This window comes from Ptiloglossa arizonensis, chromosome 7, assembly GCF_051014685.1.
Source record: "Ptiloglossa arizonensis isolate GNS036 chromosome 7, iyPtiAriz1_principal, whole genome shotgun sequence".
NCBI classification, from domain to species: domain Eukaryota; kingdom Metazoa; phylum Arthropoda; class Insecta; order Hymenoptera; family Colletidae; genus Ptiloglossa; species Ptiloglossa arizonensis.
In genome coordinates this window covers 456,741-600,919 of record NC_135054.1, presented here as the reverse complement: position 1 = coordinate 600,919, position 144,179 = coordinate 456,741, and positions in this window count along the sequence as shown.

Below are 144,179 nucleotides of genomic sequence, written 5' to 3'. Positions count from 1 at the left end.
ATCTGAAAGTAGAAACTAGCCCCATTACAACGGTATGAGTAGTTTTCCCCTAGACCGTTCTAGTTATTCGTTTCGAGCATCAGAACTGCGAAAATTTTGAGTTTCTCAAGCGTTTCTTACATCAAAACTGCCATATCTCGCGAACGGATTGACCAATCCCCAAAGTTTCTGTTGCATCTGAAAGTAGAAACTAGCCCCATTACAACGGTATGAGTAGTTTTCCCCTAGACCGTTCTAGTTATTCGTTTCGAGCATCAGAACTGCGAAAATTTGGAGTTTCTCAAGCGTTTCTTACCTCAAAACTGCCGTATCTCGCGAACGGATTGACCAATCCGCAAAGTTTCTGTTGCATCTGAAAGTAGAAACTCGCCCCATTACAACGGTATGAGTAGTTTTCCCCTAGGCCGTTCTAGTTATTCTTTTCGAGCATCAGAACTGCGAAAATTTTGAGTTTCTCAAGCGTTTCTTACCCCAAAACTGCTATATCTCGCGAACGGATTGACCAATCCGCAAAGTTTCTGTTGCATCTGAAAGTAGAAACTCGCCCCATTACAACGGTATGAGTAGTTTTCTCCTAGGCCGTTCTAGTTATTCGTTTCGAGCATCAGAACTGCGAAAATTTTGAGTTTCTCAAGCGTTTCTTACCCCAAAACTGCCATATCTCGCGAACGGATTGACCAATCCGAAAAGTTTCTGTTGCATCTGAAAGTAGAAACTAGCCCCATTACAACGGTATGAGTAGTTTTCCCCTAGACCGTTCTAGTTATTCGTTTCGAGCATCAGAACTGCGAAAATTTGGAGTTTCTCAAGCGTTTCTTACCTCAAAACTGCCATATCTCGCGAACGGATTGACCAATCCGAAAAGTTTCTGTTGCGTCTGAAAGTAGAAACTCGCCCCATTACAACGGTATGAGTAGTTTTCCCCTAGGCCGTTCTAGTTATTCGTTTCGAGCATCAGAACTGCGAAAATTTGGAGTTTCTCAAGCGTTTCTTACCTCAAAACTGCCATATCTCGCGAACGGATTGACCAATCCGCAAAGTTTCTGTTGCATCTGAAAGTATTATAGAAACTCGCCCCATTACAACGGTATGAGTAGTTTTCCCCTAGGCCGTTCTAGTTATTCGTTTCGAGCATCAGAACTGCGAAAATTTGGAGTTCCTCAAGCGTTTCTTACCTCAAAACTGCCATATCTCGCGAACGGATTGACCAATCCGCAAAGTTTCTGTTGCATCTGAAAGTAGAAACTCGCCCCATTACAACGGTATGAGTAGTTTTCCCCTAGGCCGTTCTAGTTATTCGTTTCGAGCATCAGAACTGCAAAAATTTTGAGTTTCTCAAGCGTTTCTTACACCAAAACTGCCATATCTCGCGAACGTATTGACCAATCCGAAAAGTTTCTGTTGCATCTGAAAGTAGAAACTAGCCCCATTACAACGGTATGAGTAGTTTTCCCCTAGGCCGTTCTAGTTATTCGTTTCGAGCATCAGAACTGCGAAAATTTGGAGTTTCTCAAGCCTTTCTTACCTCAAAACTGCCATATCTCGCGAACGGATTGACCAATCCGCAAAGTTTCTGTTGCATCTGAAAGTAGATACCCGCCCCATTACAACGGTATGAGTAGTTATCCCCTAGGCCGTTCCAGTTATTCGTTTCGAGCCTCAGAACTGCGAAAATTTGGAGTTTCTCAAGCGTTTCTTACCTCAAAACTGCCATATCTCGCGAACGGATTGACCCATCCGCAAAATTTCTGTTGCATCTGAAAGTAGAAACTAGCCCCATTACAACGGTATGAGTAGTTTTCCCCTAGGCAGTTCTAGTTATTCGTTTCGAGCATCAGAACTGCGAACATTTGGAGTTTCTCAAGCGTTTCTTACCTCAAAACTGCCATATCTCGCGAACGGATTGACCAATCCGCAAAGTTTCTGTCGCATCTGAAAGTAGAAACTCGCCCGATTACAACGGTATGAGTAGTTTTCCCCTAGACCGTTCTAGTTATTCGTTTCGAGCATCAGAACTGCGAAAATTTTGAGTTTCTCAAGCGTTTCTTACATCAAAACTGCCATATCTCGCGAACGGATTGACCAATCCGCAAAGTTTCTGTTGGATCTGAAAGTAGAAACTAGCCCCATTACAACGGTATGAGTAGTTTTCCCCTAGACCGTTCTAGTTATTCGTTTCGAGCATCAGAACTGCGAAAATTTGGAGTTTCTCAAGCGTTTCTTACCTCAAAACTGCCATATCTCGCGAACGGATTGACCAATCCGCAAAGTTTCTGTTGCATCTGAAAGTAGAAACTCGCCCTATTACAACAGTATGAGTAGTTTTCCCCTAGGCCGTTCTAGTTATTCGTTTCGAGCATCAGAACTGCGAAAATTTTGAGTTTCTCAAGCGTTTCTTACCCCAAAACTGCCATATCTCGCGAACAGATTGACCAATCCGAAAAGTTTCTGTTGCATCTGAAAGTAGAAACTAGCCCCATTACAACGGTATGAGTAGTTTTCCGCTAGACCGTTCTAGTTATTCGTTTCGAGCATCAGAACTGCGAAAATTTGGAGTTTCTCAAGCGTTTCTTACCTCAGAACTGCCATATCTCGCGAACGGATTGACCAATCCGCAAAGTTTCTGTTGCATCTGAAAGTAGAAACTCGCCCTATTACAACGGTATGAGTAGTTTTCCCCTAGGCCGTTCTAGTTATTCGTTTCGAGCATCAGAACTGCGAAAATTTTGAGTTTCTCAAGCGTTTCTTACCCCAAAACTGCCATATCTCGCGAACGGATTGACCAATCCGAAAAGTTTCTGTTGCATCTGAAAGTAGGAACTAGCCCCATTACAACGGTATGAGTAGTTTTCCCCTAGACCGTTCTAGTTATTCGTTTCGAGCATCAGAACTGCGAAAATTTTGAGTTTCTCAAGCGTTTCTTACATCAAAACTGCCATATCTCGCGAACGGATTGACCAATCCCCAAAGTTTCTGTTGCATCTGAAAGTAGAAACTAGCCCCATTACAACGGTATGAGTAGTTTTCCCCTAGACCGTTCTAGTTATTCGTTTCGAGCATCAGAACTGCGAAAATTTTGAGTTTCTCAAGCGTTTCTTACCCCAAAACTGCCATATCTCGCGAACGGATTGACCAATCCGAAAAGTTTCTGTTGCATCTGAAAGTAGAAACTAGCCCCATTACAACGGTATGAGTAGTTTTCTCCTAGGCCGTTCTAGTTATTCGTTTCGAGCATCAGAACTGCGAAAATTTGGAGTTTCTCAAGCGTTTCTTACCCCAAAACTGCCATATCTCGCGAACGGATTGACCAATCCGAAAAGTTTCTGTTGCATCTGAAAGTAGAAACTAGCCCCATTACAACGGTATGAGTAGTTTTCCCCTAGACCGTTCTAGTTATTCGTTTCGAGCATCAGAACTGCGAAAATTTGGAGTTTCTCAAGCGTTTCTTACCTCAAAACTGCCGTATCTCGCGAACGGATTGACCAATCCGCAAAGTTTCTGTTGCATCTGAAAGTAGAAACTCGCCCCATTACAACGGTATGAGTAGTTTTCCCCTAGGCCGTTCTAGTTATTCTTTTCGAGCATCAGAACTGCGAAAATTTTGAGTTTCTCAAGCGTTTCTTACCCCAAAACTGCTATATCTCGCGAACGGATTGACCAATCCGCAAAGTTTCTGTTGCATCTGAAAGTAGAAACTCGCCCCATTACAACGGTATGAGTAGTTTTCTCCTAGGCCGTTCTAGTTATTCGTTTCGAGCATCAGAACTGCGAAAATTTTGAGTTTCTCAAGCGTTTCTTACCCCAAAACTGCCATATCTCGCGAACGGATTGACCAATCCGAAAAGTTTCTGTTGCATCTGAAAGTAGAAACTAGCCCCATTACAACGGTATGAGTAGTTTTCCCCTAGACCGTTCTAGTTATTCGTTTCGAGCATCAGAACTGCGAAAATTTGGAGTTTCTCAAGCGTTTCTTACCTCAAAACTGCCATATCTCGCGAACGGATTGACCAATCCGAAAAGTTTCTGTTGCGTCTGAAAGTAGAAACTCGCCCCATTACAACGGTATGAGTAGTTTTCCCCTAGGCCGTTCTAGTTATTCGTTTCGAGCATCAGAACTGCGAAAATTTGGAGTTTCTCAAGCGTTTCTTACCTCAAAACTGCCATATCTCGCGAACGGATTGACCAATCCGCAAAGTTTCTGTTGCATCTGAAAGTATTATAGAAACTCGCCCCATTACAACGGTATGAGTAGTTTTCCCCTAGGCCGTTCTAGTTATTCGTTTCGAGCATCAGAACTGCGAAAATTTGGAGTTCCTCAAGCGTTTCTTACCTCAAAACTGCCATATCTCGCGAACGGATTGACCAATCCGCAAAGTTTCTGTTGCATCTGAAAGTAGAAACTCGCCCCATTACAACGGTATGAGTAGTTTTCCCCTAGGCCGTTCTAGTTATTCGTTTCGAGCATCAGAACTGCAAAAATTTTGAGTTTCTCAAGCGTTTCTTACACCAAAACTGCCATATCTCGCGAACGTATTGACCAATCCGAAAAGTTTCTGTTGCATCTGAAAGTAGAAACTAGCCCCATTACAACGGTATGAGTAGTTTTCCCCTAGGCCGTTCTAGTTATTCGTTTCGAGCATCAGAACTGCGAAAATTTGGAGTTTCTCAAGCCTTTCTTACCTCAAAACTGCCATATCTCGCGAACGGATTGACCAATCCGCAAAGTTTCTGTTGCATCTGAAAGTAGATACCCGCCCCATTACAACGGTATGAGTAGTTATCCCCTAGGCCGTTCCAGTTATTCGTTTCGAGCCTCAGAACTGCGAAAATTTGGAGTTTCTCAAGCGTTTCTTACCTCAAAACTGCCATATCTCGCGAACGGATTGACCCATCCGCAAAATTTCTGTTGCATCTGAAAGTAGAAACTCGCCAGATTACACCGGTATGAGTAGTTTTCCCCTAGGCAGTTCTAGTTATTCGTTTCGAGCATCAGAACTGCGAACATTTGGAGTTTCTCAAGCGTTTCTTACCTCAAAACTGCCATATCTCGCGAACGGATTGACCAATCCGCAAAGTTTCTGTCGCATCTGAAAGTAGAAACTCGCCCGATTACAACGGTATGAGTAGTTTTCCCCTAGGCCGTTCTAGTTATTCGTTTCGAGCCTCAGAACTGCGAAAATTTGGAGTTTCTCAAGCGTTTCTTACCTCAAAACAGCCGTATCTCGCGAACGGATTGACCAATCCGCAAAATTTCTCTTGCATCTGAAAGTAGAAACTCGCCCCATTACAACGGTATGAGTAGTTTTCCCCTAGGCCGTTCTAGTTATTCGTATCGAGCCTCAGAACTGCGAAAATTTGGAGTTTCTCAAGCGTTTCTTACCTCGAAACTGCCATATCTCGCGAACGGATTGACCAATCCCCAAAATTTCTGTTGCATCTGAAAGTAGAAGCTCGCCCGATTACAATGGTATGAGTAGTTTTCCCCTAGACCGTTCTAGTTAATCGTTTCGAGCATCAGAACTGCGAAAATTTGGAGTTTCTCAAGCGTTTCTTACCTCAAAACTGCCATATCTCGCGAACGGATTGACCAATCCGCAAAGTTTCTGTTGCATCTGAAAGTAGAAACTCGCCCTATTACAACAGTATGAGTAGTTTTCCCCTAGGCCGTTCTAGTTATTCGTTTCGAGCATCAGAACTGCGAAAATTTTGAGTTTCTCAAGCGTTTCTTACCCCAAAACTGCCATATCTCGCGAACAGATTGACCAATCCGAAAAGTTTCTGTTGCATCTGAAAGTAGAAACTAGCCCCATTACAACGGTATGAGTAGTTTTCCGCTAGACCGTTCTAGTTATTCGTTTCGAGCATCAGAACTGCGAAAATTTGGAGTTTCTCAAGCGTTTCTTACCTCAAAACTGCCATATCTCGCGAACGGATTGACCAATCCGCAAAGTTTCTGTTGCATCTGAAAGTAGAAACTCGCCCTATTACAACGGTATGAGTAGTTTTCCCCTAGGCCGTTCTAGTTATTCGTTTCGAGCATCAGAACTGCGAAAATTTTGAGTTTCTCAAGCGTTTCTTACCCCAAAACTGCCATATCTCGCGAACGGATTGACCAATCCGAAAAGTTTCTGTTGCATCTGAAAGTAGAAACTAGCCCCATTACAACGGTATGAGTAGTTTTCCCCTAGACCGTTCTAGTTATTCGTTTCGAGCATCAGAACTGCGAAAATTTTGAGTTTCTCAAGCGTTTCTTACATCAAAACTGCCATATCTCGCGAACGGATTGACCAATCCCCAAAGTTTCTGTTGCATCTGAAAGTAGAAACTAGCCCCATTACAACGGTATGAGTAGTTTTCCCCTAGACCGTTCTAGTTATTCGTTTCGAGCATCAGAACTGCGAAAATTTTGAGTTTCTCAAGCGTTTCTTACCCCAAAACTGCCATATCTCGCGAACGGATTGACCAATCCGAAAAGTTTCTGTTGCATCTGAAAGTATTATAGAAACTCGCCCCATTACAACGGTATGAGTAGTTTTCCCCTAGGCCGTTCTAGTTATTCGTTTCGAGCATCAGAACTGCGAAAATTTGGAGTTTCTCAAGCGTTTCTTACTTCAAAACTGCCATATCTCGCGAACGGATTGACCAATCCGCAAAATTTCTCTTGCATCTGAAAGTAGAAACTCGCCCCATTACAACGGTATGAGTATTTTTCCCCTAGGCCGTTCTAGTTATTCGTTTCGAGCATCAGAACTGCGAAAATTTTGAGTTTCTCAAGCGTTTCTTACACCAAAACTGCCATATCTCGCGAACGTATTGACCAATCCGAAAAGTTTCTGTTGCATCTGAAAGTAGAAACTAGCCCCATTACAACGGTATGAGTAGTTTTCCCCTAGACCGTTCTAGTTATTCGTTTCGAGCATCAGAACTGCGAAAATTTGGAGTTTCTCAAGCGTTTCTTACCTCAAAACTGCCGTATCTCGCGAACGGATTGACCAATCCGCAAAGTTTCTGTTGCATCTGAAAGTAGAAACTCGCCCCATTACAACGGTATGAGTAGTTTTCCCCTAGGCCGTTCTAGTTATTCGTTTCGAGCATCAGAACTGCGAAAATTTTGAGTTTCTCAAGCGTTTCTTACCCCAAAACTGCTATATCTCGCGAACGGATTGACCAATCCGCAAAGTTTCTGTTGCATCTGAAAGTAGAAACTCGCCCCATTACAACGGTATGAGTAGTTTTCTCCTAGGCCGTTCTAGTTATTCGTTTCGAGCATCAGAACTGCGAAAATTTTGAGTTTCTCAAGCGTTTCTTACCCCAAAACTGCCATATCTCGCGAACGGATTGACCAATCCGAAAAGTTTCTGTTGCATCTGAAAGTAGAAACTAGCCCCATTACAACGGTATGAGTAGTTTTCCCCTAGACCGTTCTAGTTATTCGTATCGAGCATCAGAACTGCGAAAATTTGGAGTTTCTCAAGCGTTTCTTACCTCAAAACTGCCATATCTCGCGAACGGATTGACCAATCCGAAAAGTTTCTGTTGCGTCTGAAAGTAGAAACTCGCCCCATTACAACGGTATGAGTAGTTTTCCCCTAGGCCGTTCTAGTTATTCGTTTCGAGCATCAGAACTGCGAAAATTTGGAGTTTCTCAAGCGTTTCTTACCTCAAAACTGCCATATCTCGCGAACGGATTGACCAATCCGCAAAGTTTCTGTTGCATCTGAAAGTATTATAGAAACTCGCCCCATTACAACGGTATGAGTAGTTTTCCCCTAGGCCGTTCTAGTTATTCGTTTCGAGCATCAGAACTGCGAAAATTTGGAGTTCCTCAAGCGTTTCTTACCTCAAAACTGCCATATCTCGCGAACGGATTGACCAATCCGCAAAGTTTCTGTTGCATCTGAAAGTAGAAACTCGCCCCATTACAACGGTATGAGTAGTTTTCCCCTAGGCCGTTCTAGTTATTCGTTTCGAGCATCAGAACTGCGAAAATTTGGAGTTTCTCAAGCGTTTCTTACTTCAAAACTGCCATATCTCGCGAACGGATTGACCAATCCGCAAAATTTCTCTTGCATCTGAAAGTAGAAACTCGCCCCATTACAACGGTATGAGTATTTTTCCCCTAGGCCGTTCTAGTTATTCGTTTCGAGCATCAGAACTGCGAAAATTTTGAGTTTCTCAAGCGTTTCTTACACCAAAACTGCCATATCTCGCGAACGTATTGACCAATCCGAAAAGTTTCTGTTGCATCTGAAAGTAGAAACTAGCCCCATTACAACGGTATGAGTAGTTTTCCCCTAGACCGTTCTAGTTATTCGTTTCGAGCATCAGAACTGCGAAAATTTGGAGTTTCTCAAGCGTTTCTTACCTCAAAACTGCCGTATCTCGCGAACGGATTGACCAATCCGCAAAGTTTCTGTTGCATCTGAAAGTAGAAACTCGCCCCATTACAACGGTATGAGTAGTTTTCCCCTAGGCCGTTCTAGTTATTCGTTTCGAGCATCAGAACTGCGAAAATTTTGAGTTTCTCAAGCGTTTCTTACCCCAAAACTGCTATATCTCGCGAACGGATTGACCAATCCGCAAAGTTTCTGTTGCATCTGAAAGTAGAAACTCGCCCCATTACAACGGTATGAGTAGTTTTCTCCTAGGCCGTTCTAGTTATTCGTTTCGAGCATCAGAACTGCGAAAATTTTGAGTTTCTCAAGCGTTTCTTACCCCAAAACTGCCATATCTCGCGAACGGATTGACCAATCCGAAAAGTTTCTGTTGCATCTGAAAGTAGAAACTAGCCCCATTACAACGGTATGAGTAGTTTTCCCCTAGACCGTTCTAGTTATTCGTATCGAGCATCAGAACTGCGAAAATTTGGAGTTTCTCAAGCGTTTCTTACCTCAAAACTGCCATATCTCGCGAACGGATTGACCAATCCGAAAAGTTTCTGTTGCGTCTGAAAGTAGAAACTCGCCCCATTACAACGGTATGAGTAGTTTTCCCCTAGGCCGTTCTAGTTATTCGTTTCGAGCATCAGAACTGCGAAAATTTGGAGTTTCTCAAGCGTTTCTTACCTCAAAACTGCCATATCTCGCGAACGGATTGACCAATCCGCAAAGTTTCTGTTGCATCTGAAAGTATTATAGAAACTCGCCCCATTACAACGGTATGAGTAGTTTTCCCCTAGGCCGTTCTAGTTATTCGTTTCGAGCATCAGAACTGCGAAAATTTGGAGTTCCTCAAGCGTTTCTTACCTCAAAACTGCCATATCTCGCGAACGGATTGACCAATCCGCAAAGTTTCTGTTGCATCTGAAAGTAGAAACTCGCCCCATTACAACGGTATGAGTAGTTTTCCCCTAGGCCGTTCTAGTTATTCGTTTCGAGCATCAGAACTGCAAAAATTTTGAGTTTCTCAAGCGTTCCTTACACCAAAACTGCCATATCTCGCGAACGTATTGACCAATCCGAAAAGTTTCTGTTGCATCTGAAAGTAGAAACTAGCCCCATTACAACGGTATGAGTAGTTTTCCCCTAGGCCGTTCTAGTTATTCGTTTCGAGCATCAGAACTGCGAAAATTTGGAGTTTCTCAAGCCTTTCTTACCTCAAAACTGCCATATCTCGCGAACGGATTGACCAATCCGCAAAGTTTCTGTTGCATCTGAAAGTAGAAACTCGCCCCATTACAACGGTATGAGTAGTTTTCCCCTAGGCCGTTCTAGTTATTCGTTTCGAGCATCAGAACTGCGAAAATTTGGAGTTTCTCAAGCGTTTCTTACCTCAAAACTGCTATATCTCGCGAACGGATTGACCAATCCGAAAAGTTTCTGTTGCATCTGAAAGTACAAACTAGCCCCATTACAACGGTATGAGTAGTTTTCCCCTAGACCGTTCTAGTTATTCGTTTCGAGCATCAGAACTGCGAAAATTTGGAGTTTCTCAAGCGTTTCTTACCTCAAAACTGCTATATCTCGCGAACGGATTGACCAATCCGCAAAGTTTCTGTTGCATCTGAAAGTAGAAACTAGCCCCATTACAACGGTATGAGTAGTTTTCCTCTAGACCGTTCTAGTTATTCGTTTCGAGCATCAGAACTGCGAAAATTTGGAGTTTCTCAAGCGTTTCTTACCTCAAAACTGCCATATCTCGCGAACGGATTGACCAATCCGCAAAATTTCTGTTGCATCTGAAAGTAGAAACTCGCCCCATTACAACGGTATGAGTAGTTTTCCCCTAGGCCGTTCTAGTTATTCGTTTCGAGCATCAGAACTGCGAAAATTTTGAGTTTCTCAAGCGTTTCTTGCCTCAAAACTGCCATATCTCGCGAACGGATTGACCAATCCGAAAAGTTTCTGTTGCATCTGAAAGTAGAAACTAGCCCCATTACAACGGTATGAGTAGTTTTCCCCTAGACCGTTCTAGTTATTCGTTTCGAGCATCAGAACTGCGAAAATTTGGAGTTTTTCAAGCGTTTCTTACCTCAAAACTGCCATATCTCGCGAACGGATTGACCTATCCGCAAAGTTTCTGTTGCATCTGAAAGTATTATAGAAACTCGCCCCATTACAACGGTATGAGTAGTTTTCCCCTAGGCCGTTCTAGTTATTCGTTTCGAGCATCAGAACTGCGAAAATTTGGAGTTCCTCAAGCGTTTCTTACCTCAAAACTGCCATATCTCGCGAACGGATTGACCAATCCGCAAAGTTTCTGTTGCATCTGAAAGTAGAAACTCGCCCCATTACAACGGTATGAGTAGTTTTCCCCTAGGCCGTTCTAGTTATTCGTTTCGAGCATCAGAACTGCAAAAATTTTGAGTTTCTCAAGCGTTTCTTACACCAAAACTGCCATATCTCGCGAACGTATTGACCAATCCGAAAAGTTTCTGTTGCATCTGAAAGTAGAAACTAGCCCCATTACAACGGTATGAGTAGTTTTCCCCTAGGCCGTTCTAGTTATTCGTTTCGAGCATCAGAACTGCGAAAATTTGGAGTTTCTCAAGCCTTTCTTACCTCAAAACTGCCATATCTCGCGAACGGATTGACCAATCCGCAAAGTTTCTGTTGCATCTGAAAGTAGAAACTCGCCCCATTACAACGGTATGAGTAGTTTTCCCCTAGGCCGTTCTAGTTATTCGTTTCGAGCATCAGAACTGCGAAAATTTGGAGTTTCTCAAGCGTTTCTTACCTCAAAACTGCTATATCTCGCGAACGGATTGACCAATCCGAAAAGTTTCTGTTGCATCTGAAAGTACAAACTAGCCCCATTACAACGGTATGAGTTGTTTTCCCCTAGACCGTTCTAGTTATTCGTTTCGAGCACCAGAACTGCGAAAATTTGGAGTTTCTCAAGCGTTTCTTACCTCAAAACTGCTATATCTCGCGAACGGATTGACCAATCCGAAAAGTTTCTGTTGCATCTGAAAGTACAAACTAGCCCCATTACAACGGTATGAGTAGTTTTCCCCTAGACCGTTCTAGTTATTCGTATCGAGCATCAGAACTGCGAAAATTTGGAGTTTCTCAAGCGTTTCTTACCTCAAAACTGCCATATCTCGCGAACGGATTGACCAATCCGAAAAGTTTCTGTTGCGCCTGAAAGTAGAAACTCGCCCCATTACAACGGTATGAGTAGTTTTCCCCTAGGCCGTTCTAGTTATTCGTTTCGAGCATCAGAACTGCGAAAATTTGGAGTTTCTCAAGCGTTTCTTACCTCAAAACTGCCATATCTCGCGAACGGATTGACCAATCCGCAAAGTTTCTGTTGCATCTGAAAGTATTATAGAAACTCGCCCCATTACAACGGTATGAGTAGTTTTCCCCTAGGCCGTTCTAGTTATTCGTTTCGAGCATCAGAACTGCGAAAATTTGGAGTTCCTCAAGCGTTTCTTACCTCAAAACTGCCATATCTCGCGAACGGATTGACCAATCCGCAAAGTTTCTGTTGCATCTGAAAGTAGAAACTCGCCCCATTACAACGGTATGAGTAGTTTTCCCCTAGGCCGTTCTAGTTATTCGTTTCGAGCATCAGAACTGCAAAAATTTTGAGTTTCTCAAGCGTTCCTTACACCAAAACTGCCATATCTCGCGAACGTATTGACCAATCCGAAAAGTTTCTGTTGCATCTGAAAGTAGAAACTAGCCCCATTACAACGGTATGAGTAGTTTTCCCCTAGGCCGTTCTAGTTATTCGTTTCGAGCATCAGAACTGCGAAAATTTGGAGTTTCTCAAGCCTTTCTTACCTCAAAACTGCCATATCTCGCGAACGGATTGACCAATCCGCAAAGTTTCTGTTGCATCTGAAAGTAGAAACTCGCCCCATTACAACGGTATGAGTAGTTTTTCCCCTAGGCCGTTCTAGTTATTCGTTTCGAGCATCAGAACTGCGAAAATTTGGAGTTTCTCAAGCGTTTCTTACCTCAAAACTGCTATATCTCGCGAACGGATTGACCAATCCGAAAAGTTTCTGTTGCATCTGAAAGTACAAACTAGCCCCATTACAACGGTATGAGTAGTTTTCCCCTAGACCGTTCTAGTTATTCGTTTCGAGCATCAGAACTGCGAAAATTTGGAGTTTCTCAAGCGTTTCTTACCTCAAAACTGCTATATCTCGCGAACGGATTGACCAATCCGCAAAGTTTCTGTTGCATCTGAAAGTAGAAACTAGCCCCATTACAACGGTATGAGTAGTTTTCCTCTAGACCGTTCTAGTTATTCGTTTCGAGCATCAGAACTGCGAAAATTTGGAGTTTCTCAAGCGTTTCTTACCTCAAAACTGCCATATCTCGCGAACGGATTGACCAATCCGCAAAATTTCTGTTGCATCTGAAAGTAGAAACTCGCCCCATTACAACGGTATGAGTAGTTTTCCCCTAGGCCGTTCTAGTTATTCGTTTCGAGCATCAGAACTGCGAAAATTTTGAGTTTCTCAAGCGTTTCTTGCCTCAAAACTGCCATATCTCGCGAACGGATTGACCAATCCGAAAAGTTTCTGTTGCATCTGAAAGTAGAAACTAGCCCCATTACAACGGTATGAGTAGTTTTCCCCTAGACCGTTCTAGTTATTCGTTTCGAGCATCAGAACTGCGAAAATTTGGAGTTTTTCAAGCGTTTCTTACCTCAAAACTGCCATATCTCGCGAACGGATTGACCTATCCGCAAAGTTTCTGTTGCATCTGAAAGTATTATAGAAACTCGCCCCATTACAACGGTATGAGTAGTTTTCCCCTAGGCCGTTCTAGTTATTCGTTTCGAGCATCAGAACTGCGAAAATTTGGAGTTCCTCAAGCGTTTCTTACCTCAAAACTGCCATATCTCGCGAACGGATTGACCAATCCGCAAAGTTTCTGTTGCATCTGAAAGTAGAAACTCGCCCCATTACAACGGTATGAGTAGTTTTCCCCTAGGCCGTTCTAGTTATTCGTTTCGAGCATCAGAACTGCAAAAATTTTGAGTTTCTCAAGCGTTTCTTACACCAAAACTGCCATATCTCGCGAACGTATTGACCAATCCGAAAAGTTTCTGTTGCATCTGAAAGTAGAAACTAGCCCCATTACAACGGTATGAGTAGTTTTCCCCTAGGCCGTTCTAGTTATTCGTTTCGAGCATCAGAACTGCGAAAATTTGGAGTTTCTCAAGCCTTTCTTACCTCAAAACTGCCATATCTCGCGAACGGATTGACCAATCCGCAAAGTTTCTGTTGCATCTGAAAGTAGAAACTCGCCCCATTACAACGGTATGAGTAGTTTTCCCCTAGGCCGTTCTAGTTATTCGTTTCGAGCATCAGAACTGCGAAAATTTGGAGTTTCTCAAGCGTTTCTTACCTCAAAACTGCTATATCTCGCGAACGGATTGACCAATCCGAAAAGTTTCTGTTGCATCTGAAAGTACAAACTAGCCCCATTACAACGGTATGAGTAGTTTTCCCCTAGACCGTTCTAGTTATTCGTTTCGAGCACCAGAACTGCGAAAATTTGGAGTTTCTCAAGCGTTTCTTACCTCAAAACTGCTATATCTCGCGAACGGATTGACCAATCCGAAAAGTTTCTGTTGCATCTGAAAGTACAAACTAGCCCCATTACAACGGTATGAGTAGTTTTCCCTTAGACCGTTCTAGTTATTCGTTTCGAGCATCAGAACTGCGAAAATTTGGAGTTTCTCAAGCGTTTCTTACCTCAAAACTGCTATATCTCGCGAACGGATTGACCAATCCGAAAAGTTTCTGTTGCATCTGAAAGTACAAACTAGCCCCATTACAACGGTATGAGTAGTTTTCCCCTAGACCGTTCTAGTTATTCGTTTCGAGCATCAGAACTGCGAAAATTTTGAGTTTCTCAAGCGTTTCTTACATCAAAACTGCCATATCTCGCGAACGGATTGACCAATCCCCAAAGTTTCTGTTGCATCTGAAAGTAGAAACTAGCCCCATTACAACGGTATGAGTAGTTTTCCCCTAGACCGTTCTAGTTATTCGTTTCGAGCATCAGAACTGCGAAAATTTGGAGTTTCTCAAGCGTTTCTTACCTCAAAACTGCCATATCTCGCGAACGGATTGACCAATCCGCAAAGTTTCTGTTGCATCTGAAAGTAGAAACTCGCCCCATTACAACGGTATGAGTAGTTTTCCCCTAGGCCGTTCTAGTTATTCGTTTCGAGCATCAGAACTGCGAAAATTTTGAGTTTCTCAAGCGTTTCTTACCCCAAAACTGCCATATCTCGCGAACGGATTGACCAATCCGAAAAGTTTCTGTTGCATCTGAAAGTAGAAACTAGCCCCATTACAACGGTATGAGTAGTTTTCCACTAGACCGTTCTAGTTATTCGTTTCGAGCATCAGAACTGCGAAAATTTGGAGTTTCTCAAGCGTTTCTTACCTCAAAACTGCCATATCTCGCGAACGGATTGACCAATCCGCAAAGTTTCTGTTGCATCTGAAAGTAGAAACTCGCCCCATTACAACGGTGTGAGTAGTTTTCCCCTTGGCCGTTCTAGTTATTCGTTTCGAGCATCAGAACTGCGACAATTTTGAGTTTCTCAAGCGTTTCTTACCCCAAAACTGCCATATCTCGCGAACGGATTGACCAATCCGAAATGTTTCTGTTGCATCTGAAAGTAGAAACTAGCCCCATTACAACGGTATGAGTAGTTTTCCCCTAGACCGTTCTAGTTATTCGTTTCGAGCATCAGAACTGCGAAAATTTTGAGTTTCTCAAGCGTTTCTTACATCAAAACTGCCATATCTCGCGAACGGATTGACCAATCCCCAAAGTTTCTGTTGCATCTGAAAGTAGAAACTAGCCCCATTACAACGGTATGAGTAGTTTTCCCCTAGACCGTTCTAGTTATTCGTTTCGAGCATCAGAACTGCGAAAATTTGGAGTTTCTCAAGCGTTTCTTACCTCAAAACTGCCATATCTCGCGAACGGATTGACCAATCCGCAAAGTTTCTGTTGCATCTGAAAGTAGAAACTCGCCCCATTACAACGGTATGAGTAGTTTTCCCCTAGGCCGTTCTAGTTATTCGTTTCGAGCATCAGAACTGCGAAAATTTTGAGTTTCTCAAGCGTTTCTTACCCCAAAACTGCCATATCTCGCGAACGGATTGACCAATCCGAAAAGTTTCTGTTGCATCTGAAAGTAGAAACTAGCCCCATTACAACGGTATGAGTAGTTTTCCCCTAGACCGTTCTAGTTATTCGTTTCGAGCATCAGAACTGCGAAAATAGGGAGTTTCTCAAGCGTTTCTTACCTCAAAACTGCCATATCTCGCGAACGGATTGACCAATCCGCAAAGTTTCTGTTGCATCTGAAAGTAGAAACTCGCCCCATTACAACGGTATGAGTAGTTTTCCCCTAGGCCGTTCTAGTTATTCGTTTCGAGCATCAGAACTGCGAAAATTTTGAGTTTCTCAAGCGTTTCTTACCCCAAAACTGCCATATCTCGCGAACGGATTGACCAATCCGAAAAGTTTCTGTTGCATCTGAAAGTAGAAACTAGCCCCATTACAACGGTATGAGTAGTTTTCCCCTAGACCGTTCTAGTTATTCGTTTCGAGCATCAGAACTGCGAAAATTTGGAGTTTCTCAAGCGTTTCTTACCTCAAAACTGCCATATCTCGCGAACGGATTGACCAATCCGCAAAGTTTCTGTTGCATCTGAAAGTAGAAACTCGCCCCATTACAACGGTATGAGTAGTTTTCCCCTAGGCCGTTCTAGTTATTCGTTTCGAGCATCAGAACTGCGACAATTTTGAGTTTCTCAAGCGTTTCTTACCCCAAAACTGCCATATCTCGCGAACGGATTGACCAATCCGAAATGTTTCTGTTGCATCTGAAAGTAGAAACTAGCCCCATTACAACGGTATGAGTAGTTTTCCCCTAGACCGTTCTAGTTATTCGTTTCGAGCATCAGAACTGCGAAAATTTTGAGTTTCTCAAGCGTTTCTTACATCAAAACTGCCATATCTCGCGAACGGATTGACCAATCCCCAAAGTTTCTGTTGCATCTGAAAGTAGAAACTAGCCCCATTACAACGGTATGAGTAGTTTTCCCCTAGACCGTTCTAGTTATTCGTTTCGAGCATCAGAACTGCGAAAATTTGGAGTTTCTCAAGCGTTTCATACCTCAAAACTGCCATATCTCGCGAACGGATTGACCAATCCGCAAAGTTTCTGTTGCATCTGAAAGTAGAAACTCGCCCCATTACAACGGTATGAGTAGTTTTCCCCTAGGCCGTTCTAGTTATTCGTTTCGAGCATCAGAACTGCGAAAATTTTGAGTTTCTCAAGCGTTTCTTACCCCAAAACTGCCATATCTCGCGAACGGATTGACCAATCCGAAAAGTTTCTGTTGCATCTGAAAGTAGAAACTAGCCCCATTACAACGGTATGAGTAGTTTTCCCCTAGACCGTTCTAGTTATTCGTTTCGAGCATCAGAACTGCGAAAATTTGGAGTTTCTCAAGCGTTTCTTACCTCAAAACTGCCATATCTCGCGAACGGATTGACCAATCCGCAAAGTTTCTGTTGCATCTGAAAGTAGAAACTCGCCCCATTACAACGGTATGAGTAGTTTTCCCCTAGGCCGTTCTAGTTATTCGTTTCGAGCATCAGAACTGCGAAAATTTTGAGTTTCTCAAGCGTTTCTTACCTCAAAACTGCCATATCTCGCGAACGGATTGACCAATCCGCAAAGTTTCTGTTGCATCTGAAAGTATTATAGAAACTCGCCCCATTACAACGGTATGAGTAGTTTTCCCCTAGGCCGTTCTAGTTATTCGTTTCGAGCATCAGAACTGCGAAAATTTGGAGTTTCTCAAGCGTTTCTTACCCCAAAACTGCCATATCTCGCGCACGGATTGACCAATCCGAAAAGTTTCTGTTGCATCTGAAAGTAGAAACTAGCCCCATTACAACGGTATGAGTAGTTTTCCTCTAGACCGTTCTAGTTATTCGTTTCGAGCATCAGAACTGCGAAAATTTTGAGTTTCTCAAGCGTTTCTTACCTCAAAACTGCCATATCTCGCGAACGGATTGACCAATCCGCAAAGTTTCTGTTGCATCTGAAAGTAGAAACTCGCCCCATTACAACGGTATGAGTAGTTTTCCCCTAGGCCGTTCTAGTTATTCGTTTCGAGCATCAGAACTGCGAAAATTTTGAGTTTCTCAAGCGTTTCTTACCTCAAAACTGCCATATCTCGCGAACGGATTGACCAATCCGCAAAGTTTCTGTTGCATCTGAAAGTATTATAGAAACTCGCACCATTACAACGGTATGAGTAGTTTTCCGCTAGGCCGTTCTAGTTATTCGTTTCGAGCATCAGAACTGCGAAAATTTGGAGTTTCTCAAGCGTTTCTTACCTCAAAACTGCCATATCTCGCGAACGGATTGACCAATCCGCAAAGTTTCTATTGCATCTGAAAGTAGAAACTCGCCCCATTACAACGGTATGAGTAGTTTTCCCCTAGGCCGTTTTAGTTATTCGTTTCGAGCATCAGAACTGCGAAAATTTGGAGTTTCTCAAGCGTTTCTTACCTCAAAACTGCCATATCTCGCGAACGGATTGACCAATCCGCAAAGTTTCTGTTGCATCTGAAAGTAGAAACTCGCCCCATTACAACGGTATGAGTAGTTTTCCCCTAGGCCGTTCTAGTTATTCGTTTCGAGCATCAGAACTGCGAAAATTTGGAGTTTCTCAAGCGTTTCTTACCTCAAAACTGCTATATCTCGCGAACGGATTGACCAATCCGCAAAGTTTCTGTTGCATCTGAAAGTAGAAACTCGCCCCATTACAACGGTATGAGTAGTTTTCCCCTAGGCCGTTCTAGTTATTCGTTTCGAGCATCAGAACTGCGAAAATTTGGAGTTTCTCAAGCCTTTCTTACCTCAAAACTGCCATATCTCGCGAACGGATTGACCAATCCGCAAAGTTTCTGTTGCATCTGAAAGTAGAAACTCGCCCCATTACAACGGTATGAGTAGTTTTCCCCTAGGCCGTTCTAGTTATTCGTTTCGAGCATCAGAACTGCGAAAATTTGGAGTTTCTCAAGCGTTTCTTACCTCAAAACTGCTATATCTCGCGAACGGATTGACCAATCCGAAAAGTTTCTGTTGCATCTGAAAGTACAAACTAGCCCCATTACAACGGTATGAGTAGTTTTCCCCTAGACCGTTCTAGTTATTCGTTTCGAGCATCAGAACTGCGAAAATTTGGAGTTTCTCAAGCGTTTCTTACCTCAAAACTGCTATATCTCGCGAACGGATTGACCAATCCGAAAAGTTTCTGTTGCATCTGAAAGTACAAACTAGCCCCATTACAACGGTATGAGTAGTTTTCCCCTAGACCGTTCTAGTTATTCGTTTCGAGCATCAGAACTGCGAAAATTTTGAGTTTCTCAAGCGTTTCTTACATCAAAACTGCCATATCTCGCGAACGGATTGACCAATCCCCAAAGTTTCTGTTGCATCTGAAAGTAGAAACTAGCCCCATTACAACGGTATGAGTAGTTTTCCCCTAGACCGTTCTAGTTATTCGTTTCGAGCATCAGAACTGCGAAAATTTGGAGTTTCTCAAGCGTTTCTTACCTCAAAACTGCCATATCTCGCGAACGGATTGACCAATCCGCAAAGTTTCTGTTGCATCTGAAAGTAGAAACTCGCCCCATTACAACGGTATGAGTAGTTTTCCCCTAGGCCGTTCTAGTTATTCGTTTCGAGCATCAGAACTGCGAAAATTTTGAGTTTCTCAAGCGTTTCTTACCCCAAAACTGCCATATCTCGCGAACGGATTGACCAATCCGAAAAGTTTCTGTTGCATCTGAAAGTAGAAACTAGCCCCATTACAACGGTATGAGTAGTTTTCCCCTAGACCGTTCTAGTTATTCGTTTCGAGCATCAGAACTGCGAAAATTTGGAGTTTCTCAAGCGTTTCTTACCTCAAAACTGCCATATCTCGCGAACGGATTGACCAATCCGCAAAGTTTCTGTTGCATCTGAAAGTAGAAACTCGCCCCATTACAACGGTGTGAGTAGTTTTCCCCTTGGCCGTTCTAGTTATTCGTTTCGAGCATCAGAACTGCGACAATTTTGAGTTTCTCAAGCGTTTCTTACCCCAAAACTGCCATATCTCGCGAACGGATTGACCAATCCGAAATGTTTCTGTTGCATCTGAAAGTAGAAACTAGCCCCATTACAACGGTATGAGTAGTTTTCCCCTAGACCGTTCTAGTTATTCGTTTCGAGCATCAGAACTGCGAAAATTTTGAGTTTCTCAAGCGTTTCTTACATCAAAACTGCCATATCTCGCGAACGGATTGACCAATCCCCAAAGTTTCTGTTGCATCTGAAAGTAGAAACTAGCCCCATTACAACGGTATGAGTAGTTTTCCCCTAGACCGTTCTAGTTATTCGTTTCGAGCATCAGAACTGCGAAAATTTGGAGTTTCTCAAGCGTTTCTTACCTCAAAACTGCCATATCTCGCGAACGGATTGACCAATCCGCAAAGTTTCTGTTGCATCTGAAAGTAGAAACTCGCCCCATTACAACGGTATGAGTAGTTTTCCCCTAGGCCGTTCTAGTTATTCGTTTCGAGCATCAGAACTGCGAAAATTTTGAGTTTCTCAAGCGTTTCTTACCCCAAAACTGCCATATCTCGCGAACGGATTGACCAATCCGAAAAGTTTCTGTTGCATCTGAAAGTAGAAACTAGCCCCATTACAACGGTATGAGTAGTTTTCCCCTAGACCGTTCTAGTTATTCGTTTCGAGCATCAGAACTGCGAAAATAGGGAGTTTCTCAAGCGTTTCTTACCTCAAAACTGCCATATCTCGCGAACGGATTGACCAATCCGCAAAGTTTCTGTTGCATCTGAAAGTAGAAACTCGCCCCATTACAACGGTATGAGTAGTTTTCCCCTAGGCCGTTCTAGTTATTCGTTTCGAGCATCAGAACTGCGAAAATTTTGAGTTTCTCAAGCGTTTCTTACCCCAAAACTGCCATATCTCGCGCACGGATTGACCAATCCGAAAAGTTTCTGTTGCATCTGAAAGTAGAAACTCGCCCCATTACAACGGTATGAGTAGTTTTCCCCTAGGCCGTTCTAGTTATTCGTTTCGAGCATCAGAACTGCGAAAATTTTGAGTTTCTCAAGCGTTTCTTACCCCAAAACTGCCATATCTCGCGCACGGATTGACCAATCCGAAAAGTTTCTGTTGCATCTGAAAGTAGAAACTAGCCCCATTACAACGGTATGAGTAGTTTTCCTCTAGACCGTTCTAGTTATTCGTTTCGAGCATCAGAACTGCGAAAATTTTGAGTTTCTCAAGCGTTTCTTACCTCAAAACTGCCATATCTCGCGAACGGATTGACCAATCCGCAAAGTTTCTGTTGCATCTGAAAGTAGAAACTCGCCCCATTACAACGGTATGAGTAGTTTTCCCCTAGGCCGTTCTAGTTATTCGTTTCGAGCATCAGAACTGCGAAAATTTTGAGTTTCTCAAGCGTTTCTTACCTCAAAACTGCCATATCTCGCGAACGGATTGACCAATCCGCAAAGTTTCTGTTGCATCTGAAAGTATTATAGAAACTCGCACCATTACAACGGTATGAGTAGTTTTCCGCTAGGCCGTTCTAGTTATTCGTTTCGAGCATCAGAACTGCGAAAATTTGGAGTTTCTCAAGCGTTTCTTACCTCAAAACTGCCATATCTCGCGAACGGATTGACCAATCCGCAAAGTTTCTATTGCATCTGAAAGTAGAAACTCGCCCCATTACAACGGTATGAGTAGTTTTCCCCTAGGCCGTTTTAGTTATTCGTTTCGAGCATCAGAACTGCGAAAATTTGGAGTTTCTCAAGCGTTTCTTACCTCAAAACTGCCATATCTCGCGAACGGATTGACCAATCCGCAAAGTTTCTGTTGCATCTGAAAGTAGAAACTCGCCCCATTACAACGGTATGAGTAGTTTTCCCCTAGGCCGTTCTAGTTATTCGTTTCGAGCATCAGAACTGCGAAAATTTGGAGTTTCTCAAGCGTTTCTTACCTCAAAACTGCTATATCTCGCGAACGGATTGACCAATCCGCAAAGTTTCTGTTGCATCTGAAAGTAGAAACTCGCCCCATTACAACGGTATGAGTAGTTTTCCCCTAGGCCGTTCTAGTTATTCGTTTCGAGCATCAGAACTGCGAAAATTTGGAGTTTCTCAAGCCTTTCTTACCTCAAAACTGCCATATCTCGCGAACGGATTGACCAATCCGCAAAGTTTCTGTTGCATCTGAAAGTAGAAACTCGCCCCATTACAACGGTATGAGTAGTTTTCCCCTAGGCCGTTCTAGTTATTCGTTTCGAGCATCAGAACTGCGAAAATTTGGAGTTTCTCAAGCGTTTCTTACCTCAAAACTGCTATATCTCGCGAACGGATTGACCAATCCGAAAAGTTTCTGTTGCATCTGAAAGTACAAACTAGCCCCATTACAACGGTATGAGTAGTTTTCCCCTAGACCGTTCTAGTTATTCGTTTCGAGCATCAGAACTGCGAAAATTTGGAGTTTCTCAAGCGTTTCTTACCTCAAAACTGCTATATCTCGCGAACGGATTGACCAATCCGAAAAGTTTCTGTTGCATCTGAAAGTACAAACTAGCCCCATTACAACGGTATGAGTAGTTTTCCCCTAGACCGTTCTAGTTATTCGTTTCGAGCATCAGAACTGCGAAAATTTTGAGTTTCTCAAGCGTTTCTTACATCAAAACTGCCATATCTCGCGAACGGATTGACCAATCCCCAAAGTTTCTGTTGCATCTGAAAGTAGAAACTAGCCCCATTACAACGGTATGAGTAGTTTTCCCCTAGACCGTTCTAGTTATTCGTTTCGAGCATCAGAACTGCGAAAATTTGGAGTTTCTCAAGCGTTTCTTACCTCAAAACTGCCATATCTCGCGAACGGATTGACCAATCCGCAAAGTTTCTGTTGCATCTGAAAGTAGAAACTCGCCCCATTACAACGGTATGAGTAGTTTTCCCCTAGGCCGTTCTAGTTATTCGTTTCGAGCATCAGAACTGCGAAAATTTTGAGTTTCTCAAGCGTTTCTTACCCCAAAACTGCCATATCTCGCGAACGGATTGACCAATCCGAAAAGTTTCTGTTGCATCTGAAAGTAGAAACTAGCCCCATTACAACGGTATGAGTAGTTTTCCCCTAGACCGTTCTAGTTATTCGTTTCGAGCATCAGAACTGCGAAAATTTGGAGTTTCTCAAGCGTTTCTTACCTCAAAACTGCCATATCTCGCGAACGGATTGACCAATCCGCAAAGTTTCTGTTGCATCTGAAAGTAGAAACTCGCCCCATTACAACGGTGTGAGTAGTTTTCCCCTTGGCCGTTCTAGTTATTCGTTTCGAGCATCAGAACTGCGACAATTTTGAGTTTCTCAAGCGTTTCTTACCCCAAAACTGCCATATCTCGCGAACGGATTGACCAATCCGAAATGTTTCTGTTGCATCTGAAAGTAGAAACTAGCCCCATTACAACGGTATGAGTAGTTTTCCCCTAGACCGTTCTAGTTATTCGTTTCGAGCATCAGAACTGCGAAAATTTTGAGTTTCTCAAGCGTTTCTTACATCAAAACTGCCATATCTCGCGAACGGATTGACCAATCCCCAAAGTTTCTGTTGCATCTGAAAGTAGAAACTAGCCCCATTACAACGGTATGAGTAGTTTTCCCCTAGACCGTTCTAGTTATTCGTTTCGAGCATCAGAACTGCGAAAATTTGGAGTTTCTCAAGCGTTTCTTACCTCAAAACTGCCATATCTCGCGAACGGATTGACCAATCCGCAAAGTTTCTGTTGCATCTGAAAGTAGAAACTCGCCCCATTACAACGGTATGAGTAGTTTTCCCCTAGGCCGTTCTAGTTATTCGTTTCGAGCATCAGAACTGCGAAAATTTTGAGTTTCTCAAGCGTTTCTTACCCCAAAACTGCCATATCTCGCGAACGGATTGACCAATCCGAAAAGTTTCTGTTGCATCTGAAAGTAGAAACTAGCCCCATTACAACGGTATGAGTAGTTTTCCCCTAGACCGTTCTAGTTATTCGTTTCGAGCATCAGAACTGCGAAAATAGGGAGTTTCTCAAGCGTTTCTTACCTCAAAACTGCCATATCTCGCGAACGGATTGACCAATCCGCAAAGTTTCTGTTGCATCTGAAAGTAGAAACTCGCCCCATTACAACGGTATGAGTAGTTTTCCCCTAGGCCGTTCTAGTTATTCGTTTCGAGCATCAGAACTGCGAAAATTTTGAGTTTCTCAAGCGTTTCTTACCCCAAAACTGCCATATCTCGCGAACGGATTGACCAATCCGAAAAGTTTCTGTTGCATCTGAAAGTAGAAACTAGCCCCATTACAACGGTATGAGTAGTTTTCCCCTAGACCGTTCTAGTTATTCGTTTCGAGCATCAGAACTGCGAAAATTTTGAGTTTCTCAAGCGTTTCTTACATCAAAACTGCCATATCTCGCGAACGGATTGACCAATCCCCAAAGTTTCTGTTGCATCTGAAAGTAGAAACTAGCCCCATTACAACGGTATGAGTAGTTTTCCCCTAGACCGTTCTAGTTATTCGTTTCGAGCATCAGAACTGCGAAAATTTGGAGTTTCTCAAGCGTTTCATACCTCAAAACTGCCATATCTCGCGAACGGATTGACCAATCCGCAAAGTTTCTGTTGCATCTGAAAGTAGAAACTCGCCCCATTACAACGGTATGAGTAGTTTTCCCCTAGGCCGTTCTAGTTATTCGTTTCGAGCATCAGAACTGCGAAAATTTTGAGTTTCTCAAGCGTTTCTTACCCCAAAACTGCCATATCTCGCGAACGGATTGACCAATCCGAAAAGTTTCTGTTGCATCTGAAAGTAGAAACTAGCCCCATTACAACGGTATGAGTAGTTTTCCCCTAGACCGTTCTAGTTATTCGTTTCGAGCATCAGAACTGCGAAAATTTGGAGTTTCTCAAGCGTTTCTTACCTCAAAACTGCCATATCTCGCGAACGGATTGACCAATCCGCAAAGTTTCTGTTGCATCTGAAAGTAGAAACTCGCCCCATTACAACGGTATGAGTAGTTTTCCCCTAGGCCGTTCTAGTTATTCGTTTCGAGCATCAGAACTGCGAAAATTTTGAGTTTCTCAAGCGTTTCTTACCCCAAAACTGCCATATCTCGCGCACGGATTGACCAATCCGAAAAGTTTCTGTTGCATCTGAAAGTAGAAACTAGCCCCATTACAACGGTATGAGTAGTTTTCCCCTAGACCGTTCTAGTTATTCGTTTCGAGCATCAGAACTGCGAAAATTTTGAGTTTCTCAAGCGTTTCTTACATCAAAACTGCCATATCTCGCGAACGGATTGACCAATCCCCAAAGTTTCTGTTGCATCTGAAAGTAGAAACTAGCCCCATTACAACGGTATGAGTAGTTTTCCCCTAGACCGTTCTAGTTATTCGTTTCGAGCATCAGAACTGCGAAAATTTGGAGTTTCTCAAGCGTTTCATACCTCAAAACTGCCATATCTCGCGAACGGATTGACCAATCCGCAAAGTTTCTGTTGCATCTGAAAGTAGAAACTCGCCCCATTACAACGGTATGAGTAGTTTTCCCCTAGGCCGTTCTAGTTATTCGTTTCGAGCATCAGAACTGCGAAAATTTTGAGTTTCTCAAGCGTTTCTTACCCCAAAACTGCCATATCTCGCGAACGGATTGACCAATCCGAAAAGTTTCTGTTGCATCTGAAAGTAGAAACTAGCCCCATTACAACGGTATGAGTAGTTTTCCCCTAGACCGTTCTAGTTATTCGTTTCGAGCATCAGAACTGCGAAAATTTGGAGTTTCTCAAGCGTTTCTTACCTCAAAACTGCCATATCTCGCGAACGGATTGACCAATCCGCAAAGTTTCTGTTGCATCTGAAAGTAGAAACTCGCCCCATTACAACGGTATGAGTAGTTTTCCCCTAGGCCGTTCTAGTTATTCGTTTCGAGCATCAGAACTGCGAAAATTTTGAGTTTCTCAAGCGTTTCTTACCCCAAAACTGCCATATCTCGCGCACGGATTGACCAATCCGAAAAGTTTCTGTTGCATCTGAAAGTAGAAACTAGCCCCATTACAACGGTATGAGTAGTTTTCCTCTAGACCGTTCTAGTTATTCGTTTCGAGCATCAGAACTGCGAAAATTTTGAGTTTCTCAAGCGTTTCTTACCTCAAAACTGCCATATCTCGCGAACGGATTGACCAATCCGCAAAGTTTCTGTTGCATCTGAAAGTAGAAACTCGCCCCATTACAACGGTATGAGTAGTTTTCCCCTAGGCCGTTCTAGTTATTCGTTTCGAGCATCAGAACTGCGAAAATTTTGAGTTTCTCAAGCGTTTCTTACCTCAAAACTGCCATATCTCGCGAACGGATTGACCAATCCGCAAAGTTTCTGTTGCATCTGAAAGTATTATAGAAACTCGCACCATTACAACGGTATGAGTAGTTTTCCGCTAGGCCGTTCTAGTTATTCGTTTCGAGCATCAGAACTGCGAAAATTTGGAGTTTCTCAAGCGTTTCTTACCTCAAAACTGCCATATCTCGCGAACGGATTGACCAATCCGCAAAGTTTCTATTGCATCTGAAAGTAGAAACTCGCCCCATTACAACGGTATGAGTAGTTTTCCCCTAGGCCGTTTTAGTTATTCGTTTCGAGCATCAGAACTGCGAAAATTTGGAGTTTCTCAAGCGTTTCTTACCTCAAAACTGCCATATCTCGCGAACGGATTGACCAATCCGCAAAGTTTCTGTTGCATCTGAAAGTAGAAACTCGCCCCATTACAACGGTATGAGTAGTTTTCCCCTAGGCCGTTCTAGTTATTCGTTTCGAGCATCAGAACTGCGAAAATTTGGAGTTTCTCAAGCGTTTCTTACCTCAAAACTGCTATATCTCGCGAACGGATTGACCAATCCGCAAAGTTTCTGTTGCATCTGAAAGTAGAAACTCGCCCCATTACAACGGTATGAGTAGTTTTCCCCTAGGCCGTTCTAGTTATTCGTTTCGAGCATCAGAACTGCGAAAATTTGGAGTTTCTCAAGCCTTTCTTACCTCAAAACTGCCATATCTCGCGAACGGATTGACCAATCCGCAAAGTTTCTGTTGCATCTGAAAGTAGAAACTCGCCCCATTACAACGGTATGAGTAGTTTTCCCCTAGGCCGTTCTAGTTATTCGTTTCGAGCATCAGAACTGCGAAAATTTGGAGTTTCTCAAGCGTTTCTTACCTCAAAACTGCTATATCTCGCGAACGGATTGACCAATCCGAAAAGTTTCTGTTGCATCTGAAAGTACAAACTAGCCCCATTACAACGGTATGAGTAGTTTTCCCCTAGACCGTTCTAGTTATTCGTTTCGAGCATCAGAACTGCGAAAATTTGGAGTTTCTCAAGCGTTTCTTACCTCAAAACTGCTATATCTCGCGAACGGATTGACCAATCCGAAAAGTTTCTGTTGCATCTGAAAGTACAAACTAGCCCCATTACAACGGTATGAGTAGTTTTCCCCTAGACCGTTCTAGTTATTCGTTTCGAGCATCAGAACTGCGAAAATTTGGAGTTTCTCAAGCGTTTCTTACCTCAAAACTGCCATATCTCGCGAACGGATTGACCAATCCGCAAAGTTTCTGTTGCATCTGAAAGTAGAAACTACCCCATTACAACGGTATGAGTAGTTTTCCCCTAGACCGGTCTAGTTATTCGTTTCGAGCATCAGAACTGCGAAAATTTGGAGTTTCTCAAGCGTTTCTTACCTCAAAACTGCCATATCTCGCGAACGGATTGACCAATCCGCAAAGTTTCTGTTGCATCTGAAAGTAGAAACTAGCCCCATTACAACGGTATGAGTAGTTTTCCCCTAGACCGTTCTAGTTATTCGTTTCGAGCATCAGAACTGCGAAAATTTGGAGTTTCTCAAGCGTTTCTTACCTCAAAACTGCCATATCTCGCGAACGGATTGACCAATCCGCAAAGTTACTGTTGCATCTGAAAGTAGAAACTCGCCCCATTACAACGGTATGAGTAGTTTTCCCCTAGGCCGTTCCAGTTATTCGTTTCGAGCATCAGAACTGCGAAAATTTTGAGTTTCTCAAGCGTTTCTTACACCAAAACTGCCATATCTCGCGCACGGATTGACCAATCCGAAAAGTTTCTGTTGCATCTGAAAGTAGAAACTAGCCCCATTACAACGGTATGAGTAGTTTTCCTCTAGACCGTTCTAGTTATTCGTTTCGAGCATCAGAACTGCGAAAATTTTGAGTTTCTCAAGCGTTTCTTACCTCAAAACTGCCATATCTCGCGAACGGATTGACCAATCCGCAAAGTTTCTGTTGCATCTGAAAGTAGAAACTCGCCCCATTACAACGGTATGAGTAGTTTTCCCCTAGGCCGTTCTAGTTATTCGTTTCGAGCATCAGAACTGCGAAAATTTTGAGTTTCTCAAGCGTTTCTTACCTCAAAACTGCCATATCTCGCGAACGGATTGACCAATCCGCAAAGTTTCTGTTGCATCTGAAAGTATTATAGAAACTCGCACCATTACAACGGTATGAGTAGTTTTCCGCTAGGCCGTTCTAGTTATTCGTTTCGAGCATCAGAACTGCGAAAATTTGGAGTTTCTCAAGCGTTTCTTACCTCAAAACTGCCATATCTCGCGAACGGTTTGACCAATCCGCAAAGTTTCTATTGCATCTGAAAGTAGAAACTCGCCCCATTACAACGGTATGAGTAGTTTTCCCCTAGGCCGTTTTAGTTATTCGTTTCGAGCATCAGAACTGCGAAAATTTGGAGTTTCTCAAGCGTTTCTTACCTCAAAACTGCCATATCTCGCGAACGGATTGACCAATCCGCAAAGTTTCTGTTGCATCTGAAAGTAGAAACTCGCCCCATTACAACGGTATGAGTAGTTTTCCCCTAGGCCGTTCTAGTTATTCGTTTCGAGCATCAGAACTGCGAAAATTTGGAGTTTCTCAAGCGTTTCTTACCTCAAAACTGCTATATCTCGCGAACGGATTGACCAATCCGCAAAGTTTCTGTTGCATCTGAAAGTAGAAACTCGCCCCATTACAACGGTATGAGTAGTTTTCCCCTAGGCCGTTCTAGTTATTCGTTTCGAGCATCAGAACTGCGAAAATTTGGAGTTTCTCAAGCCTTTCTTACCTCAAAACTGCCATATCTCGCGAACGGATTGACCAATCCGCAAAGTTTCTGTTGCATCTGAAAGTAGAAACTAGCCCCATTACAACGGTATGAGTAGTTTTCCCCTAGACCGGTCTAGTTATTCGTTTCGAGCATCAGAACTGCGAAAATTTGGAGTTTCTCAAGCGTTTCTTACCTCAAAACTGCCATATCTCGCGAACGGATTGACCAATCCGCAAAGTTTCTGTTGCATCTGAAAGTAGAAACTAGCCCCATTACAACGGTATGAGTAGTTTTCCCCTAGACCGTTCTAGTTATTCGTTTCGAGCATCAGAACTGCGAAAATTTGGAGTTTCTCAAGCGTTTCTTACCTCAAAACTGCCATATCTCGCGAACGGATTGACCAATCCGCAAAGTTACTGTTGCATCTGAAAGTAGAAACTCGCCCCATTACAACGGTATGAGTAGTTTTCCCCTAGGCCGTTCCAGTTATTCGTTTCGAGCATCAGAACTGCGAAAATTTTGAGTTTCTCAAGCGTTTCTTACACCAAAACTGCCATATCTCGCGAACGGATTGACCAATCCGCAAAGTTTCTGTTGCATCTGAAAGTAGAAACTCGCCCCATTACAACGGTATGAGTAGTTTTCCCCTAGACCGTTCTAGTTATTCGTTTCGAGCATCAGAACTGCGAAAATTTGGAGTTTCTCAAGCGTTTCTTACATCAAAACTGCCATATCTCGCGAACGGATTGACCAATCCCCAAAGTTTCTGTTGCATCTGAAAGTAGAAACTAGCCCCATTACAACGGTATGAGTAGTTTTCCCCTAGACCGTTCTAGTTATACGTTTCGAGCATCAGAACTGCGAAAATTGTGAGTTTCTCAAGCGTTTCTTACCTCAAAACTGCCATATCTCGCGAACGGATTGACCAATCCGCAAAGTTTCTGTTGCATCTGAAAGTAGAAACTCGCCCCATTACAACGGTATGAGTAGTTTTCCCCTAGGCCGTTCTAGTTACTCGTTTCGAGCATCAGAACTGCGAAAATTTGGAGTTTCTCAAGCGTTTCTTACCTCAAAACTGCCATATCTCGCGAACGGATTGACCAATCCGCAAAGTTTCTGTTGCATCTGAAAGTAGAAACTCGCCCCATTACAACGGTATGAGTAGTTTTCCGCTAGGCCGTTCTAGTTATTCGTTTCGAGCATCAGAACTGCGAAAATTTGGAGTTTCTCAAGCGTTTCTTACTTCAAAACTGCCATATCTCGCGAACGGATTGACCAATCCGCAAAATTTCTCTTGCATCTGAAAGTAGAAACTCGCCCCATTACAACGGTATGAGTAGTTTTCCCCTAGGCCGTTCTAGTTATTCGTTTCGAGCATCAGAACTGCGAAAATTTGGAGTTTCTCAAGCGTTTCTTACCTCAAAACTGCCATATCTCGCGAACGGATTGACCAATCCGCAAAGTTTCTGTTGCATCTGAAAGTAGAAACTCGCCCCATTACAACGGTATGAGTAGTTTTCCCCTAGGCCGTTCTTGTTATTCGTTTCGAGCATCAGAACTGCGAAAATTTTGAGTTTCTCAAGCGTTTCTTACCTCAAAACTGCCATATCTCGCGAACGGATTGACCAATCCGCAAAGTTTCTGTTGCATCTGAAAGTATTATAGAAACTCGCACCATTACAACGGTATGAGTAGTTTTCCGCTAGGCCGTTCTAGTTATTCGTTTCGAGCATCAGAACTGCGAAAATTTGGAGTTTCTCAAGCGTTTCTTACCTCAAAACTGCCATATCTCGCGAACGGATTGACCAATCCGCAAAGTTTCTGTTGCATCTGAAAGTAGAAACTCGCCCCATTACAACGGTATGAGTAGTTTTCCCCTAGGCCGTTCTAGTTATTCGTTTCGAGCATCAGAACTGCGAAAATTTGGAGTTTCTCAAGCGTTTCTTACCTCAAAACTGCCATATCTCGCGAACGGATTGACCAATCCGCAAAGTTTCTGTTGCATCTGAAAGTAGAAACTCGCCCCATTACAACGGTATGAGTAGTTTTCCCCTAGGCCGTTCTAGTTATTCGTTTCGAGCATCAGAACTGCGAAAATTTGGAGTTTCTCAAGCCTTTCTTACCTCAAAACTGCCATATCTCGCGAACGGATTTACCAATCCGCAAAGTTTCTGTTGCATCTGAAAGTAGAAACTCGCCCCATTACAACGGTATGAGTAGTTTTCCCCTAGGCCGTTCTAGTTATTCGTTTCGAGCATCAGAACTGCGAAAATTTGGAGTTTCTCGAGCGTTTCTTACCTCAAAACTGCTATATCTCGCGAACGGATTGACCAATCCGAAAAGTTTCTGTTGCATCTGAAAGTACAAACTAGCCCCATTACAACGGTATGAGTAGTTTTCCCCTAGACCGTTCTAGTTATTCGTTTCGAGCATCAGAACTGCGAAAATTTGGAGTTTCTCAAGCGTTTCTTACCTCAAAACTGCTATATCTCGCGAACGGATTGACCAATCCGAAAAGTTTCTGTTGCATCTGAAAGTACAAACTAGCCCCATTACAACGGTATGAGTAGTTTTCCCCTAGACCGTTCTAGTTATTCGTTTCGAGCATCAGAACTGCGAAAATTTGGAGTTTCTCAAGCGTTTCTTACCTCAAAACTGCCATATCTCGCGAACGGATTGACCAATCCGCAAAGTTTCTGTTGCATCTGAAAGTAGAAACTAGCCCCATTACAACGGTATGAGTAGTTTTCCCCTAGACCGGTCTAGTTATTCGTTTCGAGCATCAGAGCTGCGAAAATTTGGAGTTTCTCAAGCGTTTCTTACCTCAAAACTGCCATATCTCGCGAACGGATTGACCAATCCGCAAAGTTTCTGTTGCATCTGAAAGTAGAAACTAGCCCCATTACAACGGTATGAGTAGTTTTCCCCTAGACCGTTCTAGTTATTCGTTTCGAGCATCAGAACTGCGAAAATTTGGAGTTTCTCAAGCGTTTCTTACCTCAAAACTGCCATATCTCGCGAACGGATTGACCAATCCGCAAAGTTAACGTTGCATCTGAAAGTAGAAACTCGCCCCATTACAACGGTATGAGTAGTTTTCCCCTAGGCCGTTCCAGTTATTCGTTTCGAGCATCAGAACTGCGAAAATTTGGAGTTTCTCAAGCGTTTCTTACCCCAAAACTGCCATATCTCGCGAACGGATTGACCAATCCGCAAAGTTTCTGTTGCATCTGAAAGTAGAAACTCGCCCCATTACAACGGCATGAGTAGTTTTCCCCTGGACCGTTCTAGTTATTCGTTTCGAGCATCAGAACTGCGAAAATTTGGAGTTTCTCAAGCGTTTCTTACATCAAAACTGCCATATCTCGCGAACGGATTGACCAATCCCCAAAGTTTCTGTTGCATCTGAAAGTAGAAACTAGCCCCATTACAACGGTATGAGTAGTTTTCCCCTAGACCGTTCTAGTTATACGTTTCGAGCATCAGAACTGCGAAAATTTTGAGTTTCTCAAGCGTTTCTTACATCAAAACTGCCATATCTCGCGAACGGATTGACCAATCCCCAAAGTTTCTGTTGCATCTGAAAGTAGAAACTAGCACCATTACAACGGTATGAGTAGTTTTCCCCTAGACCGTTCTAGTTATTCGTTTCGAGCATCAGAACTGCGAAAATTTGGAGTTTCTCAAGCGTTTCTTACCTCAAAACTGCCATATCTCGCGAACGGATTGACCAATCCGCAAAGTTTCTGTTGCATCTGAAAGTAGAAACTCGCCCCATTACAACGGTATGAGTAGTTTTCCCCTAGACCGTTCTAGTTATTCGTTTCGAGCATCAGAACTGCGAAAATTTGGAGTTTCTCAAGCGTGTCTTACCTCAAAACTGCCATATCTCGCGAACGGATTGACCAATCCGCAAAGTTTCTGTTGCATCTGAAAGTAGAAACTAGCCCCATTACAACGGTATGAGTAGTTTTCCCCTAGACCGGTCTAGTTATTCGTTTCGAGCATCAGAACTGCGAAAATTTGGAGTTTCTCAAGCGTTTCTTACCTCAAAACTGCCATATCTCGCGAACGGATTGACCAATCCGCAAAGTTTCTGTTGTATCTGAAAGTAGAAACTAGCCCCATTACAACGGTATGAGTAGTTTTCCCCTAGACCGTTCTAGTTATACGTTTCGAGCATCAGAACTGCGAAAATTTTGAGTTTCTCAAGCGTTTCTTACATCAAAACTGCCATATCTCGCGAACGGATTGACCAATCCCCAAAGTTTCTGTTGCATCTGAAAGTAGAAACTAGCACCATTACAACGGTATGAGTAGTTTTCCCCTAGACCGTTCTAGTTATTCGTTTCGAGCATCAGAACTGCGAAAATTTGGAGTTTCTCAAGCGTTTCTTACCTCAAAACTGCCATATCTCGCGAACGGATTGACCAATCCGCAAAGTTTCTGTTGCATCTGAAAGTAGAAACTCGCCCCATTACAACGGTATGAGTAGTTTTCCCCTAGACCGTTCTAGTTATTCGTTTCGAGCATCAGAACTGCGAAAATTTGGAGTTTCTCAAGCGTGTCTTACCTCAAAACTGCCATATCTCGCGAACGGATTGACCAATCCGCAAAGTTTCTGTTGCATCTGAAAGTAGAAACTAGCCCCATTACAACGGTATGAGTAGTTTTCCCCTAGACCGGTCTAGTTATTCGTTTCGAGCATCAGAACTGCGAAAATTTGGAGTTTCTCAAGCGTTTCTTACCTCAAAACTGCCATATCTCGCGAACGGATTGACCAATCCGCAAAGTTTCTGTTGTATCTGAAAGTAGAAACTAGCCCCATTACAACGGTATGAGTAGTTTTCCCCTAGACCGTTCTAGTTATTCGTTTCGAGCATCAGAACTGCGAAAATTTGGAGTTTCTCAAGCGTTTTTTTACCTCAAAACTGCCAAATCTCGCGAACGGATTGACCAATCCGCAAAGTTTCTGTTGCATCTGAAAGTAGAAACTCGCCCCATTACAACGGTATGAGTAGTTTTCCGCTAGGCCGTTCTAGTTATTCGTTTCGAGCATCAGAACTGCGAAAATTTGGAGTTTCTCAAGCGTTTCTTACCTCAAAACTGCCATATCTCGCGAACGGATTGACCAATCCGCAAAGTTTCTGTTGCATCTGAAAGTAGAAACTCGCCCCATTACAACGGCATGAGTAGTTTTCCCCTAGACCGTTCTAGTTATTCGTTTCGAGCATCAGAACTGCGAAAATTTGGAGTTTCTCAAGCGTTTCTTAAATCAAAACTGCCATATCTCGCGAACGGATTGACCAATCCCCAAAGTTTCTGTTGCATCTGAAAGTAGAAACTAGCCCCATTACAACGGTATGAGTAGTTTTCCCCTAGACCGTTCTAGTTATACGTTTCGAGCATCAGAACTGCGAAAATTTTGAGTTTCTCAAGCGTTTCTTACATCAAAACTGCCATATCTCGCGAACGGATTGACCAATCCCCAAAGTTTCTGTTGCATCTGAAAGTAGAAACTAGCCCCATTACAACGGTATGAGTAGTTTTCCCCTAGACCGTTCTAGTTATTCGTTTCGAGCATCAGAACTGCGAAAATTTGGAGTTTCTCAAGCGTTTCTTACCTCAAAACTGCCATATCTCGCGAACGGATTGACCAATCCGCAAAGTTTCTGTTGCATCTGAAAGTAGAAACTCGCCCCATTACAACGGTATGAGTAGTTTTCCCCTAGGCCGTTCTAGTTATTCGTTTCGAGCATCAGAACTGCGAAAATTTGGAGTTTCTCAATCGTTTCTTACCTCAAAACTGCCATATCTCGCGAACGGATTGACCAATCCGCAAAGTTTCTGTTGCATCTGAAAGTAGAAACTCGCCCCATTACAACGGTATGAGTAGTTTTCCGCTAGGCCGTTCTAGTTATTCGTTTCGAGCATCAGAACTGCGAAAATTTGGAGTTTCTCAAGCGTTTCTTACCTCAAAACTGCCATATCTCGCGAACGGATTGACCAATCCGCAAAGTTTCTGTTGCATCTGAAAGTAGAAACTCGCCCCATTACAACGGTATGAGTAGTTTTTCCCTAGGCCGTTCTAGTTATTCGTTTCGAGCATAAGAACTGCGAAAATTTGGAGGTTCTCAAGCGTTTCTTTCCTCAAAACTGCCATATCTCGCGAACGGATTGACCAATCCGCAAAGTTTCTCTTGCATCTGAAAGTAGAAACTCGCCCCATTACAACGGTGTGAGTAGTTTTCCCCTAGGCCGTTCTAGTTATTCGTTTCGAGCATCAGAACTGCGAAAATTTGGAGTTTCTCAAGCGTTTCTTACCTCAAAACTGCTATATCTCGCGAACGGATTGACCAATCCGAAAAGTTTCTGTTGCATCTGAAAGTACAAACTAGCCCCATTACAACGGTATGAGTAGTTTTCCCCTAGACCGTTCTAGTTATTCGTTTCGAGCATCAGAACTGCGAAAATTTGGAGTTTCTCAAGCGTTTCTTCCTTCAAAACTGCCATATCTCGCGAACGAATTGACCAATCCGCAAAGTTTCTGTTGCATCTGAAAGTAGAAACTAGCCCCATTACAACGGTATGAGTAGTTTTCCCCTAGACCGGTCTAGTTATTCGTTTCGAGCATCAGAACTGCGAAAATTTGGAGTTTCTCAAGCGTTTCTTACCTCAAAACTGCCATATCTCGCGAACGGATTGACCAATCCGCAAAGTTTCTGTTGCATCTGAAAGTAGAAACTAGCCCCATTACAACGGTATGAGTAGTTTTCCCCTAGACCGTTCTAGTTATTCGTTTCGAGCATCAGAACTGCGAAAATTTGGAGTTTCTCAAGCGTTTTTTTACCTCAAAACTGCCATATCTCGCGAACGGATTGACCAATCCGCAAAGTTACTGTTGCATCTGAAAGTAGAAACTCGCCCCATTACAACGGTATGAGTAGTTTTCCCCTAGGCCGTTCCAGTTATTCGTTTCGAGCATCAGAACTGCGAAAATTTGGAGTTTCTCAAGCGTTTCTTACCTCAAAACTGCCATATCTCGCGAACGGATTGACCAATCCGCAAAGTTTCTGTTGCATCTGAAAGTAGAAACTCGCCCCATTACAACGGTATGAGTAGTTTTCCCCTAGGCCGTTCCAGTTATTCGTTTCGAGCATCAGAACTGCGAAAATTTGGAGTTTCTCAAGCGTTTCTTACCTCAAAACTGCCATATCTCGCGAACGGATTGACCAATCCGCAAAGTTTCTGTTGCATCTGAAAGTAGAAACTCGCCCCATTACAACGGTATGAGTAGTTTTCCCCTAGGCCGTTCCAGTTATTCGTTTCGAGCATCAGAACTGCGAAAATTTGGAGTTTCTCAAGCGTTTCTTACCTCAAAACTGCCATATCTCGCGAACGGATTGACCAATCCGCAAAGTTTCTGTTGTATCTGAAAGTAGAAACTAGCCCCATTACAACGGTATGAGTAGTTTTCCCCTAGACCGTTCTAGTTATTCGTTTCGAGCATCAGAACTGCGAAAATTTGGAGTTTCTCAAGCGTTTTTTTACCTCAAAACTGCCAAATCTCGCGAACGGATTGACCAATCCGCAAAGTTTCTGTTGCATCTGAAAGTAGAAACTCGCCCCATTACAACGGTATGAGTAGTTTTCCGCTAGGCCGTTCTAGTTATTCGTTTCGAGCATCAGAACTGCGAAAATTTGGAGTTTCTCAAGCGTTTCTTACCTCAAAACTGCCATATCTCGCGAACGGATTGACCAATCCGCAAAGTTTCTGTTGCATCTGAAAGTAGAAACTCGCCCCATTACAACGGCATGAGTAGTTTTCCCCTAGACCGTTCTAGTTATTCGTTTCGAGCATCAGAACTGCGAAAATTTGGAGTTTCTCAAGCGTTTCTTAAATCAAAACTGCCATATCTCGCGAACGGATTGACCAATCCCCAAAGTTTCTGTTGCATCTGAAAGTAGAAACTAGCCCCATTACAACGGTATGAGTAGTTTTCCCCTAGACCGTTCTAGTTATACGTTTCGAGCATCAGAACTGCGAAAATTTTGAGTTTCTCAAGCGTTTCTTACATCAAAACTGCCATATCTCGCGAACGGATTGACCAATCCCCAAAGTTTCTGTTGCATCTGAAAGTAGAAACTAGCCCATTACAACGGTATGAGTAGTTTTCCCCTAGACCGTTCTAGTTATTCGTTTCGAGCATCAGAACTGCGAAAATTTGGAGTTTCTCAAGCGTTTCTTACCTCAAAACTGCCATATCTCGCGAACGGATTGACCAATCCGCAAAGTTTCTGTTGCATCTGAAAGTAGAAACTCGCCCCATTACAACGGTATGAGTAGTTTTCCCCTAGGCCGTTCTAGTTATTCGTTTCGAGCATCAGAACTGCGAAAATTTGGAGTTTCTCAATCGTTTCTTACCTCAAAACTGCCATATCTCGCGAACGGATTGACCAATCCGCAAAGTTTCTGTTGCATCTGAAAGTAGAAACTCGCCCCATTACAACGGTATGAGTAGTTTTCCGCTAGGCCGTTCTAGTTATTCGTTTCGAGCATCAGAACTGCGAAAATTTGGAGTTTCTCAAGCGTTTCTTACCTCAAAACTGCCATATCTCGCGAACGGATTGACCAATCCGCAAAGTTTCTGTTGCATCTGAAAGTAGAAACTCGCCCCATTACAACGGTATGAGTAGTTTTCCCCTAGGCCGTTCTAGTTATTCGTTTCGAGCATAAGAACTGCGAAAATTTGGAGGTTCTCAAGCGTTTCTTTCCTCAAAACTGCCATATCTCGCGAACGGATTGACCAATCCGCAAAGTTTCTCTTGCATCTGAAAGTAGAAACTCGCCCCATTACAACGGTGTGAGTAGTTTTCCCCTAGGCCGTTCTAGTTATTCGTTTCGAGCATCAGAACTGCGAAAATTTGGAGTTTCTCAAGCGTTTCTTACCTCAAAACTGCTATATCTCGCGAACGGATTGACCAATCCGAAAAGTTTCTGTTGCATCTGAAAGTACAAACTAGCCCCATTACAACGGTATGAGTAGTTTTCCCCTAGACCGTTCTAGTTATTCGTTTCGAGCATCAGAACTGCGAAAATTTGGAGTTTCTCAAGCGTTTCTTCCTTCAAAACTGCCATATCTCGCGAACGAATTGACCAATCCGCAAAGTTTCTGTTGCATCTGAAAGTAGAAACTAGCCCCATTACAACGGTATGAGTAGTTTTCCCCTAGACCGGTCTAGTTATTCGTTTCGAGCATCAGAACTGCGAAAATTTGGAGTTTCTCAAGCGTTTCTTACCTCAAAACTGCCATATCTCGCGAACGGATTGACCAATCCGCAAAGTTTCTGTTGCATCTGAAAGTAGAAACTAGCCCCATTACAACGGTATGAGTAGTTTTCCCCTAGACCGTTCTAGTTATTCGTTTCGAGCATCAGAACTGCGAAAATTTGGAGTTTCTCAAGCGTTTTTTTACCTCAAAACTGCCATATCTCGCGAACGGATTGACCAATCCGCAAAGTTACTGTTGCATCTGAAAGTAGAAACTCGCCCCATTACAACGGTATGAGTAGTTTTCCCCTAGGCCGTTCCAGTTATTCGTTTCGAGCATCAGAACTGCGAAAATTTGGAGTTTCTCAAGCGTTTCTTACCTCAAAACTGCCATATCTCGCGAACGGATTGACCAATCCGCAAAGTTTCTGTTGCATCTGAAAGTAGAAACTCGCCCCATTACAACGGTATGAGTAGTTTTCCCCTAGGCCGTTCCAGTTATTCGTTTCGAGCATCAGAACTGCGAAAATTTGGAGTTTCTCAAGCGTTTCTTACCTCAAAACTGCCATATCTCGCGAACGGATTGACCAATCCGCAAAGTTTCTGTTGCATCTGAAAGTAGAAACTCGCCCCATTACAACGGTATGAGTAGTTTTCCCCTAGGCCGTTCCAGTTATTCGTTTCGAGCATCAGAACTGCGAAAATTTTGAGTTTCTCAAGCGTTTCTTACCCCAAAACTGCCATATCCCACGAACGGATTGACCAATCCGCAAAATTTCTCTTGCATCTGAAAGTAGAAACTAACCCCATTACAACGGCATGAGTAGTTTTCCCCTAGACCGTTCTAGTTATTCGTTTCGAGCATCAGAACTGCGAAAATTTGGAGTTTCTCAAGCGTTTCTTACATCAAAACTGCCATATCTCGCGAACGGATTGACCAATCCGCAAAGTTTCTGTTGCATCTGAAAGCAGAAACTCGCCCCATTACAACGGTATGAGTAGTTTTCCCCTAGGCCGTTCTAGTTATTCGTTTCGAGCATCAGAACTGCGAAAATTTTGAGTTTCTCAAGCCTTTCTTACCCCAAAACTGCCATATCTCGCGAACGGATTGACCAATCCGCAAAATTTCTCTTGCATCTGAAAGTAGAAACTAGCCCCATTACAACGGTATGAGTAGTTTTCCCCTAGGCCGTTCTAGTTATTCGTTTCGAGCATCAGAACTGCGAAAATTTGGAGTTTCTCAAGCGTTTCTTACCTCAAAACTGCCATATCTCGCGAACGGATTGACCAATCCGCAAAGTTTCTGTTGCATCTGAAAGTAGAAACTCGCCCCATTACAACGGTATGAGTAGTTTTCCCCTAGGCCGTTCTAGTTATTCGTTTCGAGCATCAGAACTGCGAAAATTTTGAGTTTCTCAAGCGTTTCTTACCCCAAAACTGCCATATCTCGCGAACGGATTGACCAATCCGCAAAGTTACTGTTGCATCTGAAAGTAGAAACTCGCCCCATTACAACGGTATGAGTAGTTTTCCCCTAGGCCGTTCCAGTTATTCGTTTCGAGCATCAGAACTGCGAAAATTTTGAGTTTCTCAAGCGTTTCTTGCCCCAAAACTGCCATATCTCGCGAACGGATTGACCAATCCGCAAAATTTCTCTTGCATCTGAAAGTAGAAACTAACCCCATTACAACGGCATGAGTAGTTTTCCCCTAGACCGTTCTAGTTATTCGTTTCGAGCATCAGAACTGCGAAAATTTGGAGTTTCTCAAGCGTTTCTTACCTCAAAACTGCCATATCTCGCGAACGGATTGACCAATCCGCAAAGTTTCTGTTGCATCTGAAAGTAGAAACTCGCCCCATTACAACGGTATGAGTAGTTTTCCCCTAGGCCGTTCTAGTTATTCGTTTCGAGCATCAGAACTGCGAAAATTTTGAGTTTCTCAAGCCTTTCTTACCCCAAAACTGCCATATCTCGCGAACGGATTGACCAATCCGCAAAATTTCTCTTGCATCTGAAAGTAGAAACTAGCCCCATTACAACGGTATGAGTAGTTTTCCCCTAGGCCGTTCTAGTTATTCGTTTCGAGCATCAGAACTGCGAAAATTTGGAGTTTCTCAAGCGTTTCTTACCTCAAAACTGCCATATCTCGCGAACGGATTGACCAATCCGCAAAGTTTCTGTTGCATCTGAAAGTAGAAACTCGCCCCATTACAACGGTATGAGTAGTTTTTCCCTAGGCCGTTCTAGTTATTCGTTTCGAGCATAAGAACTGCGAAAATTTGGAGGTTCTCAAGCGTTTCTTTCCTCAAAACTGCCATATCTCGCGAACGGATTGACCAATCCGCAAAGTTTCTCTTGCATCTGAAAGTAGAAACTCGCCCCATTACAACGGTGTGAGTAGTTTTCCCCTAGGCCGTTCTAGTTATTCGTTTCGAGCATCAGAACTGCGAAAATTTGGAGTTTCTCAAGCGTTTCTTACCTCAAAACTGCTATATCTCGCGAACGGATTGACCAATCCGAAAAGTTTCTGTTGCATCTGAAAGTACAAACTAGCCCCATTACAACGGTATGAGTAGTTTTCCCCTAGACCGTTCTAGTTATTCGTTTCGAGCATCAGAACTGCGAAAATTTGGAGTTTCTCAAGCGTTTCTTCCTTCAAAACTGCCATATCTCGCGAACGAATTGACCAATCCGCAAAGTTTCTGTTGCATCTGAAAGTAGAAACTAGCCCCATTACAACGGTATGAGTAGTTTTCCCCTAGACCGGTCTAGTTATTCGTTTCGAGCATCAGAACTGCGAAAATTTGGAGTTTCTCAAGCGTTTCTTACCTCAAAACTGCCATATCTCGCGAACGGATTGACCAATCCGCAAAGTTTCTGTTGCATCTGAAAGTAGAAACTAGCCCCATTACAACGGTATGAGTAGTTTTCCCCTAGACCGTTCTAGTTATTCGTTTCGAGCATCAGAACTGCGAAAATTTGGAGTTTCTCAAGCGTTTTTTTACCTCAAAACTGCCATATCTCGCGAACGGATTGACCAATCCGCAAAGTTACTGTTGCATCTGAAAGTAGAAACTCGCCCCATTACAACGGTATGAGTAGTTTTCCCCTAGGCCGTTCCAGTTATTCGTTTCGAGCATCAGAACTGCGAAAATTTGGAGTTTCTCAAGCGTTTCTTACCTCAAAACTGCCATATCTCGCGAACGGATTGACCAATCCGCAAAGTTTCTGTTGCATCTGAAAGTAGAAACTCGCCCCATTACAACGGTATGAGTAGTTTTCCCCTAGGCCGTTCCAGTTATTCGTTTCGAGCATCAGAACTGCGAAAATTTGGAGTTTCTCAAGCGTTTCTTACCTCAAAACTGCCATATCTCGCGAACGGATTGACCAATCCGCAAAGTTTCTGTTGCATCTGAAAGTAGAAACTCGCCCCATTACAACGGTATGAGTAGTTTTCCCCTAGGCCGTTCCAGTTATTCGTTTCGAGCATCAGAACTGCGAAAATTTGGAGTTTCTCAAGCGTTTCTTACCTCAAAACTGCCATATCTCGCGAACGGATTGACCAATCCGCAAAGTTTCTGTTGTATCTGAAAGTAGAAACTAGCCCCATTACAACGGTATGAGTAGTTTTCCCCTAGACCGTTCTAGTTATTCGTTTCGAGCATCAGAACTGCGAAAATTTGGAGTTTCTCAAGCGTTTTTTTACCTCAAAACTGCCAAATCTCGCGAACGGATTGACCAATCCGCAAAGTTTCTGTTGCATCTGAAAGTAGAAACTCGCCCCATTACAACGGTATGAGTAGTTTTCCGCTAGGCCGTTCTAGTTATTCGTTTCGAGCATCAGAACTGCGAAAATTTGGAGTTTCTCAAGCGTTTCTTACCTCAAAACTGCCATATCTCGCGAACGGATTGACCAATCCGCAAAGTTTCTGTTGCATCTGAAAGTAGAAACTCGCCCCATTACAACGGCATGAGTAGTTTTCCCCTAGACCGTTCTAGTTATTCGTTTCGAGCATCAGAACTGCGAAAATTTGGAGTTTCTCAAGCGTTTCTTAAATCAAAACTGCCATATCTCGCGAACGGATTGACCAATCCCCAAAGTTTCTGTTGCATCTGAAAGTAGAAACTAGCCCCATTACAACGGTATGAGTAGTTTTCCCCTAGACCGTTCTAGTTATACGTTTCGAGCATCAGAACTGCGAAAATTTTGAGTTTCTCAAGCGTTTCTTACATCAAAACTGCCATATCTCGCGAACGGATTGACCAATCCCCAAAGTTTCTGTTGCATCTGAAAGTAGAAACTAGCCCCATTACAACGGTATGAGTAGTTTTCCCCTAGACCGTTCTAGTTATTCGTTTCGAGCATCAGAACTGCGAAAATTTGGAGTTTCTCAAGCGTTTCTTACCTCAAAACTGCCATATCTCGCGAACGGATTGACCAATCCGCAAAGTTTCTGTTGCATCTGAAAGTAGAAACTCGCCCCATTACAACGGTATGAGTAGTTTTCCCCTAGGCCGTTCTAGTTATTCGTTTCGAGCATCAGAACTGCGAAAATTTGGAGTTTCTCAATCGTTTCTTACCTCAAAACTGCCATATCTCGCGAACGGATTGACCAATCCGCAAAGTTTCTGTTGCATCTGAAAGTAGAAACTCGCCCCATTACAACGGTATGAGTAGTTTTCCGCTAGGCCGTTCTAGTTATTCGTTTCGAGCATCAGAACTGCGAAAATTTGGAGTTTCTCAAGCGTTTCTTACCTCAAAACTGCCATATCTCGCGAACGGATTGACCAATCCGCAAAGTTTCTGTTGCATCTGAAAGTAGAAACTCGCCCCATTACAACGGTATGAGTAGTTTTCCCCTAGGCCGTTCTAGTTATTCGTTTCGAGCATAAGAACTGCGAAAATTTGGAGGTTCTCAAGCGTTTCTTTCCTCAAAACTGCCATATCTCGCGAACGGATTGACCAATCCGCAAAGTTTCTCTTGCATCTGAAAGTAGAAACTCGCCCCATTACAACGGTGTGAGTAGTTTTCCCCTAGGCCGTTCTAGTTATTCGTTTCGAGCATCAGAACTGCGAAAATTTGGAGTTTCTCAAGCGTTTCTTACCTCAAAACTGCTATATCTCGCGAACGGATTGACCAATCCGAAAAGTTTCTGTTGCATCTGAAAGTACAAACTAGCCCCATTACAACGGTATGAGTAGTTTTCCCCTAGACCGTTCTAGTTATTCGTTTCGAGCATCAGAACTGCGAAAATTTGGAGTTTCTCAAGCGTTTCTTCCTTCAAAACTGCCATATCTCGCGAACGAATTGACCAATCCGCAAAGTTTCTGTTGCATCTGAAAGTAGAAACTAGCCCCATTACAACGGTATGAGTAGTTTTCCCCTAGACCGGTCTAGTTATTCGTTTCGAGCATCAGAACTGCGAAAATTTGGAGTTTCTCAAGCGTTTCTTACCTCAAAACTGCCATATCTCGCGAACGGATTGACCAATCCGCAAAGTTTCTGTTGCATCTGAAAGTAGAAACTAGCCCCATTACAACGGTATGAGTAGTTTTCCCCTAGACCGTTCTAGTTATTCGTTTCGAGCATCAGAACTGCGAAAATTTGGAGTTTCTCAAGCGTTTTTTTACCTCAAAACTGCCATATCTCGCGAACGGATTGACCAATCCGCAAAGTTACTGTTGCATCTGAAAGTAGAAACTCGCCCCATTACAACGGTATGAGTAGTTTTCCCCTAGGCCGTTCCAGTTATTCGTTTCGAGCATCAGAACTGCGAAAATTTGGAGTTTCTCAAGCGTTTCTTACCTCAAAACTGCCATATCTCGCGAACGGATTGACCAATCCGCAAAGTTTCTGTTGCATCTGAAAGTAGAAACTCGCCCCATTACAACGGTATGAGTAGTTTTCCCCTAGGCCGTTCCAGTTATTCGTTTCGAGCATCAGAACTGCGAAAATTTGGAGTTTCTCAAGCGTTTCTTACCTCAAAACTGCCATATCTCGCGAACGGATTGACCAATCCGCAAAGTTTCTGTTGCATCTGAAAGTAGAAACTCGCCCCATTACAACGGTATGAGTAGTTTTCCCCTAGGCCGTTCCAGTTATTCGTTTCGAGCATCAGAACTGCGAAAATTTTGAGTTTCTCAAGCGTTTCTTACCCCAAAACTGCCATATCCCACGAACGGATTGACCAATCCGCAAAATTTCTCTTGCATCTGAAAGTAGAAACTAACCCCATTACAACGGCATGAGTAGTTTTCCCCTAGACCGTTCTAGTTATTCGTTTCGAGCATCAGAACTGCGAAAATTTGGAGTTTCTCAAGCGTTTCTTACATCAAAACTGCCATATCTCGCGAACGGATTGACCAATCCGCAAAGTTTCTGTTGCATCTGAAAGCAGAAACTCGCCCCATTACAACGGTATGAGTAGTTTTCCCCTAGGCCGTTCTAGTTATTCGTTTCGAGCATCAGAACTGCGAAAATTTTGAGTTTCTCAAGCCTTTCTTACCCCAAAACTGCCATATCTCGCGAACGGATTGACCAATCCGCAAAATTTCTCTTGCATCTGAAAGTAGAAACTAGCCCCATTACAACGGTATGAGTAGTTTTCCCCTAGGCCGTTCTAGTTATTCGTTTCGAGCATCAGAACTGCGAAAATTTGGAGTTTCTCAAGCGTTTCTTACCTCAAAACTGCCATATCTCGCGAACGGATTGACCAATCCGCAAAGTTTCTGTTGCATCTGAAAGTAGAAACTCGCCCCATTACAACGGTATGAGTAGTTTTCCCCTAGGCCGTTCTAGTTATTCGTTTCGAGCATCAGAACTGCGAAAATTTTGAGTTTCTCAAGCGTTTCTTACCCCAAAACTGCCATATCTCGCGAACGGATTGACCAATCCGCAAAGTTACTGTTGCATCTGAAAGTAGAAACTCGCCCCATTACAACGGTATGAGTAGTTTTCCCCTAGGCCGTTCCAGTTATTCGTTTCGAGCATCAGAACTGCGAAAATTTTGAGTTTCTCAAGCGTTTCTTGCCCCAAAACTGCCATATCTCGCGAACGGATTGACCAATCCGCAAAATTTCTCTTGCATCTGAAAGTAGAAACTAACCCCATTACAACGGCATGAGTAGTTTTCCCCTAGACCGTTCTAGTTATTCGTTTCGAGCATCAGAACTGCGAAAATTTGGAGTTTCTCAAGCGTTTCTTACCTCAAAACTGCCATATCTCGCGAACGGATTGACCAATCCGCAAAGTTTCTGTTGCATCTGAAAGTAGAAACTCGCCCCATTACAACGGTATGAGTAGTTTTCCCCTAGGCCGTTCTAGTTATTCGTTTCGAGCATCAGAACTGCGAAAATTTTGAGTTTCTCAAGCCTTTCTTACCCCAAAACTGCCATATCTCGCGAACGGATTGACCAATCCGCAAAATTTCTCTTGCATCTGAAAGTAGAAACTAGCCCCATTACAACGGTATGAGTAGTTTTCCCCTAGGCCGTTCTAGTTATTCGTTTCGAGCATCAGAACTGCGAAAATTTGGAGTTTCTCAAGCGTTTCTTACCTCAAAACTGCCATATCTCGCGAACGGATTGACCAATCCGCAAAGTTTCTGTTGCATCTGAAAGTAGAAACTCGCCCCATTACAACGGTATGAGTAGTTTTCCCGTAGGCCGTTCTAGTTATTCGTTTCGAGCATCAGAACTGCGAAAATTTTGAGTTTCTCAAGCGTTTCTTACCCCAAAACTGCCATATCTCGCGAACGGATTGACCAATCCGAAAAGTTTCTGTTGCATCTGAAAGTAGCAACTAGCCCCATTACAACGGTATGAGTAGTTTTCCCCTAGACCGTTCTAGTTATTCGTTTCGAGCATCAGAACTGCGAAAATTTTGAGTTTCTCAAGCGTTTCTTACATCAAAACTGCTATATCTCGCGAACGGATTGACCAATCCAAAAAGTTTCTGTTGCATCTGAAAGTACAAACTAGCCCCATTACAACGGTATGAGTAGTTTTCCCCTAGACCGTTCTAGTTATTCGTTTCGAGCATCAGAACTGCGAAAATTTGGAGTTTCTCAAGCGTTTCTTACCTCAAAACTGCCATATCTCGCGAACGGATTGACCAATCCGCAAAGTTTCTGTTGCATCTGAAAGTATTATAGAAACTCGCCCCATTACAACGGTATGAGTAGTTTTCCGCTAGGCCGTTCTAGTTATTCGTTTCGAGCATCAGAACTGCGAAAATTTGGAGTTTCTCAAGCGTTTCTTACCTCAAAACTGCCATATCTCGCGAACGGATTGACCAATCCGCAAAGTTTCTGTTGCATCTGAAAGTAGAAACTCGCCCCATTACAACGGTATGAGTAGTTTTCCCCTAGGCCGTTCTAGTTATTCGTTTCGAGCATCAGAACTGCGAAAATTTGGAGTTTCTCAAGCGTTTCTTACCTCAAAACTGCCATATCTCGCGAACGGATTGACCAATCCGCAAAGTTTCTGTTGCATCTGAAAGTAGAAACTCGCCCCATTACAACGGTATGAGTAGTTTTCCCCTAGGCCGTTCTAGTTATTCGTTTCGAGCATCAGAACTGCGAAAATTTGGAGTTTCTCAAGCCTTTCTTACCTCAAAACTGCCATATCTCGCGAACGGATTGACCAATCCGCAAAGTTTCTGTTGCATCTGAAAGTAGAAACTCGCCCCATTACAACGGTATGAGTAGTTTTCCCCTAGGCCGTTCTAGTTATTCGTTTCGAGCATCAGAACTGCGAAAATTTGGAGTTTCTCAAGCGTTTCTTACCTCAAAACTGCTATATCTCGCGAACGGATTGACCAATCCGAAAAGTTTCTGTTGCATCTGAAAGTACAAACTAGCCCCATTACAACGGTATGAGAAGTTTTCCCCTAGACCGTTCTAGTTATTCGTTTCGAGCATCAGAACTGCGAAAATTTGGAGTTTCTCAAGCGTTTCTTACCTCAAAACTGCTATATCTCGCGAACGGATCGACCAATCCGAAAAGTTTCTGTTGCATCTGAAAGTACAAACTAGCCCCATTACAACGGTATGAGTAGTTTTCCCCTAGACCGTTCTAGTTATTCGTTTCGAGCATCAGAACTGCGAAAATTTGGAGTTTCTCAAGCGTTTCTTACCTCAAAACTGCCATATCTCGCGAACGGATTGACCAATCCGCAAAGTTTCTGTTGCATCTGAAAGTAGAAACTAGCCCCATTACAACGGTATGAGTAGTTTTCCCCTAGACCGTTCTAGTTATTCGTTTCGAGCATCAGAACTGCGAAAATTTGGAGTTTCTCAAGCGTTTTTTTACCTCAAAACTGCCATATCTCGCGAACGGATTGACCAATCCGCAAAGTTACTGTTGCATCTGAAAGTAGAAACTCGCCCCATTACAACGGTATGAGTAGTTTTCCCCTAGGCCGTTCCAGTTATTCGTTTCGAGCATCAGAACTGCGAAAATTTGGAGTTTCTCAAGCGTTTCTTACCTCAAAACTGCCATATCTCGCGAACGGATTGACCAATCCGCAAAGTTTCTGTTGCATCTGAAAGTAGAAACTCGCCCCATTACAACGGTATGAGTAGTTTTCCCCTAGGCCGTTCTAGTTATTCGTTTCGAGCATCAGAACTGCGAAAATTTGGAGTTTCTCAAGCGTTTCTTACCCCAAAACTGCCATACCTCGCGAACGGATTGACCAATCCGCAAAGTTACTGTTGCATCTGAAAGTAGAAACTCGCCCCATTACAACGGTGTGAGTAGTTTTCCCCTAGGCCGTTCCAGTTATTCGTTTCGGGCATCAGAACTGCGAAAATTTTGAGTTTCTCAAGCGTTTCTTACCCCAAAACTGCCATATCTCACGAACGGATTGACCAATCCGCAAAATTTCTCTTGCATCTGAAAGTAGAAACTAACCCCATTACAACGGCATGAGTAGTTTTCCCCTAGACCGTTCTAGTTATTCGTTTCGAGCATCAGAACTGCGAAAATTTGGAGTTTCTCAAGCGTTTCTTACCTCAAAACTGCCATATCTCGCGAACGGATTGACCAATCCGCAAAGTTTCTGTTGCATCTGAAAGTAGAAACTCGCCCCATTACAACGGTATGAGTAGTTTTCCCCTAGGCCGTTCCAGTTATTCGTTTCGAGCATCAGAACTGCGAAAATTTTGAGTTTCTCAAGCGTTTCTTACCCCAAAACTGCCATATCCCACGAACGGATTGACCAATCCGCAAAATTTCTCTTGCATCTGAAAGTAGAAACTAACCCCATTACAACGGCATGAGTAGTTTTCCCCTAGACCGTTCTAGTTATTCGTTTCGAGCATCAGAACTGCGAAAATTTGGAGTTTCTCAAGCGTTTCTTACATCAAAACTGCCATATCTCGCGAACGGATTGACCAATCCGCAAAGTTTCTGTTGCATCTGAAAGCAGAAACTCGCCCCATTACAACGGTATGAGTAGTTTTCCCCTAGGCCGTTCTAGTTATTCGTTTCGAGCATCAGAACTGCGAAAATTTTGAGTTTCTCAAGCCTTTCTTACCCCAAAACTGCCATATCTCGCGAACGGATTGACCAATCCGCAAAGTTTCTGTTGCATCTGAAAGTAGAAACTCGCCCCATTACAACGGTATGAGTAGTTTTCCCCTAGGCCGTTCTAGTTATTCGTTTCGAGCATCAGAACTGCGAAAATTTGGAGTTTCTCAAGCCTTTCTTACCTCAAAACTGCCATATCTCGCGAACGGATTGACCAATCCGCAAAGCTTCTGTTGCATCTGAAAGTAGAAACTCGCCCCATTACAACGGTATGAGTAGTTTTCCCCTAGGCCGTTCTAGTTATTCGTTTCGAGCATCAGAACTGCGAAAATTTGGAGTTTCTCAAGCGTTTCTTACCTCAAAACTGCCATATCTCGCGAACGGATTGACCAATCCGCAAAGTTTCTGTTGCATCTGAAAGTAGAAACTCGCCCCATTACAACGGTATGAGTAGTTTTCCCCTAGGCCGTTCTAGTTATTCGTTTCGAGCATCAGAACTGCGAAAATTTGGAGTTTCTCAAGCCTTTCTTACCTCAAAACTGCCATATCTCGCGAACGGATTGACCAATCCGCAAAGTTTCTGTTGCATCTGAAAGTAGAAACTCGCCCCATTACAACGGTATGAGTAGTTTTCCCCTAGGCCGTTCTAGTTATTCGTTTCGAGCATCAGAACTGCGAAAATTTGGAGTTTCTCAAGCGTTTCTTACCTCAAAACTGCCATATCTCGCGAACGGATTGACCAATCCGCAAAGTTTCTGTTGCATCTGAAAGTAGAAACTAGCCCCATTACAACGGTATGAGTAGTTTTCCCCTAGACCGTTCTAGTTATTCGTTTCGAGCATCAGAACTGCGAAAATTTGGAGTTTCTCAAGCGTTTTTTTACCTCAAAACTGCCATATCTCGCGAACGGATTGACCAATCCGCAAAGTTACTGTTGCATCTGAAAGTAGAAACTCGCCCCATTACAACGGTATGAGTAGTTTTCCCCTAGGCCGTTCCAGTTATTCGTTTCGAGCATCAGAACTGCGAAAATTTGGAGTTTCTCAAGCGTTTCTTACCTCAAAACTGCCATATCTCGCGAACGGATTGACCAATCCGCAAAGTTTCTGTTGCATCTGAAAGTAGAAACTCGCCCCATTACAACGGTATGAGTAGTTTTCCCCTAGGCCGTTCTAGTTATTCGTTTCGAGCATCAGAACTGCGAAAATTTTGAGTTTCTCAAGCGTTTCTTACCCCAAAACTGCCATACCTCGCGAACGGATTGACCAATCCGCAAAGTTACTGTTGCATCTGAAAGTAGAAACTCGCCCCATTACAACGGTGTGAGTAGTTTTCCCCTAGGCCGTTCCAGTTATTCGTTTCGGGCATCAGAACTGCGAAAATTTTGAGTTTCTCAAGCGTTTCTTACCCCAAAACTGCCATATCTCACGAACGGATTGACCAATCCGCAAAATTTCTCTTGCATCTGAAAGTAGAAACTAACCCCATTACAACGGCATGAGTAGTTTTCCCCTAGACCGTTCTAGTTATTCGTTTCGAGCATCAGAACTGCGAAAATTTGGAGTTTCTCAAGCGTTTCTTACCTCAAAACTGCCATATCTCGCGAACGGATTGACCAATCCGCAAAGTTTCTGTTGCATCTGAAAGTAGAAACTCGCCCCATTACAACGGTATGAGTAGTTTTCCCCTAGGCCGTTCCAGTTATTCGTTTCGAGCATCAGAACTGCGAAAATTTTGAGTTTCTCAAGCGTTTCTTACCCCAAAACTGCCATATCCCACGAACGGATTGACCAATCCGCAAAATTTCTCTTGCATCTGAAAGTAGAAACTAACCCCATTACAACGGCATGAGTAGTTTTCCCCTAGACCGTTCTAGTTATTCGTTTCGAGCATCAGAACTGCGAAAATTTGGAGTTTCTCAAGCGTTTCTTACATCAAAACTGCCATATCTCGCGAACGGATTGACCAATCCGCAAAGTTTCTGTTGCATCTGAAAGCAGAAACTCGCCCCATTACAACGGTATGAGTAGTTTTCCCCTAGGCCGTTCTAGTTATTCGTTTCGAGCATCAGAACTGCGAAAATTTTGAGTTTCTCAAGCCTTTCTTACCCCAAAACTGCCATATCTCGCGAACGGATTGACCAATCCGCAAAATTTCTCTTGCATCTGAAAGTAGAAACTAGCCCCATTACAACGGTATGAGTAGTTTTCCCCTAGGCCGTTCTAGTTATTCGTTTCGAGCATCAGAACTGCGAAAATTTGGAGTTTCTCAAGCGTTTCTTACCTCAAAACTGCCATATCTCGCGAACGGATTGACCAATCCGCAAAGTTTCTGTTGCATCTGAAAGTAGAAACTCGCCCCATTACAACGGTATGAGTAGTTTTCCCCTAGGCCGTTCTAGTTATTCGTTTCGAGCATCAGAACTGCGAAAATTTTGAGTTTCTCAAGCGTTTCTTACCCCAAAACTGCCATATCTCGCGAACGGATTGACCAATCCGCAAAGTTACTGTTGCATCTGAAAGTAGAAACTCGCCCCATTACAACGGTATGAGTAGTTTTCCCCTAGGCCGTTCCAGTTATTCGTTTCGAGCATCAGAACTGCGAAAATTTTGAGTTTCTCAAGCGTTTCTTGCCCCAAAACTGCCATATCTCGCGAACGGATTGACCAATCCGCAAAATTTCTCTTGCATCTGAAAGTAGAAACTAACCCAATTACAACGGCATGAGTAGTTTTCCCCTAGACCGTTCTAGTTATTCGTTTCGAGCATCAGAACTGCGAAAATTTGGAGTTTCTCAAGCGTTTCTTACCTCAAAACTGCCATATCTCGCGAACGGATTGACCAATCCGCAAAGTTTCTGTTGCATCTGAAAGTAGAAACTCGCCCCATTACAACGGTATGAGTAGTTTTCCCCTAGGCCGTTCTAGTTATTCGTTTCGAGCATCAGAACTGCGAAAATTTTGAGTTTCTCAAGCCTTTCTTACCCCAAAACTGCCATATCTCGCGAACGGATTGACCAATCCGCAAAATTTCTCTTGCATCTGAAAGTAGAAACTAGCCCCATTACAACGGTATGAGTAGTTTTCCCCTAGGCCGTTCTAGTTATTCGTTTCGAGCATCAGAACTGCGAAAATTTGGAGTTTCTCAAGCGTTTCTTACCTCAAAACTGCCATATCTCGCGAACGGATTGACCAATCCGCAAAGTTTCTGTTGCATCTGAAAGTAGAAACTCGCCCCATTACAACGGTATGAGTAGTTTTCCCGTAGGCCGTTCTAGTTATTCGTTTCGAGCATCAGAACTGCGAAAATTTTGAGTTTCTCAAGCGTTTCTTACCCCAAAACTGCCATATCTCGCGAACGGATTGACCAATCCGAAAAGTTTCTGTTGCATCTGAAAGTAGCAACTAGCCCCATTACAACGGTATGAGTAGTTTTCCCCTAGACCGTTCTAGTTATTCGTTTCGAGCATCAGAACTGCGAAAATTTTGAGTTTCTCAAGCGTTTCTTACATCAAAACTGCTATATCTCGCGAACGGATTGACCAATCCGAAAAGTTTCTGTTGCATCTGAAAGTACAAACTAGCCCCATTACAACGGTATGAGTAGTTTTCCCCTAGACCGTTCTAGTTATTCGTTTCGAGCATCAGAACTGCGAAAATTTGGAGTTTCTCAAGCGTTTCTTACCTCAAAACTGCCATATCTCGCGAACGGATTGACCAATCCGCAAAGTTTCTGTTGCATCTGAAAGTATTATAGAAACTCGCCCCATTACAACGGTATGAGTAGTTTTCCGCTAGGCCGTTCTAGTTATTCGTTTCGAGCATCAGAACTGCGAAAATTTGGAGTTTCTCAAGCGTTTCTTACCTCAAAACTGCCATATCTCGCGAACGGATTGACCAATCCGCAAAGTTTCTGTTGCATCTGAAAGTAGAAACTCGCCCCATTACAACGGTATGAGTAGTTTTCCCCTAGGCCGTTCTAGTTATTCGTTTCGAGCATCAGAACTGCGAAAATTTGGAGTTTCTCAAGCGTTTCTTACCTCAAAACTGCCATATCTCGCGAACGGATTGACCAATCCGCAAAGTTTCTGTTGCATCTGAAAGTAGAAACTCGCCCCATTACAACGGTATGAGTAGTTTTCCCCTAGGCCGTTCTAGTTATTCGTTTCGAGCATCAGAACTGCGAAAATTTTGAGTTTCTCAAGCGTTTCTTACATCAAAACTGCTATATCTCGCGAACGGATTGACCAATCCGAAAAGTTTCTGTTGCATCTGAAAGTACAAACTAGCCCCATTACAACGGTATGAGTAGTTTTCCCCTAGACCGTTCTAGTTATTCGTTTCGAGCATCAGAACTGCGAAAATTTGGAGTTTCTCAAGCGTTTCTTACCTCAAAACTGCCATATCTCGCGAACGGATTGACCAATCCGCAAAGTTTCTGTTGCATCTGAAAGTATTATAGAAACTCGCCCCATTACAACGGTATGAGTAGTTTTCCGCTAGGCCGTTCTAGTTATTCGTTTCGAGCATCAGAACTGCGAAAATTTGGAGTTTCTCAAGCGTTTCTTACCTCAAAACTGCCATATCTCGCGAACGGATTGACCAATCCGCAAAGTTTCTGTTGCATCTGAAAGTAGAAACTCGCCCCATTACAACGGTATGAGTAGTTTTCCCCTAGGCCGTTCTAGTTATTCGTTTCGAGCATCAGAACTGCGAAAATTTGGAGTTTCTCAAGCGTTTCTTACCTCAAAACTGCCATATCTCGCGAACGGATTGACCAATCCGCAAAGTTTCTGTTGCATCTGAAAGTAGAAACTCGCCCCATTACAACGGTATGAGTAGTTTTCCCCTAGGCCGTTCTAGTTATTCGTTTCGAGCATCAGAACTGCGAAAATTTGGAGTTTCTCAAGCGTTTCTTACCTCAAAACTGCCATATCTCGCGAACGGATTGACCAATCCGCAAAGTTTCTGTTGCATCTGAAAGTAGAAACTCGCCCCATTACAACGGTATGAGTAGTTTTCCCCTAGGCCGTTCTAGTTATTCGTTTCGAGCATCAGAACTGCGAAAATTTGGAGTTTCTCAAGCCTTTCTTACCTCAAAACTGCCATATCTCGCGAACGGATTGACCAATCCGCAAAGTTTCTGTTGCATCTGAAAGTAGAAACTCGCCCCATTACAACGGTATGAGTAGTTTTCCCCTAGGCCGTTCTAGTTATTCGTTTCGAGCATCAGAACTGCGAAAATTTGGAGTTTCTCAAGCGTTTCTTACCTCAAAACTGCTATATCTCGCGAACGGATTGACCAATCCGAAAAGTTTCTGTTGCATCTGAAAGTACAAACTAGCCCCATTACAACGGTATGAGAAGTTTTCCCCTAGACCGTTCTAGTTATTCGTTTCGAGCATCAGAACTGCGAAAATTTGGAGTTTCTCAAGCGTTTCTTACCTCAAAACTGCTATATCTCGCGAACGGATCGACCAATCCGAAAAGTTTCTGTTGCATCTGAAAGTACAAACTAGCCCCATTACAACGGTATGAGTAGTTTTCCCCTAGACCGTTCTAGTTATTCGTTTCGAGCATCAGAACTGCGAAAATTTGGAGTTTCTCAAGCGTTTCTTACCTCAAAACTGCCATATCTCGCGAACGGATTGACCAATCCGCAAAGTTACTGTTGCATCTGAAAGTAGAAACTCGCCCCATTACAACGGTATGAGTAGTTTTCCCCTAGGCCGTTCCAGTTATTCGTTTCGAGCATCAGAACTGCGAAAATTTTGAGTTTCTCAAGCGTTTCTTGCCCCAAAACTGCCATATCTCGCGAACGGATTGACCAATCCGCAAAATTTCTCTTGCATCTGAAAGTAGAAACTAACCCCATTACAACGGCATGAGTAGTTTTCCCCTAGACCGTTCTAGTTATTCGTTTCGAGCATCAGAACTGCGAAAATTTGGAGTTTCTCAAGCGTTTCTTACCTCAAAACTGCCATATCTCGCGAACGGATTGACCAATCCGCAAAGTTTCTGTTGCATCTGAAAGTAGAAACTCGCCCCATTACAACGGTATGAGTAGTTTTCCCCTAGGCCGTTCTAGTTATTCGTTTCGAGCATCAGAACTGCGAAAATTTTGAGTTTCTCAAGCCTTTCTTACCCCAAAACTGCCATATCTCGCGAACGGATTGACCAATCCGCAAAATTTCTCTTGCATCTGAAAGTAGAAACTAGCCCCATTACAACGGTATGAGTAGTTTTCCCCTAGGCCGTTCTAGTTATTCGTTTCGAGCATCAGAACTGCGAAAATTTGGAGTTTCTCAAGCGTTTCTTACCTCAAAACTGCCATATCTCGCGAACGGATTGACCAATCCGCAAAGTTTCTGTTGCATCTGAAAGTAGAAACTCGCCCCATTACAACGGTATGAGTAGTTTTCCCGTAGGCCGTTCTAGTTATTCGTTTCGAGCATCAGAACTGCGAAAATTTTGAGTTTCTCAAGCGTTTCTTACCCCAAAACTGCCATATCTCGCGAACGGATTGACCAATCCGAAAAGTTTCTGTTGCATCTGAAAGTAGCAACTAGCCCCATTACAACGGTATGAGTAGTTTTCCCCTAGACCGTTCTAGTTATTCGTTTCGAGCATCAGAACTGCGAAAATTTTGAGTTTCTCAAGCGTTTCTTACATCAAAACTGCTATATCTCGCGAACGGATTGACCAATCCGAAAAGTTTCTGTTGCATCTGAAAGTACAAACTAGCCCCATTACAACGGTATGAGTAGTTTTCCCCTAGACCGTTCTAGTTATTCGTTTCGAGCATCAGAACTGCGAAAATTTGGAGTTTCTCAAGCGTTTCTTACCTCAAAACTGCCATATCTCGCGAACGGATTGACCAATCCGCAAAGTTTCTGTTGCATCTGAAAGTATTATAGAAACTCGCCCCATTACAACGGTATGAGTAGTTTTCCGCTAGGCCGTTCTAGTTATTCGTTTCGAGCATCAGAACTGCGAAAATTTGGAGTTTCTCAAGCGTTTGTTACCTCAAAACTGCCATATCTCGCGAACGGATTGACCAATCCGCAAAGTTTCTGTTGCATCTGAAAGTAGAAACTCGCCCCATTACAACGGTATGAGTAGTTTTCCCCTAGGCCGTTCTAGTTATTCGTTTCGAGCATCAGAACTGCGAAAATTTGGAGTTTCTCAAGCGTTTCTTACCTCAAAACTGCCATATCTCGCGAACGGATTGACCAATCCGCAAAGTTTCTGTTGCATCTGAAAGTAGAAACTCGCCCCATTACAACGGTATGAGTAGTTTTCCCCTAGGCCGTTCTAGTTATTCGTTTCGAGCATCAGAACTGCGAAAATTTGGAGTTTCTCAAGCCTTTCTTACCTCAAAACTGCCATATCTCGCGAACGGATTGACCAATCCGCAAAGTTTCTGTTGCATCTGAAAGTAGAAACTCGCCCCATTACAACGGTATGAGTAGTTTTCCCCTAGGCCGTTCTAGTTATTCGTTTCGAGCATCAGAACTGCGAAAATTTGGAGTTTCTCAAGCGTTTCTTACCTCAAAACTGCTATATCTCGCGAACGGATTGACCAATCCGCAAAGTTTCTGTTGCATCTGAAAGTAGAAACTAGCCCCATTACAACGGTATGAGTAGTTTTCCCCTAGACCGTTCTAGTTATTCGTTTCGAGCATCAGAACTGCGAAAATTTGGAGTTTCTCAAGCGTTTTTTTACCTCAAAACTGCCATATCTCGCGAACGGATTGACCAATCCGCAAAGTTACTGTTGCATCTGAAAGTAGAAACTCGCCCCATTACAACGGTATGAGTAGTTTTCCCCTAGGCCGTTCCAGTTATTCGTTTCGAGCATCAGAACTGCGAAAATTTGGAGTTTCTCAAGCGTTTCTTACCTCAAAACTGCCATATCTCGCGAACGGATTGACCAATCCGCAAAGTTTCTGTTTCATCTGAAAGTAGAAACTCGCCCCATTACAACGGTATGAGTAGTTTTCCCCTAGGCCGTTCTAGTTATTCGTTTCGAGCATCAGAACTGCGAAAATTTTGAGTTTCTCAAGCGTTTCTTACCCCAAAACTGCCATATCCCACGAACGGATTGACCAATCCGCAAAATTTCTCTTGCATCTGAAAGTAGAAACTAACCCCATTACAACGGCATGAGTAGTTTTCCCCTAGACCGTTCTAGTTATTCGTTTCGAGCATCAGAACTGCGAAAATTTGGAGTTTCTCAAGCGTTTCTTACATCAAAACTGCCATATCTCGCGAACGGATTGACCAATCCGCAAAGTTTCTGTTGCATCTGAAAGCAGAAACTCGCCCCATTACAACGGTATGAGTAGTTTTCCCCTAGGCCGTTCTAGTTATTCGTTTCGAGCATCAGAACTGCGAAAATTTTGAGTTTCTCAAGCCTTTCTTACCCCAAAACTGCCATATCTCGCGAACGGATTGACCAATCCGCAAAATTTCTCTTGCATCTGAAAGTAGAAACTAGCCCCATTACAACGGTATGAGTAGTTTTCCCCTAGGCCGTTCTAGTTATTCGTTTCGAGCATCAGAACTGCGAAAATTTGGAGTTTCTCAAGCGTTTCTTACCTCAAAACTGCCATATCTCGCGAACGGATTGACCAATCCGCAAAGTTTCTGTTGCATCTGAAAGTAGAAACTCGCCCCATTACAACGGTATGAGTAGTTTTCCCCTAGGCCGTTCTGGTTATTCGTTTCGAGCATCAGAACTGCGAAAATTTTGAGTTTCTCAAGCGTTTCTTACCCCAAAACTGCCATATCTCGCGAACGGATTGACCAATCCGCAAAGTTACTGTTGCATCTGAAAGTAGAAACTCGCCCCATTACAACGGTATGAGTAGTTTTCCCCTAGGCCGTTCCAGTTATTCGTTTCGAGCATCAGAACTGCGAAAATTTGGAGTTTCTCAAGCGTTTCTTACCTCAAAACTGCCATATCTCGCGAACGGATTGACCAATCCGCAAAGTTTCTGTTGCATCTGAAAGTAGAAACTCGCCCCATTACAACGGTATGAGTAGTTTTCCCGTAGGCCGTTCTAGTTATTCGTTTCGAGCATCAGAACTGCGAAAATTTTGAGTTTCTCAAGCGTTTCTTACCCCAAAACTGCCATATCTCGCGAACGGATTGACCAATCCGCAAAGTTTCTGTTGCATCTGAAAGTATTATAGAAACTCGCCCCATTACAACGGTATGAGTAGTTTTCCGCTAGGCCGTTCTAGTTATTCGTTTCGAGCATCAGAACTGCGAAAATTTGGAGTTTCTCAAGCGTTTCTTACCTCAAAACTGCCATATCTCGCGAACGGATTGACCAATCCGCAAAGTTTCTGTTGCATCTGAAAGTAGAAACTCGCCCCATTACAACGGTATGAGTAGTTTTCCCCTAGGCCGTTCTAGTTATTCGTTTCGAGCATCAGAACTGCGAAAATTTGGAGTTTCTCAAGCGTTTCTTACCTCAAAACTGCCATATCTCGCGAACGGATTGACCAATCCGCAAAGTTTCTGTTGCATCTGAAAGTAGAAACTCGCCCCATTACAACGGTATGAGTAGTTTTCCCCTAGGCCGTTCTAGTTATTCGTTTCGAGCATCAGAACGGCGAAAATTTGGAGTTTCTCAAGCGTTTCTTACCTCAAAACTGCCATATCTCGCGAACGGATTGACCAATCCGCAAAGTTTCTGTTGCATCTGAAAGTAGAAACTCGCCCCATTACAACGGTATGAGTAGTTTCCCCCTAGGCCGTTCTAGTTATTCGTTTCGAGCATCAGAACTGCGAAAATTTGGAGTTTCTCAAGCCTTTCTTACCTCAAAACTGCCATATCTCGCGAACGGATTGACCAATCCGCAAAGTTTCTGTTGCATCTGAAAGTAGAAACTCGCCCCATTACAACGGTATGAGTAGTTTTCCCCTAGGCCGTTCTAGTTATTCGTTTCGAGCATCAGAACTGCGAAAATTTGGAGTTTCTCAAGCGTTTCTTACCTCAAAACTGCTATATCTCGCGAACGGATTGACCAATCCGAAAAGTTTCTGTTGCATCTGAAAGTACAAACTAGCCCCATTACAACGGTATGAGAAGTTTTCCCCTAGACCGTTCTAGTTATTCGTTTCGAGCATCAGAACTGCGAAAATTTGGAGTTTCTCAAGCGTTTCTTACCTCAAAACTGCTATATCTCGCGAACGGATCGACCAATCCGAAAAGTTTCTGTTGCATCTGAAAGTACAAACTAGCCCCATTACAACGGTATGAGTAGTTTTCCCCTAGACCGTTCTAGTTATTCGTTTCGAGCATCAGAACTGCGAAAATTTGGAGTTTCTCAAGCGTTTCTTACCTCAAAACTGCCATATCTCGCGAACGGATTGACCAATCCGCAAAGTTACTGTTGCATCTGAAAGTAGAAACTCGCCCCATTACAACGGTATGAGTAGTTTTCCCCTAGGCCGTTCCAGTTATTCGTTTCGAGCATCAGAACTGCGAAAATTTTGAGTTTCTCAAGCGTTTCTTGCCCCAAAACTGCCATATCTCGCGAACGGATTGACCAATCCGCAAAATTTCTCTTGCATCTGAAAGTAGAAACTAACCCCATTACAACGGCATGAGTAGTTTTCCCTAGACCGTTCTAGTTATTCGTTTCGAGCATCAGAACTGCGAAAATTTGGAGTTTCTCAAGCGTTTCTTACCTCAAAACTGCCATATCTCGCGAACGGATTGACCAATCCGCAAAGTTTCTGTTGCATCTGAAAGTAGAAACTCGCCCCATTACAACGGTATGAGTAGTTTTCCCCTAGGCCGTTCTAGTTATTCGTTTCGAGCATCAGAACTGCGAAAATTTTGAGTTTCTCAAGCCTTTCTTACCCCAAAACTGCCATATCTCGCGAACGGATTGACCAATCCGCAAAATTTCTCTTGCATCTGAAAGTAGAAACTAGCCCCATTACAACGGTATGAGTAGTTTTCCCCTAGGCCGTTCTAGTTATTCGTTTCGAGCATCAGAACTGCGAAAATTTGGAGTTTCTCAAGCGTTTCTTACCTCAAAACTGCCATATCTCGCGAACGGATTGACCAATCCGCAAAGTTTCTGTTGCATCTGAAAGTAGAAACTCGCCCCATTACAACGGTATGAGTAGTTTTCCCCTAGGCCGTTCCAGTTATTCGTTTCGAGCATCAGAACTGCGAAAATTTTGAGTTTCTCAAGCGTTTCTTACCCCAAAACTGCCATATCTCGCGAACGGATTGACCAATCCGCAAAGTTTCTGTTGCATCTGAAAGTAGAAACTCGCCCCATTACAACGGCATGAGTAGTTTTCCCCTAGACCGTTCTAGTTATTCGTTTCGAGCATCAGAACTGCGAAAATTTGGAGTTTCTCAAGCGTTTCTTACATCAAAACTGCCATATCTCGCGAACGGATTGACCAATCCCCAAAGTTTCTGTTGCATCTGAAAGTAGAAACTAGCCCCATTACAACAGTATGAGTAGTTTTCCCCTAGACCGTTCTAGTTATTCGTTTCGAGCATCAGAACTGCGAAAATTTTGAGTTTCTCAAGCGTTTCTTACATCAAAACTGCCATATCTCGCGAACGGATTGACCAATCCGCAAAGTTTCTGTTGCATCTGAAAGTAGAAACTCGCCCCATTACAACGGTATGAGTAGTTTTCCGCTAGGCCGTTCTAGTTATTCGTTTCGAGCATCAGAACTGCGAAAATTTGGAGTTTCTCAAGCGTTTCTTACCTCAAAACTGCCATATCTCGCGAACGGATTGACCAATCCGCAAAGTTTCTGTTGCATCTGAAAGTAGAAACTCGCCCGATTACAACGGTATGAGTAGTTTTCCCCTAGACCGTTCTAGTTATTCGTTTCGAGCATCAGAACTGCGAGAATTTGGAGTTTCTCAAGCGTTTCTTACATCAAAACTGCCATATCTCGCGAACGGATTGACCAATCCGCAAAGTTCCTGTTGCATCTGAAAGTAGAAACTCGCCCCATTACAAAGGTATGAGTAGTTTTCCCCTAGGCCGTTCTAGTTATTCGTTTCGAGCATCAGAACTGCGAAAATTTGGAGTTTCTCAATCGTTTCTTACCTCAAAACTGCCATATCTCGCGAACGGATTGACCAATCCGCAAAGTTTCTGTTGCATCTGAAAGTATTATAGAAACTCGCCCCATTACAACGGTATGAGTAGTTTTCCGCTAGGCCGTTCTAGTTATTCGTTTCGAGCATCAGAACTGCGAAAATTTGGAGTTTCTCAAGCGTTTCTTACCTCAAAACTGCCATATCTCGCGAACGGATGGACCAATCCGCAAAGTTTCTGTTGCATCTGAAAGTAGAAACTCGCCCCATTACAACGGTATGAGTAGTTTTCCCCTAGGCCGTTCTAGTTATTCGTTTCGAGCATCAGAACTGCGAAAATTTGGAGTTTCTCAAGCGTTTCTTACTTCAAAACTGCCATATCTCGCGAACGGATTGACCAATCCGCAAAGTTTCTGTTGCATCTGAAAGTAGAAACTCGCCCCATTACAACGGTATGAGTAGTTTTCCCCTAGGCCGTTCTAGTTATTCGTTTCGAGCATCAGAACTGCGAAAATTTGGAGTTTCTCAAGCGTTTCTTACCTCAAAACTGCTATATCTCGCGAACTGATTGACCAATCCGAAAAGTTTCTGTTGCATCTGAAAGTACAAACTAGCCCCATTACAACGGTATGAGTAGTTTTCCCCTAGACCGTTCTAGTTATTCGTTTCGAGCATCAGAACTGCGAAAATTTAGAGTTTCTCAAGCGTTTCTTACCTCAAAACTGCTATATCTCGCGAACGGATTGACCAATCCGAAAAGTTTCTGTTGCATCTGAAAGTACAAACTAGCCCCATTACAACGGTATGAGTAGTTTTCCCCTAGACCGTTCTAGTTATTCGTTTCGAGCATCAGAACTGCGAAAATTTGGAGTTTCTCAAGCGTTTCTTACCTCAAAACTGCCATATCTCGCGAACGGATTGACCAATCCGCAAAGTTTCTGTTGCATCTGAAAGTAGAAACTAGCCCCATTACAACGGTATGAGTAGTTTTCCCCTAAACCGGTCTAGTTATTCGTTTCGAGCATCAGAACTGCGAAAATTTGGAGTTTCTCAAGCGTTTCTTACCCCAAAACTGCCATATCTCGCGAACGGATTGACCAATCCGCAAAGTTTCTGTTGCATCTGAAAGTAGGAACTAGCCCCATTACAACGGTATGAGTAGTTTTCCCCTAGACCGTTCTAGTTATTCGTTTCGAGCATCAGAACTGCGAAAATTTGGAGTTTCTCAAGCGTTTCTTACCTCAAAACTGCCATATCTCGCGAACGGATTGACCAATCCGCAAAGTTACTGTTGCATCTGAAAGTAGAAACTCGCCCCATTACAACGGTATGAGTAGTTTTCCCCTAGGCCGTTCCAGTTATTCGTTTCGAGCATCAGAACTGCGAAAATTTTGAGTTTCTCAAGCGTTTCTTACCCCAAAACTGCCATATCTCGCGAACGGATTGACCAATCCGCAAAGTTTCTGTTGCATCTGAAAGTAGAAACTCGCCCCATTACAACGGCATGAGTAGTTTTCCCCTAGAGCGTTCTAGTTATTCGTTTCGAGCATCAGAACTGCGAAAATTTGGAGTTTCTCAAGCGTTTCTTACATCAAAACTGCCATATCTCGCGAACGGATTGACCAATCCGCAAAGATTCTGTTGCATCTGAATGTAGAAACTAGCCCCATTACAACGGTATGAGTAGTTTTCCCCTAGACCGGTCTAGTTATTCGTTTCGAGCATCAGAACTGCGAAAATTTGGAGTTTCTCAAGCGTTTCTTACCTCAAAACTGCCATATCTCGCGAACGGATTGACCAATCCGCAAAGTTTCTGTTGCATCTGAAAGTAGAAACTAGCCCCATTACAACGGTATGAGTAGTTTTCCCCTAGACCGTTCTAGTTATTCGTTTCGAGCATCAGAACTGCGAAAATTTGGAGTTTCTCAAGCGTTTTTTTACCTCAAAACTGCCATATCTCGCGAACGGATTGAGCAATCCGCAAAGTTTCTGTTGCATCTGAAAGTAGAAACTCGCCCCATTACAACGGTATGAGTAGTTTTCCGCTAGGCCGTTCTAGTTATTCGTTTCGAGCATCAGAACTGCGAAAATTTGGAGTTTCTCAAGCGTTTCTTACATCAAAACTGCCATATCTCGCGAACGGATTGACCAATCCGCAAAGTTTCTGTTGCATCTGAAAGTAGAAACTAGCCCCATTACAACGGTATGAGTAGTTTTCCCCTAGACCGTTCTAGTTATTCGTTTCGAGCATCAGAACTGCGAAAATTTTGAGTTTCTCAAGCGTTTCTTACCTCAAAACTGCCATATCTCGCGAACGGATTGACCAATCCGCAAAGTTTCTGTTGCATCTGAAAGTAGAAACTCGCCCCATTACAACGGTATGAGTAGTTTTCCCCTAGACCGTTCTAGTTATTCGTTTCGAGCATCAGAACTGCGAAAATTTGGAGGTTCTCAAGCGTTTCTTACCTCAAAACTGCCATATCTCGCGAACGGATTGACCAATCCGCAAAGTTTCTGTTGCATCTGAAAGTAGAAACTAGCCCCATTACAACGGTATGAGTAGTTTTCCCCTAGACCGTTCTAGTTATTCGTTTCGAGCATCAGAACTGCGAAAATTTTGAGTTTCTCAAGCGTTTCTTACCTCAAAACTGCCATATCTCGCGAACGGATTGACCAATCCGCAAAGTTTCTGTTGCATCTGAAAGTAGAAACTAGCCCCATTACAACGGTATGAGTAGTTTTCCCCTAGACCGGTCTAGTTATTCGTTTCGAGCATCAGAACTGCGAAAATTTGGAGTTTCTCAAGCGTTTCTTACCTCAAAACTGCCATATCTCGCGAACGGATTGACCAATCCGCAAAGTTTCTGTGGCATCTGAAAGTAGAAACTAGCCCCATTACAACGGTATGAGTAGTTTTCCCCTAGACCGGTCTAGTTATTCGTTTCGAGCATCAGAACTGCGAAAATTTGGAGTTTCTCAAGCGTTTCTTACCTCAAAACTGCCATATCTCGCGAACGGATTGACCAATCCGCAAAGTTTCTGTTGCATCTGAAAGTAGAAACTAGCCCCATTACAACGGTATGAGTAGTTTTCCCCTAGACCGTTCTAGTTATTCGTTTCGAGCATCAGAACTGCGAAAATTTGGGGTTTTTCAAGCGTTTCTTACCTCAAAACTGCCATATCTCGCGAACGGATTTACCAATCCGCAAAGTTACTGTTGCATCTGAAAGTAGAAACTAGCCCCATTACAACGGTATGAGTAGTTTTCCCCTAGACCGTTCTAGTTATTCGTTTCGAGCATCAGAACTGCGAAAATTTGGAGTTTCTCAAGCGTTTCTTACCTCAAAACTGCCATATCTCGCGAACGGATTGACCAATCCGCAAAGTTACTGTTGCATCTGAAAGTAGAAACTCGCCCCATTACAACGGTATGAGTAGTTTTCCCCTAGGCCGTTCCAGTTATTCGTTTCGAGCATCAGAACTGCGAAAATTTTGAGTTTCTCAAGCGTTTCTTACCCCAAAACTGCCATATCTCGCGAACGGATTGACCAATCCGCAAAGTTTCTGTTGCATCTGAAAGTAGAAACTCGCCCCATTACAACGGCATGAGTAGTTTTCCCCTAGACCGTTCTAGTTATTCGTTTCGAGCATCAGAACTGCGAAAATTTGGAGTTTCTCAAGCGTTTCTTACATCAAAACTGCCATATCTCGCGAACGGATTGACCAATCCGCAAAGATTCTGTTGCATCTGAAAGTAGAAACTAGCCCCATTACAACGGTATGAGTAGTTTTCCCCTAGACCGGTCTAGTTATTCGTTTCGAGCATCAGAACTGCGAAAATTTGGAGTTTCTCAAGCGTTTCTTACCTCAAAACTGCCATATCTCGCGAACGGATTGACCAATCCGCAAAGTTTCTGTTGCATCTGAAAGTAGAAACTAGCCCCATTACAACGGTATGAGTAGTTTTCCCCTAGACCGTTCTAGTTATTCGTTTCGAGCATCAGAACTGCGAAAATTTGGAGTTTCTCAAGCGTTTTTTTACCTCAAAACTGCCATATCTCGCGAACGGATTGACCAATCCGCAAAGTTTCTGTTGCATCTGAAAGTAGAAACTCGCCCCATTACAACGGTATGAGTAGTTTTCCGCTAGGCCGTTCTGGTTATTCGTTTCGAGCATCAGAACTGCGAAAATTTGGAGTTTCTCAAGCGTTTCTTACCTCAAAACTGCCATATCTCGCGAACGGATTGACCAATCCGCAAAGTTTCTGTTGCATCTGAAAGTAGAAACTCGCCCCATTACAACGCCATGAGTAGTTTTCCCCTAGACCGTTCTAGTTATTCGTTTCGAGCATCAGAACTGCGAAAATTTGGAGTTTCTCAAGCGTTTCTTACATCAAAACTGCCATATCTCGCGAACGGATTGACCAATCCGCAAAGTTTCTGTTGCATCTGAAAGTAGAAACTCGCCCCATTACAACGGTATGAGTAGTTTTCCCCTAGGCCGTTCTAGTTATTCGTTTCGAGCATCAGAACTGCGAAAATTTGGAGTTTCTCAATCGTTTCTTACCTCAAAACTGCCATATCTCGCGAACGGATTGACCAATCCGCAAAGTTTCTGTTGCATCTGAAAGTAGAAACTCGCCCCATTACAACGGTATGAGTAGTTTTCCGCTAGGCCGTTCTAGTTATTCGTTTCGAGCATCAGAACTGCGAAAATTTGGAGTTTCTCAAGCGTTTCTTACCTCAAAACTGCCATATCTCGCGAACGGATTGACCAATCCGCAAAGTTTCTGTTGCATCTGAAAGTAGAAACTCGCCCCATTACAACGGTATGAGTAGTTTTCCCCTAGGCCGTTCTAGTTATTCGTTTCGAGCATCAGAACTGCGAAAATTTGGAGGTTCTCAAGCGTTTCTTACCTCAAAACTGCCATATCTCGCGAACGGATTGACCAATCCGCAAAGTTTCTGTTGCATCTGAAAGTAGAAACTCGCCCCATTACAACGGTATGAGTAGTTTTCCGCTAGGCCGTTCTAGTTATTCGTTTCGAGCATCAGAACTGCGAAAATTTGGAGTTTCTCAAGCGTTTCTTACTTCAAAACTGCCATATCTCGCGAACGGATTGACCAATCCGCAAAATTTCTCTTGCATCTGAAAGTAGAAACTCGCCCCATTACAACGGTGTGAGTAGTTTTCCCCTAGGCCGTTCTAGTTATTCGTTTCGAGCATCAGAACTGCGAAAATTTGGAGTTTCTCAAGCGTTTCTTACCTCAAAACTGCCATATCTCGCGAACGGATTGACCAATCCGCAAAGTTTCTGTTGCATCTGAAAGTAGAAACTAGCCCCATTACAACGGTATGAGTAGTTTTCCCCTAGACCGTTCTAGTTATTCGTTTCGAGCATCAGAACTGCGAAAATTTGTAGTTTCTCAAGCGTTTCTTACCTCAAAACTGCCATATCTCGCGAACGGATTGACCAATCCCCAAAGTTTCTGTTGCATCTGAAAGTAGAAACTAGCCCCATTACAACGGTATGAGTAGTTTTCCCCTAGACCGTTCTAGTTATTCGTTTCGAGCATCAGAACTGCGAAAATTTTGAGTTTCTCAAGCGTTTCTTACCTCAAAACTGCCATATCTCGCGAACGGATTGACCAATCCGCAAAGTTTCTGTTGCATCTGAAAGTAGAAACTAGCCCCATTACAACGGTATGAGTAGTTTTCCCCTAGACCGGTCTAGTTATTCGTTTCGAGCATCAGAACTGCGAAAATTTGGAGTTTCTCAAGCGTTTCTTACCTCAAAACTGCCATATCTCGCGAACGGATTGACCAATCCGCAAAGTTTCTGTGGCATCTGAAAGTAGAAACTAGCCCCATTACAACGGTATGAGTAGTTTTCCCCTAGACCGGTCTAGTTATTCGTTTCGAGCATCAGAACTGCGAAAATTTGGAGTTTCTCAAGCGTTTCTTACCTCAAAACTGCCATATCTCGCGAACGGATTGACCAATCCGCAAAGTTTCTGTTGCATCTGAAAGTAGAAACTAGCCCCATTACAACGGTATGAGTAGTTTTCCCCTAGACCGTTCTAGTTATTCGTTTCGAGCATCAGAACTGCGAAAATTTTGAGTTTCTCAAGCGTTTCTTACCTCAAAACTGCCATATCTCGCGAACGGATTGACCAATCCGCAAAGTTTCTGTTGCATCTGAAAGTAGAAACTAGCCCCATTACAACGGTATGAGTAGTTTTCCCCTAGACCGGTCTAGTTATTCGTTTCGAGCATCAGAACTGCGAAAATTTGGAGTTTCTCAAGCGTTTCTTACCTCAAAACTGCCATATCTCGCGAACGGATTGACCAATCCGCAAAGTTTCTGTGGCATCTGAAAGTAGAAACTAGCCCCATTACAACGGTATGAGTAGTTTTCCCCTAGACCGGTCTAGTTATTCGTTTCGAGCATCAGAACTGCGAAAATTTGGAGTTTCTCAAGCGTTTCTTACCTCAAAACTGCCATATCTCGCGAACGGATTGACCAATCCGCAAAGTTTCTGTTGCATCTGAAAGTAGAAACTAGCCCCATTACAACGGTATGAGTAGTTTTCCCCTAGACCGTTCTAGTTATTCGTTTCGAGCATCAGAACTGCGAAAATTTGGGGTTTTTCAAGCGTTTCTTACCTCAAAACTGCCATATCTCGCGAACGGATTTACCAATCCGCAAAGTTACTGTTGCATCTGAAAGTAGAAACTAGCCCCATTACAACGGTATGAGTAGTTTTCCCCTAGACCGTTCTAGTTATTCGTTTCGAGCATCAGAACTGCGAAAATTTGGAGTTTCTCAAGCGTTTCTTACCTCAAAACTGCCATATCTCGCGAACGGATTGACCAATCCGCAAAGTTACTGTTGCATCTGAAAGTAGAAACTCGCCCCATTACAACGGTATGAGTAGTTTTCCCCTAGGCCGTTCCAGTTATTCGTTTCGAGCATCAGAACTGCGAAAATTTTGAGTTTCTCAAGCGTTTCTTACCCCAAAACTGCCATATCTCGCGAACGGATTGACCAATCCGCAAAGTTTCTGTTGCATCTGAAAGTAGAAACTCGCCCCATTACAACGGCATGAGTAGTTTTCCCCTAGACCGTTCTAGTTATTCGTTTCGAGCATCAGAACTGCGAAAATTTGGAGTTTCTCAAGCGTTTCTTACATCAAAACTGCCATATCTCGCGAACGGATTGACCAATCCGCAAAGATTCTGTTGCATCTGAAAGTAGAAACTAGCCCCATTACAACGGTATGAGTAGTTTTCCCCTAGACCGGTCTAGTTATTCGTTTCGAGCATCAGAACTGCGAAAATTTGGAGTTTCTCAAGCGTTTCTTACCTCAAAACTGCCATATCTCGCGAACGGATTGACCAATCCGCAAAGTTTCTGTTGCATCTGAAAGTAGAAACTAGCCCCATTACAACGGTATGAGTAGTTTTCCCCTAGACCGTTCTAGTTATTCGTTTCGAGCATCAGAACTGCGAAAATTTGGAGTTTCTCAAGCGTTTTTTTACCTCAAAACTGCCATATCTCGCGAACGGATTGACCAATCCGCAAAGTTTCTGTTGCATCTGAAAGTAGAAACTCGCCCCATTACAACGGTATGAGTAGTTTTCCGCTAGGCCGTTCTGGTTATTCGTTTCGAGCATCAGAACTGCGAAAATTTGGAGTTTCTCAAGCGTTTCTTACCTCAAAACTGCCATATCTCGCGAACGGATTGACCAATCCGCAAAGTTTCTGTTGCATCTGAAAGTAGAAACTCGCCCCATTACAACGCCATGAGTAGTTTTCCCCTAGACCGTTCTAGTTATTCGTTTCGAGCATCAGAACTGCGAAAATTTGGAGTTTCTCAAGCGTTTCTTACATCAAAACTGCCATATCTCGCGAACGGATTGACCAATCCGCAAAGTTTCTGTTGCATCTGAAAGTAGAAACTCGCCCCATTACAACGGTATGAGTAGTTTTCCCCTAGGCCGTTCTAGTTATTCGTTTCGAGCATCAGAACTGCGAAAATTTGGAGTTTCTCAATCGTTTCTTACCTCAAAACTGCCATATCTCGCGAACGGATTGACCAATCCGCAAAGTTTCTGTTGCATCTGAAAGTAGAAACTCGCCCCATTACAACGGTATGAGTAGTTTTCCGCTAGGCCGTTCTAGTTATTCGTTTCGAGCATCAGAACTGCGAAAATTTGGAGTTTCTCAAGCGTTTCTTACCTCAAAACTGCCATATCTCGCGAACGGATTGACCAATCCGCAAAGTTTCTGTTGCATCTGAAAGTAGAAACTCGCCCCATTACAACGGTATGAGTAGTTTTCCCCTAGGCCGTTCTAGTTATTCGTTTCGAGCATCAGAACTGCGAAAATTTGGAGGTTCTCAAGCGTTTCTTACCTCAAAACTGCCATATCTCGCGAACGGATTGACCAATCCGCAAAGTTTCTGTTGCATCTGAAAGTAGAAACTCGCCCCATTACAACGGTATGAGTAGTTTTCCGCTAGGCCGTTCTAGTTATTCGTTTCGAGCATCAGAACTGCGAAAATTTGGAGTTTCTCAAGCGTTTCTTACTTCAAAACTGCCATATCTCGCGAACGGATTGACCAATCCGCAAAATTTCTCTTGCATCTGAAAGTAGAAACTCGCCCCATTACAACGGTGTGAGTAGTTTTCCCCTAGGCCGTTCTAGTTATTCGTTTCGAGCATCAGAACTGCGAAAATTTGGAGTTTCTCAAGCGTTTCTTACCTCAAAACTGCCATATCTCGCGAACGGATTGACCAATCCGCAAAGTTTCTGTTGCATCTGAAAGTAGAAACTAGCCCCATTACAACGGTATGAGTAGTTTTCCCCTAGACCGTTCTAGTTATTCGTTTCGAGCATCAGAACTGCGAAAATTTGTAGTTTCTCAAGCGTTTCTTACCTCAAAACTGCCATATCTCGCGAACGGATTGACCAATCCCCAAAGTTTCTGTTGCATCTGAAAGTAGAAACTAGCCCCATTACAACGGTATGAGTAGTTTTCCCCTAGACCGTTCTAGTTATTCGTTTCGAGCATCAGAACTGCGAAAATTTTGAGTTTCTCAAGCGTTTCTTACCTCAAAACTGCCATATCTCGCGAACGGATTGACCAATCCGCAAAGTTTCTGTTGCATCTGAAAGTAGAAACTAGCCCCATTACAACGGTATGAGTAGTTTTCCCCTAGACCGGTCTAGTTATTCGTTTCGAGCATCAGAACTGCGAAAATTTGGAGTTTCTCGAGCGTTTCTTACCTCAAAACTGCCATATCTCGCGAACGGATTGACCAATCCGCAAAGTTTCTGTTGCATCTGAAAGTAGAAACTAGCCCCATTACAACGGTATGAGTAGTTTTCCCCTAGACCGTTCTAGTTATTCGTTTCGAGCATCAGAACTGCGAAAATTTGGAGTTTCTCAAGCGTTTTTTTACCTCAAAACTGCCATATCTCGCGAACGGATTGACCAATCCGCAAAGTTTCTGTTGCATCTGAAAGTAGAAACTCGCCCCATTACAACGGTATGAGTAGTTTTCCGCTAGGCCGTTCTAGTTATTCGTTTCGAGCATCAGAACTGCGAAAATTTGGAGTTTCTCAAGCGTTTCTTACCTCAAAACTGCCATATCTCGCGAACGGATTGACCAATCCGCAAAGTTTCTGTTGCATCTGAAAGTAGAAACTAGCCCCATTACAACGGTATGAGTAGTTTTCCCCTAGACCGTTCTAGTTATTCGTTTCGAGCATCAGAACTGCGAAAATTTGGAGTTTCTCAAGCGTTTTTTTACCTCAAAACTGCCATATCTCGCGAACGGATTGACCAATCCGCAAAGTTTCTGTTGCATCTGAAAGTAGAAACTCGCCCTATTACAACGGTATGAGTAGTTTTCCGCTAGGCCGTTCTAGTTATTCGTTTCGAGCATCAGAACTGCGAAAATTTGGAGTTTCTCAAGCGTTTCTTACCTCAAAACTGCCATATCTCGCGAACGGATTGACCAATCCGCAAAGTTTCTGTTGCATCTGAAAGTAGAAACTCGCCCCATTACAACGCCATGAGTAGTTTTCCCCTAGACCGTTCTAGTTATTCGTTTCGAGCATCAGAACTGCGAAAATTTGGAGTTTCTCAAGCGTTTCTTACATCAAAACTGCCATATCTCGCGAACGGATTGACCAATCCGCAAAGTTTCTGTTGCATCTGAAAGTAGAAACTCGCCCCATTACAACGGTATGAGTAGTTTTCCGCTAGGCCGTTCTAGTTATTCGTTTCGAGCATCAGAACTGCGAAAATTTGGAGTTTCTCAAGCGTTTCTTACTTCAAAACTGCCATATCTCGCGAACGGATTGACCAATCCGCAAAATTTCTCTTGCATCTGAAAGTAGAAACTCGCCCCATTACAACGGTGTGAGTAGTTTTCCCCTAGGCCGTTCTAGTTATTCGTTTCGAGCATCAGAACTGCGAAAATTTGGAGTTTCTCAAGCGTTTCTTACCTCAAAACTGCTATATCTCGCGAACGGATTGACCAATCCGAAAAGTTTCTGTTGCATCTGAAAGTACAAACTAGCCCCATTACAACGGTATGAGTAGTTTTCCCCTAGACCGTTCTAGTTATTCGTTTCGAGCATGAGAACTGCGAAAATTTGGAGTTTCTCAAGCGTTTCTTACCTCAAAACTGCCATATCTCGCGAACGGATTGACCAATCCGCAAAGTTTCTGTTGCATCTGAAAGTAGAAACTAGCCCCATTACAACGGTATGAGTAGTTTTCCCCTAGACCGGTCTAGTTATTCGTTTCGAGCATCAGAACTGCGAAAATTTGGAGTTTCTCAAGCGTTTCTTACCTCAAAACTGCCATATCTCGCGAACGGATTGACCAATCCGCAAAGTTTCTGTTGCATCTGAAAGTAGAAACTAGCCCCATTACAACGGTATGAGTAGTTTTCCCCTAGACCGTTCTAGTTATTCGTTTCGAGCATCAGAACTGCGAAAATTTGGAGTTTCTCAAGCGTTTCTTACCTCAAAACTGCCATATCTCGCGAACGGATTGACCAATCCCCAAAGTTTCTGTTGCATCTGAAAGTAGAAACTAGCCCCATTACAACGGTATGAGTAGTTTTCCCCTAGACCGTTCTAGTTATTCGTTTCGAGCATCAGAACTGCGAAAATTTTGAGTTTCTCAAGCGTTTCTTACCTCAAAACTGCCATATCTCGCGAACGGATTGACCAATCCGCAAAGTTTCTGTTGCATCTGAAAGTAGAAACTAGCCCCATTACAACGGTATGAGTAGTTTTCCCCTAGACCGGTCTAGTTATTCGTTTCGAGCATCAGAACTGCGAAAATTTGGAGTTTCTCGAGCGTTTCTTACCTCAAAACTGCCATATCTCGCGAACGGATTGACCAATCCGCAAAGTTTCTGTTGCATCTGAAAGTAGAAACTAGCCCCATTACAACGGTATGAGTAGTTTTCCCCTAGACCGTTCTAGTTATTCGTTTCGAGCATCAGAACTGCGAAAATTTGGAGTTTCTCAAGCGTTTTTTTACCTCAAAACTGCCATATCTCGCGAACGGATTGACCAATCCGCAAAGTTTCTGTTGCATCTGAAAGTAGAAACTCGCCCCATTACAACGGTATGAGTAGTTTTCCGCTAGGCCGTTCTAGTTATTCGTTTCGAGCATCAGAACTGCGAAAATTTGGAGTTTCTCAAGCGTTTCTTACTTCAAAACTGCCATATCTCGCGAACGGATTGACCAATCCGCAAAGTTTCTGTTGCATCTGAAAGTAGAAACTCGCCCCATTACAACGGCATGAGTAGTTTTCCCCTAGACCGTTCTAGTTATTCGTTTCGAGCATCAGAACTGCGAAAATTTGGAGTTTCTCAAGCGTTTCTTACATCAAAACTGCCATATCTCGCGAACGGATTGACCAATCCGCAAAGTTTCTGTTGCATCTGAAAGTAGAAACTCGCCCCATTACAACGGTATGAGTAGTTTTCCCCTAGGCCGTTCTAGTTATTCGTTTCGAGCATCAGAACTGCGAAAATTTGGAGTTTCTCAATCGTTTCTTACCTCAAAACTGCCATATCTCGCGAACGGATTGACCAATCCGCAAAGTTTCTGTTGCATCTGAAAGTAGAAACTCGCCCCATTACAACGGTATGAGTAGTTTTCCGCTAGGCCGTTCTAGTTATTCGTTTCGAGCATCAGAACTGCGAAAATTTGGAGTTTCTCAAGCGTTTCTTACCTCAAAACTGCCATATCTCGCGAACGGATTGACCAATCCGCAAAGTTTCTGTTGCATCTGAAAGTAGAAACTCGCCCCATTACAACGGTATGAGTAGTTTTCCCCTAGGCCGTTCTAGTTATTCGTTTCGAGCATCAGAACTGCGAAAATTTGGAGTTTCTCAAGCGTTTTTTTACCTCAAAACTGCCATATCTCGCGAACGGATTGACCAATCCGCAAAGTTTCTGTTGCATCTGAAAGTAGAAACTAGCCCCATTACAACGGTATGAGTAGTTTTCCCCTAGACCGGTCTAGTTATTCGTTTCGAGCATCAGAACTGCGAAAATTTGGAGTTTCTCAAACGTTTCTTACCTCAAAACTGCCATATCTCGCGAACGGATTGACCAATCCGCAAAGTTTCTGTTGCATCTGAAAGTAGAAACTAGCCCCATTACAACGGTATGAGTAGTTTTCCCCTAGACCGTTCTAGTTATTCGCTTCGAGCATCAGAACTGCGAAAATTTGGAGTTTCTCAAGCGTTTTTTTACCTCAAAACTGCCATATCTCGCGAACGGATTGACCAATCCGCAAAGTTACTGTTGCATCTGAAAGTAGAAACTCGCCCCATTACAACGGTATGAGTAGTTTTCCCCTAGGCCGTTCCAGTTATTCGTTTCGAGCATCAGAACTGCGAAAATTTTGAGTTTCTCAAGCGTTTCTTACCCCAAAACTGCCATATCTAACGAACGGATTGACCAATCCGCAAAATTTCTCTTGCATCTGAAAGTAGAAACTAACCCCATTACAACGGCATGAGTAGTTTTCCCCTAGACCGTTCTAGTTATTCATTTCGAGCATCAGAACTGCGAAAATTTGGAGTTTCTCAAGCGTTTCTTACCTCAAAACTGCCATATCTCGCGAACGGATTGACCAATCCGCAAAGTTTCTGTTGCATCTGAAAGTAGAAACTCGCCCCATTACAACGGTATGAGTAGTTTTCCCCTAGGCCGTTCTAGTTATTCGTTTCGAGCATCAGAACTGCGAAAATTTGGAGTTTCTCAATCGTTTCTTACCTCAAAACTGCCATATCTCGCGAACGGATTGACCAATCCGCAAAGTTTCTGTTGCATCTGAAAGTAGAAACTCGCCCCATTACAACGGTATGAGTAGTTTTCCGCTAGGCCGTTCTAGTTATTCGTTTCGAGCATCAGAACTGCGAAAATTTGGAGTTTCTCAAGCGTTTCTTACCTCAAAACTGCCATATCTCGCGAACGGATTGACCAATCCGCAAAGTTTCTGTTGCATCTGAAAGTAGAAACTCGCCCCATTACAACGGTATGAGTAGTTTTCCCCTAGGCCGTTCTAGTTATTCGTTTCGAGCATCAGAACTGCGAAAATTTGGAGGTTCTCAAGCGTTTCTTACCTCAAAACTGCCATATCTCGCGAACGGATTGACCAATCCGCAAAGTTTCTGTTGCATCTGAAAGTAGAAACTCGCCCCATTACAACGGTATGAGTAGTTTTCCCCTAGGCCGTTCTAGTTATTCGTTTCGAGCATCAGAACTGCGAAAATTTGGAGTTTCTCAAGCGTTTCTTACCTCAAAACTGCCATATCTCGCGAACGGATTGACCAATCCGCAAAGTTTCTGTTGCATCTGAAAGTAGAAACTCGCCCCATTACAACGGTATGAGTAGTTTTCCGCTAGGCCGTTCTAGTTATTCGTTTCGAGCATCAGAACTGCGAAAATTTGGAGTTTCTCAAGCGTTTCTTACTTCAAAACTGCCATATCTCGCGAACGGATTGACCAATCCGCAAAATTTCTCTTGCATCTGAAAGTAGAAACTCGCCCCATTACAACGGTGTGAGTAGTTTTCCCCTAGGCCGTTCTAGTTATTCGTTTCGAGCATCAGAACATGAAAATTTGGAGTTTCTCAAGCGTTTCTTACCTCAAAACTGCTATATCTCGCGAACGGATTGACCAATCCGAAAAGTTTCTGTTGCATCTGAAAGTACAAACTAGCCCCATTACAACGGTATGAGTAGTTTTCCCCTAGACCGTTCTAGTTAATCGTTTCGAGCATCAGAACTGCGAAAATTTGGAGTTTCTCAAGCGTTTCTTACCTCAAAACTGCCATATCTCGCGAACGGATTGACCAATCCGCAAAGTTTCTGTTGCATCTGAAAGTAGAAACTAGCCCCATTACAACGGTATGAGTAGTTTTCCCCTAGACCGGTCTAGTTATTCGTTTCGAGCATCAGAACTGCGAAAATTTGGAGTTTCTCAAACGTTTCTTACCTCAAAACTGCCATATCTCGCGAACGGATTGACCAATCCGCAAAGTTTCTGTTGCATCTGAAAGTAGAAACTAGCCCCATTACAACGGTATGAGTAGTTTTCCCCTAGACCGTTCTAGTTATTCGCTTCGAGCATCAGAACTGCGAAAATTTGGAGTTTCTCAAGCGTTTTTTTACCTCAAAACTGCCATACCTCGCGAACGGATTGACCAATCCGCAAAGTTACTGTTGCATCTGAAAGTAGAAACTCGCCCCATTACAACGGTATGAGTAGTTTTCCCCTAGGCCGTTCCAGTTATTCGTTTCGAGCATCAGAACTGCGAAAATTTTGAGTTTCTCAAGCGTTTCTTACCCCAAAACTGCCATATCTAACGAACGGATTGACCAATCCGCAAAATTTCTCTTGCATCTGAAAGTAGAAACTAACCCCATTACAACGGCATGAGTAGTTTTCCCCTAGACCGTTCTAGTTATTCATTTCGAGCATCAGAACTGCGAAAATTTGGAGTTTCTCAAGCGTTTCTTACCTCAAAACTGCCATATCTCGCGAACGGATTGACCAATCCGCAAAGTTTCTGTTGCATCTGAAAGTAGAAACTCGCCCCATTACAACGGTATGAGTAGTTTTCCCCTAGGCCGTTCTAGTTATTCGTTTCGAGCATCAGAACTGCGAAAATTTGGAGTTTCTCAATCGTTTCTTACCTCAAAACTGCCATATCTCGCGAACGGATTGACCAATCCGCAAAGTTTCTGTTGCATCTGAAAGTAGAAACTCGCCCCATTACAACGGTATGAGTAGTTTTCCGCTAGGCCGTTCTAGTTATTCGTTTCGAGCATCAGAACTGCGAAAATTTGGAGTTTCTCAAGCGTTTCTTACCTCAAAACTGCCATATCTCGCGAACGGATTGACCAATCCGCAAAGTTTCTGTTGCATCTGAAAGTAGAAACTCGCCCCATTACAACGGTATGAGTAGTTTTCCCCTAGGCCGTTCTAGTTATTCGTTTCGAGCATCAGAACTGCGAAAATTTGGAGGTTCTCAAGCGTTTCTTACCTCAAAACTGCCATATCTCGCGAACGGATTGACCAATCCGCAAAGTTTCTGTTGCATCTGAAAGTAGAAACTCGCCCCATTACAACGGTATGAGTAGTTTTCCCCTAGGCCGTTCTAGTTATTCGTTTCGAGCATCAGAACTGCGAAAATTTGGAGTTTCTCAAGCGTTTCTTACCTCAAAACTGCCATATCTCGCGAACGGATTGACCAATCCGCAAAGTTTCTGTTGCATCTGAAAGTAGAAACTCGCCCCATTACAACGGTATGAGTAGTTTTCCCCTAGGCCGTTCTAGTTATTCGTTTCGAGCATCAGAACTGCGAAAATTTGGAGGTTCTCAAGCGTTTCTTACCTCAAAACTGCCATATCTCGCGAACGGATTGACCAATCCGCAAAGTTTCTGTTGCATCTGAAAGTAGAAACTCGCCCCATTACAACGGTATGAGTAGTTTTCCCCTAGGCCGTTCTAGTTATTCGTTTCGAGCATCAGAACTGCGAAAATTTGGAGTTTCTCAAGCGTTTCTTACCTCAAAACTGCCATATCTCGCGAACGGATTGACCAATCCGCAAAGTTTCTGTTGCATCTGAAAGTAGAAACTCGCCCCATTACAACGGTATGAGTAGTTTTCCGCTAGGCCGTTCTAGTTATTCGTTTCGAGCATCAGAACTGCGAAAATTTGGAGTTTCTCAAGCGTTTCTTACTTCAAAACTGCCATATCTCGCGAACGGATTGACCAATCCGCAAAATTTCTCTTGCATCTGAAAGTAGAAACTCGCCCCATTACAACGGTGTGAGTAGTTTTCCCCTAGGCCGTTCTAGTTATTCGTTTCGAGCATCAGAACATGAAAATTTGGAGTTTCTCAAGCGTTTCTTACCTCAAAACTGCTATATCTCGCGAACGGATTGACCAATCCGAAAAGTTTCTGTTGCATCTGAAAGTACAAACTAGCCCCATTACAACGGTATGAGTAGTTTTCCCCTAGACCGTTCTAGTTAATCGTTTCGAGCATCAGAACTGCGAAAATTTGGAGTTTCTCAAGCGTTTCTTACCTCAAAACTGCCATATCTCGCGAACGGATTGACCAATCCGCAAAGTTTCTGTTGCATCTGAAAGTAGAAACTAGCCCCATTACAACGGTATGAGTAGTTTTCCCCTAGACCGGTCTAGTTATTCGTTTCGAGCATCAGAACTGCGAAAATTTGGAGTTTCTCAAACGTTTCTTACCTCAAAACTGCCATATCTCGCGAACGGATTGACCAATCCGCAAAGTTTCTGTTGCATCTGAAAGTAGAAACTAGCCCCATTACAACGGTATGAGTAGTTTTCCCCTAGACCGTTCTAGTTATTCGCTTCGAGCATCAGAACTGCGAAAATTTGGAGTTTCTCAAGCGTTTTTTTACCTCAAAACTGCCATACCTCGCGAACGGATTGACCAATCCGCAAAGTTACTGTTGCATCTGAAAGTAGAAACTCGCCCCATTACAACGGTATGAGTAGTTTTCCCCTAGGCCGTTCCAGTTATTCGTTTCGAGCATCAGAACTGCGAAAATTTTGAGTTTCTCAAGCGTTTCTTACCCCAAAACTGCCATATCTAACGAACGGATTGACCAATCCGCAAAATTTCTCTTGCATCTGAAAGTAGAAACTAACCCCATTACAACGGCATGAGTAGTTTTCCCCTAGACCGTTCTAGTTATTCATTTCGAGCATCAGAACTGCGAAAATTTGGAGTTTCTCAAGCGTTTCTTACCTCAAAACTGCCATATCTCGCGAACGGATTGACCAATCCGCAAAGTTTCTGTTGCATCTGAAAGTAGAAACTCGCCCCATTACAACGGTATGAGTAGTTTTCCCCTAGGCCGTTCTAGTTATTCGTTTCGAGCATCAGAACTGCGAAAATTTGGAGTTTCTCAATCGTTTCTTACCTCAAAACTGCCATATCTCGCGAACGGATTGACCAATCCGCAAAGTTTCTGTTGCATCTGAAAGTAGAAACTCGCCCCATTACAACGGTATGAGTAGTTTTCCGCTAGGCCGTTCTAGTTATTCGTTTCGAGCATCAGAACTGCGAAAATTTGGAGTTTCTCAAGCGTTTCTTACCTCAAAACTGCCATATCTCGCGAACGGATTGACCAATCCGCAAAGTTTCTGTTGCATCTGAAAGTAGAAACTCGCCCCATTACAACGGTATGAGTAGTTTTCCCCTAGGCCGTTCTAGTTATTCGTTTCGAGCATCAGAACTGCGAAAATTTGGAGGTTCTCAAGCGTTTCTTACCTCAAAACTGCCATATCTCGCGAACGGATTGACCAATCCGCAAAGTTTCTGTTGCATCTGAAAGTAGAAACTCGCCCCATTACAACGGTATGAGTAGTTTTCCCCTAGGCCGTTCTAGTTATTCGTTTCGAGCATCAGAACTGCGAAAATTTGGAGTTTCTCAAGCGTTTCTTACCTCAAAACTGCCATATCTCGCGAACGGATTGACCAATCCGCAAAGTTTCTGTTGCATCTGAAAGTAGAAACTCGCCCCATTACAACGGTATGAGTAGTTTTCCCCTAGGCCGTTCTAGTTATTCGTTTCGAGCATCAGAACTGCGAAAATTTGGAGGTTCTCAAGCGTTTCTTACCTCAAAACTGCCATATCTCGCGAACGGATTGACCAATCCGCAAAGTTTCTGTTGCATCTGAAAGTAGAAACTCGCCCCATTACAACGGTATGAGTAGTTTTCCCCTAGGCCGTTCTAGTTATTCGTTTCGAGCATCAGAACTGCGAAAATTTGGAGTTTCTCAAGCGTTTCTTACCTCAAAACTGCCATATCTCGCGAACGGATTGACCAATCCGCAAAGTTTCTGTTGCATCTGAAAGTAGAAACTCGCCCCATTACAACGGTATGAGTAGTTTTCCGCTAGGCCGTTCTAGTTATTCGTTTCGAGCATCAGAACTGCGAAAATTTGGAGTTTCTCAAGCGTTTCTTACTTCAAAACTGCCATATCTCGCGAACGGATTGACCAATCCGCAAAATTTCTCTTGCATCTGAAAGTAGAAACTCGCCCCATTACAACGGTGTGAGTAGCTTTCCCCTAGGCCGTTCTAGTTATTCGTTTCGAGCATCAAAACATGAAAATTTGGAGTTTCTCAAGCGTTTCTTACCTCAAAACTGCTATATCTCGCGAACGGATTGACCAATCCGAAAAGTTTCTGTTGCATCTGAAAGTACAAACTAGCCCCATTACAACGGTATGAGTAGTTTTCCCCTAGACCGTTCTAGTTAATCGTTTCGAGCATCAGAACTGCGAAAATTTGGAGTTTCTCAAGCGTTTCTTACCTCAAAACTGCCATATCTCGCGAACGGATTGACCAATCCGCAAAGTTTCTGTTGCATCTGAAAGTAGAAACTAGCCCCATTACAACGGTATGAGTAGTTTTCCCCTAGACCGGTCTAGTTATTCGTTTCGAGCATCAGAACTGCGAAAATTTGGAGTTTCTCAAACGTTTCTTACCTCAAAACTGCCATATCTCGCGAACGGATTGACCAATCCGCAAAGTTTCTGTTGCATCTGAAAGTAGAAACTAGCCCCATTACAACGGTATGAGTAGTTTTCCCCTAGACCGTTCTAGTTATTCGCTTCGAGCATCAGAACTGCGAAAATTTGGAGTTTCTCAAGCGTTTTTTTACCTCAAAACTGCCATATCTCGCGAACGGATTGACCAATCCGCAAAGTTACTGTTGCATCTGAAAGTAGAAACTCGCCCCATTACAACGGTATGAGTAGTTTTCCCCTAGGCCGTTCCAGTTATTCGTTTCGAGCATCAGAACTGCGAAAATTTTGAGTTTCTCAAGCGTTTCTTACCCCAAAACTGCCATATCTAACGAACGGATTGACCAATCCGCAAAATTTCTCTTGCATCTGAAAGTAGAAACTCGCCCCATGACAACGGTATGAGTAGTTTTCCCCTAGGCCGTTCTAGTTATTCGTTTCGAGCATCAGAACTGCGAAAATTTTGAGTTTCTCAAGCCTTTCTTACCCCAAAACTGCCATATCTCGCGAACGGATTGACCAATCCGCAAAATTTCTCTTGCATCTGAAAGTAGAAACTAGCCCCATTACAACGGTATGAGTAGTTTTCTCCTAGGCCGTTCTAGTTATTCGTTTCGAGCATCAGAACTGCGAAAATTTGGAGTTTCTCAAGCGTTTCTTACCTCAAAACTGCCATATCTCGCGAACGGATTGACCAATCCGCAAAGTTTCTGTTGCATCTGAAAGTAGAAACTCGCCCCATTACAACGGTATGAGTAGTTTTCCCCTAGGCCGTTCTAGTTATTCGTTTCGAGCATCAGAACTGCGAAAATTTTGAGTTTCTCAAGCCTTTCTTACCCCAGAACTGCCATATCTCGCGAACGGATTGACCAATCCGCAAAATTTCTCTTGCATCTGAAAGTAGAAACTAGCCCCATTACAACGGTATGAGTAGTTTTCCCCTAGGCCGTTCTAGTTATTCGTTTCGAGCATCAGAACTGCGAAAATTTGGAGTTTCTCAAGCGTTTCTTACCTCAAAACTGCCATATCTCGCGGACGGATTGACCAATCCGCAAAGTTTCTGTTGCATCTGAAAGTAGAAACTCGCCCCATTACAACGGTATGAGTAGTTTTCCCCTAGGCCGTTCTAGTTATTCGTTTCGAGCATCAGAACTGCGAAAATTTGGAGTTTCTCAAGCGTTTCTTACCTCAAAACTGCCATATCTCGCGAACGGATTGACCAATCCGCAAAGTTTCTGTTGCATCTGAAAGTAGAAACTCGCCCCATTACAACGGTATGAGTAGTTTTCCGCTAGGCCGTTCTAGTTATTCGTTTCGAGCATCAGAACTGCGAAAATTTGGAGTTTCTCAAGCGTTTCTTACTTCAAAACTGCCATATCTCGCGAACGGATTGACCAATCCGCAAAATTTCTCTTGCATCTGAAAGTAGAAACTCGCCCCATTACAACGGTGTGAGTAGTTTTCCCCTAGGCCGTTCTAGTTATTCGTTTCGAGCATCAGAACTGCGAAAATTTGGAGTTTCTCAAGCGTTTCTTACCTCAAAACTGCTATATCTCGCGAACGGATTGACCAATCCGAAAAGTTTCTGTTGCATCTGAAAGTACAAACTTGCCCCATTACAACGGTATGAGTAGTTTTCCCCTAGACCGTTCTAGTTAATCGTTTCGAGCATCAGAACTGCGAAAATTTGGAGTTTCTCAAGCGTTTCTTACCTCAAAAGTGCCATATCTCGCGAACGGATTGACCAATCCGCAAAGTTTCTGTTGCATCTGAAAGTAGAAACTAGCCCCATTACAACGGTATGAGTAGTTTTCCCCTAGACCGGTCTAGTTATTCGTTTCGAGCATCAGAACTGCGAAAATTTGGAGTTTCTCAAACGTTTCTTACCTCAAAACTGCCATATCTCGCGAACGGATTGACCAATCCGCAAAGTTTCTGTTGCATCTGAAAGTAGAAACTAGCCCCATTACAACGGTATGAGTAGTTTTCCCCTAGACCGTTCTAGTTATTCGCTTCGAGCATCAGAACTGCGAAAATTTGGAGTTTCTCAAGCGTTTTTTTACCTCAAAACTGCCATATCTCGCGAACGGATTGACCAATCCGCAAAGTTACTGTTGCATCTGAAAGTAGAAACTCGCCCCATTACAACGGTATGAGTAGTTTTCCCCTAGGCCGTTCCAGTTATTCGTTTCGAGCATCAGAACTGCGAAAATTTTGAGTTTCTCAAGCGTTTCTTACCCCAAAACTGCCATATCTAACGAACGGATTGACCAATCCGCAAAATTTCTCTTGCATCTGAAAGTAGAAACTAACCCCATTACAACGGCATGAGTAGTTTTCCCCTAGACCGTTCTAGTTATTCATTTCGAGCATCAGAACTGCGAAAATTTGGAGTTTCTCAAGCGTTTCTTACCTCAAAACTGCCATATCTCGCGAACGGATTGACCAATCCGCAAAGTTTCTGTTGCATCTGAAAGTAGAAACTCGCCCCATTACAACGGTATGAGTAGTTTTCCCCTAGGCCGTTCTAGTTATTCGTTTCGAGCATCAGAACTGCGAAAATTTGGAGTTTCTCAATCGTTTCTTACCTCAAAACTGCCATATCTCGCGAACGGATTGACCAATCCGCAAAGTTTCTGTTGCATCTGAAAGTAGAAACTCGCCCCATTACAACGGTATGAGTAGTTTTCCGCTAGGCCGTTCTAGTTATTCGTTTCGAGCATCAGAACTGCGAAAATTTGGAGTTTCTCAAGCGTTTCTTACCTCAAAACTGCCATATCTCGCGAACGGATTGACCAATCCGCAAAGTTTCTGTTGCATCTGAAAGTAGAAACTCGCCCCATTACAACGGTATGAGTAGTTTTCCCCTAGGCCGTTCTAGTTATTCGTTTCGAGCATCAGAACTGCGAAAATTTTGAGTTTCTCAAGCCTTTCTTACCCCAAAACTGCCATATCTCGCGAACGGATTGACCAATCCGCAAAATTTCTCTTGCATCTGAAAGTAGAAACTAGCCCCATTACAACGGTATGAGTAGTTTTCTCCTAGGCCGTTCTAGTTATTCGTTTCGAGCATCAGAACTGCGAAAATTTGGAGTTTCTCAAGCGTTTCTTACCTCAAAACTGCCATATCTCGCGAACGGATTGACCAATCCGCAAAGTTTCTGTTGCATCTGAAAGTAGAAACTCGCCCCATTACAACGGTATGAGTAGTTTTCCCCTAGGCCGTTCTAGTTATTCGTTTCGAGCATCAGAACTGCGAAAATTTTGAGTTTCTCAAGCCTTTCTTACCCCAGAACTGCCATATCTCGCGAACGGATTGACCAATCCGCAAAATTTCTCTTGCATCTGAAAGTAGAAACTAGCCCCATTACAACGGTATGAGTAGTTTTCCCCTAGGCCGTTCTAGTTATTCGTTTCGAGCATCAGAACTGCGAAAATTTGGAGTTTCTCAAGCGTTTCTTACCTCAAAACTGCCATATCTCGCGGACGGATTGACCAATCCGCAAAGTTTCTGTTGCATCTGAAAGTAGAAACTCGCCCCATTACAACGGTATGAGTAGTTTTCCCCTAGGCCGTTCTAGTTATTCGTTTCGAGCATCAGAACTGCGAAAATTTGGAGTTTCTCAAGCGTTTCTTACCTCAAAACTGCCATATCTCGCGAACGGATTGACCAATCCGCAAAGTTTCTGTTGCATCTGAAAGTAGAAACTCGCCCCATTACAACGGTATGAGTAGTTTTCCGCTAGGCCGTTCTAGTTATTCGTTTCGAGCATCAGAACTGCGAAAATTTGGAGTTTCTCAAGCGTTTCTTACTTCAAAACTGCCATATCTCGCGAACGGATTGACCAATCCGCAAAATTTCTCTTGCATCTGAAAGTAGAAACTCGCCCCATTACAACGGTGTGAGTAGTTTTCCCCTAGGCCGTTCTAGTTATTCGTTTCGAGCATCAGAACTGCGAAAATTTGGAGTTTCTCAAGCGTTTCTTACCTCAAAACTGCTATATCTCGCGAACGGATTGACCAATCCGAAAAGTTTCTGTTGCATCTGAAAGTACAAACTTGCCCCATTACAACGGTATGAGTAGTTTTCCCCTAGACCGTTCTAGTTAATCGTTTCGAGCATCAGAACTGCGAAAATTTGGAGTTTCTCAAGCGTTTCTTACCTCAAAAGTGCCATATCTCGCGAACGGATTGACCAATCCGCAAAGTTTCTGTTGCATCTGAAAGTAGAAACTAGCCCCATTACAACGGTATGAGTAGTTTTCCCCTAGACCGGTCTAGTTATTCGTTTCGAGCATCAGAACTGCGAAAATTTGGAGTTTCTCAAACGTTTCTTACCTCAAAACTGCCATATCTCGCGAACGGATTGACCAATCCGCAAAGTTTCTGTTGCATCTGAAAGTAGAAACTAGCCCCATTACAACGGTATGAGTAGTTTTCCCCTAGACCGTTCTAGTTATTCGCTTCGAGCATCAGAACTGCGAAAATTTGGAGTTTCTCAAGCGTTTTTTTACCTCAAAACTGCCATATCTCGCGAACGGATTGACCAATCCGCAAAGTTACTGTTGCATCTGAAAGTAGAAACTCGCCCCATTACAACGGTATGAGTAGTTTTCCCCTAGGCCGTTCCAGTTATTCGTTTCGAGCATCAGAACTGCGAAAATTTTGAGTTTCTCAAGCGTTTCTTACCCCAAAACTGCCATATCTAACGAACGGATTGACCAATCCGCAAAATTTCTCTTGCATCTGAAAGTAGAAACTAACCCCATTACAACGGCATGAGTAGTTTTCCCCTAGACCGTTCTAGTTATTCATTTCGAGCATCAGAACTGCGAAAATTTGGAGTTTCTCAAGCGTTTCTTACCTCAAAACTGCCATATCTCGCGAACGGATTGACCAATCCGCAAAGTTTCTGTTGCATCTGAAAGTAGAAACTCGCCCCATTACAACGGTATGAGTAGTTTTCCCCTAGGCCGTTCTAGTTATTCGTTTCGAGCATCAGAACTGCGAAAATTTGGAGTTTCTCAATCGTTTCTTACCTCAAAACTGCCATATCTCGCGAACGGATTGACCAATCCGCAAAGTTTCTGTTGCATCTGAAAGTAGAAACTCGCCCCATTACAACGGTATGAGTAGTTTTCCGCTAGGCCGTTCTAGTTATTCGTTTCGAGCATCAGAACTGCGAAAATTTGGAGTTTCTCAAGCGTTTCTTACCTCAAAACTGCCATATCTCGCGAACGGATTGACCAATCCGCAAAGTTTCTGTTGCATCTGAAAGTAGAAACTCGCCCCATTACAACGGTATGAGTAGTTTTCCCCTAGGCCGTTCTAGTTATTCGTTTCGAGCATCAGAACTGCGAAAATTTGGAGGTTCTCAAGCGTTTCTTACCTCAAAACTGCCATATCTCGCGAACGGATTGACCAATCCGCAAAGTTTCTGTTGCATCTGAAAGTAGAAACTCGCCCCATTACAACGGTATGAGTAGTTTTCCCCTAGGCCGTTCTAGTTATTCGTTTCGAGCATCAGAACTGCGAAAATTTGGAGTTTCTCAAGCGTTTCTTACCTCAAAACTGCCATATCTCGCGAACGGATTGACCAATCCGCAAAGTTTCTGTTGCATCTGAAAGTAGAAACTCGCCCCATTACAACGGTATGAGTAGTTTTCCGCTAGGCCGTTCTAGTTATTCGTTTCGAGCATCAGAACTGCGAAAATTTGGAGTTTCTCAAGCGTTTCTTACTTCAAAACTGCCATATCTCGCGAACGGATTGACCAATCCGCAAAATTTCTCTTGCATCTGAAAGTAGAAACTCGCCCCATTACAACGGTGTGAGTAGTTTTCCCCTAGGCCGTTCTAGTTATTCGTTTCGAGCATCAGAACATGAAAATTTGGAGTTTCTCAAGCGTTTCTTACCTCAAAACTGCTATATCTCGCGAACGGATTGACCAATCCGAAAAGTTTCTGTTGCATCTGAAAGTACAAACTAGCCCCATTACAACGGTATGAGTAGTTTTCCCCTAGACCGTTCTAGTTAATCGTTTCGAGCATCAGAACTGCGAAAATTTGGAGTTTCTCAAGCGTTTCTTACCTCAAAACTGCCATATCTCGCGAACGGATTGACCAATCCGCAAAGTTTCTGTTGCATCTGAAAGTAGAAACTAGCCCCATTACAACGGTATGAGTAGTTTTCCCCTAGACCGGTCTAGTTATTCGTTTCGAGCATCAGAACTGCGAAAATTTGGAGTTTCTCAAACGTTTCTTACCTCAAAACTGCCATATCTCGCGAACGGATTGACCAATCCGCAAAGTTTCTGTTGCATCTGAAAGTAGAAACTAGCCCCATTACAACGGTATGAGTAGTTTTCCCCTAGACCGTTCTAGTTATTCGCTTCGAGCATCAGAACTGCGAAAATTTGGAGTTTCTCAAGCGTTTTTTTACCTCAAAACTGCCATACCTCGCGAACGGATTGACCAATCCGCAAAGTTACTGTTGCATCTGAAAGTAGAAACTCGCCCCATTACAACGGTATGAGTAGTTTTCCCCTAGGCCGTTCCAGTTATTCGTTTCGAGCATCAGAACTGCGAAAATTTTGAGTTTCTCAAGCGTTTCTTACCCCAAAACTGCCATATCTAACGAACGGATTGACCAATCCGCAAAATTTCTCTTGCATCTGAAAGTAGAAACTAACCCCATTACAACGGCATGAGTAGTTTTCCCCTAGACCGTTCTAGTTATTCATTTCGAGCATCAGAACTGCGAAAATTTGGAGTTTCTCAAGCGTTTCTTACCTCAAAACTGCCATATCTCGCGAACGGATTGACCAATCCGCAAAGTTTCTGTTGCATCTGAAAGTAGAAACTCGCCCCATTACAACGGTATGAGTAGTTTTCCCCTAGGCCGTTCTAGTTATTCGTTTCGAGCATCAGAACTGCGAAAATTTGGAGTTTCTCAATCGTTTCTTACCTCAAAACTGCCATATCTCGCGAACGGATTGACCAATCCGCAAAGTTTCTGTTGCATCTGAAAGTAGAAACTCGCCCCATTACAACGGTATGAGTAGTTTTCCGCTAGGCCGTTCTAGTTATTCGTTTCGAGCATCAGAACTGCGAAAATTTGGAGTTTCTCAAGCGTTTCTTACCTCAAAACTGCCATATCTCGCGAACGGATTGACCAATCCGCAAAGTTTCTGTTGCATCTGAAAGTAGAAACTCGCCCCATTACAACGGTATGAGTAGTTTTCCCCTAGGCCGTTCTAGTTATTCGTTTCGAGCATCAGAACTGCGAAAATTTGGAGGTTCTCAAGCGTTTCTTACCTCAAAACTGCCATATCTCGCGAACGGATTGACCAATCCGCAAAGTTTCTGTTGCATCTGAAAGTAGAAACTCGCCCCATTACAACGGTATGAGTAGTTTTCCCCTAGGCCGTTCTAGTTATTCGTTTCGAGCATCAGAACTGCGAAAATTTGGAGTTTCTCAAGCGTTTCTTACCTCAAAACTGCCATATCTCGCGAACGGATTGACCAATCCGCAAAGTTTCTGTTGCATCTGAAAGTAGAAACTCGCCCCATTACAACGGTATGAGTAGTTTTCCCCTAGGCCGTTCTAGTTATTCGTTTCGAGCATCAGAACTGCGAAAATTTGGAGGTTCTCAAGCGTTTCTTACCTCAAAACTGCCATATCTCGCGAACGGATTGACCAATCCGCAAAGTTTCTGTTGCATCTGAAAGTAGAAACTCGCCCCATTACAACGGTATGAGTAGTTTTCCCCTAGGCCGTTCTAGTTATTCGTTTCGAGCATCAGAACTGCGAAAATTTGGAGTTTCTCAAGCGTTTCTTACCTCAAAACTGCCATATCTCGCGAACGGATTGACCAATCCGCAAAGTTTCTGTTGCATCTGAAAGTAGAAACTCGCCCCATTACAACGGTATGAGTAGTTTTCCGCTAGGCCGTTCTAGTTATTCGTTTCGAGCATCAGAACTGCGAAAATTTGGAGTTTCTCAAGCGTTTCTTACTTCAAAACTGCCATATCTCGCGAACGGATTGACCAATCCGCAAAATTTCTCTTGCATCTGAAAGTAGAAACTCGCCCCATTACAACGGTGTGAGTAGTTTTCCCCTAGGCCGTTCTAGTTATTCGTTTCGAGCATCAGAACATGAAAATTTGGAGTTTCTCAAGCGTTTCTTACCTCAAAACTGCTATATCTCGCGAACGGATTGACCAATCCGAAAAGTTTCTGTTGCATCTGAAAGTACAAACTAGCCCCATTACAACGGTATGAGTAGTTTTCCCCTAGACCGTTCTAGTTAATCGTTTCGAGCATCAGAACTGCGAAAATTTGGAGTTTCTCAAGCGTTTCTTACCTCAAAACTGCCATATCTCGCGAACGGATTGACCAATCCGCAAAGTTTCTGTTGCATCTGAAAGTAGAAACTAGCCCCATTACAACGGTATGAGTAGTTTTCCCCTAGACCGGTCTAGTTATTCGTTTCGAGCATCAGAACTGCGAAAATTTGGAGTTTCTCAAACGTTTCTTACCTCAAAACTGCCATATCTCGCGAACGGATTGACCAATCCGCAAAGTTTCTGTTGCATCTGAAAGTAGAAACTAGCCCCATTACAACGGTATGAGTAGTTTTCCCCTAGACCGTTCTAGTTATTCGCTTCGAGCATCAGAACTGCGAAAATTTGGAGTTTCTCAAGCGTTTTTTTACCTCAAAACTGCCATACCTCGCGAACGGATTGACCAATCCGCAAAGTTACTGTTGCATCTGAAAGTAGAAACTCGCCCCATTACAACGGTATGAGTAGTTTTCCCCTAGGCCGTTCCAGTTATTCGTTTCGAGCATCAGAACTGCGAAAATTTTGAGTTTCTCAAGCGTTTCTTACCCCAAAACTGCCATATCTAACGAACGGATTGACCAATCCGCAAAATTTCTCTTGCATCTGAAAGTAGAAACTAACCCCATTACAACGGCATGAGTAGTTTTCCCCTAGACCGTTCTAGTTATTCATTTCGAGCATCAGAACTGCGAAAATTTGGAGTTTCTCAAGCGTTTCTTACCTCAAAACTGCCATATCTCGCGAACGGATTGACCAATCCGCAAAGTTTCTGTTGCATCTGAAAGTAGAAACTCGCCCCATTACAACGGTATGAGTAGTTTTCCCCTAGGCCGTTCTAGTTATTCGTTTCGAGCATCAGAACTGCGAAAATTTGGAGTTTCTCAATCGTTTCTTACCTCAAAACTGCCATATCTCGCGAACGGATTGACCAATCCGCAAAGTTTCTGTTGCATCTGAAAGTAGAAACTCGCCCCATTACAACGGTATGAGTAGTTTTCCGCTAGGCCGTTCTAGTTATTCGTTTCGAGCATCAGAACTGCGAAAATTTGGAGTTTCTCAAGCGTTTCTTACCTCAAAACTGCCATATCTCGCGAACGGATTGACCAATCCGCAAAGTTTCTGTTGCATCTGAAAGTAGAAACTCGCCCCATTACAACGGTATGAGTAGTTTTCCCCTAGGCCGTTCTAGTTATTCGTTTCGAGCATCAGAACTGCGAAAATTTGGAGGTTCTCAAGCGTTTCTTACCTCAAAACTGCCATATCTCGCGAACGGATTGACCAATCCGCAAAGTTTCTGTTGCATCTGAAAGTAGAAACTCGCCCCATTACAACGGTATGAGTAGTTTTCCCCTAGGCCGTTCTAGTTATTCGTTTCGAGCATCAGAACTGCGAAAATTTGGAGTTTCTCAAGCGTTTCTTACCTCAAAACTGCCATATCTCGCGAACGGATTGACCAATCCGCAAAGTTTCTGTTGCATCTGAAAGTAGAAACTCGCCCCATTACAACGGTATGAGTAGTTTTCCCCTAGGCCGTTCTAGTTATTCGTTTCGAGCATCAGAACTGCGAAAATTTGGAGGTTCTCAAGCGTTTCTTACCTCAAAACTGCCATATCTCGCGAACGGATTGACCAATCCGCAAAGTTTCTGTTGCATCTGAAAGTAGAAACTCGCCCCATTACAACGGTATGAGTAGTTTTCCCCTAGGCCGTTCTAGTTATTCGTTTCGAGCATCAGAACTGCGAAAATTTGGAGTTTCTCAAGCGTTTCTTACCTCAAAACTGCCATATCTCGCGAACGGATTGACCAATCCGCAAAGTTTCTGTTGCATCTGAAAGTAGAAACTCGCCCCATTACAACGGTATGAGTAGTTTTCCGCTAGGCCGTTCTAGTTATTCGTTTCGAGCATCAGAACTGCGAAAATTTGGAGTTTCTCAAGCGTTTCTTACTTCATAACTGCCATATCTCGCGAACGGATTGACCAATCCGCAAAATTTCTCTTGCATCTGAAAGTAGAAACTCGCCCCATTACAACGGTGTGAGTAGTTTTCCCCTAGGCCGTTCTAGTTATTCGTTTCGAGCATCAAAACATGAAAATTTGGAGTTTCTCAAGCGTTTCTTACCTCAAAACTGCTATATCTCGCGAACGGATTGACCAATCCGAAAAGTTTCTGTTGCATCTGAAAGTACAAACTAGCCCCATTACAACGGTATGAGTAGTTTTCCCCTAGACCGTTCTAGTTAATCGTTTCGAGCGTCAGAACTGCGAAAATTTGGAGTTTCTCAAGCGTTTCTTACCTCAAAACTGCCATATCTCGCGAACGGATTGACCAATCCGCAAAGTTTCTGTTGCATCTGAAAGTAGAAACTAGCCCCATTACAACGGTATGAGTAGTTTTCCCCTAGACCGGTCTAGTTATTCGTTTCGAGCATCAGAACTGCGAAAATTTGGAGTTTCTCAAACGTTTCTTACCTCAAAACTGCCATATCTCGCGAACGGATTGACCAATCCGCAAAGTTTCTGTTGCATCTGAAAGTAGAAACTAGCCCCATTACAACGGTATGAGTAGTTTTCCCCTAGACCGTTCTAGTTATTCGCTTCGAGCATCAGAACTGCGAAAATTTGGAGTTTCTCAAGCGTTTTTTTACCTCAAAACTGCCATATCTCGCGAACGGATTGACCAATCCGCAAAGTTACTGTTGCATCTGAAAGTAGAAACTCGCCCCATTACAACGGTATGAGTAGTTTTCCCCTAGGCCGTTCCAGTTATTCGTTTCGAGCATCAGAACTGCGAAAATTTTGAGTTTCTCAAGCGTTTCTTACCCCAAAACTGCCATATCTAACGAACGGATTGACCAATCCGCAAAATTTCTCTTGCATCTGAAAGTAGAAACTAACCCCATTACAACGGCATGAGTAGTTTTCCCCTAGACCGTTCTAGTTATTCATTTCGAGCATCAGAACTGCGAAAATTTGGAGTTTCTCAAGCGTTTCTTACCTCAAAACTGCCATATCTCGCGAACGGATTGACCAATCCGCAAAGTTTCTGTTGCATCTGAAAGTAGAAACTCGCCCCATGACAACGGTATGAGTAGTTTTCCCCTAGGCCGTTCTAGTTATTCGTTTCGAGCATCAGAACTGCGAAAATTTTGAGTTTCTCAAGCCTTTCTTACCCCAAAACTGCCATATCTCGCGAACGGATTGACCAATCCGCAAAATTTCTCTTGCATCTGAAAGTAGAAACTAGCCCCATTACAACGGTATGAGTAGTTTTCTCCTAGGCCGTTCTAGTTATTCGTTTCGAGCATCAGAACTGCGAAAATTTGGAGTTTCTCAAGCGTTTCTTACCTCAAAACTGCCATATCTCGCGAACGGATTGACCAATCCGCAAAGTTTCTGTTGCATCTGAAAGTAGAAACTCGCCCCATTACAACGGTATGAGTAGTTTTCCCCTAGGCCGTTCTAGTTATTCGTTTCGAGCATCAGAACTGCGAAAATTTTGAGTTTCTCAAGCCTTTCTTACCCCAGAACTGCCATATCTCGCGAACGGATTGACCAATCCGCAAAGTTACTGTTGCATCTGAAAGTAGAAACTCGCCCCATTACAACGGTATGAGTAGTTTTCCCCTAGGCCGTTCCAGTTATTCGTTTCGAGCATCAGAACTGCGAAAATTTTGAGTTTCTCAAGCGTTTCTTACCCCAAAACTGCCATATCTAACGAACGGATTGACCAATCCGCAAAATTTCTCTTGCATCTGAAAGTAGAAACTAACCCCATTACAACGGCATGAGTAGTTTTCCCCTAGACCGTTCTAATTATTCGTTTCGAGCATCAGAACTGCGAAAATTTGGAGTTTCTCAAGCGTTTCTTACCTCAAAACTGCCATATCTCGCGAACGGATTGACCAATCCGCAAAGTTTCTGTTGCATCTGAAAGTAGAAACTCGCCCCATTACAACGGTATGAGTAGTTTTCCCCTAGGCCGTTCTAGTTATTCGTTTCGAGCATCAGAACTGCGAAAATTTTGAGTTTCTCAAGCGTTTCTTACCTCAAAACTGCCATATCTCGCGAACGGATTGACCAATCCGCAAAGTTTCTGTTGCATCTGAAAGTAGAAACTCGCCCCATTACAACGGTATGAGTAGTTTTCCCCTAGGCCGTTCTAGTTATTCGTTTCGAGCATCAGAACTGCGAAAATTTTGAGTTTCTCAAGCGTTTCTTACCCCAAAACTGCCATATCTCGCGAACGGATTGACCAATCCGCAAAGTTACTGTTGCATCTGAAAGTAGAAACTAGCCCCATTACAACGGTATGAGTAGTTTTCCGCTAGGCCGTTCTAGTTATTCGTTTCGAGCATCAGAACTGCGAAAATTTGGAGTTTCTCAAGCGTTTCTTACCTCAAAACTGCCATATCTCGCGAACGGATTGACCAATCCGCAAAGTTTCTGTTGCATCTGAAAGTAGAAACTCGCTCCATTACAACGGTATGAGTAGTTTTCCCCTAGGCCGTTCTAGTTATTCGTTTCGAGCATCAGAACTGCGAAAATTTTGAGTTTCTCAAGCCTTTCTTACCCCAGAACTGCCATATCTCGCGAACGGATTGACCAATCCGCAAAATTTCTCTTGCATCTGAAAGTAGAAACTAGCCCCATTACAACGGTATGAGTAGTTTTCCCCTAGGCCGTTCTAGTTATTCGTTTCGAGCATCAGAACTGCGAAAATTTGGAGTTTCTCAAGCGTTTCTTACCTCAAAACTGCCATATCTCGCGAACGGATTGACCAATCCGCAAAGTTTCTGTTGCATCTGAAAGTAGAAACTCGCCCCATTACAACGGTATGAGTAGTTTTCCCCTAGGCCGTTCTAGTTATTCGTTTCGAGCATCAGAACTGCGAAAATTTTGAGTTTCTCAAGCCTTTCTTACCCCAGAACTGCCATATCTCGCGAACGGATTGACCAATCCGCAAAATTTCTCTTGCATCTGAAAGTAGAAACTAGCCCCATTACAACGGTATGAGTAGTTTTCCCCTAGGCCGTTCTAGTTATTCGTTTCGAGCATCAGAACTGCGAAAATTTGGAGTTTCTCAAGCGTTTCATACCTCAAAACTGCCATATCTCGCGAACGGATTGACCAATCCGCAAAGTTTCTGTTGCATCTGAAAGTAGAAACTAGCCCCATTACAACGGTATGAGTAGTTTTCCCCTAGACCGGTCTAGTTATTCGTTTCGAGCATCAGAACTGCGAAAATTTGGAGTTTCTCAAACGTTTCTTACCTCAAAACTGCCATATCTCGCGAACGGATTGACCAATCCGCAAAGTTTCTGTTGCATCTGAAAGTAGAAACTAGCCCCATTACAACGGTATGAGTAGTTTTCCCCTAGACCGTTCTAGTTATTCGCTTCGAGCATCAGAACTGCGAAAATTTGGAGTTTCTCAAGCGTTTTTTTACCTCAAAACTGCCATATCTCGCGAACGGATTGACCAATCCGCAAAGTTACTGTTGCATCTGAAAGTAGAAACTCGCCCCATTACAACGGTATGAGTAGGTTTCCCCTAGGCCGTTCTAGTTATTCGTTTCGAGCATCAGAACTGCCAAAATTTGGAGTTTCTCAAGCGTTTCTTACCTCAAAACTGCCATATCTCGCGAACGGATTGACCAATCCGCAAAGTTTCTGTTGCATCTGAAAGTAGAAACTCGCCCCATTACAACGGTATGAGTAGTTTTCCCCTAGGCCGTTCTAGTTATTCGTTTCGAGCATCAGAACTGCGAAAATTTTGAGTTTCTCAAGCCTTTCTTACCCCAGAACTGCCATATCTCGCGAACGGATTGACCAATCCGCAAAATTTCTCTTGCATCTGAAAGTAGAAACTAGCCCCATTACAACGGTATGAGTAGTTTTCCCCTAGGCCGTTCTAGTTATTCGTTTCGAGCATCAGAACTGCGAAAATTTGGAGTTTCTCAAGCGTTTCTTACCTCAAAACTGCCATATCTCGCGAACGGATTGACCAATCCGCAAAGTTTCTGTTGCATCTGAAAGTAGAAACTCGCCCCATTACAACGGTATGAGTAGTTTTCCCCTAGGCCGTTCTAGTTATTCGTTTCGAGCATCAGAACTGCGAAAATTTGGAGTTTCTCAATCGTTTCTTACCTCAAAACTGCCATATCTCGCGAACGGATTGACCAATCCGCAAAGTTTCTGTTGCATCTGAAAGTAGAAACTCGCCCCATTACAACGGTATGAGTAGTTTTCCGCTAGGCCGTTCTAGTTATTCGTTTCGAGCATCAGAACTGCGAAAATTTGGAGTTTCTCAAGCGTTTCTTACCTCAAAACTGCCATATCTCGCGAACGGATTGACCAATCCGCAAAGTTTCTCAAGCGTTTCTTACTTCAAAACTGCCATATCTCGCGAACGGATTGACCAATCCGCAAAATTTCTCTTGCATCTGAAAGTAGAAACTCGCCCCATTACAACGGTATGAGTAGTTTTCCCCTAGGCCGTTCTAGTTATTCGTTTCGAGCATCAGAACTGCGAAAATTTTGAGTTTCTCAAGCCTTTCTTACCCCAGAACTGCCATATCTCGCGAACGGATTGACCAATCCGCAAAATTTCTCTTGCATCTGAAAGTAGAAACTAGCCCCATTACAACGGTATGAGTAGTTTTCCCCTAGGCCGTTCTAGTTATTCGTTTCGAGCATCAGAACTGCGAAAATTTTGAGTTTCTCAAGCCTTTCTTACCCCAGAACTGCCATATCTCGCGAACGGATTGACCAATCCGCAAAGTTTCTGTTGCATCTGAAAGTAGAAACTCGCCCCATTACAACGGTATGAGTAGTTTTCCCCTAGGCCGTTCTAGTTATTCGTTTCGAGCATCAGAACTGCGAAAATTTTGAGTTTCTCAAGCCTTTCTTACCCCAGAACTGCCATATCTCGCGAACGGATTGACCAATCCGCAAAATTTCTCTTGCATCTGAAAGTAGAAACTAGCCCCATTACAACGGTATGAGTAGTTTTCCCCTAGGCCGTTCTAGTTATTCGTTTCGAGCATCAGAACTGCGAAAATTTGGAGTTTCTCAAGCGTTTCATACCTCAAAACTGCCATATCTCGCGAACGGATTGACCAATCCGCAAAGTTTCTGTTGCATCTGAAAGTAGAAACTAGCCCCATTACAACGGTATGAGTAGTTTTCCCCTAGACCGGTCTAGTTATTCGTTTCGAGCATCAGAACTGCGAAAATTTGGAGTTTCTCAAACGTTTCTTACCTCAAAACTGCCATATCTCGCGAACGGATTGACCAATCCGCAAAGTTTCTGTTGCATCTGAAAGTAGAAACTAGCCCCATTACAACGGTATGAGTAGTTTTCCCCTAGACCGTTCTAGTTATTCGCTTCGAGCATCAGAACTGCGAAAATTTGGAGTTTCTCAAGCGTTTTTTTTACCTCAAAACTGCCATATCTCGCGAACGGATTGACCAATCCGCAAAGTTACTGTTGCATCTGAAAGTAGAAACTCGCCCCATTACAACGGTATGAGTAGTTTTCCCCTAGGCCGTTCTAGTTATTCGTTTCGAGCATCAGAACTGCCAAAATTTGGAGTTTCTCAAGCGTTTCTTACCTCAAAACTGCCATATCTCGCGAACGGATTGACCAATCCGCAAAGTTTCTGTTGCATCTGAAAGTAGAAACTCGCCCCATTACAACGGTATGAGTAGTTTTCCCCTAGGCCGTTCTAGTTATTCGTTTCGAGCATCAGAACTGCGAAAATTTTGAGTTTCTCAAGCCTTTCTTACCCCAGAACTGCCATATCTCGCGAACGGATTGACCAATCCGCAAAATTTCTCTTGCATCTGAAAGTAGAAACTAGCCCCATTACAACGGTATGAGTAGTTTTCCCCTAGGCCGTTCTAGTTATTCGTTTCGAGCATCAGAACTGCGAAAATTTGGAGTTTCTCAAGCGTTTCTTACCTCAAAACTGCCATATCTCGCGAACGGATTGACCAATCCGCAAAGTTTCTGTTGCATCTGAAAGTAGAAACTCGCCCCATTACAACGGTATGAGTAGTTTTCCCCTAGGCCGTTCTAGTTATTCGTTTCGAGCATCAGAACTGCGAAAATTTGGAGTTTCTCAATCGTTTCTTACCTCAAAACTGCCATATCTCGCGAACGGATTGACCAATCCGCAAAGTTTCTGTTGCATCTGAAAGTAGAAACTCGCCCCATTACAACGGTATGAGTAGTTTTCCGCTAGGCCGTTCTAGTTATTCGTTTCGAGCATCAGAACTGCGAAAATTTGGAGTTTCTCAAGCGTTTCTTACCTCAAAACTGCCATATCTCGCGAACGGATTGACCAATCCGCAAAGTTTCTCAAGCGTTTCTTACTTCAAAACTGCCATATCTCGCGAACGGATTGACCAATCCGCAAAATTTCTCTTGCATCTGAAAGTAGAAACTCGCCCCATTACAACGGTATGAGTAGTTTTCCCCTAGGCCGTTCTAGTTATTCGTTTCGAGCATCAGAACTGCGAAAATTTTGAGTTTCTCAAGCCTTTCTTACCCCAGAACTGCCATATCTCGCGAACGGATTGACCAATCCGCAAAATTTCTCTTGCATCTGAAAGTAGAAACTAGCCCCATTACAACGGTATGAGTAGTTTTCCCCTAGGCCGTTCTAGTTATTCGTTTCGAGCATCAGAACTGCGAAAATTTGGAGTTTCTCAAGCGTTTCTTACCTCAAAACTGCCATATCTCGCGAACGGATTGACCAATCCGCAAAGTTTCTGTTGCATCTGAAAGTAGAAACTCGCCCCATTACAACGGTATGAGTAGTTTTCCCCTAGGCCGTTCTAGTTATTCGTTTCGAGCATCAGAACTGCGAAAATTTTGAGTTTCTCAAGCCTTTCTTACCCCAGAACTGCCATATCTCGCGAACGGATTGACCAATCCGCAAAATTTCTCTTGCATCTGAAAGTAGAAACTAGCCCCATTACAACGGTATGAGTAGTTTTCCCCTAGGCCGTTCTAGTTATTCGTTTCGAGCATCAGAACTGCGAAAATTTGGAGTTTCTCAAGCGTTTCATACCTCAAAACTGCCATATCTCGCGAACGGATTGACCAATCCGCAAAGTTTCTGTTGCATCTGAAAGTAGAAACTAGCCCCATTACAACGGTATGAGTAGTTTTCCCCTAGACCGGTCTAGTTATTCGTTTCGAGCATCAGAACTGCGAAAATTTGGAGTTTCTCAAACGTTTCTTACCTCAAAACTGCCATATCTCGCGAACGGATTGACCAATCCGCAAAGTTTCTGTTGCATCTGAAAGTAGAAACTAGCCCCATTACAACGGTATGAGTAGTTTTCCCCTAGACCGTTCTAGTTATTCGCTTCGAGCATCAGAACTGCGAAAATTTGGAGTTTCTCAAGCGTTTTTTTACCTCAAAACTGCCATATCTCGCGAACGGATTGACCAATCCGCAAAGTTACTGTTGCATCTGAAAGTAGAAACTCGCCCCATTACAACGGTATGAGTAGTTTTCCCCTAGGCCGTTCTAGTTATTCGTTTCGAGCATCAGAACTGCCAAAATTTGGAGTTTCTCAAGCGTTTCTTACCTCAAAACTGCCATATCTCGCGAACGGATTGACCAATCCGCAAAGTTTCTGTTGCATCTGAAAGTAGAAACTCGCCCCATTACAACGGTATGAGTAGTTTTCCCCTAGGCCGTTCTAGTTATTCGTTTCGAGCATCAGAACTGCGAAAATTTTGAGTTTCTCAAGCCTTTCTTACCCCAGAACTGCCATATCTCGCGAACGGATTGACCAATCCGCAAAATTTCTCTTGCATCTGAAAGTAGAAACTAGCCCCATTACAACGGTATGAGTAGTTTTCCCCTAGGCCGTTCTAGTTATTCGTTTCGAGCATCAGAACTGCGAAAATTTGGAGTTTCTCAAGCGTTTCTTACCTCAAAACTGCCATATCTCGCGAACGGATTGACCAATCCGCAAAGTTTCTGTTGCATCTGAAAGTAGAAACTCGCCCCATTACAACGGTATGAGTAGTTTTCCCCTAGGCCGTTCTAGTTATTCGTTTCGAGCATCAGAACTGCGAAAATTTGGAGTTTCTCAATCGTTTCTTACCTCAAAACTGCCATATCTCGCGAACGGATTGACCAATCCGCAAAGTTTCTGTTGCATCTGAAAGTAGAAACTCGCCCCATTACAACGGTATGAGTAGTTTTCCGCTAGGCCGTTCTAGTTATTCGTTTCGAGCATCAGAACTGCGAAAATTTGGAGTTTCTCAAGCGTTTCTTACCTCAAAACTGCCATATCTCGCGAACGGATTGACCAATCCGCAAAGTTTCTCAAGCGTTTCTTACTTCAAAACTGCCATATCTCGCGAACGGATTGACCAATCCGCAAAATTTCTCTTGCATCTGAAAGTAGAAACTCGCCCCATTACAACGGTGTGAGTAGTTTTCCCCTAGGCCGTTCTTGTTATTCGTTTCGCGCATCAGAACTGCGAAAATTTGGAGTTTCTCAAGCGTTTCTTACCTCAAAACTGCTATATCTCGCGAACGGATTGACCAATCCGAAAAGTTTCTGTTGCATCTGAAAGTACAAACTAGCCCCATTACAACGGTATGAGTAGTTTTCCCCTAGACCGTTCTAGTTAATCGTTTCGAGCATCAGAACTGCGAAAATTTGGAGTTTCTCAAGCGTTTCTTACCTCAAAACTGCCATATCTCGCGAACGGATTGACCAATCCGCAAAGTTTCTGTTGCATCTGAAAGTAGAAACTAGCCCCATTACAACGGTATGAGTAGTTTTCCCCTAGACCGGTCTAGTTATTCGTTTCGAGCATCAGAACTGCGAAAATTTGGAGTTTCTCAAGTGTTTCTTACCTCAAAACTGCCATATCTCGCGAACGGATTGACCAATCCGCAAAGTTTCTGTTGCATCTGAAAGTAGAAACTCGCCCCATTACAACGGTATGAGTAGTTTTCCCCTAGACCGGTCTAGTTATTCGTTTCGAGCATCAGAACTGCGAAAATTTGGAGTTTCTCAAACGTTTCTTACCTCAAAACTGCCATATCTCGCGAACGGATTGACCAATCCGCAAAGTTTCTGTTGCATCTGAAAGTAGAAACTAGCCCCATTACAACGGTATGAGTAGTTTTCCCCTAGACCGTTCTAGTTATTCGCTTCGAGCATCAGAACTGCGAAAATTTGGAGTTTCTCAAGCGTTTTTTTACCTCAAAACTGCCATATCTCGCGAACGGATTGACCAATCCGCAAAGTTACTGTTGCATCTGAAAGTAGAAACTCGCCCCATTACAACGGTATGAGTAGTTTTCCCCTAGGCCGTTCTAGTTATTCGTTTCGAGCATCAGAACTGCCAAAATTTGGAGTTTCTCAAGCGTTTCTTACCTCAAAACTGCCATATGTCGCGAACGGATTGACCAATCCGCAAAGTTTCTGTTGCATCTGAAAGTAGAAACTCGCCCCATTACAACGGTATGAGTAGTTTTCCCCTAGGCCGTTCTAGTTATTCGTTTCGAGCATCAGAACTGCGAAAATTTTGAGTTTCTCAAGCCTTTCTTACCCCAGAACTGCCATATCTCGCGAACGGATTGACCAATCCGCAAAATTTCTCTTGCATCTGAAAGTAGAAACTAGCCCCATTACAACGGTATGAGTAGTTTTCCCCTAGGCCGTTCTAGTTATTCGTTTCGAGCATCAGAACTGCGAAAATTTGGAGTTTCTCAAGCGTTTCTTACCTCAAAACTGCCATATCTCGCGAACGGATTGACCAATCCGCAAAGTTTCTGTTGCATCTGAAAGTAGAAACTCGCCCCATTACAACGGTATGAGTAGTTTTCCCCTAGGCCGTTCTAGTTATTCGTTTCGAGCATCAGAACTGCGAAAATTTGGAGTTTCTCAAGCGTTTTTTTACCTCAAAACTGCCATATCTCGCGAACGGATTGACCAATCCGCAAAGTTACTGTTGCATCTGAAAGTAGAAACTCGCCCCATTACAACGGTATGAGTAGTTTTCCCCTAGGCCGTTCCAGTTATTCGTTTCGAGCATCAGAACTGCGAAAATTTTGAGTTTCTCAAGCGTTTCTTACCCCAAAACTGCCATATCTCGCGAACAGATTGACCAATCCGCAAAGTTTCTGTTGCATCTGAAAGTAGAAACTCGCCCCATTACAACGGTATGAGTAGTTTTCCCCTAGGCCGTTCTAGTTATTCGTTTCGAGCATCAGAACTGCGAAAATTTTGAGTTTCTCAAGCGTTTCTTACCTCAAAACTGCCATATCTCGCGAACGGATTGACCAATCCGCAAAGTTTCTGTTGCATCTGAAAGTAGAAACTAGCCCCATTACAACGGTCTGAGTAGTTTTCCCCTAGACCGTTCTAGTTATTCGTTTCGAGCATCAGAACTGCGAAAATTTGGAGTTTCTCAAGCGTTTCTTACCTCAAAACTGCCATATCTCGCGAACGGATTGACCAATCCGAAAAGTTTCTGTTGCATCTGAAAGTAGAAACTAGCCCCATTACAACGGTATGGGTAGTTTTCCCCTAGACCGTTCTAGTTATTCGTTTCGAGCATCAGAACTGCGAAAATTTTGAGTTTCTCAAGCGTTTCTTACATCAAAACTGCCATATCTCGCGAACGGATTGACCAATCCCCAAAGTTTCTGTTGCAGCTGAAAGTAGAAACTAGCCCCATTACAACGGTATGAGTAGTTTTCCCCTAGACCGTTCTAGTTATTCGTTTCGAGCATCAGAACTGCGAAAATTTGGAGTTTCTCAAGCGTTTCTTACCTCAAAACTGCCATATCTCGCGAACGGATTGACCAATCCGCAAAGTTTCTGTTGCATCTGAAAGTAGAAACTCGCCCCATTACAACGGTATGAGTAGTTTTCCCCTAGGCCGTTCTAGTTATTGGTTTCGTGCATCAGAACTGCGAAAATTTTGAGTTTCTCAAGCGTTTCTTACCCCAAAACTGCCATATCTCGCGAACGGATTGACCAATCCGAAAAGTTTCTGTTGCATCTGAAAGTAGAAACTAGCCCCATTACAACGGTATGAGTAGTTTTCCCCTAGACCGTTCTAGTTATTCGTTTCGAGCATCAGAACTGCGAAAATTTGGAGTTTCTCAAGCGTTTCTTACCCCAAAACTGCCATATCTCGCGAACGGATTGACCAATCCGCAAAGTTTCTGTTGCATCTGAAAGTAGAAACTCGCCCCATTACAAAGGTATGAGTAGTTTTCCCCTAGGCCGTTCTAGTTATTCGTTTCGAGCATCAGAACTGCGAAAATTTTGAGTTTCTCAAGCGTTTCTTACCTCAAAACTGCCATATCTCGCGAACGGATTGACCAATCCGAAAAGTTTCTGTTGCATCTGAAAGCACAAACCAGCCCCATTACAACGGTATGAGTAGTTTTCCCCTTGACCGTTCTAGTTATTCGTTTCGAGCATCAGAACTGCGAAAATTTGCAGTTTCTCAAGCGTTTCTTACCTCAAAACTGCCATATCTCGCGAACGGATTGACCAATCCGCAAAGTTTCTGTTGCATCTGAAAGTAGAAACTAGCCCCATTACAACGGTCTGAGTAGTTTTCCCCTAGACCGGTCTAGTTATTCGATTCGAGCATCAGAACTGCGAAAATTTGGAGTTTCTCAAGCGTTTCTTACCTGAAAACTGCCATATCTCGCGAACGGATTGACCAATCCGCAAAGTTTCTGTTGCATCTGAAAGTAGAAACTAGCCCCATTACAACGGTATGAGTAGTTTTCCCCTAGACCGTTCTAGTTATTCGTTTCGAGCATCAGAACTGCGAAAATTTGGAGTTTCTCAAGCGTTTCTTACCTCAAAACTGCCATATCTCGCGAACGGATTGACCAATCCGCAAAGTTACTGTTGCATCTGAAAGTAGAAACTCGCCCCATTACAACGGTATGAGTAGTTTTCCCCTAGGCCGTTCCAGTTATTCGTTTCGAGCATCAGAACTGCGAAAATTTTGAGTTTCTCAAGCGTTTCTTACCCCAAAACTGCCATATCTCACGAACAGATTGACCAATCCGCAAAATTTCTCTTGCATCTGAAAGTAGAAACTAACCCCATTACAGCGGCGTGAGTAGTTTTCCCCTAGACCGTTCTAGTTATTCGTTTCGAGCATCAGAACTGCGAAAATTTGGAGTTTCTCAAGCGTTTCTTACCTCAAAACTGCCATATCTCGCGAACGGATTGACCAATCCGCAAAGTTTCTGTTGCATCTGAAAGTAGAAACTCGCCCCATTACAATGGTATGAGTAGTTTTCCCCTAGGCCGTTCTAGTTATTCGTTTCGAGCATCAGAACTGCGAAAATTTTGAGTTTCTCAAGCGTTTCTTACCCCGAAACTGCCATATCTCGCGAACGGATTGACCAATCCGAAAAGTTTCTGTTGCATCTGAAAGTAGAAACTAGCCCCATTACAACCGTATGAGTAGTTTTCCCCTAGACCGTTCTAGTTATTCGTTTCGAGCATCAGAACTGCGAAAATTTTGAGTTTCTCAAGCGTTTCTTACCCCAAAACTGCCATATCTCGCGAACGGATTGACCAATCCGCAAAATTTCTCTTGCATCTGAAAGTAGAAACTAGCCCCATTACAACGGTATGAGTAGTTTTCCCCTAGACCGGTCTAGTTATTCGTTTCGAGCATCAGAACTGCGAAAATTTGGGGTTTCTCAAGCGTTTCTTACATCAAAACTGCCATATCTCGCGAACGGATTGACCAATCGGCAAAGTTTCTGTTGCATCTGAAAGTAGAAACTAGCCCCATTACAACGGTATGAGTAGTTTTCCCCTAGACCGTTCTAGTTATTCGTTTCGAGCATCAGAACTGCGAAATTTTTGAGTTTCTCAAGCGTTTCTTACCCCAAAACTGCCATATCTCGCGAACGGATTGAACAATCCGAAAAGTTTCTGTTGCATCTGAAAGTAGAAACTAGCCTCATTACAACGGTATGAGTAGTTTTCCCCTAGACCGTTCTAGTTATTCGTTTCGAGCATCAGAACTGCGAAAATTTGGAGTTTCTCAAGCGTTTCTTACCTCAAAACTGCCATATCTCGCGAAGGGATTGAACAATCCGCAAAATTACTCTTGCATCTGAAAGTAGAAACTCGCCCCATTACAACGGTATGAGTAGTCTTCCCCTAGGCCGTTCTAGTTATTCGTTTCGAGCATCAGAACTGCGAAAATTTTGAGTTTCTCAAGCGTTTCTTACCCCAAAACTGCCATATCTCGCGAACGGATTGACCAATCCGAAAAGTTTCTGTTGCATCTGAAAGTAGAAACTAGCCCCATTACAACGGTATGAGTGGTTTTCCCCTAGACCGTTCTAGTTATTCGTTTCGAGCATCAGAACTGCGAAAATTTGGAGTTTCTCAAGCGTTTCTTACCTCAAAACTGCCATATCTCGCGAAGGGATTGAACAATCCGCAAAATTACTCTTGCATCTGAAAGTAGAAACTCGCCCCATTACAACGGTATGAGTAGTCTTCCCCTAGGCCGTTCTAGTTATTCGTTTCGAGCATCAGAACTGCGAAAATTTTGAGTTTCTCAAGCGTTTCTTACCCCAAAACTGCCATATCTCGCGAACGGATTGACCAATCCGAAAAGTTTCTGTTGCATCTGAAAGTAGAAACTAGCCCCATTACAACGGTATGAGTGGTTTTCCCCTAGACCGTTCTAGTTATTCGTTTCGAGCATCAGAACTGCGAAAATTTGGAGTTTCTCAAGCGTTTCTTACCTCAAAACTGCCATATCTCGCGAACGGATTGACTAATCCGCAAAATTTCTCTTGCATCTGAAAGTAGAAACTCGCCCAATTACAAGGGTATGAGTAGTTTTCCCGTAGACCGTTCTAGTTATTCGTTTCGAGCATCAGAACTGCGAAAATTTGGAGTTTCTCAAGCGTTTCTTACCTCAAAACTGCCATATCTCGCGAACGGATTGACCAATCCGCAAAGTTTCTGTTGCATCTGAAAGTAGAAACTCGCCCCATTACAACGGTATGAGTAGTTTTGCCCTAGGCCGTTCTAGTTGTTCGTTTCGAGCATCAGAACTGCGAAAATTTGGAGTTTCTCAAGCGTTTCTTACCTCAAAACTGCCATATCTCGCGAACGGATTGACCAATCCGCAAAGTTTCTGTTGCATCTGAAAGTAGAAACTAGCCCCATTACAACGGTATGAGTAGTTTTCCCCTAGACCGTTCTAGTTATTCGTTTCGAGCATCAGAACTGCGAAAATTTGGAGTTTCTCAAGCGTTTCTTACCCCAAAACTGCCATATCTCGCGAACGGATTGACCAATCCGCAAAATTTCTCTTGCATCTGAAAGTAGAAACTCGCCCCATTACAACGGTATGAGTAGTTTTCCCCTAGACCGTTCTAGTTATTCGTTTCGAGCATCAGAACTGCGAAAATTTGGAGTTTCTCAAGCGTTTCTTACCTCAAAACTGCCATATCTCGCGAACGGATTGACCAATCCGCAAAGTTTCTGTTGCATCTGAAAGTAGAAACTCGCCCCATTACAACGGTATGAGTAGGTTTCCCCTAGGCCGTTCCAGTTATTCGTTTCGAGCATCAGAACTGCGAAAATTTTGAGTTTCTCAAGCGTTTCTTACCCCAAAACTGCCATATCTCGCGAACGGATTGACCAATCCGCAAAGTTTCTGTTGCATCTGAAAGTAGAAACTAGCCCCATTACAACGGTATGAGTAGTTTTCCCCTAGACCGTTCTAGTTATTCGTTTCGAGCATCAGAACTGCGAAAATTTGGAGTTTCTCAAGCGTTTCTTACCTCAAAACTGCCATATCTCGCGAACGGATTGACCAATTCGCAATGTTTCTGTTGCATCTGAAAGTAGAAACCCGCCCCATTACAACGGTATGAGTAGTTTTCCCCTAGGCCGTTCTAGTCATTCGTTTCGAACATCAGAACTGCAAAAATTTGGAGTTTCTCAAGCGTTTCTTACCTCAAAACTGCCATATCTCGCGAACGGATTGACCAATCCGCAAAGTTTCTGTTGCATCTGAAAGTAGAAACTCGCCCCATTACAACGGTATGAGTAGTTTTCCCCTAGGCCGTTCCAGTTATTCGTTTCGAGCATCAGAACTGCGAAAATTTGGAGTTTCTCAAGCGTTTCTTACCTCAAAACTGCCATATCTCGCGAACGGATTGACCAATCCGCAAAGTTTCTGTTGCATCTGAAAGTAGAAACTCGCCCCATTACAACGGTATGAGTAGTTTTCCCCTAGGCCGTTCTAGTTATTCGTTTCGAGCATCAGAACTGCGAAAATTTTGAGTTTCTCAAGCCTTTCTTACCCCAAAACTGCCATATCTCGCGAACGGATTGACCAATCCGCAAAATTTCTCTTGCATCTGAAAGTAGAAACTAGCCCCATTACAACGGTATGAGTAGTTTTCTCCTAGGCCGTTCTAGTTATTCGTTTCGAGCATCAGAACTGCGAAAATTTGGAGTTTCTCAAGCGTTTCTTACCTCAAAACTGCCATATCTCGCGAACGGATTGACCAATCCGCAAAGTTTCTGTTGCATCTGAAAGTAGAAACTCGCCCCATTACAACGGTATGAGTAGTTTTCCCCTAGGCCGTTCTAGTTATTCGTTTCGAGCATCAGAACTGCGAAAATTTTGAGTTTCTCAAGCGTTTCTTACCCCAAAACTGCCATATCTCGCGAACGGATTGACCAATCCGCAAAGTTACTGTTGCATCTGAAAGTAGAAACTCGCCCCATTACAACGGTATGAGTAGTTTTCCCCTAGGCCGTTCCAGTTATTCGTTTCGAGCATCAGAACTGCGAAAATTTTGAGTTTCTCAAGCGTTTCTTACCCCAAAACTGCCATATCTCACGAACGGATTGACCAATCCGCAAAATTTCTCTTGCATCTGAAAGTAGAAACTAACCCCATTACAACGGCATGAGTAGTTTTCCCCTAGACCGTTCTAGTTATTCGTTTCGAGCATCAGAACTGCGAAAATTTGGAGTTTCTCAAGCGTTTCTTACCTCAAAACTGCCATATCTCGCGAACGGATTGACCAATCCGCAAAGTTTCTGTTGCATCTGAAAGTAGAAACTCGCCCCATTACAACGGTATGAGTAGTTTTCCCCTAGGCCGTTCTAGTTATTCGTTTCGAGCATCAGAACTGCGAAAATTTTGAGTTTCTCAAGCCTTTCTTACCCCAGAACTGCCATATCTCGCGAACGGATTGACCAATCCGCAAAATTTCTCTTGCATCTGAAAGTAGAAACTAGCCCCATTACAACGGTATGAGTAGTTTTCTCCTAGGCCGTTCTAGTTATTCGTTTCGAGCATCAGAACTGCGAAAATTTGGAGTTTCTCAAGCGTTTCCTACCTCAAAACTGCCATATCTCGCGAACGGATTGACCAATCCGCAAAGTTTCTGTTGCATCTGAAAGTAGAAACTCGCCCCATTACAACGGTATGAGTAGTTTTCCCCTAGGCCGTTCTAGTTATTCGTTTCGTGCATCAGAACTGCGAAAATTTTGAGTTTCTCAAGCGTTTCTTACCCCAAAACTGCCATATCTCGCGAACGGATTGACCAATCCGAAAAGTTTCTGTTGCATCTGAAAGTAGAAACTAGCCCCATTACAACGGTATGAGTAGTTTTCCCCTAGACCGTTCTAGTTATTCGTTTCGAGCATCAGAACTGCGAAAATTTGGAGTTTCTCAAGCGTTTCTTACCCCAAAACTGCCATATCTCGCGAACGGATTGACCAATCCGCAAAGTTTCTGTTGCATCTGAAAGTAGAAACTCGCCCCATTACAACGGTATGAGTAGTTTTCCCCTAGGCCGTTCTAGTTATTCGTTTCGAGCATCAGAACTGCGAAAATTTTGAGTTTCTCAAGCGTTTCTTACCTCAAAACTGCCATATCTCGCGAACGGATTGACCAATCCGAAAAGTTTCTGTTGCATCTGAAAGCACAAACCAGCCCCATTACAACGGTATGAGTAGTTTTCCCCTAGACCGTTCTAGTTATTCGTTTCGAGCATCAGAACTGCGAAAATTTGCAGTTTCTCAAGCGTTTCTTACCTCAAAACTGCCATATCTCGCGAACGGATTGACCAATCCGCAAAGTTTCTGTTGCATCTGAAAGTAGAAACTAGCCCCATTACAACGGTCTGAGTAGTTTTCCCCTAGACCGTTCTAGTTATTCGTTTCGAGCATCAGAACTGCGAAAATTTGGAGTTTCTCAAGCGTTTCTTACCTCAAAACTGCCATATCTCGCGAACGGATTGACCAATCCGAAAAGTTTCTGTTGCATCTGAAAGTAGAAACTAGCCCCATTACAACGGTATGAGTAGTTTTCCCCTAGACCGTTCTAGTTATTCGTTTCGAGCATCAGAACTGCGAAAATTTTGAGTTTCTCAAGCGTTTCTTACATCAAAACTGCCATATCTCGCGAACGGATTGACCAATCCCCAAAGTTTCTGTTGCAGCTGAAAGTAGAAACTAGCCCCATTACAACGGTATGAGTAGTTTTCCCCTAGACCGTTCTAGTTATTCGTTTCGAGCATCAGAACTGCGAAAATTTGGAGTTTCTCAAGCGTTTCTTACCTCAAAACTGCCATATCTCGCGAACGGATTGACCAATCCGCAAAGTTTCTGTTGCATCTGAAAGTAGAAACTCGCCCCATTACAACGGTATGAGTAGTTTTCCCCTAGGCCGTTCTAGTTATTCGTTTCGTGCATCAGAACTGCGAAAATTTTGAGTTTCTCAAGCGTTTCTTACCCCAAAACTGCCATATCTCGCGAACGGATTGACCAATCCGAAAAGTTTCTGTTGCATCTGAAAGTAGAAACTAGCCCCATTACAACGGTATGAGTAGTTTTCCCCTAGACCGTTCTAGTTATTCGTTTCGAGCATCAGAACCGCGAAAATTTGGAGTTTCTCAAGCGTTTCTTACCCCAAAACTGCCATATCTCGCGAACGGATTGACCAATCCGCAAAGTTTCTGTTGCATCTGAAAGTAGAAACTCGCCCCATTACAACGGTATGAGTAGTTTTCCCCTAGGCCGTTCTAGTTATTCGTTTCGAGCATCAGAACTGCGAAAATTTTGAGTTTCTCAAGCGTTTCTTACCTCAAAACTGCCATATCTCGCGAACGGATTGACCAATCCGAAAAGTTTCTGTTGCATCTGAAAGCGCAAACCAGCCCCATTACAACGGTATGAGTAGTTTTCCCCTTGACCTTTCTAGTTATTCGTTTCGAGCATCAGAACTGCGAAAATTTGCAGTTTCTCAAGCGTTTCTTACCTCAAAACTGCCATATCTCGCGAACGGATTGACCAATCCGCAAAGTTTCTGTTGCATCTGAAAGTAGAAACTAGCCCCATTACAACGGTCTGAGTAGTTTTCCCCTAGACCGGTCTAGTTATTCGATTCGAGCATCAGAACTGCGAAAATTTGGAGTTTCTCAAGCGTTTCTTACCTGAAAACTGCCATATCTCGCGAACGGATTGACCAATCCGCAAAGTTTCTGTTGCATCTGAAAGTAGAAACTAGCCCCATTACAACGGTATGAGTAGTTTTCCCCTAGACCGTTCTAGTTATTCGTTTCGAGCATCAGAACTGCGAAAATTTGGAGTTTCTCAAGCGTTTCTTACCTCAAAACTGCCATATCTCGCGAACGGATTGACCAATCCGCAAAGTTACTGTTGCATCTGAAAGTAGAAACTCGCCCCATTACAACGGTATGAGTAGTTTTCCCCTAGGCCGTTCCAGTTATTCGTTTCGAGCATCAGAACTGCGAAAATTTTGAGTTTCTCAAGCGTTTCTTACCCCAAAACTGCCATATCTCACGAACGGATTGACCAATCCGCAAAATTTCTCTTGCATCTGAAAGTAGAAACTAACCCCATTACAGCGGCATGAGTAGTTTTCCCCTAGACCGTTCTAGTTATTCGTTTCGAGCATCAGAACTGCGAAAATTTGGAGTTTCTCAAGCGTTTCTTACCTGAAAACTGCCATATCTCGCGAACGGATTGACCAATCCGAAAAGTTTCTGTTGCATCTGAAAGTAGAAACTAGCCCCATTACAACCGTATGAGTAGTTTTCCCCTAGACCGTTCTAGTTATTCGTTTCGAGCATCAGAACTGCGAAAATTTGGGGTTTCTCAAGCGTTTCTTACATCAAAACTGCCATATCTCGCGAACGGATTGACCAATCGGCAAAGTTTCTGTTGCATCTGAAAGTAGAAACTAGCCCCATTACAACGGTATGAGTAGTTTTCCCCTAGACCGTTCTAGTTATTCGTTTCGAGCATCAGAACTGCGAAATTTTTGAGTTTCTCAAGCGTTTCTTACCCCAAAACTGCCATATCTCGCGAACGGATTGACCAATCCGAAAAGTTTCTGTTGCATCTGAAAGTAGAAACTAGCCCCATTACAACGGTATGAGTAGTTTTCCCCTAGACCGTTCTAGTTATTCGTTTCGAGCATCAGAACTGCGAAAATTTGGAGTTTCTCAAGCGTTTCTTACCTCAAAACTGCCATATCTCGCGAAGGGATTGACCAATCCGCAAAATTACTCTTGCATCTGAAAGTAGAAACTCGCCCCATTACAACGGTATGAGTAGTTTTCCCCTAGGCCGTTCTAGTTATTCGTTTCGAGCATCAGAACTGCGAAAATTTTGAGTTTCTCAAGCGTTTCTTACCCCAAAACTGCCATATCTCGCGAACGGATTGACCAATCCGAAAAGTTTCTGTTGCATCTGAAAGTAGAAACTAGCCCCATTACAACGGTATGAGTGGTTTTCCCCTAGACCGTTCTAGTTATTCGTTTCGAGCATCAGAACTGCGAAAATTTGGAGTTTCTCAAGCGTTTCTTACCTCAAAACTGCCATATCTCGCGAACGGATTGACTAATCCGCAAAATTTCTCTTGCATCTGAAAGTAGAAACTCGCCCCATTACAAGGGTATGAGTAGTTTTCCCGTAGACCGTTCTAGTTATTCGTTTCGAGCATCAGAACTGCGAAAATTTGGAGTTTCTCAAGCGTTTCTTACCTCAAAACTGCCATATCTCGCGAACGGATTGACCAATCCGCAAAGTTTCGGTTGCATCTGAAAGTAGAAACTCGCCCCATTACAACGGTATGAGTAGTTTTGCCCTAGGCCGTTCTAGTTGTTCGTTTCGAGCATCAGAACTGCGAAAATTTGGAGTTTCTCAAGCGTTTCTTACCTCAAAACTGCCATATCTCGCGAACGGATTGACCAATCCGCAAAGTTTCTGTTGCATCTGAAAGTAGAAACTAGCCCCATTACAACGGTATGAGTAGTTTTCCCCTAGACCGTTCTAGTTATTCGTTTCGAGCATCAGAACTGCGAAAATTTGGAGTTTCTCAAGCGTTTCTTACCCCAAAACTGCCATATCTCGCGAACGGATTGACCAATCCGCAAAGTTTCTGTTGCATCTGAAAGTAGAAACTCGCCCCATTACAACGGTATGAGTAGGTTTCACCTAGGCCGTTCCAGTTATTCGTTTCGAGCATCAGAACTGCGAAAATTTTGAGTTTCTCAAGCGTTTCTTACCCCAAAACTGCCATATCTCGCGAACGGATTGACCAATCCGCAAAGTTTCTGTTGCATCTGAAAGTAGAAACTAGCCCCATTACAACGGTATGAGTAGTTTTCCCCTAGACCGTTCTAGTTATTCGTTTCGAGCATCAGAACTGCGAAAATTTGGAGTTTCTCAAGCGTTTCTTACCTCAAAACTGCCATATCTCGCGAACGGATTGACCAATTCGCAATGTTTCTGTTGCATCTGAAAGTAGAAACCCGCCCCATTACAACGGTATGAGTAGTTTTCCCCTAGGCCGTTCTAGTCATTCGTTTCGAACATCAGAACTGCAAAAATTTGGAGTTTCTCAAGCGTTTCTTACCTCAAAACTGCCATATCTCGCGAACGGATTGACCAATCCGCAAAGTTTCTGTTGCATCTGAAAGTAGAAACTAGCCCCATTACAACGGTATGAGTAGTTTTCCCCTAGACCGTTCTAGTTATTCGTTTCGAGCATCAGAACTGCGAAAATTTGGAGTTTCTCAAGCGTTTCTTACCTCAAAACTGCCATATCTCGCGAACGGATTGACCAATCCGCAAAGTTTCTGTTGCATCTGAAAGTAGAAACTCGCCCCATTACAACGGTATGAGTAGTTTTCCCCTAGGCCGTTCTAGTTATTCGTTTCGTGCATCAGAACTGCGAAAATTTTGAGTTTCTCAAGCGTTTCTTACCCCAAAACTGCCATATCCCGCGAACGGATTGACCAATCCGAAAAGTTTCTGTTGCATCTGAAAGTAGAAACTAGCCCCATTACAACGGTATGAGTAGTTTTCCCCTAGACCGTTCTAGTTATTCGTTTCGAGCATCAGAACTGCGAAAATTTGGAGTTTCTCAAGCGTTTCTTACCCCAAAACTGCCATATCTCGCGAACGGATTGACCAATCCGCAAAGTTTCTGTTGCATCTGAAAGTAGAAACTCGCCCCATTACAACGGTATGAGTAGTTTTCCCCTAGGCCGTTCTAGTTATTCGTTTCGAGCATCAGAACTGCGAAAATTTTGAGTTTCTCAAGCGTTTCTTACCTCAAAACTGCCATATCTCGCGAACGGATTGACCAATCCGAAAAGTTTCTGTTGCATCTGAAAGCACAAACCAGCCCCATTACAACGGTATGAGTAGTTTTCCCCTAGACCGTTCTAGTTATTCGTTTCGAGCATCAGAACTGCGAAAATTTGCAGTTTCTCAAGCGTTTCTTACCTCAAAACTGCCATATCTCGCGAACGGATTGACCAATCCGCAAAGTTTCTGTTGCATCTGAAAGTAGAAACTAGCCCCATTACAACGGTCTGAGTAGTTTTCCCCTAGACCGGTCTAGTTATTCGATTCGAGCATCAGAACTGCGAAAATTTGGAGTTTCTCAAGCGTTTCTTACCTGAAAACTGCCATATCTCGCGAACGGATTGACCAATCCGCAAAGTTTCTGTTGCATCTGAAAGTAGAAACTAGCCCCATTACAACGGTATGAGTAGTTTTCCCCTAGACCGTTCTAGTTATTCGTTTCGAGCATCAGAACTGCGAAAATTTGGAGTTTCTCAAGCGTTTCTTACCCCAAAACTGCCATATCTCGCGAACGGATTGACCAATCCGCAAAGTTTCTGTTGCATCTGAAAGTAGAAACTCGCCCCATTACAACGGTATGAGTAGTTTTCCCCTAGGCCGTTCTAGTTATTCGTTTCGAGCATCAGAACTGCGAAAATTTTGAGTTTCTCAAGCGTTTCTTACCTCAAAACTGCCATATCTCGCGAACGGATTGCCCAATCCGAAAAGTTTCTGTTGCATCTGAAAGCACAAACCAGCCCCATTACAACGGTATGAGTAGTTTTCCCCTAGACCGTTCTAGTTATTCGTTTCGAGCATCAGAACTGCGAAAATTTGCAGTTTCTCAAGCGTTTCTTACCTCAAAACTGCCATATCTCGCGAACGGATTGACCAATCCGCAAAGTTTCTGTTGCATCTGAAAGTAGAAACTAGCCCCATTACAACGGTCTGAGTAGTTTTCCCCTAGACCGGTCTAGTTATTCGATTCGAGCATCAGAACTGCGAAAATTTGGAGTTTCTCAAGCGTTTCTTACCTGAAAACTGCCATATCTCGCGAACGGATTGACCAATCCGCAAAGTTTCTGTTGCATCTGAAAGTAGAAACTAGCCCCATTACAACGGTATGAGTAGTTTTCCCCTAGACCGTTCTAGTTATTCGTTTCGAGCATCAGAACTGCGAAAATTTGGAGTTTCTCAAGCGTTTCTTACCTCAAAACTGCCATATCTCGCGAACGGATTGACCAATCCGCAAAGTTACTGTTGCATCTGAAAGTAGAAACTCGCCCCATTACAACGGTATGAGTAGTTTTCCCCTAGGCCGTTGCAGTTATTCGTTTCGAGCATCAGAACTGCGAAAATTTTGAGTTTCTCAAGCGTTTCTTACCCCAAAACTGCCATATCTCACGAACGGATTGACCAATCCGCAAAATTTCTCTTGCATCTGAAAGTAGAAACTAACCCCATTACAGCGGCATGAGTAGTTTTCCCCTAGACCGTTCTAGTTATTCGTTTCGAGCATCAGAACTGCGAAAATTTGGAGTTTCTCAAGCGTTTCTTACCTCAAAACTGCCATATCTCGCGAACGGATTGACCAATCCGCAAAGTTTCTGTTGCATCTGAAAGTAGAAACTCGCCCCATTACAACGGTATGAGTAGTTTTCCCCTAGGCCGTTCTAGTTATTCGTTTCGAGCATCAGAACTGCGAAAATTTTGAGTTTCTCAAGCGTTTCTTACCCCGAAACTGCCATATCTCGCGAACGGATTGACCAATCCGAAAAGTTTCTGTTGCATCTGAAAGTAGAAACTAGCCCCATTACAACCGTATGAGTAGTTTTCCCCTAGACCGTTCTAGTTATTCGTTTCGAGCATCAGAACTGCGAAATTTTTGAGTTTCTCAAGCGTTTCTTACCCCAAAACTGCCATATCTCGCGAACGGATTGACCAATCCGAAAAGTTTCTGTTGCATCTGAAAGTAGAAACTAGCCCCATTACAACGGTATGAGTAGTTTTCCCCTAGACCGTTCTAGTTATTCGTTTCGAGCATCAGAACTGCGAAATTTTTGAGTTTCTCAAGCGTTTCTTACCCCAAAACTGCCATATCTCGCGAACGGATTGACCAATCCGAAAAGTTTCTGTTGCATCTGAAAGTAGAAACTAGCCCATTACAACGGTATGAGTAGTTTTCCCCTAGACCGTTCTAGTTATACGTTTCGAGCATCAGAACTGCGAAAATTTTGAGTTTCTCAAGCGTTTCTTACCCCAAAACTGCCATATCTCGCGAACGGATTGACCAATCCGCAAAATTACTCTTGCATCTGAAAGTAGAAACTCGCCCCATTACAACGGTATGAGTAGTTTTCCCCTAGGCCGTTCTAGTTATTCGTTTCGAGCATCAGAACTGCGAAAATTTTGAGTTTCTCAAGCGTTTCTTACCCCAAAACTGCCATATCTCGCGAACGGATTGACCAATCCGAAAAGTTTCTGTTGCATCTGAAAGTAGAAACTAGCCCCATTACAACGGTATGAGTAGTTTTCCCCTAGACCGTTCTAGTTATTCGTTTCGAGCATCAGAACTGCGAAAATTTGGAGTTTCTCAAGCGTTTCTTACCCCAAAACTGCCATATCTCGCGAACGGATTGACCAATCCGCAAAGTTTCTGTTGCATCTGAAAGTAGAAACTCGCCCCATTACAACGGTATGAGTAGGTTTCCCCTAGGCCGTTCCAGTTATTCGTTTCGAGCATCAGAACTGCGAAAATTTTGAGTTTCTCAAGCGTTTCTTACCCCAAAACTGCCATATCTCGCGAACGGATTGACCAATCCGCAAAGTTTCTGTTGCATCTGAAAGTAGAAACTAGCCCCATTACAACGGTATGAGTAGTTTTCCCCTAGACCGTTCTAGTTATTCGTTTCGAGCATCAGAACTGCGAAAATTTGGAGTTTCTCAAGCGTTTCTTACCTCAAAACTGCCATATCTCGCGAACGGATTGACCAATTCGCAATGTTTCTGTTGCATCTGAAAGTAGAAACCCGCCCCATTACAACGGTATGAGTAGTTTTCCCCTAGGCCGTTCTAGTCATTCGTTTCGAACATCAGAACTGCAAAAATTTGGAGTTTCTCAAGCGTTTCTTACCTCAAAACTGCCATATCTCGCGAACGGATTGACCAATCCGCAAAGTTTCTGTTGCATCTGAAAGTAGAAACTAGCCCCATTACAACGGTATGAGTAGTTTTCCCCTAGACCGTTCTAGTTATTCGTTTCGAGCATCAGAACTGCGAAAATTTGGAGTTTCTCAAGCGTTTCTTACCTCAAAACTGCCATATCTCGCGAACGGATTGACCAATCCGCAAAGTTTCTGTTGCATCTGAAAGTAGAAACTCGCCCCATTACAACGGTATGAGTAGTTTTCCCCTAGGCCGTTCTAGTTATTCGTTTCGTGCATCAGAACTGCGAAAATTTTGAGTTTCTCAAGCGTTTCTTACCCCAAAACTGCCATATCCCGCGAACGGATTGACCAATCCGAAAAGTTTCTGTTGCATCTGAAAGTAGAAACTAGCCCCATTACAACGGTATGAGTAGTTTTCCCCTAGACCGTTCTAGTTATTCGTTTCGAGCATCAGAACTGCGAAAATTTGGAGTTTCTCAAGCGTTTCTTACCCCAAAACTGCCATATCTCGCGAACGGATTGACCAATCCGCAAAGTTTCTGTTGCATCTGAAAGTAGAAACTCGCCCCATTACAACGGTATGAGTAGTTTTCCCCTAGGCCGTTCTAGTTATTCGTTTCGAGCATCAGAACTGCGAAAATTTTGAGTTTCTCAAGCGTTTCTTACCTCAAAACTGCCATATCTCGCGAACGGATTGACCAATCCGCAAAGTTTCTGTTGCATCTGAAAGTAGAAACTAGCCCCATTACAACGGTATGAGTAGTTTTCCCCTAGACCGTTCTAGTTATTCGTTTCGAGCATCAGAACTGCGAAAATTTGGAGTTTCTCAAGCGTTTCTTACCCCAAAACTGCCATATCTCGCGAACGGATTGACCAATCCGCAAAGTTTCTGTTGCATCTGAAAGTAGAAACTAGCCCCATTACAACGGTCTGAGTAGTTTTCCCCTAGACCGGTCTAGTTATTCGATTCGAGCATCAGAACTGCGAAAATTTGGAGTTTCTCAAGCGTTTCTTACCTGAAAACTGCCATATCTCGCGAACGGATTGACCAATCCGCAAAGTTTCTGTTGCATCTGAAAGTAGAAACTAGCCCCATTACAACGGTATGAGTAGTTTTCCCCTAGACCGTTCTAGTTATTCGTTTCGAGCATCAGAACTGCGAAAATTTGGAGTTTCTCAAGCGTTTCTTACCTCAAAACTGCCATATCTCGCGAACGGATTGACCAATCCGCAAAGTTACTGTTGCATCTGAAAGTAGAAACTCGCCCCATTACAACGGTATGAGTAGTTTTCCCCTAGGCCGTTGCAGTTATTCGTTTCGAGCATCAGAACTGCGAAAATTTTGAGTTTCTCAAGCGTTTCTTACCCCAAAACTGCCATATCTCACGAACGGATTGACCAATCCGCAAAATTTCTCTTGCATCTGAAAGTAGAAACTAACCCCATTACAGCGGCATGAGTAGTTTTCCCCTAGACCGTTCTAGTTATTCGTTTCGAGCATCAGAACTGCGAAAATTTGGAGTTTCTCAAGCGTTTCTTACCTCAAAACTGCCATATCTCGCGAACGGATTGACCAATCCGCAAAGTTTCTGTTGCATCTGAAAGTAGAAACTCGCCCCATTACAACGGTATGAGTAGTTTTCCCCTAGGCCGTTCTAGTTATTCGTTTCGAGCATCAGAACTGCGAAAATTTTGAGTTTCTCAAGCGTTTCTTACCCCGAAACTGCCATATCTCGCGAACGGATTGACCAATCCGAAAAGTTTCTGTTGCATCTGAAAGTAGAAACTAGCCCCATTACAACCGTATGAGTAGTTTTCCCCTAGACCGTTCTAGTTATTCGTTTCGAGCATCAGAACTGCGAAATTTTTGAGTTTCTCAAGCGTTTCTTACCCCAAAACTGCCATATCTCGCGAACGGATTGACCAATCCGAAAAGTTTCTGTTGCATCTGAAAGTAGAAACTAGCCCCATTACAACGGTATGAGTAGTTTTCCCCTAGACCGTTCTAGTTATTCGTTTCGAGCATCAGAACTGCGAAATTTTTGAGTTTCTCAAGCGTTTCTTACCCCAAAACTGCCATATCTCGCGAACGGATTGACCAATCCGAAAAGTTTCTGTTGCATCTGAAAGTAGAAACTAGCCCATTACAACGGTATGAGTAGTTTTCCCCTAGACCGTTCTAGTTATACGTTTCGAGCATCAGAACTGCGAAAATTTTGAGTTTCTCAAGCGTTTCTTACCCCAAAACTGCCATATCTCGCGAACGGATTGACCAATCCGCAAAATTACTCTTGCATCTGAAAGTAGAAACTCGCCCCATTACAACGGTATGAATAGTTTTCCCCTAGGCCGTTCTAGTTATTCGTTTCGAGCATCAGAACTGCGAAAATTTTGAGTTTCTCAAGCGTTTCTTACCCCAAAACTGCCATATCTCGCGAACGGATTGACCAATCCGAAAAGTTTCTGTTGCATCTGAAAGTAGAAACTAGCCCCATTACAACGGTATGAGTGGTTTTCCCCTAGACCGTTCTAGTTATTCGTTTCGAGCATCAGAACTGCGAAAATTTGGAGTTTCTCAAGCGTTTCTTACCTCAAAACTGCCATATCTCGCGAACGGATTGACTAATCCGCAAAATTTCTCTTGCATCTGAAAGTAGAAACTCGCCCCATTACAAGGGTATGAGTAGTTTTCCCCTAGACCGTTCTAGTTATTCGTTTCGAGCATCAGAACTGCGAAAATTTGGAGTTTCTCAAGCGTTTCTTAACTCAAAACTGCCATATCTCGCGAACGGATTGACCAATCCGCAAAGTTTCTTTTGCATCTGAAAGTAGAAACTCGCCCCATTACAACGGTATGAGTAGTTTTCCCCTAGGCCGTTCTAGTTGTTCGTTTCGAGCATCAGAACTGCGAAAATTTGGAGTTTCTCAAGCGTTTCTTACCTCAAAACTGCCATATCTCGCGAACGGATTGACCAATCCGCAAAGTTTCTGTTGCATCTGAAAGTAGAAACTAGCCCCATTACAACGGTATGAGTAGTTTTCCCCTAGACCGTTCTAGTTATTCGTTTCGAGCATCAGAACTGCGAAAATTTTGAGTTTCTCAAGCGTTTCTTACCCCAAAACTGCCATATCTCGCGAACGGATTGACCAATCCGAAAAGTTGCTGTTGCATCTGAAAGTAGAAACTAGCCCCATTACAACGGTATGAGTAGTTTTCCCCTAGACCGTTCTAGTTATTCGTTTCGAGCATCAGAACTGCGAAAATTTGGAGTTTCTCAAGCGTTTCTTACCGCAAAACTGCCATATCTCGCGAACGGATTGACCAATCCGAAAAGTTTCTCTTGCATCTGAAAGTAGAAACTCGCCCCATTACAACGGTATGAGTAGTCTTCCCCTAGGCCGTTCCAGTTATTCGTTTCGAGCATCAGAACTGCGAAAATTTGGAGTTTCTCAAGCGTTTCTTACCTCAAAACTGCCATATCTCGCGAACGGATTGACCAATCCGCAAAGTTTCTGTTGCATCTGAAAGATGAAACTCGCCCCATTACAACGGTATGAGTAGTTTTCCCCTAGGCCGTTCTAGTTATTCGTTTCGAGCATCAGAACTGCGAAAATTTTGAGTTTCTCAAGCGTTTCTTACCCCAAAACTGCCATATCTCGCGAACGGATTGACCAATCCGAAAAGTTTCTGTTGCATCTGAAAGTAGAAACTAGCCCCATTACAACGGTATGAGTAGTTTTCCCCTAGACCGTTCTAGTTATTCGTTTCGAGCATCAGAACTGCGAAAATGTGGAGTTTCTCAAGCGTTTCTTACCCCAAAACTGCCATATCTCGCGAACGGATTGACCATCCGCAAAATTTCTCTTGCATCTGAAAGTAGAAACTCGCCCCATTACAACGGTATGAGTAGTTTTCCCCTAGACCGTTCTAGTTATTCGTTTCGAGCATCAGAACTGCGAAAATTTGGAGTTTCTCAAGCGTTTCTTACCTCAAAACTGCCATATCTCGCGAACGGATTGACCAATCCGCAAAGTTTCTGTTGCATCTGAAAGTAGAAACTCGCCCCATTACAACGGTATGAGTAGGTTTCCCCTAGACCGTTCTAGTTATTCGTTTCGAGCATCAGAACTGCGAAAATTTGGAGTCTCTCAAGCGTTTCTTACCTCAAAACTGCCATATCTCGCGAACGGATTGACCAATCCGCAAAGTTTCTGTTGCATCTGAAAGTAGAAACTCGCCCCATTACAACGGTATGAGTAGTTTTCCCCTAGGCCGTTCTAGTTATTCGTTTCGAGCATCAGAACTGCGAAAATTTTGAGTTTCTCAAGCGTTTCTTACCCCAAAACTGCCATATCTCGCGAACGGATTGACCAATCCGAAAAGTTTCTGTTGCATCTGAAAGTAGAAACTAGCCCCATTACATCGGTATGAGTAGTTTTCCCCTAGACCGTTCTAGTTATTCGTTTCGAGCATCAGAACTGCGAAAATGTGGAGTTTCTCAAGCGTTTCTTACCCCAAAACTGCCATATCTCGCGAACGGATTGACCATCCGCAAAATTTCTCTTGCATCTGAAAGTAGAAACTCGCCCCATTACAACGGTATGAGTAGTTTTCCCCTAGACCGTTCTAGTTATTCGTTTCGAGCATCAGAACTGCGAAAATTTGGAGTTTCTCAAGCGTTTCTTACCTTAAAACTGCCATATCTCGCGAACGGATTGACCAATCCGCAAAGTTTCTGTTGCATCTGAAAGTAGAAACTCGCCCCATTACAACGGTATGAGTAGTTTTCCCCTAGGCCGTCCTAGTTATTCGTTTCGAGCATCAGAACTGCGAAAATTTGGAGTTTCTCAAGCGTTTCTTACCTCAAAACTGCCATATCTCGCGAACGGATTGACCAATCCGCAAAGTTTCTGTTGCATCTGAAAGTAGAAACTAGCCCCATTACAACGGTATGAGTAGTTTTCCCCTAGACCGTTCTAGTTATTCGTTTCGAGCATCAGAACTGCGAAAATTTGGAGTTTCTCAAGCGTTTCTTACCCCAAAACTGCCATATCTCGCGAACGGATTGACCAATCCGCAAAATTTCTCGTGCATCTGAAAGTAGAAACTCGCCCCATTACAACGGTATGAGTAGGTTTCCCCTAGACCGTTCTAGTTATTCGTTTCGAGCATCAGAACTGCGAAAATTTGGAGTTTCTCAAGCGTTTCTTACCTTAAAACTGCCATATCTCGCGAACGGATTGACCAATCCGAAAAGTTGCTGTTGCATCTGAAAGTAGAAACTAGCCCCATTACAACGGTATGAGTAGTTTTCCCCTAGACCGTTCTAGTTATTCGTTTCGAGCATCAGAACTGCGAAAATTTGGAGTTTCTCAAGCGTTTCTTACCGCAAAACTGCCATATCTCGCGAACGGATTGACCAATCCGAAAAGTTTCTGTTGCATCTGAAAGTAGAAAATCGCCCCATTACAACGGTATGAGTAGTCTTCCCCTAGGCCGTTCCAGTTATTCGTTTCGAGCATCAGAACTGCGAAAATTTGGAGTTTCTCAAGCGTTTCTTACCTCAAAACTGCCATATCTCGCGAACGGATTGACCAATCCGCAAAGTTTCTGTTGCATCTGAAAGTAGAAACTCGCCCCATTACAACGGTATGAGTAGTTTTCCCCTAGGCCGTTCTAGTTATTCGTTTCGAGCATCAGAACTGCGAAAATTTTGAGTTTCTCAAGCGTTTCTTACCCCAAAACTGCCATATCTCGCGAACGGATTGACCAATCCGAAAAGTTTCTGTTGCATCTGAAAGTAGAAACTAGCCCCATTACAACGGTATGAGTAGTTTTCCCCTAGACCGTTCTAGTTATTCGTTTCGAGCATCAGAACTGCGAAAATGTGGAGTTTCTCAAGCGTTTCTTACCCCAAAACTGCCATATCTCGCGAACGGATTGACCATCCGCAAAATTTCTCTTGCATCTGAAAGTAGAAACTCGCCCCATTACAACGGTATGAGTAGTTTTCCCCTAGGCCGTCCTAGTTATTCGTTTCGAGCATCAGAACTGCGAAAATTTGGTGTTTCTCAAGCGTTTCTTACCTCAAAACTGCCATATCTCGCGAACGGATTGACCAATCCGAAAAGTTTCTGTTGCATCTGAAAGTAGAAACTAGCCCCATTACAACGGTATGAGTAGTTTTCCCCTAGACCGTTCTAGTTATTCGTTTCGAGCATCAGAACTGCGAAAATTTGGAGTTTCTCAAGCGTTTCTTACCGCAAAACTGCCATATCTCGCGAACGGATTGACCAATCCGAAAAGTTTCTGTTGCATCTGAAAGTAGAAACTAGCCCCATTACAACGGTATGAGTAGTTTTCCCCTAGACCGTTCTAGTTATTCGTTTCGAGCATCAGAACTGCGAAATTTTTGAGTTTCTCAAGCGTTTCTTACCCCAAAACTGCCATATCTCGCGAACGGATTGACCAATCCGAAAAGTTTCTGTTGCATCTGAAAGTAGAAACTAGCCCATTACAACGGTATGAGTAGTTTTCCCCTAGACCGTTCTAGTTATACGTTTCGAGCATCAGAACTGCGAAAATTTTGAGTTTCTCAAGCGTTTCTTACCCCAAAACTGCCATATCTCGCGAACGGATTGACCAATCCGCAAAATTACTCTTGCATCTGAAAGTAGAAACTCGCCCCATTACAACGGTATGAGTAGTTTTCCCCTAGGCCGTTCTAGTTATTCGTTTCGAGCATCAGAACTGCGAAAATTTTGAGTTTCTCAAGCGTTTCTTACCCCAAAACTGCCATATCTCGCGAACGGATAGACCAATCCGAAAAGTTTCTGTTGCATCTGAAAGTAGAAACTAGCCCCATTACAACGGTATGAGTGGTTTTCCCCTAGACCGTTCTAGTTATTCGTTTCGAGCATCAGAACTGCGAAAATTTGGAGTTTCTCAAGCGTTTCTTACCTCAAAACTGCCATATCTCGCGAACGGATTGACTAATCCGCAAAATTTCTCTTGCATCTGAAAGTAGAAACTCGCCCCATTACAAGGGTATGAGTAGTTTTCCCCTAGACCGTTCTAGTTATTCGTTTCGAGCATCAGAACTGCGAAAATTTGGAGTTTCTCAAGCGTTTCTTAACTCAAAACTGCCATATCTCGCGAACGGATTGACCAATCCGCAAAGTTTCTTTTGCATCTGAAAGTAGAAACTCGCCCCATTACAACGGTATGAGTAGTTTTCCCCTAGGCCGTTCTAGTTGTTCGTTTCGAGCATCAGAACTGCGAAAATTTGGAGTTTCTCAAGCGTTTCTTACCTCAAAACTGCCATATCTCGCGAACGGATTGACCAATCCGCAAAGTTTCTGTTGCATCTGAAAGTAGAAACTAGCCCCATTACAACGGTATGAGTAGTTTTCCCCTAGACCGTTCTAGTTATTCGTTTCGAGCATCAGAACTGCGAAAATTTTGAGTTTCTCAAGCGTTTCTTACCCCAAAACTGCCATATCTCGCGAACGGATTGACCAATCCGAAAAGTTGCTGTTGCATCTGAAAGTAGAAACTAGCCCCATTACAACGGTATGAGTAGTTTTCCCCTAGACCGTTCTAGTTATTCGTTTCGAGCATCAGAACTGCGAAAATTTGGAGTTTCTCAAGCGTTTCTTACCGCAAAACTGCCATATCTCGCGAACGGATTGACCAATCCGAAAAGTTTCTGTTGCATCTGAAAGTAGAAACTCGCCCCATTACAACGGTATGAGTAGTCTTCCCCTAGGCCGTTCCAGTTATTCGTTTCGAGCATCAGAACTGCGAAAATTTGGAGTTTCTCAAGCGTTTCTTACCTCAAAACTGCCATATCTCGCGAACGGATTGACCAATCCGCAAAGTTTCTGTTGCATCTGAAAGATGAAACTCGCCCCATTACAACGGTATGAGTAGTTTTCCCCTAGGCCGTTCTAGTTATTCGTTTCGAGCATCAGAACTGCGAAAATTTTGAGTTTCTCAAGCGTTTCTTACCCCAAAACTGCCATATCTCGCGAACGGATTGACCAATCCGAAAAGTTTCTGTTGCATCTGAAAGTAGAAACTAGCCCCATTACAACGGTATGAGTAGTTTTCCCCTAGACCGTTCTAGTTATTCGTTTCGAGCATCAGAACTGCGAAAATGTGGAGTTTCTCAAGCGTTTCTTACCCCAAAACTGCCATATCTCGCGAACGGATTGACCATCCGCAAAATTTCTCTTGCATCTGAAAGTAGAAACTCGCCCCATTACAACGGTATGAGTAGTTTTCCCCTAGACCGTTCTAGTTATTCGTTTCGAGCATCAGAACTGCGAAAATTTGGAGTTTCTCAAGCGTTTCTTACCTCAAAACTGCCATATCTCGCGAACGGATTGACCAATCCGCAAAGTTTCTGTTGCATCTGAAAGTAGAAACTCGCCCCATTACAACGGTATGAGTAGGTTTCCCCTAGACCGTTCTAGTTATTCGTTTCGAGCATCAGAACTGCGAAAATTTGGAGTCTCTCAAGCGTTTCTTACCTCAAAACTGCCATATCTCGCGAACGGATTGACCAATCCGCAAAGTTTCTGTTGCATCTGAAAGTAGAAACTCGCCCCATTACAACGGTATGAGTAGTTTTCCCCTAGGCCGTTCTAGTTATTCGTTTCGAGCATCAGAACTGCGAAAATTTTGAGTTTCTCAAGCGTTTCTTACCCCAAAACTGCCATATCTCGCGAACGGATTGACCAATCCGAAAAGTTTCTGTTGCATCTGAAAGTAGAAACTAGCCCCATTACATCGGTATGAGTAGTTTTCCCCTAGACCGTTCTAGTTATTCGTTTCGAGCATCAGAACTGCGAAAATGTGGAGTTTCTCAAGCGTTTCTTACCCCAAAACTGCCATATCTCGCGAACGGATTGACCATCCGCAAAATTTCTCTTGCATCTGAAAGTAGAAACTCGCCCCATTACAACGGTATGAGTAGTTTTCCCCTAGACCGTTCTAGTTATTCGTTTCGAGCATCAGAACTGCGAAAATTTGGAGTTTCTCAAGCGTTTCTTACCTTAAAACTGCCATATCTCGCGAACGGATTGACCAATCCGCAAAGTTTCTGTTGCATCTGAAAGTAGAAACTCGCCCCATTACAACGGTATGAGTAGTTTTCCCCTAGGCCGTCCTAGTTATTCGTTTCGAGCATCAGAACTGCGAAAATTTGGAGTTTCTCAAGCGTTTCTTACCTCAAAACTGCCATATCTCGCGAACGGATTGACCAATCCGCAAAGTTTCTGTTGCATCTGAAAGTAGAAACTAGCCCCATTACAACGGTATGAGTAGTTTTCCCCTAGACCGTTCTAGTTATTCGTTTCGAGCATCAGAACTGCGAAAATTTGGAGTTTCTCAAGCGTTTCTTACACCAAAACTGCCATATCTCGCGAACGGATTGACCAATCCGCAAAATTTCTCGTGCATCTGAAAGTAGAAACTCGCCCCATTACAACGGTATGAGTAGGTTTCCCCTAGACCGTTCTAGTTATTCGTTTCGAGCATCAGAACTGCGAAAATTTGGAGTTTCTCAAGCGTTTCTTACCTTAAAACTGCCATATCTCGCGAACGGATTGACCAATCCGAAAAGTTGCTGTTGCATCTGAAAGTAGAAACTAGCCCCATTACAACGGTATGAGTAGTTTTCCCCTAGACCGTTCTAGTTATTCGTTTCGAGCATCAGAACTGCGAAAATTTGGAGTTTCTCAAGCGTTTCTTACCGCAAAACTGCCATATCTCGCGAACGGATTGACCAATCCGAAAAGTTTCTGTTGCATCTGAAAGTAGAAAATCGCCCCATTACAACGGTATGAGTAGTCTTCCCCTAGGCCGTTCCAGTTATTCGTTTCGAGCATCAGAACTGCGAAAATTTGGAGTTTCTCAAGCGTTTCTTACCTCAAAACTGCCATATCTCGCGAACGGATTGACCAATCCGCAAAGTTTCTGTTGCATCTGAAAGTAGAAACTCGCCCCATTACAACGGTATGAGTAGTTTTCCCCTAGGCCGTTCTAGTTATTCGTTTCGAGCATCAGAACTGCGAAAATTTTGAGTTTCTCAAGCGTTTCTTACCCCAAAACTGCCATATCTCGCGAACGGATTGACCAATCCGAAAAGTTTCTGTTGCATCTGAAAGTAGAAACTAGCCCCATTACAACGGTATGAGTAGTTTTCCCCTAGACCGTTCTAGTTATTCGTTTCGAGCATCAGAACTGCGAAAATGTGGAGTTTCTCAAGCGTTTCTTACCCCAAAACTGCCATATCTCGCGAACGGATTGACCATCCGCAAAATTTCTCTTGCATCTGAAAGTAGAAACTCGCCCCATTACAACGGTATGAGTAGTTTTCCCCTAGGCCGTCCTAGTTATTCGTTTCGAGCATCAGAACTGCGAAAATTTGGTGTTTCTCAAGCGTTTCTTACCTCAAAACTGCCATATCTCGCGAACGGATTGACCAATCCGAAAAGTTTCTGTTGCATCTGAAAGTAGAAACTAGCCCCATTACAACGGTATGAGTAGTTTTCCCCTAGACCGTTCTAGTTATTCGTTTCGAGCATCAGAACTGCGAAAATTTGGAGTTTCTCAAGCGTTTCTTACCGCAAAACTGCCATATCTCGCGAACGGATTGACCAATCCGAAAAGTTTCTGTTGCATCTGAAAGTAGAAAATCGCCCCATTACAACGGTATGAGTAGTCTTCCCCTAGGCCGTTCCAGTTATTCGTTTCGAGCATCAGAACTGCGAAAATTTGGAGTTTCTCAAGCGTTTCTTACCTCAAAACTGCCATATCTCGCGAACGGATTGACCAATCCGCAAAGTTTCTGTTGCATCTGAAAGTAGAAACTAGCCCCATTACAACGGTATGAGTAGTTTTCCCCTAGACCGTTCTAGTTATTCGTTTCGAGCATCAGAACTGCGAAAATTTGGAGTTTCTCAAGCGTTTCTTACCCCAAAACTGCCATATCTCGCGAACGGATTGACCAATCCGCAAAATTTCTCGTGCATCTGAAAGTAGAAACTCGCCCCATTACAACGGTATGAGTAGGTTTCCCCTAGACCGTTCTAGTTATTCGTTTCGAGCATCAGAACTGCGAAAATTTGGAGTTTCTCAAGCGTTTCTTACCTTAAAACTGCCATATCTCGCGAACGGATTGACCAATCCGAAAAGTTGCTGTTGCATCTGAAAGTAGAAACTAGCCCCATTACAACGGTATGAGTAGTTTTCCCCTAGACCGTTCTAGTTATTCGTTTCGAGCATCAGAACTGCGAAAATTTGGAGTTTCTCAAGCGTTTCTTACCGCAAAACTGCCATATCTCGCGAACGGATTGACCAATCCGAAAAGTTTCTGTTGCATCTGAAAGTAGAAAATCGCCCCATTACAACGGTATGAGTAGTCTTCCCCTAGGCCGTTCCAGTTATTCGTTTCGAGCATCAGAACTGCGAAAATTTGGAGTTTCTCAAGCGTTTCTTACCTCAAAACTGCCATATCTCGCGAACGGATTGACCAATCCGCAAAGTTTCTGTTGCATCTGAAAGATGAAACTCGCCCCATTACAACGGTATGAGTAGTTTTCCCCTAGGCCGTTCTAGTTATTCGTTTCGAGCATCAGAACTGCGAAAATTTTGAGTTTCTCAAGCGTTTCTTACCCCAAAACTGCCATATCTCGCGAACGGATTGACCAATCCGAAAAGTTTCTGTTGCATCTGAAAGTAGAAACTAGCCCCATTACAACGGTATGAGTAGTTTTCCCCTAGACCGTTCTAGTTATTCGTTTCGAGCATCAGAACTGCGAAAATGTGGAGTTTCTCAAGCGTTTCTTACCCCAAAACTGCCATATCTCGCGAACGGATTGACCATCCGCAAAATTTCTCTTGCATCTGAAAGTAGAAACTCGCCCCATTACAACGGTATGAGTAGTTTTCCCCTAGACCGTTCTAGTTATTCGTTTCGAGCATCAGAACTGCGAAAATTTGGAGTTTCTCAAGCGTTTCTTACCTCAAAACTGCCATATCTCGCGAACGGATTGACCAATCCGCAAAGTTTCTGTTGCATCTGAAAGTAGAAACTCGCCCCATTACAACGGTATGAGTAGGTTTCCCCTAGACCGTTCTAGTTATTCGTTTCGAGCATCAGAACTGCGAAAATTTGGAGTCTCTCAAGCGTTTCTTACCTCAAAACTGCCATATCTCGCGAACGGATTGACCAATCCGCAAAGTTTCTGTTGCATCTGAAAGTAGAAACTCGCCCCATTACAACGGTATGAGTAGTTTTCCCCTAGGCCGTTCTAGTTATTCGTTTCGAGCATCAGAACTGCGAAAATTTTGAGTTTCTCAAGCGTTTCTTACCCCAAAACTGCCATATCTCGCGAACGGATTGACCAATCCGAAAAGTTTCTGTTGCATCTGAAAGTAGAAACTAGCCCCATTACATCGGTATGAGTAGTTTTCCCCTAGACCGTTCTAGTTATTCGTTTCGAGCATCAGAACTGCGAAAATGTGGAGTTTCTCAAGCGTTTCTTACCCCAAAACTGCCATATCTCGCGAACGGATTGACCATCCGCAAAATTTCTCTTGCATCTGAAAGTAGAAACTCGCCCCATTACAACGGTATGAGTAGTTTTCCCCTAGACCGTTCTAGTTATTCGTTTCGAGCATCAGAACTGCGAAAATTTGGAGTTTCTCAAGCGTTTCTTACCTTAAAACTGCCATATCTCGCGAACGGATTGACCAATCCGCAAAGTTTCTGTTGCATCTGAAAGTAGAAACTCGCCCCATTACAACGGTATGAGTAGTTTTCCCCTAGGCCGTCCTAGTTATTCGTTTCGAGCATCAGAACTGCGAAAATTTGGAGTTTCTCAAGCGTTTCTTACCTCAAAACTGCCATATCTCGCGAACGGATTGACCAATCCGCAAAGTTTCTGTTGCATCTGAAAGTAGAAACTAGCCCCATTACAACGGTATGAGTAGTTTTCCCCTAGACCGTTCTAGTTATTCGTTTCGAGCATCAGAACTGCGAAAATTTGGAGTTTCTCAAGCGTTTCTTACCCCAAAACTGCCATATCTCGCGAACGGATTGACCAATCCGCAAAATTTCTCGTGCATCTGAAAGTAGAAACTCGCCCCATTACAACGGTATGAGTAGGTTTCCCCTAGACCGTTCTAGTTATTCGTTTCGAGCATCAGAACTGCGAAAATTTGGAGTTTCTCAAGCGTTTCTTACCTTAAAACTGCCATATCTCGCGAACGGATTGACCAATCCGAAAAGTTGCTGTTGCATCTGAAAGTAGAAACTAGCCCCATTACAACGGTATGAGTAGTTTTCCCCTAGACCGTTCTAGTTATTCGTTTCGAGCATCAGAACTGCGAAAATTTGGAGTTTCTCAAGCGTTTCTTACCGCAAAACTGCCATATCTCGCGAACGGATTGACCAATCCGAAAAGTTTCTGTTGCATCTGAAAGTAGAAAATCGCCCCATTACAACGGTATGAGTAGTCTTCCCCTAGGCCGTTCCAGTTATTCGTTTCGAGCATCAGAACTGCGAAAATTTGGAGTTTCTCAAGCGTTTCTTACCTCAAAACTGCCATATCTCGCGAACGGATTGACCAATCCGCAAAGTTTCTGTTGCATCTGAAAGTAGAAACTCGCCCCATTACAACGGTATGAGTAGTTTTCCCCTAGGCCGTTCTAGTTATTCGTTTCGAGCATCAGAACTGCGAAAATTTTGAGTTTCTCAAGCGTTTCTTACCCCAAAACTGCCATATCTCGCGAACGGATTGACCAATCCGAAAAGTTTCTGTTGCATCTGAAAGTAGAAACTAGCCCCATTACAACGGTATGAGTAGTTTTCCCCTAGACCGTTCTAGTTATTCGTTTCGAGCATCAGAACTGCGAAAATGTGGAGTTTCTCAAGCGTTTCTTACCCCAAAACTGCCATATCTCGCGAACGGATTGACCATCCGCAAAATTTCTCTTGCATCTGAAAGTAGAAACTCGCCCCATTACAACGGTATGAGTAGTTTTCCCCTAGGCCGTCCTAGTTATTCGTTTCGAGCATCAGAACTGCGAAAATTTGGTGTTTCTCAAGCGTTTCTTACCTCAAAACTGCCATATCTCGCGAACGGATTGACCAATCCGAAAAGTTTCTGTTGCATCTGAAAGTAGAAACTAGCCCCATTACAACGGTATGAGTAGTTTTCCCCTAGACCGTTCTAGTTATTCGTTTCGAGCATCAGAACTGCGAAAATTTGGAGTTTCTCAAGCGTTTCTTACCGCAAAACTGCCATATCTCGCGAACGGATTGACCAATCCGAAAAGTTTCTGTTGCATCTGAAAGTAGAAAATCGCCCCATTACAACGGTATGAGTAGTCTTCCCCTAGGCCGTTCCAGTTATTCGTTTCGAGCATCAGAACTGCGAAAATTTGGAGTTTCTCAAGCGTTTCTTACCTCAAAACTGCCATATCTCGCGAACGGATTGACCAATCCGCAAAGTTTCTGTTGCATCTGAAAGTAGAAACTCGCCCCATTACAACGGTATGAGTAGTTTTCCCCTAGGCCGTTCTAGTTATTCGTTTCGAGCATCAGAACTGCGAAAATTTTGAGTTTCTCAAGCGTTTCTTACCCCAAAACTGCCATATCTCGCGAACGGATTGACCAATCCGAAAAGTTTCTGTTGCATCTGAAAGTAGAAACTAGCCCCATTACAACGGTATGAGTAGTTTTCCCCTAGACCGTTCTAGTTATTCGTTTCGAGCATCAGAACTGCGAAAATGTGGAGTTTCTCAAGCGTTTCTTACCCCAAAACTGCCATATCTCGCGAACGGATTGACCATCCGCAAAATTTCTCTTGCATCTGAAAGTAGAAACTCGCCCCATTACAACGGTATGAGTAGTTTTCCCCTAGGCCGTCCTAGTTATTCGTTTCGAGCATCAGAACTGCGAAAATTTGGTGTTTCTCAAGCGTTTCTTACCTCAAAACTGCCATATCTCGCGAACGGATTGACCAATCCGAAAAGTTTCTGTTGCATCTGAAAGTAGAAACTAGCCCCATTACAACGGTATGAGTAGTTTTCCCCTAGACCGTTCTAGTTATTCGTTTCGAGCATCAGAACTGCGAAAATTTGGAGTTTCTCAAGCGTTTCTTACCGCAAAACTGCCATATCTCGCGAACGGATTGACCAATCCGAAAAGTTTCTGTTGCATCTGAAAGTAGAAACTCGCCCCATTACAACGGTATGAGTAGTCTTCCCCTAGGCCGTTCCAGTTATTCGTTTCGAGCATCAGAACTGCGAAAATTTGGAGTTTCTCAAGCGTTTCTTACCCCAAAACTGCCACATCTCGCGAACGGATTGACCAATCCGAAAAGTTTCTGTTGCATCTGAAAGTAGAAACTAGCCCCATTACAACGGTATGAGTAGTTTTCCCCTAGACCGTTCTAGTTATTCGTTTCGAGCATCAGAACTGCGAAAATGTGGAGTTTCTCAAGCGTTTCTTACCCCAAAACTGCCATATCTCGCGAACGGATTGACCATCCGCAAAATTTCTCTTGCATCTGAAAGTAGAAACTCGCCCCATTACAACGGTATGAGTAGTTTTCCCCTAGGCCGTCCTAGTTATTCGTTTCGAGCATCAGAACTGCGAAAATTTGGTGTTTCTCAAGCGTTTCTTACCTCAAAACTGCCATATCTCGCGAACGGATTGACCAATCCGAAAAGTTTCTGTTGCATCTGAAAGTAGAAACTAGCCCCATTACAACGGTATGAGTAGTTTTCCCCTAGACCGTTCTAGTTATTCGTTTCGAGCATCAGAACTGCGAAAATTTGGAGTTTCTCAAGCGTTTCTTACCGCAAAACTGCCATATCTCGCGAACGGATTGACCAATCCGAAAAGTTTCTGTTGCATCTGAAAGTAGAAACTCGCCCCATTACAACGGTATGAGTAGTCTTCCCCTAGGCCGTTCCAGTTATTCGTTTCGAGCATCAGAACTGCGAAAATTTGGAGTTTCTCAAGCGTTTCTTACCTCAAAACTGCCATATCTCGCGAACGGATTGACCAATCCGCAAAGTTTCTGTTGCATCTGAAAGTAGAAACTCGCCCCATTACAACGGTATGAGTAGTTTTCCCCTAGGCCGTTCTAGTTATTCGTTTCGAGCATCAGAACTGCGAAAATTTTGAGTTTCTCAAGCGTTTCTTACCCCAAAACTGCCATATCTCTCGAACGGATTGACCATCCGCAAAATTTCTCTTGCATCTGAAAGTAGAAACTCGCCCCATTACAACGGTATGAGTAGTTTTCCCCTAGACCGTTCTAGTTATTCGTTTCGAGCATCAGAACTGCGAAAATTTGGAGTTTCTCAAGCGTTTCTTACCTTAAAACTGCCATATCTCGCGAACGGATTGACCAATCCGCAAAGTTTCTGTTGCATCTGAAAGTAGAAACTCGCCCCATTACAACGGTATGAGTAGTTTTCCCCTAGGCCGTCCTAGTTATTCGTTTCGAGCATCAGAACTGCGAAAATTTGGAGTTTCTCAAGCGTTTCTTACCTCAAAACTGCCATATCTCGCAAACGGATTGACCAATCCGCAAAGTTTCTGTTGCATCTGAAAGTAGAAACTAGCCCCATTACAACGGTATGAGTAGTTTTCCCCTAGACCGTTCTAGTTATTCGTTTCGAGCATCAGAACTGCGAAAATTTGGAGTTTCTCAAGCGTTTCTTACCCCAAAACTGCCATATCTCGCGAACGGATTGACCAATCCGCAAAATTTCTCTTGCATCTGAAAGTAGAAACTCGCCCCATTACAACGGTATGAGTAGGTTTCCCCTAGACCGTTCTAGTTATTCGTTTCGAGCATCAGAACTTCGAAAATTTGGAGTTTCTCAAGCGTTTCTTACCTCAAAACTGCCATATCTCGCGAACGGATTGACCAATCCGCAAAGTTTCTGTTGCATCTGAAAGTAGAAACTAGCCCCATTAAAACGGTATGAGTAGTTTTCCCCTAGGCCGTTCTAGTTATTCGTTTCGAGCATCAGAACTGCGAAAATTTTGAGTTTCTCAAGCGTTTCTTACCCCAAAACTGCCATATCTCGCGAACGGATTGACCAATCCGAAAAGTTTCTGTTGCATCTGAAAGTAGAAACTAGCCCCATTACAACGGTATGAGTAGTTTTCCCCTAGACCGTTCTAGTTATTCGTTTCGAGCATCAGAACTGCGAAAATTTTGAGTTTCTCAAGCGTTTCTTACCCCAAAACTGCCATATCTCGCGAACGGATTGACCAATCCGAAAAGTTGCTGTTGCATCTGAAAGTAGAAACTAGCCCCATTACAACGGTATGAGTAGTTTTCCCCTAGACCGTTCTAGTTATTCGTTTCGAGCATCAGAACTGCGAAAATTTGGAGCTTCTCAAGCGTTTCTTACCGCAAAACTGCCATATCTCGCGAACGGATTGACCAATCCGAAAAGTTTCTGTTGCATCTGAAAGTAGAAAATCGCCCCATTACAACGGTGTGAGTAGTCTTCCCCTAGGCCGTTCCAGTTATTCGTTTCGAGCATCAGAACTGCGAAAATTTTGAGTTTCTCAAGCGTTTCTTACCCCAAAACTGCCATATCTCGCGAACGGATTGACCAATCCGAAAAGTTTCTGTTGCATCTGAAAGTAGAAACTAGCCCCATTACAACGGTATGAGTAGTTTTCCCCTAGGCCGTTCTAGTTATTCGTTTCGAGCATCAGAACTGCGAAAATTTTGAGTTTCTCAAGCGTTTCTTACCCCAAAACTGCCATATCTCGCGAACGGATTGACCAATCCGAAAAGTTTCTGTTGCATCTGAAAGTAGAAACTAGCCCCATTACAACGGTATGAGTAGTTTTCCCCTAGACCGTTCTAGTTATTCGTTTCGAGCATCAGAACTGCGAAAATGTGGAGTTTCTCAAGCGTTTCTTACCCCAAAACTGCCATATCTCGCGAACGGATTGACCATCCGCAAAATTTCTCTTGCATCTGAAAGTAGAAACTCGCCCCATTACAACGGTATGAGTAGTTTTCCCCTAGACCGTTCTAGTTATTCGTTTCGAGCATCAGAACTGCGAAAATTTGGAGTTTCTCAAGCGTTTCTTACCTTAAAACTGCCATATCTCGCGAACGGATTGACCAATCCGCAAAGTTTCTGTTGCACCTGAAAGTAGAAACTCGCCCCATTACAACGGTATGAGTAGTTTTCCCCTAGGCCGTCCTAGTTATTCGTTTTGAGCATCAGAACTGCGAAAATTTGGAGTTTCTCAAGCGTTTCTTACCTCAAAACTGCCATATCTCGCGAACGGATTGACCAATCCGCAAAGTTTCTGTTGCATCTGAAAGTAGAAACTAGCCCCATTACAACGGTATGAGTGGTTTTCCCCTAGACCGTTCTAGTTATTCGTTTCGAGCATCAGAACTGCGAAAATTTTGAGTTTCTCAAGCGTTTCTTACCCCAAAACTGCCATATCTCGCGAACGGATTGAACATCCGCAAAATTTCTCTTGCATCTGAAAGTAGAAACTCGCCCCATTACAACGGTATGAGTAGTTTTCCCCTAGACCGTTCTAGTTATTCGTTTCGAGCATCAGAACTGCGAAAATTGGGAGTTTCTCAAGCGTTTCTTACCTCAAAACTGCCATATCTCGCGAACGGATTGACCAATCCGCAAAGTTTCTGTTGCATCTGAAAGTAGAAACTCGCCCCATTACAACGGTATGAGTAGTTTTCCCCTAGGCCGTTCTAGTTATTCGTTTCGAGCATCAGAACTGCGAAAATTTTGAGTTTCTCAAGCGTTTCTTACCCCAAAACTGCCATATCTCTCGAACGGATTGACCATCCGCAAAATTTCTCTTGCATCTGAAAGTAGAAACTCGCCCCATTACAACGGTATGAGTAGTTTTCCCCTAGACCGTTCTAGTTATTCGTTTCGAGCATCAGAACTGCGAAAATTTGGAGTTTCTCAAGCGTTTCTTACCTTAAAACTGCCATATCTCGCGAACGGATTGACCAATCCGCAAAGTTTCTGTTGCATCTGAAAGTAGAAACTCGCCCCATTACAACGGTATGAGTAGTTTTCCCCTAGGCCGTCCTAGTTATTCGTTTCGAGCATCAGAACTGCGAAAATTTGGAGTTTCTCAAGCGTTCCTTACCTCAAAACTGCCATATCTCGCAAACGGATTGACCAATCCGCAAAGTTTCTGTTGCATCTGAAAGTAGAAACTAGCCCCATTACAACGGTATGAGTAGTTTTCCCCTAGACCGTTCTAGTTATTCGTTTCGAGCATCAGAACTGCGAAAATTTGGAGTTTCTCAAGCGTTTCTTACCCCAAAACTGCCATATCTCGCGAACGGATTGACCAATCCGCAAAATTTCTCTTGCATCTGAAAGTAGAAACTCGCCCCATTACAACGGTATGAGTAGGTTTCCCCTAGACCGTTCTAGTTATTCGTTTCGAGCATCAGAACTTCGAAAATTTGGAGTTTCTCAAGCGTTTCTTACCTCAAAACTGCCATATCTCGCGAACGGATTGACCAATCCGCAAAGTTTCTGTTGCATCTGAAAGTAGAAACTAGCCCCATTAAAACGGTATGAGTAGTTTTCCCCTAGGCCGTTCTAGTTATTCGTTTCGAGCATCAGAACTGCGAAAATTTTGAGTTTCTCAAGCGTTTCTTACCCCAAAACTGCCATATCTCGCGAACGGATTGACCAATCCGAAAAGTTTCTGTTGCATCTGAAAGTAGAAACTAGCCCCATTACAACGGTATGAGTAGTTTTCCCCTAGACCGTTCTAGTTATTCGTTTCGAGCATCAGAACTGCGAAAATTTTGAGTTTCTCAAGCGTTTCTTACCCCAAAACTGCCATATCTCGCGAACGGATTGACCAATCCGAAAAGTTGCTGTTGCATCTGAAAGTAGAAACTAGCCCCATTACAACGGTATGAGTAGTTTTCCCCTAGACCGTTCTAGTTATTCGTTTCGAGCATCAGAACTGCGAAAATTTGGAGCTTCTCAAGCGTTTCTTACCGCAAAACTGCCATATCTCGCGAACGGATTGACCAATCCGAAAAGTTTCTGTTGCATCTGAAAGTAGAAAATCGCCCCATTACAACGGTGTGAGTAGTCTTCCCCTAGGCCGTTCCAGTTATTCGTTTCGAGCATCAGAACTGCGAAAATTTGGAGTTTCTCAAGCGTTTCTTACCTCAAAACTGCCATATCTCGCGAACGGATTGACCAATCCGCAAAGTTTCTGTTGCATCTGAAAGTAGAAACTCGCCCCATTACAACGGTATGAGTAGTTTTCCCCTAGGCCGTTCTAGTTATTCGTTTCGAGCATCAGAACTGCGAAAATTTTGAGTTTCTCAAGCGTTTCTTACCCCAAAACTGCCATATCTCGCGAACGGATTGACCAATCCGAAAAGTTTCTGTTGCATCTGAAAGTAGAAACTAGCCCCATTACAACGGTATGAGTAGTTTTCCCCTAGACCGTTCTAGTTATTCGTTTCGAGCATCAGAACTGCGAAAATGTGGAGTTTCTCAAGCGTTTCTTACCCCAAAACTGCCATATCTCGCGAACGGATTGACCATCCGCAAAATTTCTCTTGCATCTGAAAGTAGAAACTCGCCCCATTACAACGGTATGAGTAGTTTTCCCCTAGACCGTTCTAGTTATTCGTTTCGAGCATCAGAACTGCGAAAATTTGGAGTTTCTCAAGCGTTTCTTACCTTAAAACTGCCATATCTCGCGAACGGATTGACCAATCCGCAAAGTTTCTGTTGCACCTGAAAGTAGAAACTCGCCCCATTACAACGGTATGAGTAGTTTTCCCCTAGGCCGTCCTAGTTATTCGTTTCGAGCATCAGAACTGCGAAAATTTGGAGTTTCTCAAGCGTTTCTTACCTCAAAACTGCCATATCTCGCGAACGGATTGACCAATCCGCAAAGTTTCTGTTGCATCTGAAAGTAGAAACTAGCCCCATTACAACGGTATGAGTGGTTTTCCCCTAGACCGTTCTAGTTATTCGTTTCGAGCATCAGAACTGCGAAAATTTGGAGTTTCTCAAGCGTTTCTTACCCCAAAACTGCCATATCTCGCGAACGGATTGACCAATCCGCAAAATTTCTCTTGCATCTGAAAGTAGAAACTAACCCCATTACAACGGCATGAGTAGTTTTCCCCTAGACCGTTCTAGTTATTCGTTTCGAGCATCAGAACTGCGAAAATTTGGAGTTTCTCGAGCGTTTCTTACCTCAAAACTGCCATATCTCGCGAACGGATTGACCAATCCGCAAAGTTTCTGTTGCATGTGAAAGTAGCAACTCGCCCTATTACAACGGTATGAGTAGTCTTCCCCTAGGCCGTTCTAGTTATTCGTTTCGAGCATCAGAACTGCGAAAATTTTGAGTTTCTCAAGCGTTTCTTACCCCGAAACTGTCATATCTCGCGAACGGATTGACCAATCCGAAAAGTTTCTGTTGCATCTGAAAGTAGAAACTAGCCCCATTACAACGGTATGAGTAGTTTTCCCCTAGACCGTTCTAGTTATTCGTTTCGAGCATCAGAACTGCGAAAATTTTGAGTTTCTCAAGCGTTTCTTACCCCAAAACTGCCATATCTCGCGAACGGATTGAACATCCGCAAAATTTCTCTTGCATCTGAAAGTAGAAACTCGCCCCATTACAACGGTATGAGTAGTTTTCCCCTAGACCGTTCTAGTTATTCGTTTCGAGCATCAGAACTGCGAAAATTTGGAGTTTCTCAAGCGTTTCTTACCCCAAAACTGCCATATCTCGCGAACGGATTGACCAATCCGAAAAGTTGCTGTTGCATCTGAAAGTAGAAACTAGCCCCATTACAACGGTATGAGTAGTTTTCCCCTAGACCGTTCTAGTTATTCGTTTCGAGCATCAGAACTGCGAAAATTTTGAGTTTCTCAAGCGTTTCTAACCCCAAAACTGCCATATCTCGCGAACGGATTGACCAATCCGAAAAGTTGCTGTTGCATCTGAAAGTAGAAACTAGCCCCATTACAACGGTATGAGTAGTTTTCCCCTAGACCGTTCTAGTTATTCGTTTCGAGCATCAGAACTGCGAAAATGTGGAGTTTCTCAAGCGTTTCTTACCCCAAAACTGCCATATCTCGCGAACGGATTGACCATCCGCAAAATTTCTCTTGCATCTGAAAGTAGAAACTCGCCCCATTACAACGGTATGAGTAGTTTTCCCCTAGACCGTTCTAGTTATTCGTTTCGAGCATCAGAACTGCGAAAATTTGGAGTTTCTCAAGCGTTTCTTACCTTAAAACTGCCATATCTCGCGAACGGATTGACCAATCCGCAAAGTTTCTGTTGCACCTGAAAGTAGAAACTCGCCCCATTACAACGGTATGAGTAGTTTTCCCCTAGGCCGTCCTAGTTATTCGTTTCGAGCATCAGAACTGCGAAAATTTGGAGTTTCTCAAGCGTTTCTTACCTCAAAACTGCCATATCTCGCGAACGGATTGACCAATCCGCAAAGTTTCTGTTGCATCTGAAAGTAGAAACTAGCCCCATTACAACGGTATGAGTGGTTTTCCCCTAGACCGTTCTAGTTATTCGTTTCGAGCATCAGAACTGCGAAAATTTGGAGTTTCTCAAGCGTTTCTTACCCCAAAACTGCCATATCTCGCGAACGGATTGACCAATCCGCAAAATTTCTCTTGCATCTGAAAGTAGAAACTAACCCCATTACAACGGCATGAGTAGTTTTCCCCTAGACCGTTCTAGTTATTCGTTTCGAGCATCAGAACTGCGAAAATTTGTAGTTTCTCAAGCGTTTCTTACCTCAAAACTGCCATATCTCGCGAACGGATTGACCAATCCGCAAAGTTTCTGTTGCATCTGAAAGTAGAAATTCGCCCCATTACAACGGTATGAGTAGTTTTCCCCTAGACCGTTCTAGTTATTCGTTTCGAGCATCAGAACTGCGAAAATGTGGAGTTTCTCAAGCGTTTCTTACCCCAAAACTGCCATATCTCGCGAACGGATTGACCATCCGCAAAATTTCTCTTGCATCTGAAAGTAGAAACTCGCCCCATTACAACGGTATGAGTAGTTTTCCCCTAGGCCGTCCTAGTTATTCGTTTCGAGCATCAGAACTGCGAAAATTTTGAGTTTCTCAAGCGTTTCTTACCCCAAAACTGCCATATCTCGCGAACGGATTGACCAATCCGAAAAGTTTCTGTTGCATCTGAAAGTAGAAACTAGCCCCATTACAACGGTATGAGTAGTTTTCCCCTAGACCGTTCTAGTTATTCGTTTCGAGCATCAGAACTGCGAAATTTTTGAGTTTCTCAAGCGTTTCTTACCCCAAAACTGCCATATCTCGCGAACGGATTGACCAATCCGCAAAATTTCTCTTGCATCTGAAAGTAGAAACTAACCCCATTACAACGGCATGAGTAGTTTTCCCCTAGACCGTTCTAGTTATTCGTTTCGAGCATCAGAACTGCGAAAATTTGGAGTTTCTCAAGCGTTTCTTACCTCAAAACTGCCATATCTCGCGAACGGATTGACCAATCCGCAAAGTTTCTGTTGCATGTGAAAGTAGCAACTCGCCCTATTACAACGGTATGAGTAGTCTTCCCCTAGGCCGTTCTAGTTATTCGTTTCGAGCATCAGAACTGCGAAAATTTTGAGTTTCTCAAGCGTTTCTTACCCCGAAACTGTCATATCTCGCGAACGGATTGACCAATCCGAAAAGTTTCTGTTGCATCTGAAAGTAGAAACTAGCCCCATTACAACGGTATGAGTAGTTTTCCCCTAGACCGTTCTAGTTATTCGTTTCGAGCATCAGAACTGCGAAAATTTTGAGTTTCTCAAGCGTTTCTTACCCCAAAACTGCCATATCTCGCGAACGGATTGAACATCCGCAAAATTTCTCTTGCATCTGAAAGTAGAAACTCGCCCCATTACAACGGTATGAGTAGTTTTCCCCTAGACCGTTCTAGTTATTCGTTTCGAGCATCAGAACTGCGAAAATTTGGAGTTTCTCAAGCGTTTCTTACCCCAAAACTGCCATATCTCGCGAACGGATTGACCAATCCGAAAAGTTGCTGTTGCATCTGAAAGTAGAAACTAGCCCCATTACAACGGTATGAGTAGTTTTCCCCTAGACCGTTCTAGTTATTCGTTTCGAGCATCAGAACTGCGAAAATTTGGAGTTTCTCAAGCGTTTCTTACCTTAAAACTGCCATATCTCGCGAACGGATTGACCAATCGGCAAAGTTTCTGTTGCATCTGAAAGTAGAAACTAGCCCCATTACAACGGTATGAGTAGTTTTCCCCTAGACCGTTCTAGTTATTCGTTTCGAGCATCAGAACTGCGAAAATTTGGAGTTTCTCAAGCGTTTCTTACCGCAAAACTGCCATATCTCGCGAACGGATTGGCCAATCCGAAAAGTTTCTGTTGCATCTGAAAGTAGAAACTCGCCCCATTACAACGGTATGAGTAGTCTTCCCCTAGGCCGTTCCAGTTATTCGTTTCGAGCATCAGAACTGCGAAAATTTGGAGTTTCTCAAGCGTTTCTTACCTCAAAACTGCCATATCTCGCGAACGGATTGACCAATCCGCAAAGTTTCTGTTGCATCTGAAAGTAGAAACTCGCCCCATTACAACGGTATGAGTAGTTTTCCCCTAGGCCGTTCTAGTTATTCGTTTCGAGCATCAGAACTGCGAAAATTTTGAGTTTCTCAAGCGTTTCTTACCCCAAAACTGCCATATGTCGCGAACGGATTGACCAATCCGAAAAGTTTCTGTTGCATCTGAAAGTAGAAACTAGCCCCATTACAACGGTATGAGTAGTTTTCCCCTAGACCGTTCTAGTTATTCGTTTCGAGGATCAGAACTGCGAAAATGTGGAGTTTCTCAAGCGTTTCTTACCCCAAAACTGCCATATCTCGCGAACGGATTGAACATCCGCAAAATTTCTCTTGCATCTGAAAGTAGAAACTAGCCCCATTACAACGGTATGAGTAGTTTTCCCCTAGACCGGTCTAGTTATTCGTTTCGAGCATCAGAACTGCGAAAATTTGGAGTTTCTCAAGCGTTTCTTACCTCAAAACTGCCATATCTCGCGAACGGATTGACCAATCGGCAAAGTTTCTGTTGCATCTGAAAGTAGAAACTAGCCCCATTACAACGGTATGAGTAGTTTTCCCCTAGACCGTTCTAGTTATTCGTTTCGAGCATCAGAACTGCGAAAATTTGGAGTTTCTCAAGCGTTTCTTACCGCAAAACTGCCATATCTCGCGAACGGATTGACCAATCCGAAAAGTTTCTGTTGCATCTGAAAGTAGAAACTCGCCCCATTACAACGGTATGAGTAGTCTTCCCCTAGGCCGTTCCAGTTATTCGTTTCGAGCATCAGAACTGCGAAAATTTGGAGTTTCTCAAGCGTTTCTTACCTCAAAACTGCCATATCTCGCGAACGGATTGACCAATCCGCAAAGTTTCTGTTGCATCTGAAAGTAGAAACTCGCCCCATTACAACGGTATGAGTAGTTTTCCCCTAGGCCGTTCTAGTTATTCGTTTCGAGCATCAGAACTGCGAAAATTTTGAGTTTCTCAAGCGTTTCTTACCCCAAAACTGCCATATGTCGCGAACGGATTGACCAATCCGAAAAGTTTCTGTTGCATCTGAAAGTAGAAACTAGCCCCATTACAACGGTATGAGTAGTTTTCCCCTAGACCGTTCTAGTTATTCGTTTCGAGGATCAGAACTGCGAAAATGTGGAGTTTCTCAAGCGTTTCTTACCCCAAAACTGCCATATCTCGCGAACGGATTGAACATCCGCAAAATTTCTCTTGCATCTGAAAGTAGAAACTCGCCCCATTACAACGGTATGAGTAGTTTTCCCCTAGACCGTTCTAGTTATTCGTTTCGAGCATCAGAACTGCGAAAATTTGGAGTTTCTCAAGCGTTTCTTACCTCAAAACTGCCATATCTCGCGAACGGATTGACCAATCCGCAAAGTTTCTGTTGCATCTGAAAGTAGAAACTCGCCCCATTACAACGGTATGAGTAGTTTTCCCCTAGGCCGTTCTAGTTATTCGTTTCGAGCATCAGAACTGCGAAAATTTGGAGTTTCTCAAGCGTTTCTTACCTCAAAACTGCCATATCTCGCGAACGGATTGACCAATCCGCAATGTTTCTATTGCATCTGAAAGTAGAAACTAGCCCCATTACAACGGTATGAGTAGTTTTCCCCTAGACCGTTCTAGTTATTCGTTTCGAGCATCAGAACTGCGAAAATTTGGAGTTTCTCAAGCGTTTCTTACCCCAAAACTGCCATATCTCGCGAACGGATTGACCAATCCGCAAAATTTCTCTTGCATCTGAAAGTAGAAACTAACCCCATTACAACGGCATGAGTAGTTTTCCCCTAGACCGTTCTAGTTATTCGTTTCGAGCATCAGAACTGCGAAAATTTTGAGTTTCTCAAGCGTTTCTTACCCCGAAACTGCCATATCTCGCGAACGGATTGACCAATCCGAAAAGTTTCTGTTGCATCTGAAAGTAGAAACTAGCCCCATTACAACGGTATGAGTAGTTTTCCCCTAGACCGTTCTAGTTATTCGCTTCGAGCATCAGAACTGCGAAAATTTTGAGTTTCTCAAGCGCTTCTTACCCCAAAACTGCCATATCTCGCGAACGGATTGACCAATCCGCAAAATTTCTCTTGCATCTGAAAGTAGAAACTAGCCCCATTACAACGGTATGAGTAGGTTTCCCCTATACCGTTCTAGTTATTCGTTTCGAGCATCAGAACTTCGAAAATTTGGAGTTTCTCAAGCGTTTCTTACCTCAAAACTGCCATATCTCGCGAACGGATTGACCAATCCGCAAAGTTTCTGTTGCATCTGAAAGTAGAAACTAGCCCCATTAAAACGGTATGAGTAGTTTTCCCCTAGGCCGTTCTAGTTATTCGTTTCGAGCATCAGAACTGCGAAAATTTGGAGTTTCTCAAGCGTTTCTTACCTCAAAACTGCCATATCTCGCGAACGGATTGACCAATCCGCAAAGTTTCTGTTGCATCTGAAAGTAGAAACTCGCCCCATTACAACGGTATGAGTAGTTTTCCCCTAGGCCGTTCTAGTTATTCGTTTCGAGCATCAGAACTGCGAAAATTTTGAGTTTCTCAAGCGTTTCTTACCCCAAAACTGCCATATCTCGCGAACGGATTGACCAATCCGAAAAGTTTCTGTTGCATCTGAAAGTAGAAACTAGCCCCATTACAACGGTATGAGTAGTTTTCCCCTAGACCGTTCTAGTTATTCGTTTCGAGCATCAGAACTGCGAAATTTTTGAGTTTCTCAAGCGTTTCTTACCCCAAAACTGCCATATCTCGCGAACGGATTGACCAATCCGAAAAGTTTCTGTTGCATCTGAAAGTAGAAACTAGCCCCATTACAACGGTATGAGTAGTTTTCCCCTAGACCGTTCTAGTTATTCGTTTCGAGCATCAGAACTGCGAGAATTTTGAGTTTCTCAAGCGTTTCTTACACCAAAACTGCCATATCTCGCGAACGGATTGACCAATCCGCAATGTTTCTATTGCATCTGAAAGTAGAAACCCGCCCCATTACAACGGTATGAGTAGTTTTCCCCTAGGCCGTTCTAGTTATTCGTTTCGAGCATCAGAACTGCGAAAATTTGGAGTTTCTCAAGCGTTTCTTACCTCAAAACTGCCATATCTCGCGAACGGATTGACCAATCCGCAAAGTTTCTGTTGCATGTGAAAGTAGAAACTCGCCCCATTACAACGGTATGAGTAGCTTTCCCCTAGACCGTTCTAGTTATTCGTTTCGAGCATCAGAACTGCGAAAATTTGGAGTTTCTCAAGCGTTTCTTACCTCAAAACTGCCATATCTCGCGAACGGATTGACCAATCCGCAAAGTTTCTGTTGCACCTGAAAGTAGAAACTAGCCCCATTACAACGGTATGAGTAGTCTTCCCCTAGGCCGTTCTAGTTATTCGTTTCGAGCATCAGAACTGCGAAAATTTTGAGTTTCTCAAGCGTTTCTTACCCCAAAACTGCCATATCTCGCGAACGGATTGACCAATCCGCAAAGTTTCTGTTGCATCTGAAAGTAGAAACTCGCCCCATTATAACGGTATGAGTAGTTTTCCCCTAGGCCGTTCTAGTTATTTTGTTTCGAGCATCAGAACTGCGAAAATTTTGAGTTTCTCAAGCGTTTCTTACCCCAAAACTGCCATATCTCGCGAACGGATTGACCAATCCGAAAAGTTTCTGTTGCATCTGAAAGTAGAAACTAGCCCCATTACAACGGTATGAGTAGTTTTCCCCTAGACCGTTCTAGTTATTCGTTTCGAGCATCAGAACTGCGAAAATGTGGAGTTTCTCAAGCGTTTCTTACCCCAAAACTGCCATATCTCGCGAACGGATTGACCATCCGCAAAATTTCTCTTGCATCTGAAAGTAGAAACTCGCCCCATTACAACGGTATGAGTAGTTTTCCCCTAGACCGTTCTAGTTATTCGTTTCGAGCATCAGAACTGCGAAAATTTGGAGTTTCTCAAGCGTTTCTTACCTCAAAACTGCCATATCTCGCGAACGGATTGACCAATCCGCAAAATTTCTCTTGCATCTGAAAGTAGAAACTAACCCCATTACAACGGCATGAGTAGTTTTCCCCTAGACCGTTCTAGTTATTCGTTTCGAGCATCAGAACTGCGAAAATTTGGAGTTTCTCAAGCGTTTCTTACCTCAAAACTGCCATATCTCGCGAACGGATTGACCAATCCGCAAAGTTTCTGTTGCATGTGAAAGTAGAAACTCGCCCTATTACAACGGTATGAGTAGTCTTCCCCTAGGTCGTTCTAGTTATTCGTTTCGAGCATCAGAACTGCGAAAATTTGGAGTTTCTCAAGCGTTTCTTACACCGAAACTGCCATATCTCGCGAACGGATTGACCAATCCGCAAAGTTTCTGTTGCATGTGAAATTAGAAACTCGCCCCATTACAACGGTATGAGTAGCTTTCCCCTAGACCGTTCTAGTTATTCGTTTCGAGCATCAGAACTGCGAAAATTTGGAGTTTCTCAAGCGTTTCTTACCTCAAAACTGCCATATCTCGCGAACGGATTGACCAATCCGCAAAGTTTCTGTTGCATCTGAAAGTAGAAACTAGCCCCATTACAACGGTATGA